The 128,952-nt window shown below is 46.9% G+C and overlaps 1 protein-coding gene across 3 annotated transcripts; it reads right to left on the bottom strand.

The window, feature by feature from the left end:
* Window positions 1–11,173: 11,173 nt before the first annotated feature.
* On the bottom strand, window positions 11,174–111,740 carry LOC115082327 (cell cycle and apoptosis regulator protein 2-like). Of its 3 annotated transcripts, none has more exons than XM_029586564.1 (21): window positions 111,632–111,740; window positions 110,684–110,773; window positions 110,131–110,222; window positions 109,516–109,607; window positions 108,820–108,934; window positions 108,048–108,177; window positions 69,155–69,239; window positions 68,424–68,561; window positions 67,486–67,720; window positions 61,163–61,276; window positions 60,203–60,366; window positions 58,115–58,319; window positions 57,139–57,288; window positions 56,806–56,976; window positions 40,770–40,953; window positions 40,310–40,389; window positions 39,866–40,012; window positions 32,537–32,657; window positions 31,731–31,925; window positions 31,266–31,471; window positions 11,174–11,843 (listed from the first exon to the last, which is right to left on the bottom strand). In XM_029586564.1, the coding sequence occupies exons 2-21, from the start codon at window positions 110,748–110,750 to the stop codon at window positions 11,799–11,801; spliced, it is 2,736 nt and encodes a 911-aa protein (XP_029442424.1). In that variant the 5' UTR covers window positions 110,751–110,773; window positions 111,632–111,740; the 3' UTR covers window positions 11,174–11,798. The 3 variants fall into 3 exon arrangements, with proteins under 3 accessions (XP_029442424.1, XP_029442426.1, XP_029442425.1); XM_029586566.1 differs by lacking the exon at window positions 111,632–111,740 and adding an exon at window positions 111,488–111,606; XM_029586565.1 differs by lacking the exon at window positions 111,632–111,740 and adding an exon at window positions 111,416–111,536.
* Between the last annotated feature and the right edge of the window lie 17,212 nt (window positions 111,741–128,952).

Raw genomic sequence — 128,952 nt, 5'->3', positions numbered from 1 at the left:
GCAGCATTCTCAGTCTATTTTAGGTCATAGGTGAGATGGTTGTAGCTGATCAGTTTCTTCTTGGATAGGTCTTTGATATATCCTAGTAAAGCACAGTAAGGCATTAACTTCAGGAGAATTCAAAGAGATGAGCACTTTGGCCTCCTCCAGCCTCAGTTACAGGTCCCAGAGGACCGTTAATCTCATTCAACTAGGATGCAGAATCATCGTAGGCAGAATCAGAACCTGTCATAGCAGGGAAGCACATTTGTCTCCATTACATCCCTGCTCTAAGCCCCTCGTTGGTGTGCAGGCCAGAAGAGGCTACTCCTTGGTTGCAGAAATCTTGAGAGGTTTTGTGGCTTCCCCCACTCAATCTGGGTGGAGCTTGGGTAAGTTGGGTACATCCCACTTGTCTGGACTGGTCTGGCTTGGACAATAAGGAAGATGAAATTAAAGCCTACTATTAATTTAATTTCCTTTAGTCCTGCTAGACTAGTCCAGAACTGATCCAGGAAAGCTGCAGCAGTCAAGGCTCTCACTCTGACAAGTTGAGAAAACTAACAGCAAGTATGTTGTTGTCTAATCACGACCTTGGTTAGGGATTATTTAATTCCTGGGTTAATACCATGGAGTGATGTTTCTTGGCTACATCAGGTTTTGGTTGTGGTGGTGATTTGGAAACCAACAAACAACTGCCTTTGATTGTCTTAGCTTTGACATACGATACTGAAGAGCTGAAAGCAGCACCATACCCCTATGGGGGGAGAAGTCAGCTTTGAGCTTTTTTTCTGTCTCTCCATCTTCTGGTAGAGGGACATAACCCACTTGTCTGGACTGGTCTGGCAGGACTAAAGGAAAAGAAATTAACAGGTAAATTTAAATTTCACCTTAATTAGGTAGCATTTATTAAATAATTCCTGCTCCTTTCCTCTTGGTTGCTGGTTATAATTTTTGCAGATAGCTGTGTTAGTCTGGCATAGCAAAAATGACAAGAGGCAGGTGGAACCTTATAGACTAACCAATCTATTGAGTCATGAGCTTTCGAGGACAGAGTCCACATCATCAAATGCATAAAGTATAGTTCAGGAGGTAAAAATATATGAAGGTGGGTGAGGGAGAGGAAGGATATCAAACAAACAGAATAAGGCAGGGCAGAGTGTGGAAAGCATGTTAATGGGATTATAGTTCAGCCTACTGACAACTGAGGCAAGTGTGAAAAGACAGGAAGATCTGAGAACAGTTAAATTCATAGATATCTGTAATGTACATGAAGTCATTGTCTCTTTTCAGACCTAGGGTGATGGTGTAAAGTATTTTGATGAGATCCAATTCAGGAGTTTCTTGCTGGAGTGTCTATTTGAAGTTTCGCTGTACGAGTATGACAACCTTAAGGTCTGACAGAGAATGTCCTGGAAGACTGAAATGTTTTCCTACTGGTTTCTGAATGTTGCCATCTTTTTTTTTTTTTTTTTATTATTTATAGGAAAATTGGTACTTCCTGCTAATTTTCATTCCTGAAGTACCACGGATCAGTCCACACAAGTGGGTTTATGCCTCCCTACCAGCAGATGGTGGCAGAGAACAAAACTTTGAGGCACTGCTACATAACTGAGAGTGCCACCTGCAGTCCCTCAGTATTGTCCTGTACCCAAGCCAAGGTGTCTACCTTAACAAACCCCAATAAACCTTGGGTGAACAGAGACTTAAATTTGGAGACCCCTGAAAACTAGGTCCCCTTGAATTAACACAAAGCACATACCAAACTATGTACACTTCTCATTAATCTGAATATATCACATATCAGCTCAGCAACATCCAGAAGTGAGGAAGTCTTTCGAAAGATGGGGACGGTCTCTGGACTGATCCGTGGTACTTCAGGAACGAAAATTAACAGATAAACAATTTTACCTTCCTGTTCGTACACCAGATCAGTCCAGACAAGTGGGATGTACCTAAACCCCTCTATTTTGGGTGGGAACTCGAAAGATCCATGCGCAACACACTTTCCCCAAATGTCGCCTCCTCTGGTGCCTGCACATCCAAGCAGTAATGTCTGGTAAAAGTGAGAAGAGAAGACCATGTCATCACTCGACAAATCTCCTGCAGAGAAAGCAATTGACACTCCACCCATGAGGTTGCTTGTGCCCTAGTGGAATGCGCTCTCAACCCCTCCAGCACTGACCGGCCCTTACAGATGTAAGCCGAAGCTATCGTCTCCTTCAACCATCGCGCAATAGTGCCCTTTGAAGCACTATTTCCCTTCCTTGCACCACTGAACAGAACAAACAAATGATCAGATCTCCGAAAGGCATTCATCACCTTAAGATAGCACAACAGAATTCGAAGCACGTCCAATAAGTGAAGCTCCCTCGCCATAGGAGCATCCGCTAACAAATTTGGAAAGGCCAGAAGCTCAGCTACCTGGTTAAGATGAAAGGAGGACACCACCTTAGGCAAAAAGGAAGGAACTGTATGTAAAGAAACCCCCATCCTCCGAAAAACACAGGAAAGGGTCCAACACAGCACTTGCAGCTCAGATATTCACCTAGTCGAACAGACAGCCACCAGGAAAACAGTCTTCAGGGTTAAATCCTTTAATGACGCCCTCTGCATTGGTTCAAAGGAAGGACCATACAGTCCATGAAGAACCAAATTCAGATTCCATGCTGGACAGATCTTCAGAACTGGAGGATGCAGATGTTTTGCCCCCTTTAGAAAACGAACCACATCAGATGAGACGCTAATGGTCTTCCCTGTATCCTACCTCGAAGGGAACCCAAGGCTGCTATCTGTATCCAAAGGGAATATTAGGCCAACCCCTTAGCCAAACACCTCTGCAAAAAGGCCAAAATCTGTGGAACATCCACCCTGTTCTGCAAACACCAAGATTCGAACATCCTCCACACGTGGACATAAGCCACTGAAGTGGAACACCTTCTTTGCCTGAAACAAAGTTGTAATCACAGGCTCCAAAAACCTTTCAAACAGAGTCTCCGCCTCTCAAAAGCAAAGCCGCTAGACAGAAGCGATCCTCCCAGTCTGAAAATACGGGCCCCTGCCATAGCAATCCTGAGAGATGAGTCAAGCAAACGGGACCGTCCTCCGCCAGAGGCAGAAGGACCGCAAACCATGGTCGACGCAGCCACTTGGGTGCCATCAGAATCACCCTGCTTGGATGAAGCTCAATACGCTGCAGCACCCGACCTATGAGAGGCCACGGTGGAAAGACTTACAGCAACTGATGTGTCAGCCACGTTTGAAATAGGGCATCGATGTGCGATCCAACCTCTCTTCTGCGACTGAAAAACCGATCATCTTTGAATTTGCGGGAATTGCCATGAGGTCCACTGCTGGTCTACCCCACCTTGCCTGCAGCAAGGTGAAGGCTTCCGCCAACAACTCCCGCTTCCCCGGATCCAGACAATGTCTGCTGAGGAAGTTCGCCTGCACACTGTCCACCCCAGCGACATGAGAAGCCGCTATTCACACCAAATGTTTCTACGCCCACACAAACAATTCTTGCGTCTCTACAGCCACTAGACGACTTTGTACCGCCCTGACAATTGATGTATGCTACTGTTGTCGCATTGTTCGAGAACACTCACACTGATTTATCCCGAACGAGTGGAAGAAACACCAGTAAAGCTCTGTACACTGCCTTGTTTCTAGCCGATTAGTAGACCAGGTTGCCTCTTCTGGCGACCACTGACCCTGGGCTGATTTTCCCCCCCAGCCAGAGAGGCTAGAACTCAGTCGGGCACTTCCAGATCCATCCCTTTCTCCAGATTGCGCCAAGACAGCCACCATGAGAGATTGGACCTGGCATAATCTGACAATGGTAAAGGAAGCTGAAATTCTTCAGACAGCGGATTCCAATGGGATAACAGAGCTCCCTGCAGAGGATGCATGTGAGCAAAGGCCCATGGAACTAATTCCAGCGAAGACGCCATGGAACCCAGGACCTGCAAGTAATCCCAGACCCTGGGCAGCGAAAAGTGCAGCAGTCAAAGAACCTGACTCTGCAACTTGATAACTCTCTCGTAATCAGAAACACCTTCCCCGGAGGAGTTTTGAAAGAGGATTTCTTTCTGGCTTAGACTGTTACCTGGGAGAGGTGAGCCCGGCCCCGAAGCAGCTGGAGGTGAGGCTGCTAGCCCCGAGGACGATTCTGACTCTGCCCCCTTTGTGACATCATAGGGGGAAGGCGCTGAGGCTCTAAAAACCTGCCCAGCGTTTGAAATTTCTGATGAGTTTTGAAAGAGGATTTCTTTCTGGCAGAGACTGTTACCTGGGAGAGGTGAGCCCGGCCCCAAAGCAGCTGGAGGTGAGGTTGCTAGCCCTGATGACGATTCTGACTCCACCCCCTTTGTGACATCATAGGGGGAGGCGCTGAGGCTCAAAAAATCGGCCTAATTGCTGCGCAAGGTCACCGCCGGCGCGCTGCCTAAGCCACTCGCTCCGAAGGGGCGCGCGTCTTAGTTCGGTTTTGTTCAGCTTTGGACAGTCTTTGGTTGGACTTTACGCTGTTTTTGTAAGTATAAGGTTTATAGTGTAAGTATAAGTCATAGTGGATAACACATTGAAATCGTCGGTTCAGTGTGCTGCGGCAGTCAAAAAAGCAAACAGAATGTTGGGAATTATTAGAAAGGGAATGGTGAATAAAACGGAAAATGTCATAATGCCTCTGTATCGCTCCATGGTGAGACCGCACCTTGAATACTGTGTACAACTCTGGTCGCCGCATCTCAAAAAAGATATAATTGCGATGGAGAAGGTACAGAGAAGGGCTACCAAAATGATAAGGGGAATGGAACAACTCCCCTATGAGGAAAGACTAAAGAGGTTAGGACTTTTCAGCTTGGAGAAGAGACGACTGAGGGGGGATATGATAGAGGTGTTTAAAATCATGAGAGGTCTAGAACGGGTAGATGTGAATCGGTTATTTACTCTTTCGGATAGTAGAAAGACTAGGGGGCACTCCATGAAGTTAGCATGGGGCACATTTAAAACTAATTGGAGAAAGTTCTTTTTTACTCAACACACAATTAAACTCTGGAATTTGTTGCCAGAGGATGTGGTTAGTGCAGTTAGTATAGCTGTGTTTAAAAAAGGATTGGATAAGTTCTTGGAGGAGAAGTCCATTACCTGCTATTAAGTTCACTTAGAGAATAGCCACTGCCATTAGCAATGGTAACATGGAATAGACTTAGTTTTTGGGTACTTGCCAGGTTCTATGGCCTGTTGGAAACAGGATGCTGGGCTTGATGGACCCTTGGTCTGACCCAGTATGGCATTTTCTTATGTTCTTATTCTTTCACTCCTCCCAAGGATTCAAAACGTTTATCTTTTTTCACAATTTTGAGTGATAAGTGGGGTCTGTTTTAATAAATTTTGATTTCAATGCCTCATTCTGTTCGTAAAAGAAGGGCAAAGGAGAGGGAGGAACCCACTTCTATCCCAGGATCCCTAATAAAAGGTCCCATGGACACTCATGTTCAGCGCACTTTGAGATCTGATGTGGTGTAGGTGGAAGATGCCCTTAGAGATAATATCGTGGGCTCTCCACCAGACCTTTCTCTATCTTTATCCCTGATCTTTAGGGAACCACCAATTAATCTGGCTATATCCAGGATCCAGTGGAAGTGGGGGCCAACCATACTGCGGAAGGCGCAGGGAATGGTTCGACCATAGTGGGACCACTTCCTCCGGAAGGGAATGGGTATATAAACCGGATGAATCCCCTTGAGGGACAAACTGTTTCACTTGAAATGGTGCAAGGAAGGGTTCAACCCAGGTTAGCAAAGGATGAAGATCTTGCCCACCTGTCTAAATTATCTGTACCACTTTTAGTAAAACCTAATGTAGTAACCTTAGACGTGATAATGGATGCAATTGTTAGTTTGCAAAATGCAATGGTTGCTCAAGTAAACCCAATAGTTGAGAAGGTGAATTTTATACAAGATAAAGTGGTTAATCTGGAGAGGAATATTGAAAAAGAACAAAATGAATTTGATAGTATTAAAAAAGATTTAGAAAATTGGAAAACAGTTCAAGATTTAGCAGTAAAAGAAAATCAATAAAAAAAAATCAAGTAAAGATAGAAAATTTAGAAAATGCTAATAGGAAGAGAAATTTGCGATTCATAAATTTTCCAAAGCTACCTCTTGTATCTCCTAAGGAAATGTTTAAAAGATATATGCTGGAAATTTTTAAAATTCCAGAAACATCAATTCCACCTTTGGTTAAGGTTTATTGTATTCCAGCTTTTAAAAAACAGGAAAAGGTAGAAGGACAGGAAGAGGCACAAATAGCTGAGGCAGATGTACTGGTGTCTAATTTAAACATCTCCAAGATATTAGAGACCTCAGACTGAATTAGTTCAGGGGGCCACTTTGTTAACCACATTTGCTTTTGAATCTGACAGAGATTGGGTATTTAGATTATCCTTCAAATATAGCAAGGAAAAATTTCTAACTATGAGTGTAAGAGTATACCCAGATTTTTCTAAATTAACTCAGAAAAGAAGGAAACAGTTTTTACTGCTGAAAGCTAAGGTGCTCCAAATAGGAGCTACCTTCTTTCTAAAACACCCTTGTAAGTGTCTTATCAATTACAAGGGTAATTCTTTTGGGTTTTTTTCCTCTCTTCAATTGACTGAATTCTTAAAGGATAAAATACGAGTAAATTGAATTAAGGAATGAACTATACTGAGACCTTAAAATAGTGAATATCCCAATTAAATTTAATAATAGTGCGTTTGGAATTGTGATAACATTCAGTTATTTTAAGTATATAACTATTATAAGAAATGTTATGAGTATTGGATCCTTTATTGTGGACTATAAATGTAAGAAGAGAATTTAATATTGAATTCCGATTTCTTAATTATTGGATTTTTGTATGTAAACTTCCTGTTGTCAATCAAGATGTAATTCTTGTGAAAATGTTTTTAAAATGGTAAATAAAAAAAAAAAAAGAAACACCTTCACCATCCGGGTATCAAAGCCTGCCCCCAGATACTCCAACTACTGGGCCGGCTTCAAATGACTCTTTTATAGGTTCGTCCCCTAGCCTAATGACTCCAGAAGCTGCAGTACCTGTTGGACTGAGCGACAACACTCCCACCTCCGACTTCGCCTATATCAGCCAATCATCCAGGTATGGGTACACCAGGATACCTTCTTTCCTGCGTGCCTCTGCTACTACTACCATCACCTTTGTGAACGTGTGTGGTGCCGTCGCCAACCTAAAGGGAGGAGCTAAAAACTGGAAATGTTCTCCTAAAACCATGAACCTCAGGAACCTTTGATGTTCAGTCTGAAGGGTGATATGAAGATAGGCCTCTGTCAAGTCCAAAGACGGTAGGAACTCCCCTCTGCGCACCACCACTATTCACAGTGCACAACGTCTCTATCAGAAACTGCGGCACCCAAAGGGCAGCATTGAACTTCAGCAGATCAAGAATAGGTCGAAAAGTCCCTTCCTTTATCGGCACCATGAAGTATACGGAATACTGACCCTGCCCCCTCTCCTGAGAGGATACCAGTACAATGACATGCAGGAGTTGTAACCAATGTAGAGTATCCTGCACTGCCTCTCGCTTGCACTGGGAGACTACAAAAGCGTCCCTTGGGGGTCTGCACTGACTCCAAAAAGGCTGCTGCCTGCCAGAACTCTGCTTCTGTGATGCTGGTGCAGGGTTCCTGCCCGCACAAAATCTCCTCGCTTCTCAAAAATGAGCTCGTGGCAGAAAGACTTCTTAGGGGCTTTCCTGTCCTCAGGCAACTTATTACCCTTCAACTACCAACTGCTTCATGATTTCTCCAAGTCCTCCCCAAAGAGTAGCTTCCCCCTGAAGAGGAGACAGCTGGGCTTTAGACCACACATCTGCTGACCAATTTCGCAGCCACAAGAGCCTCCATGCCGCCACTACAGAAACCATACTCCTGGTGGAAGTCTGGACCACGTCATATAGAGCATCGGCCATGTAGCCCACTCTCGTCTCTAAGCGGGTCACCTGGGCTGTTTCAGTTGCCGTCCCTGACTGCTTGTCATGCGTCTTCTGCACCCAGCACAAACAAGCTCTCTGCATCAGACTACTGCACACCGCTGTACAAAAACTCAAAGCTGAAACCTCAAATAGCTGCTTAAGCAAAATCTCCAGCTTCCCATCCTGGACATCCTTTAGGGCCGCCGCCCCTGCTACTGGAATGGTTGTCTTTTTGGTAACCGCAGACACAGCTGATCAACCTTGGGAATTCTCCACAACTCCAAGGTCTGCTCCAGCAAGGGATATAGCTTTCCCATAGCCCTCGCTACATTCACACCCCCCTCGGGAGATTCCCACTCCCAATCCACCAGCTTCTTTACTTTCTTCGGCAATGGAAACTTTTTAGGGGGTCTCCGCAATCCCTCCATTTCTGGGTTCACCTCTTCATTATCCAAGTCCTCTTGGGAGACTTTAATCCTCCTGCACCTGGGGAATCAACGGACCCAGTGCCTCCCTCTGGAACAGATGGACCACTCACGGGTCATCACCTTCCGCAATCAGAACCGCAGCCAGATCTTGCATTGGATCCCCCAATGCATCCACTGTGTCCTAGTCCGGATCCTGCATTGGATCCCCCAAGGCACCAACAGGGTCCTTGTCTGGCTCCACTGGACCTCCTTGCATCTGATCAGGATCATCCATATCTTTTGACAAATCTTACTCCTCCACGGCCCATCTGAGTTCCAACAAGTGTAGGATCCCTCCTGACTCCACCAGTCATCTAGCCTTTTGGCCATCCTGGACTTCTTAAGTAAGGGTCTCCTAGACTCTAAATCCTTCCTGGCTAAATAAGGCTTATGGAGGAGATGAAAAATCCATAGAAAACGTCCGGATCAGAGGAGGAAGAGTCCTGATCAGCGACCTCCTGAGCCTCTCCCCATCCCCTGCCACTAGCAGGGTCCTTTTCCACGGGAAACAGCATGGGAGGGAGTCCCAAGGCTCTGAAATGGCAGGCTGAACCTCAGCATGTGCTGCCAAAATGGCCACCGGCTCCTCTGTCACCCCTCGGGATTCCCAGAGCCAACCCAGCTGCCTTCATGTTCTTGCTGCCTCTCTCCCCCCCCCCCCCCCCAAGAGGGTCCCGACAAGGTCTCAGCTCCCCTGAGGCACAATCCCGACAAAATGAGGCCAACCATGCTACGCTGCGGGGGAGCCAGCATGCTTGCTTGGTCGGTCCTAAAAACAGTACGCCGCTGGTGTGATCGCTCCCCGACGCTGTCCTGTGCTGACCTACCCAGCACCGATGACAGAAGGCAATTCGGCCTGCTCCCTCCTTCTTGCAGAAAAAGAACTTACCCGCTGCCTCAGCAGCCTCTCCTCCTCTTCCTTCTGTTTTGTTTTGGTTTTTTTTAAAGAGACATGCCTATCTAGAAAGGGAAGAAAGGAAAAGGGAACAGAACTACTTCCCTGCTTCTGGAGGCCACATGCTGAGGAAGCCATGTACACCGATGGAATGAAGGGCCCAGAGGGATGAGGGAACCAGGACCCCTGGCTATCAACCCCCCTGCCTAGAAGGGCTGAGTCAGAACAGGGGTTACCAACCCCCTGCTCGTCCTGTTCCACCCGAGGGATGGCCCTTGAAGGAAGCTAACACCTCTTCCTAATCTATCATCTTTTTTTTTTAAACTCCAGACTGCAGGTTTGCACCTCTACCATCTGCTGGAGACAGAGAAATACTGAGGGACTGCAGGTGGCACTCTCGGTTATGAAGCAGTGCCTCAAAGTTTTGTTCTCTACCTCCATCTGCTGGACTGATCCGGGGTACAAACAGGAAGTCTATTTATTCTTTTCTTTAGAGACTGACCTATTTGTCCTGTGTAGACAGCAGAGGGATATTGCTGGCAGGAGATGGCATATATTACATTGGAAGTCTTTCCACACTCTACCCTGCCTTAGTCAGTGCTTACTTTTTGTTCTGTATCCTTCCCCATCCCCCCCACCCTTGCATCTTCATATATATTTTACCCACCTCCTGTGCTACACTTCATGCATATGACAATGTGGACTCTGTCCTCGAAAGCTCATGCCTTAATAAATTTGTTAGTCTATAGAGTGCCACTCACCTCTTGTCATTTTTACAGTTCATGGTACTTCCTTTTTTTCTAATAACATTTTCAGTTTGATAACTCTGTGTCTGTGACCAATTGGTGATCTCACATTTTTTTTTAATTTGGTGTGTATTTACTTTTCTAGGAGCTTTGTGACTCCTTGAGTTTTGTAAAGTCTCATTCTCCCTAGAAACCACTAGAGGGTACCTTGTGGAACAGGTCTGTCCACAGGCTGGCAAGGGATTGCCACTGTAAGAGCCCTCGTGCAGGTGTAGGCAGAGCCTTTCAAGTGTCCACAGAGTTAACCCTGAGTGGGTATTAGGGGTAACTCCAAGGTATTATGTGACAAGCTCCTACAATACTGGTGTTGGTGGACTGCGCAGGCCAATGGGAGAAATGAGATATCAGCAGAGAAGGAGGTGGGGGTCACAGGTGGTGTCTGTAGGCTGAAGGGAGGAAAGTTGCTGTTTGTGGAAGTGGAGACAGGGTTTGAGAGGGAAGGGTTGAGAGAGACTGGTGGGAAGGTTCAGAGAAGTCACAGATGCTGTTTTGTCTAATCAGATTTCTTACTCCTGATTTAGCGGTTAGCAATTGCGTAGCTGTGCTATGAAAAATGTATTTAAATCTTACTGCTTGGTCTGTTGGATCTATGGTTTTTAATTAGGAAAGTGTTAATCTGGTTTTGCACTATAGCGCAAGTATATTTTTCCTTAGTTGTGTATGCTGGGGGAAAGTTTATAAAGGTTTTGGGAAAAAGACGCAAACATTTGCTTTGATCTGCTGATATATAGCAGTGGTTCTCCACCCTGTCCTGGAGGGCACACCTAACCAGTTTGAGATAATGTGCCCATACATGATCCCCTATAGTAAAAACTTTTCTGTATGTTTTAGATTAATTGTACCCCCCCAGAGCTGCATCTTTCAGGGATTTGGAAAATATTCTAACTGCCCCCAAGTATGTTGAGGTGTTCATTATGGTGATGGCATCCGAGAGTACACCAATGCTTTCAAATATTGTATATGCATCTAATGAGTAACTTCCCTATACGGGCCAAAAGCTCACGAAAAGTTCACAAAACAAAAAAGGCCATAATTATACAACCTAGCACACAGGCTAGGGGCACAGGAATAATTTTTTTTATTTTAAAATCTACAACAATAAAACAAAAATCATTTGATGACAAATAAAATGTAAAAAATAAGTTTTGTGATGATGTAAAATTCACAGGAAGGAAACATACAACTAAGGAACTGCTGCTTTGCTGTATCCTCCTACCTCCTTTAGAGCTGCAGCCCTCTGCTTCACACTTTAATTAGGATTCCCCTCCCCCACAACAGACAAAGCATTAACAAGTGCTGTATCTGAGGGCCCCAGTCCCCTGGGAGAATAATATAAAGAAATCAGGATGAATCTGAAATAAAACAGTGCTGCTATCACACTGCTGAGCACTGCCTAGCTTCCCTTGGGCAGAGAGGACTGAGCAGGCACCAAACCGTGGCAGCCACACCTCCCATGTGGCCACCTGAGTCTTTCTGAAGGGTTAACCTCTAAGTGTGGATCCTAGATAAGTGGACATTAATTTCTTTTTGTGATAGCTCCGACTGTTGCTTCACCCATCCATTGCCCATGAGCCTTGCAGCTGTATCCCACCTGTGGTTTGGCCTCAGTCACATCTAATTCCATGGCTGGTTTTGCTCTGGGAGCTTGTATCAGCAGCTCAGTTACTGGACCCCTGTTCTTTCTGCTCTAAACAACTATTAGTCTGAAAAACATAAGCAGTGCACAAGCAGTTAGAGGGGATAACATCAAAGCCTCGCCATTTATTTATTTATTTATTTAACATTTTTATATGATATCTACTGGTCAAAGACCAATCAAAGCGGTTTATTATCAGTTTAAAAGAAAAATACAATATAATATTAAATCAGCATTACTAGCCAACCATCTACAATTCTTTGTATTCTCCCACCTAACAACTCAGACAGAAGAACCTCCAATTTATTTTCCTTAAACTAAACAGTCATGTCTAGCTTCTTGCAGAGCTTTAACTAATTCTTGTCAAATCTCCAAAAATAACTTGTTCCAAAACGTGGAAGCAACCCTGAAAATGGCCTAGCTCTGATCTGCACCCCACCCCCCCCCCCCCCCCCCTCACCATTTTAAACGATGGAATCTTTAAAGATAAATTCTGGCTGGAACGTAGACTTCTAGTAGGTTGATACCACTCCACCTTATCACGAAGATAGCTTAGGCTCACACCTCTCAGAACTTTAAAACCAACATCAGCAAGTACAAAGAACTCAACATCCCCTTTACAGAAGATCAGTGCCCAACTCTGTTCTTGCAGCCATATTTTGAGTAATTTGTAACCTATGAATCAAGCGTTGTGGCAACCCCACCAATAGAGAAATTACTTACCTGATAATTTCGTTTTCCTTAGTATAAACAGATGGACTCAGGACCAGTAGGTTATGTGCTCTTCTGCTAGCAGATGGGAGACGGAGTCAGATTTCAAAGCTGAAGTCAGTCTAGATATACCCCTGCAGTAACCTCAGCTCTTCTGTATTCTCTTCGAAAAGCCACTGTGGATATATCTTGCTTCAATAACTTAATTAAAACTTATTAAACTTGATTCAACTGATTTAAAAAACTGGAGACTGCCAGTGCACTCAACCAATTAACGCCGACACCGGACAAGCTGAGGGTGTCTTGAACTAGGGGTAGGCAACATCTTACCCGTATTTGCTTAGTCTCGAGGTTCGCTTTCTGAGGTCCTCCTTCTCTGGGGCAGTCATGGGCGGGATGCTGAGTCCATCTGTCTACACTAAGGAAAATGAAATTATCAGATAAGTAATTTCTCCATTTCCTAGCATGTAGCCAGATGGACTCAGGACCAGTGAGATGTACAAAAGCTACTCCTGGACAGGGCGGGAGGCTGCCCATGGCCCACTTAGTACTGCCCTTGCGAAGGCTGCGTCTTCTCGGGCCTGAACATCCAGGTGGTAGAACCTGGAGAAGGTGTGTAGGGAGACCACGTTGCCGCCCGAGAGATCTCGGCAGGCGACAGCAGCTTGGTTTTTCTGCCCAAGAAACTGCTTGGGCCCTAGTAGAATGAGCCTTACTTGCCGTGGTAAGGGCTTTCCTGCCTCTTTTACTGCCTCTATTCCTGCCTTGATTACTTCCTTGATCCAGCAGGCTATGGTCCGCCCCGCTAGGCCGCTTCTCCTTGCTGCTTCTTCCCGCTGTGAAGAATGAACAAGCGATTAGTTTTGCGCACCGGTTCCGATCTTTTCAGGTATTGGCACAAGGAGTCTGCCGACATTTAGATGGCGAGAGTCTTCCAAGTCCTTATGTTCATCCGGAGATGGCTTGGTTCAAATGAAACTCGGAAACCACTTTCAGTAGGAAGGAGGGGACGGTGGCGCAGCTGTATGGTTCCACGAGTGAACATAGGATCAGTTCCCGACAGGATAGTGCCTGTTGCTCGGAGATTGCAACGAGCTGAACATATTGCCACCAGGAATACCATCTTCAATGTTAAGAGGCGTAGTGACAGACCGCGTTGGTCTGAAGGAAGCCCCTGCTAGGAAGTCTAATACCAGATTGAGGTTCCATAGGAACACTGGCCACTTTAGAGGTGGCCGAAGTTGCTTAACCCCTTTTAGGAAACGGGTCAAATCCGGATGAGCTGATAGATGGATACTGTTCACTTCGGCTCTGAAGCAGAAGCAGGTGGCTACTTGGACCTTGAGGGAGTTGAGACACATCCCATTCTTTATGCCGTTCTGTAGGAACTCCAGAATCATGGGGGATCTTGGCCTTCCGTGGGGGTATCCCGCGGTCCTTCCTCGCACCAGACTTCAAATATTCTCCAGATCCGTATGTATGACAGAGATGTTGAGAACATGCACCGCAGAGCAGAGTGTCAATCATGGCCTTCGAGTAACCATGCTTCTTCAGGCGAGTCCTCTCAAGGGCCAGACATAAATAGAGAATCGAGATGGATCTTTGTGAAGAATTGGGCCCTGCTGGAGAAGGTCCCTATGTGGAGGTAGGCATAGAGGGCTCCCTGCAAGGAGTCTTTGGCATGTCTGCGTACCATGGGCGTCTTGGCCAATCTGGGGCCACTAGTAGAACTAGTCTCCTGAGGTGTTCTATCTTGCAGATGACCTTGCCAGTAGTGGCCATGGGGGAAGGCGTACAGTAAAGTCTTCCTCTGGCCAAGTCTGGACGAGAACAACATCCCTTGGGAGTGTGGCTCTTGTCTGCGGCTGAAGAACCTGGGGACTTGGGCACTGAGAGAGGTGGCCAGTAGGTCCATGGCTGGGAGGCCCCAGTGATTTACTATCAGTTGGAAGGCTGTGGTTGACAGCATCCATTTCCCCCCGGGTCCAGGCTCTCTCTGCTGAGGAAGTCTGCTGAGACGTTGTCTTTTCCTGCGATGTGGGAGGCCGAGATCCCTTGTAGGTTTATCTCCGCCCATGCCATGAGAGGGTCTATCTCCAGAGACACCTGTCGGCATCTGGTTCCTCCCTGGCGGTTGATGTAAGCAACCGTTGTAGCGTTGTCTGACATTACTCGAATCACTTTGCCTCAGAGTCTGTGGCTGAATCGCAGGCACGCTAGTCTGACTGCTTGAGCTTCCAGGCGGTTTATGTTCCATCCCGCCTCTTCCTTGCTTCATTGTCCCTGGGCCATCAGTTCCTGACAGTGGGCTCCCCACCCATGCAGGCTCGCATCCGTGGTGAGCACGATTCAGTTCGGTGGGGATAGGCTTACTCCTCTGCTTAGGTGGTCTTCCTGTAGCCACCACTGAAGCTGAGAATTGAGTAGTCCCTGGGACATTGGGTTCCAGCATGACAGTAAGGAGCACTGGAGTGGTCGCATGTGGGCCCTTGCCCACGGAACGACCTCCAGGGTTGATGCCATGAGGCTGAGGACTTGAAGATAGTCCCATACCTTGGGGCGTGCATTGGTCACCAATCGTTGTAAATGTTCCATCAGTTTCCTTCTCCTCGGGGGAGGAAGGAAGACTTTTGTTCTGTTTGGTTTCGAAACGGGCCCCCAGGTACTCTAGAAACTGAGAAGGCTGCAGACTGCTCTTGACCATGTTCACGACCCAACCGAGCTCCTGCAGTATGTTCTTGACTCTGCTGGTCACTTGCCGGCTCTCTTCCGAAGACTTCGCCCTGATCAGACAGTCGTCCAGGGAAGGGTGTACCAAGATCCCTTCCTTCCTCAGTGCTGCCGCCATGACCACCATAATTTTCGAGAATGTTCTAGGGGTAGTTGCTAGGCCGAAGGGTAGCGCTCGGAACTGGTAATGGTGACCCAGTATCGCAAAGCGTAGAAAATGCTGGTGATGTTGATCGACTGGAATGTGAAGGTAGGCTTCGGAGAGGTCCAGGGAGTTTAGGAACACATTACTGCCATTATTACAGAGCAAAGAGTCTCCATGCGGAAGTGTAGTATCCACAGATGACGCTTGACGTTCTTGAGATCCAAGATGGGTCAGAATGATCTCTTTCTTGGGAACGATAAAATAGATGGAATATCGCCCCGTATTTTGTTGGGGCATAGGAACCGGAGTTATTGCCTTCAGACTGAGTAGTCTTGTTAAAGTGGCTTCCACTGCCAGTCTCTTGGTGTGGGAGTGGCAGGTGACATCATAAATTTGTCCCGAGGAATGCTGCAGAACTCCAGAGAGTAACCTTCTCGAATGATGTTTAGTACCCATTTGTCTGACGTGATCTCAACCCATCGTTGATAGAAGAGGGAAAGTCGACCCCCTATCTCCTCTTCCCGTGGATGGATCGTCCCATTCTCATTGGGGAGTACTCTCTTGGTTTGTTGGTTCCGAAAGGGCAGAGACCTTCCTGAGGGACAAGGTGCCTGGAACTGCGAGTTCCTGTATGGGCGAAAGCATTGAGAGCCTCTACCCCTAGTTCTTCTGGGGGAGGGGCGCTGGGATCTTTTACCCTTGTCCTCCGATAGCCGAGGCACTGGAGATTTGCCCCACTTGCTGGCTAACTTCTCCAATTCGCTTCTGAATAAGAGAGATCCTTTAAAGGGCATCCTTGTGAGATTTGCTTTAGAGGTGCGTCCGCAGACCACCATAACCATAACTGTCTTCTGGCCGCCACTACCGAGGCTACTCCTCTGGCTGAGGACTGCACCAGATCTGAGCTTGTGTCCATCAGAAAGGCCGCTGTCAGTTCAATCGTTTCACCGGTATATGTTCCTGAGTTGTTTGCCTCTCTCTCGAGAGGAGCAAACAGGAACGTGCCACCAGTGCGCAGCAGGAAGCAATCTGCAGTGTCATTGCTGTTGCGTCGAAGGCCTGCTTAAGGATGGATTCTAATCGTCTATCCTGAGTATCCTTCAATTCAGCCCCTTCCTCAACGGGAATGGTTGTTCACTTTGAGATGGCACAGACCATGGCGTCCACTTTTGGAAAACGCAGGCGTTCTTTGGTCGCTGGTTCCAGAGGGAATAAGGCTTCCAAGGCCCGACCTCCTTTAAAGTTGGCCTCCGGGGCATCCCACTCCAGGTCAATGAGTTCCTGGATGGCTTCCATCATTGGGAAGTAGCATGAGGCTTTACGCAGGGACAACAATATGGGGTTCTTCTTTGGTTCCGCTATAGGGTCCATGCCTGGAATACCCAGAATCTTCAGAGTTTGGGAAACAAGAGCCGGTAATTCATCCCTGTGGAAGAAGCGAAGCATGGCTCAATATGGTTCCAGGCCTGGAGGAATTTCTCCTTCTTCCAGGGAGCCGCCATCATCATCCGAGGTGTCCGGGTCCCTGTCCGGGAAATTCTTGGTTAGGCGAGGCATGTCTCGAGGCATCCGAGCAAGGCTGGGAGGATCTTGTGCTTCCGGGCAGGGGTTGAACCCGGGTCACAGCCGGGGCTGATTGTCCCTGAACGAAGGCTTGCAGCCCTTGGAAAAATTTTAACCAGGAGAAGGTCCTGGGTCATTGTTAATCCCAGGTGGATTTGGAGTATGGGCCCCTGAGATGCCCTCCTGTGGGGAAGCCATTTCGGAGTTGCTTAGGTCCAGAGTGCTATCGAATTTAGCCGGACCCATCCTCAGACAATGAGGGACCAGGCTTTGGTCCCCCCTGGGCTTCTTTGCAATGATGACACAGGCAGGATTCCAGCATCAGGCTGTGCGGCTCTGATGTGGCAGGCTGTGCAAAGAGTGTGCCTTCTGGGCTTCTTGGACGCCAGTGCCATTGCCTCTATTCAATGTGCACATAGTTATGTGTGAGAGCACAATGTATGCGTGTAGTTGTAAGCGCGGCTGTGCGTGTAGTTATGCGTGCGGTGTGCACTCAGTTGTGCGTGTGGTTATGCGCATAGCTGTGCACACATCTATATTGGATGCGCACAAGTTGGGCGCATCGGCTGTCCAGCCTGCCCCGCGCGTACCGCCGGTCGAGAAGGGAAGATGGTACCAACGCCCCCCACACATAAGATGGCGCCCCCCAAGGGTCTCCACGTGTCTGGACCCCTGCACCGTATCGGGGCCTAGCCCAACTAAGGCTGCTCAACCCGTTGGTGCTCCCTTTTTACCTCGCAGGAAGAAAAGCGGAATTGGTACGACAATCCGAGCCCCGGAGACCTGAAGTTAAGGTTTTCTGCTTACCTGGTCTCGGCGCTTACCGATCGTGTGTCGGGACGGTCTCCAGCTGCGGGGGGAGAGGGTTTTACCTTCACTGCCGCGCTCGATTGTGCACCTGCTGCCTTTCGGTCACTCTGGGGGCTAAGTCCACGCCGGGAACCGGCTACCGGACCAAGGCACACCTCTGAGGGGTACCGAAATCACCTCAGGAACTCTCGACTGGGGGAGGGATCCTTAGGTATCACTGCAGGAGAGCGGGGCTCGATCTTCTGTAAGGTTAAAACCTTTTCTTCTTTGTTGTGATTCTTAATACTATTTTAGTGTGTGGGATAGTATTCGCATCTGCTAGGAGACAGAGAGATACAGAAGAGCTGAGGTCACTGCAGAGGTATATCTAGAGTGAAGTCAGCTTTGAAATCTGACTCCGTCTCCCATCTGCTAGCAGAAGAGCATATAACCCACTAGTCCTGAATCCATCTGGCTACACGCTAGGAAATAACACATTATAACAATTTAAATGTGACACTACTAAAGGAAAATTGGTTCTTACCTGCGAACTTTCGTTCCTGTAGTACCAAGGATCAGTCCAGACTCCTGGGTTTTGCCTCCCCACCAGCAGATGGAGACAGAGAAGTTTTGACTGACTCTGACCTATACTCTGAGGTGCCACTCACAGTCTGTCAGTATTTCATTGTATCAAAGCAGAACACGATAAGTTTATAATAAACCACTAGCCCCCCCAAACCAGGGGAAGAGAACCTCTCAATGAGAACTATCCTGCTCACGAACCTCACACAGGGACAGAACAGGCGCCAACTGTAAAACAAATAAGAAAAACATACTCTGCAGGACCAACTAATAGGAACATGGACGAGCGGTCTCTCAATTACTGTCTTAACAGGGCGGGACTCTGGACTGATCCGTGGTACTACAGGAACGAAAATTAGCAGGTAAGAACCAATTATCCTTTCCCTGAACGTATTCGGATCAGTCCAGACTCCTGGGATGTACCAGAGCTCTCTCAATGGGGGTGGGACCCCGAGAGAGCCGCTTGTATCACACCTGCGCCAAACCCTCCAGACTCTGGGGCCTGGACATCCAAACGATAATGTCTGGCAAAGGTGTGAAAGACTTCCAAGTGGCCACCCTATGAATCTCCTGTGGCGACACCATCTGGAATTCTGCTCATGACGCAGCCTGCGAACGTGTAGAATGAGCTCTTAGACCAACTAGACTCGGATGACCTTGCAACAAGTACGCCGAACCAATAGTCTCCTTCAACCAATGAGCAATCGTCGCCCTAGATGCTTTATGTCTTCTCCTAGGACCACTCCAGAGCATGAACATATGGTCCGACGTACGAAAGGCATTTGTGACCTCCAAAAAGCGTAAGAGCACGCAACACACATCCAGCTTTCGCAAATCTCTGGACTGAGGATCGGAACAATCTAAGCCTGGGAACAAAGGGAGCTCCACCGATTGACTGAGATGAAAGGAGGAGACAACCTTAGGCAGGAAGGAGGGAACCGTCCATAAGGAAACCCCCGACTCAGTAATCCTCAAAAAGGGCTCCCTGCAAGTCAACACCTGAAGTTCCGATACCCAGCGAGCCGAGGAAATAGCCACAAGGAAAACTGTCTTCAAGGAAAGGTCCTTTAACGTCGCAAAAGGCTCTGTACACAGCGTTCTGAGAACGAGATTGAGGCTCCACAAAGGACAAGGACTCCTCACTGGAGGACGCAAATGTTTCACCCCTCGGAGAAAACGCACAGCATCTGGATGCGCAGACAAGGCTACCCTAGCTAGGGCCGACACATGCACCCGTAAAGAGCTGTACGATAAGCCCTTAGTCAAGCCATCTTGTAAAAAAGACAAGATATCCGACACTAAGGCCCGAAAAGGGCTGATGTTGTGGTCTAAACACCAAGCCAGAGAAGTAGAGAGTTTCTCGATCGCAAGAGAGTAGCTACCACCACATCCAAATATCCCTTGTACTTCAGACTTTGCCTCTCAAAAGCCATGCCACGAGACAAAAGTGATCCGCCTCGTCCATACATACAGGTCCCTAGCGTAGAAGATTGGGCAAGTCCAGAAACCTTAGAGGACCGTCTATGACCAGGTTGACCAAGTCCGCGAACCACGGACGCCTCAGCCACTTTGGAGCCACCAGTATTACTTGTGACGGGTGAACCTCTATCCGTCTCAGCACCTTTCCGATGAGGGGCCATGGTGGAAACGCGTACAGCAGTATGTTCTGTGGCCAGGCGAGAACCAGGGCATCCACCCCTTCGACTCCCGGCGTCGGCTGAAGAATCGAGGAGCCTTGGCATTGTGGAAAGTTGCCTTGGAGTGGACCACCTGTCGCATATGCTCCGGAACGCCTCGGGAGCAAGCTCCCATTCCCCAGGGTCGAGCCTGTGGCGGCTGAGAAAATCAGCCTGAACATTGTCGACCCCGGCTATGTGTGAGGCCGCAATTCTGGCCAGGTGCTGCTCCGCCCAGCCTATCAGCTGTTGTGCCTCTATCGCAACCAGTTGGCTCTTGGTTCCTCCCTGGTGATTGATGTAAGCCACCACCGTTGCATTGTCGGACAGAACTTGTACAGACTTTCCTTGCAGCATTGGCAACAGAGCCTGCAACGCTAGTTGTACCGCCCTGGTCTCCAACCGATTGATCGACCACTGCCCCTGCACAGACCTCTCTTGACAAACCGCTCCCCAACCGGATAGACTGGCATCTTTTTAACTACCATCCAGTTGGGAACCCCCAGGGGCACCCCACAGCTCAAGTTGTCCGTGAGAAGCCACCAATCGAGACTGAGACGGGTCGAGTCTGGCAGAGGAAGCTGAAGTTGAAAAAGTTCGGACACCGGATTCCAGAGGGAGAGTAATACCGATTGTAGAGGTCTCATATGAGCAAAGGCCCATGGGACTAACTCCAGCATGGAAGCCATTGACCCCAGAACCCGCAAGTAATCGAAGACTCTGGGAGGACATTTGGATAACAAGTCTCGGACTTGCTCTTGCAGCTTGCTGATTCGGTCCTTCATCAGAAACGCATGTCGAAAAGAGCTCCTAGGAACTCCAATGACTGCGAGGGAACCAGGTGACTCTTGGCTGGATTGATTACCCAGCCGAGAGATTGCAATAGATGAAGAACCCGTTGGACCGCCGCCCGGCAAAGAGACTCTAATTTTGCATGAATCTGCCAATCGTCCAGGTAAGGATGAACATACAGCCCTTCCCTTCGGAGCCTAGCTGCCACCGCGACCATCACCTTGGTAAATGTCCTGGGCATCGTGGCCAGCCCAAAGGGCAGAGCCCGAAAGTGAAAGTGCTTCCCCATGACGGAGAACCTCGGAAACCTTTGGTGGTCGGATCGGATGCCTATGTGCAAGTACGCCTCAATTAGGTCTAGAGATGCCAGGAATTCTCCTCTGTGAACTGACGCAATTACTGATCTGAGGGTCTCCATTCGAAAATGCGGAACCCGAAGACATCGGTTGACTCTCTTGAGATCCAGGATGGGTCGAAAGGAGCCTTCCTTCTTGGGAACCATGAAATAAATGGAGTAGCGTCCCTTGCGGCACTCCGCGGGAGGAACCAGACAAATTGCTCCGAGGTCTAGCAGACACTGTAGGGTGTCTCGCACCACCTGCTGCTTCTCCACGTACAAACACGGAGAAACGAGAAAGCGATCTCGTGGGTACTGTTCAAAATCTAACACATAACCTTGCTTTATTATGCTGAGGACCCAATGGTCGGACGTTAGTTTGACCCATTCCTTGTAAATCAGTCAACCTGCCTCCTACCACCGGAACCAAGAAATGGGTCAGCATGGCATCATTACGAAGACTTAGTTCCTCCTGATGCCAGGGGAGCGCCCACTCTACCGAAGCAGCGCCCCTGAAAGGGCTGGGACCAAGGTGGCTGTCTGCCCTGGTTCTGCCTAAAGGAAGAACCTGACGACCGGAATCTTCTATTCCCCCAAGATCACGACCTAGGAGGAAAGGAACTCCGTACTCTGGGCTTATCTTCTGGGAGGTTGTGGACTTTATTCTCCCCTAAGGACTGAATCATATCATCCAGGTCCTTCCCAAAGTGCAGTTTGCCTTTGAATGGCAAAGAACCCAGCTGAGCTTTAGATGAAACGTCTGCGGCAAGATAGCTGAAACCATAGACCTGGCCGAGGATCTTAACAGATCACAAAGTATGTCTGCACTGTAAGCCACAGACACCTCGAGCCTCCTGGCCTGAACGATCTCCTCCTCGGATAGTGAGGGACAACTCTGCAACTGCTGGACCCAGCGGAGTCCTGCCCTCAAGGAAAAACTACTACACATGGCCGCCCGGTCTCCAAGCTCCGAAACCTCGAAGATCTTCTTCAGCTGAACCTCTAGCGTATGGTTTTGAAGGTCCTTGAGAGCCGTCGCCCCCGTAATGGGAATTGTGGTTTTCTTGGTTACAGTTGACACTGCTGAATCCACCTTGGGAACCCGTAGGAGATCCAAAGTCTCTTCAGGCAAGGGATACAACTTGTCCATCGCCTTACTGACCTTCAGGCCCAAGTCTAGCGTATCCCACTCCCGGAACAACAAGTCCGTAACTGAAAGGTGGAACGGAAATGACTTGGCTGGACCATGGAGATCGACCATTACTGGATCAATGGAGTTCATGCGGAAGTCCTCTGGAGGGGCCTCAATCCTCAATTCCTCCAAAATAGCTGGAATAAGAGGGCCCAGCTCATCTTTTCTAAAGAGATGGACCACCTTCTGATCGTTTTCATCCACCACCTGGGAGCCGGAATCGGGATTAGGCAAAAGAGTCAGGTCCTCGACCACCGTTGCCCCCTGAGGAGGCTGGGCCCCCTGGTGCTCCGTATCAAAGGACTCTTGAGGAAGAAATCAGCCCTTGACGGGAGACGTTGGTTTGGAGGGGGTGCTTAGCCTTGGGAGCTCTAAGGACTTTGTACATTTGACGGTGAGATCTCCCGATTTTCCCAACACCGGGACTGCGCAGGAGCGACCGCCACCCCCCGCTCTTCTTAGCTGATCTCCGGGCCTTAAAAGCCTTATGCAGTAAGAGAAATTCTGATCAAAAGGATGAGGAGGAGTCCGAAGACCCCTCAGAGCTCTGCCTCCTCAACATTATCAGTCTCAGCACCACACCCTGCGGGGGCTGTGGGCTGAGGGGAGAGAGGAGGAGGGGATTCCCCTCCCCCCACCGAGGCACAAGTCACCACGAGAAATGTGGCCAAACTGGCCACTGCTCTCCGCTAAAGCCGAAGTGTCTTCCCCCCCGGGGAGGCAAGCTGAACATACCTCGTCGCGTCCAGCAGGCCGCACCATGCAGCATCTGCGCCGAAAACAGAGGGCGAAAACGGGATTGAAAAGGGAGCCGCGGCAGCAGGGAGACCTGGAGCTAAGAAGGGAAGGACACCGCAAGACCGGCCGGTTTCTCTATTCTTTTTTTTTTTACAACCTGGAAGTAGAATCCTCAGTGCAGATCCTGTCCCTTATGAGGAGAGTGAGCCGGGCTCCCCGGTATCTCCTCAGCAGCGTCGGTGAGCTGCAGCAGGGTCCTCGACCCCTGGTTCCACTAGCCTCGGTAACAAGGGAGTTGGTCCCCTCAGGACCTGCCAGACCCCCTGGGAGGCTTCAGTACAGAGACTGAGCTAACCACTTTTTTTTTTCTTAAAGAGATAGCACCATTAAGTAACTACCTCAACAGATACCTTACTATAGGAAAATTAGTTCTTACCTGTTAATTTTCGTTCCTGTAATACCATAGATCAGTCCGGTCCATGGGTTGAGCCTCCTTTCCAGCAGATGGAGTCAGACCAAAACTGAAAGGTTATCCTATATGAGGACAGAGCCTATCCTGTAGCCCTTCAGAGTAACCATTGTCAAAGCAGAGAAGATAAACACCATGAAACAAACAAGTAACAGAAGAACTCAAGCAAGTAACAGAAGAACTCTGAAAATATTGAACAAGAGAAAAACAGTGAATTAATGAATGAACTCCGTGCATGGACACTCTTGCATGAATGCCCACAATCATCACATGGATGCTTGTGCCTCCAAGAAGGGACATACAGTATACGGATCTTCGAGCGGACAGGAAGATAGAAAGGGAAGGGAGTCTGGACTGATCCGTGGTACTACAGGAACAAAAATTAACAAGTAAGAACTAATTTTCCTTTTTCTGTACATACCTGGATCAGTCCAGACCATGGGATGTACCAAAGCTTCCCTAGACAGGGTGGGACCTTGACAGTCCCGCTCGAAGTACCTGTCGCCCAAAAGAACCAAAAACTGGCACTTGAACATCAAGGCGGTAATGTCGAGCAAACGTATGCAGAGACTTCCAGGTAGCTGCCCTGCATATCTCCTGCGGGGAGACCGACTGACTTTCCGCCCAGGAAGCCACCTATGAACGCAAGGAATGGGCCTTGAGGCCCTCCAAGACCAGGCGTCCCTGACAGATGTAAGCCGATAATATCGCTTCCTTCAGCCAGCGAGATATCGTAGTCTTAGAGGCCTGGTTGCCCCGGTTGGGGCCACTCCATAAGACAAAGACGATCCGACACTCGAAAGTCATTAGTTACCTCCAGATAACGTATGAGAATGCGTTTCACATCCAGACGGCAAGGGTCATCCCCGCCAGGGCTTGCAATGTCCGCAGAAGAGAACGCAGGGAGCTCGACCGACTGATTGACATGAAAAGAAGACACGACCTTCGGTAAGAATGACGGGACCGTCTTGAGAGAGACCCCGGAATCCGAAAAACGTAAGAAAGGCTCGCGGCAAGACAACGCTTGGATCTCAGACACCCATCTGGCGGAGCAAATAGAAACCAGAAATACCATCTTGAGCGTCAAAACCTTGAGAGTGGAACGGCGAAGGGGCTCAAAAGGAGCCTGACAGAGCGCCTGAAGGACCAAGTTCAAACTCTACGAGGGACAAGTAGGACGCAACGGTGGCTTCAAATGTTTGACCCCCTTTGAAGAAACGGACAATATCCGGGTGAGACGCAACCGCGTGGCCGTCGAGGCTTCCCAAAAGAGAACCAAGGGCAGACACCTGAACATGGAGTGAGCCAAAAGAGAGACCTCGCTGGAGGAACGAGAGGACGAGTGAGACTGGGGTCGAACGTGTCGTACACCCGCTTCCACACAGACCAGCTTGAAAACCTTCCAGACCCGGACATAGACAAGGGAAGTAGAAGTTTTGCGGGCCCGCAAAATAGTGGAGATGACGTCCTCAGCGTATCCCCTCTGCCTTAGCCTTCGCCGTCCAAAAACCAAGCTGTAAGACAGAAGTGATCCGGCCTGGTCGAAAAATACAGGACCTTGACTGAGAAGGTGTGATGGCCTAAGCAAAGAGGACTGTCCGACGCCAGGTTGACTAGATCCGTGAACCACGGTCTGTGGGGCCACTCGGGAGCTACGAGAATGACCCGGCCTCTGTGAAGCTCTATCCGTCTGAGCACTTTCCCTATGAGGGGCCATGGAGGGAACACGTACAGCAGAACGTTGCTCGGCCATGGAAGGCCAGAGCATCCACTCCTTCCGAGCAGTGTTCCCGCCAGCGGCTGAAGAGCCGGGGAGCCTTGGCATTGTTCAGAGTTGCCATCAAGTCCAGGTGCGGGGGACCCCACCTGTCGATAATAAGGGAAATGGCATCGTCGGACAGCTCCCACTCGCCTGGGGTCCAGGCACTGACGACTTAAGAAGTCAGCTTGCACGTTCTCGTTGCCCGCTTTGTGGGAGGCTGCGAGGCAGTCCAGGTGCCGCTCCGCCCACGCGAGAAGGCGACTTGCTTCAAGGGCCACCAGTCGACTCCTGGTGCCTCCTTGGCGATTGATGTATGCCACGGTGATAGAATTGTCTGAGAGCACCCGGACCGCCCATCGCCGAAGTAGAGGGAGAAATTCCTTGAGTGCTAGACGAACCGCCCGGGTCTCCGGGCGGTTGATGTGCCAGCGAGACTGGGCTGGGGACCAGTGTGCCTGCATGGTCTGAGACTGGCAAACCGCTCCCCAACCGGATAGGCTAGCATCCGTTGTGACTACCATCCACTGCAGGGTCCGAAGGGACATTCCACGGAGGAGGTGCTTGAGAGAAAGCCACCATTGTAATTCGCTGATGGTAGAGTCTGAAAGCGGGAGCTGCATCTGAAACTGCTCCGATACCAGCTGCCAACGAGCCAGCAAGGCTCTCTGTAACAGTCGCATATGTGCAAATGCCCAGGGGACCAGGTCGATTGTGGAAGCCATGGTCCCCAGGACCTGCAGATAATCCCACGCTGTGGGGAGAGGCATGGAGAGGAAGCCCTGGAGCTGATCCATCAACTTGAAAGCTCTCGAGTCCGGTAGAAAGACCTTGCTGACGCGGGTATCGAAGCGAGCCCCCAGGAACTCCAAGACTTGAGACGGATGGAGATTGCTCTTGGAGAAGTTGACTATCCAGCCTAGGGATGAGAGGAGAGTGAATACGCGGTCCACCGCCTGGCGGTATTGGTTAATCCAGGCCAAGTCGGAGACCCTATCGTCCAAGTACGGGTGGACCAGGACACCGTCCTTCCGGAGGGCTGCCGCCACCACCACCATCACCTTGGTAAACGTGCGTGGTGCCGTGGCAAGACCGAAGGGCAGGGCCCTGAACTGGAAGTGGACCCAAGATGTGGAACTGGAGGAACCTCTGATGTTCGGGACGGATCGGTATATGCAGGTATGCCTCCGTCAGATTGAGTGAGGCCAAGAATTCTCCGGGATGTACTGCCGCTATCACCGCCCGAAGAGTTTCCATCCAGAAATGGGGCACTTTGAGGGTTGACCCTCTTGATATCTAGGATGGGACGAAAGGAGTCGTCCTTTTTCGGGACCACGAAGTAGATTGAGTATTGGCCAGCGCCACGCTCTGCCACCGGAACCGGACAGATGGCCCCCAGCCTCTGATGTCTGAGAAGAGTCTGAGTCACCACGGCCCGCCTCCGGTGGCCGCATGGAGACACCATATACAAGTCCTGGATGTCGCGAGCAAACTCTAAAGAGTAGCCTTTGTCTATTGTTTCGAGGACCCACTGGTCCGACGTGATCTTGGCCCATTCCTCCACGAACAGGGATGTAAGTTGGGAACGGAGGGATGGGCCGGCGGATTCTCATTGGGAGGCGGGCTTGGATGCAGGACGGTGGGTAGCTGCATCTCGAAAGGGCCGACGGCATCGAAAGGACTGGGGCCAAGACTGGGCCCGAGAAGAATTTCCCCTAGGGAAGGCACCCCTTGCTCTAGGGTTATAGCGGCGTTGGCCCCAGAAGCGGGTATTAGTAGGGAAGAAGGATCTAGCCTGTTTCGGGCAGTCCTCGGGCAACTTATGACCTTGTTCTCCCCCAAGGATTTAATAAGCTGGTCCAGACCTTCACCGAAAAGCAACTTACCCTTAAAGGGGAGAGTTCCCAGCTGTGCCTTAGAAGACGAATCAACCGCCCAGTGTCAGAGCCAGAGGAGCCATCTGGACGATACCGCCGAAGCCATCGCCTTCACCCGGAACAAGTCGTATAGGGCATCCGCCCCATACGATATGGCGCCTTCCAACCTGCTCTGCCTCTGCAGACGGGAGGTCTTGTGTGCTGAGTAATTGTTGGACCCACCTAAGGCTTGCCCGCTGCATGAGACTGCTGCAGATGGACGCCCGAACACCCAAGGCCAGGACTTCAAAAATGCGCTTGAGATGGAATTCCAGCTTACGATCTTGGTCATCCCGCAAGGCCGTAGCCCCCACGACCGGTATGGTGGTATGCTTAGTGACCGCCGTCACAGAGGAGTCTACCTTAGGCATTCTCAATAATTCTAAACACTTCTCCGGGAGGGGATAACGTTTTTCCATGGCCCTCCCAACCCGGAGGCCCGCCTCGGGGGCCTGCCATTCCCTGAGAAGCATTAATTTGTGCATGGGATGGAAGGGAAAAGAGCACGGCAGGGCCCTGAACCCCACCAGGACCGGGTCCAAGGAAGCTGGCATCGCTGCCGAGAATTCGTCCACTGAGGGACAGTCAATTCCCAATTCCTGGGAGATGAAAGGGAGAAGAGGCTCCAATTCCTCCCTGCGGAAGAGATGGAGAACTCGAGGGTCATCTCCCTCCGGGGGGGGGGGGGGGGAGCATCAGTCAAATCTGGGTCTTAGTCCAGATCCTGGGCAGGCAGGGGGGCCGCAGGAGCTGGTGGGGGAGACAGGGGGGAGGAGCCCCCTGAACAACCCGGACCCGGGTCGCCCCCTGCCCATCAGGAGCCGCAGGGGAGAGGGACAGATAGACGAGGAACCTTGGCCAGAGGGGGGGGGCGCTTCTTCCAGCAAACTTGCTAAATAGGATTTGCGCAGCAAAAGCACAAAATCAGTGGAAAAACGGGTCCTAACGCCCCCCGGGGGGGTTCGGGGGTGGGGGGCTCAGGGTCTGGGAGAGGAGAGTGTGTGGGGTTCTAATCGGAGGGGGGGGGGTGCACCGAAAAAATTGGGTCAGGGGCTTCAGGGAACTCCGATAAAGAAACCGGAGAAAAATCCAAAATGGCCACCATTCCCGCAGTTTGACGGCCTAGGAATGGCGGGGGGAAACGTTTTGGCGGCTTGGTCCGGGTCCCGGAGGGCATCGGGACCTCGTAGGAACCTTTCCACCCCCCCCCCCCCCCCCGGTAGGCAGGTGAGTAGAGCCCTTCCCGCGAAAGCCTGACCGAGGAATCCCCGCAGGCTAAACACATCTGAGATCGTGGCATGGCTGCTGGGTGGGGGAGGGGCAGCACTAAAATAAGCTGATCTGCCAGTGCTGAAGGAGCGGAGACACAGAATGAACTGTGCACGCTCCCAATTCTTTCTCTCAAGCTGCAAAAGTAAGTAGGGAAGGCAGGAGCCTTCTGTTAATCCTGTCAGGGACTCCTTTTGGGTAAAATCCCCTTTTATTTAGTCTTGGGTTTTCTTTTTACAATGGTCCCTGTCAGCATCTACAAAACCATGGATCCCGATGAAGGGAGAGCAGTACAGAAGAGATGGAGAGAGAGAGAGCTGAACAAGGGACGTGACTGGCACCACCAATTTTCACCCCTGCAGCCGAGGACCACCGGGAAAAAGGGAGCCTAGGCTATATAAAACCAGGGACCAAGCCCCCCTAGGCGCCCGCAAGAGTGAGAAGACAGGGACTGTCTCCTGTGAAGGATCCACAGAGTTCACACTTTTTTTTTTCTTTTTTTTAAACAATAACTCAGAAATACTTGCTTGATCCAAACACGATAGACACAGAAGGGAAAAAAGCCCAGAAGGGACAAGCAGAAGTTAACAGGGAACCACAGGGTGAGCTGTTCCACCTGCTGGAGACAGACAAATATTGAAGGGCTACAGGGTAGGCTCTGTCCTGATATAGGATCCCCTTTCAGTTTTGGTCTGTCTCCACCTGCTGGAAAGGAGGCTCAACCCATGGTCTGGACTGATCCGGGTACGTACAGGGAACCACAGGGTAAGCTGTTCCACCTGCTGGAGACAGACAAATACTGAAGGACTACAGGATAGGCTCTGTCCTGATATAGGATACCCTTTCAGTTTTGGTCTGTCTCCACCTGCTGGAAAGGAGGCTCAACCCATGGTCTGGATTGATCCAAGTACGTACAAGGAACTGTCTTTTTTTTTTTTTTTTTTTTTTAACTAAAGACTAATAACAGACTGCAGGATTTTGCACCTCCACCATCTGCTGGAGACAGAGAAATACTGAAATACTGACAGACTGGGGGTGGCACCTCAGGGTATTGGGCAGAGTCAGTCAAAACATCTCTGTCTCCATCCCCTGGTGGGGAGGCAAAACCCAGGAGTCTGGACTGATCCGGGTACGTATAGGGAATGAAGGAATACATTTAAAATCATTCAAACCTCAAAAAGGCTGCAATTTTTACAACATTCTTAACTTAGTAAATACCAACTGAATTACTTTAGACAGCTGACCTTTTCCTTCTAACTCCTAAATTTCTTACCTTCTGCATTATAGGTCCCTTCACACATTCCAATCTCAACATCCAGGCATAGCCTAAGACAGTAACTTTTAAACAGCCATGCGGGCACACAAGTGCATGTATGTAATATGCCAGCTTGTGCTAATGGACTTGGCCATTTTATAACACACGCATGATTATAAAATAGGCTGTATGCACGTACATGTGCGTGCAAATGCTGCCTCTACTGATTAAGTGGGGGGGGGTTTTGGTACATATGCGCGCCAACACAATTACCAGTTTCCCCAGTTCGCTCAGATAAAGGATAGGACTTCCTAGCCCCCCCTAATTAACTAACCTACCTTTTACCCTGTTAGCCCCAATCCTTAAAACGCCGCTAACCTCTTTTAGTTTTTTTTGTTTCAAGACTTACATGCCCATCCATAGCAGAAGTAAAGTTACAGGGTAGGGGACACTGGCATGCATTTGTGGGTGCAAATACTTAAGTGCAGATTTCATTGAGAAATCTAGGAACACCCATGCCCCACCCAGACCATGCCTATGCCCCACCCCTGTTTTGCAAAACGTTTTGTGTGCATGTGCTGGGTGATATGCGTGAACTCGCACGCTTTTTAAAACCTGCGCAGCGTGCACTGGCTGATTTCTGAGCATATCTGCCAGCTTTGGTGCGTGTTGGGCTTTTAAAATTCCCCTTTAATTATTTTTGGATTTCCTATTCTGAGTATCTTTATTTTAGTAGAGTTCAACACTAACCTTTTCGGTTTCAACCAACACATTAATACCGTTAATTTCTATTAACTTCCAGGGTCAATCTCTGTCTCCTTATTTAGTAGAATTTCCAACTGTATATCATCTGCATACAAATATCGTTCTATACCCAATGACCTAATAATACTCCTCAAGGGTTGCAAAAAAACCACTGAATAGAAGGGGAAAGTGACGACCCCTGTGGAGCCCCCACTCTCAATCTGCTTCACTTGGGCCAAAACACCACCTGATAAGATTTCCCCCTTAAAAATGAGGTAAGCCAATGCAATGCTTTTCCCTGGATACTAATCCCGTATCATCTCTGTATCAAAATAAAATGACTCACTAACTCAAAGGCTGATGTTAAATCTAGCAATGCCAACATTTCACCCCCCCCCCCACCATAACCTACACAACATATCTTCCATACCTTAAACCCTTCCAAAATCTCCCCTGGTATGAATCCAGTAATTCCCCATCCTCCAAATAATACGTTAACTGCCGAGTTACTGTTTTTCCTAAAAGCTTTACCAGGAATTCTTACCATCAAGATTCACTTTCTTCAACAAGGGAGTCAGAATAGTTGGCATAATACCTTCCATTAAGGAAGTATTAATAACCTGTAATATATATTTTAACCCTGAGTCTGGTAGGGTGTTCATCAAGCTTGCTGGGTAAGGATCTAAAATACAATAAGTAGAGCTAACCTGGAAAAGAAAATATTTAAGGTCAAAGAAACAGAGTGGTCCAAAACACTTCAAACATGCTCTGTAAGCAGTCTGCTTCAGGGGAAAACCACCAGCCTGCTCCAGCCCCACTCACCTTCTCAATTATTTTCTGGATCTCTTGCTGCAGAGGGCTCAGCCGCTTGCTGTTCTCCTGCAGCTGCCTCTGGAAGTAGGATTTCTGCTTTTCAGCAGCTTTAACCTGCTGCGCCATCTCAGCTACCTGCTTCTGCATGTCCTGGAAATCAGAGGTCATGGTCTTGTTTGTGGCCTCCACTGTAGACACTCGTAACTGGGCCTCCACTGCCAGTGAGAAACAAAAGAACTCGTGCTAGCAATCAAAGCCCCATGAAAATCCTCACCTTCCCCAAGAAACTGAGCTCCGCATGGACTCTCCCCATCTCCATGAAACCAAGCCCACCCCCCCCCCCCCACCACAACAGACCCTCATAAAAGAATCTAGATGACTCCTCTCCAGTAAAAACCCAAAGGTGAGACAGTTGGAAAGGAGAAGAATTCGTCCACCCTATCTTATTTGCACACGGTGCTTCCCAGCACTTACCTAGTTTGTTTTCCAGAGAATGGATTTTATTCTCTAGCTGTAAACGTCCATTTTCTGTCTGCTCCGTTTTTTCCAGCAGGTTTCTCACATTTATCAGTGTGCCATTATAAGGCAGCAGATCCTGCTGCTCTGCTGGTGCTTGCTGCACTGCTGGGACTGCAGGCCCTGATGTGGGAGGAAGGAGAGAAAGGTTTCCTGCAAGAGAGAAATGAGAGTTAAATGTGTTCCCTTTTGCCATCCAGTTAATGGAACACTATGCAGGAAATCTGTCCATCTGACACCCACATGGAATGCACCTTCCTGCTCTATCCACTTCCCTTCTATAGTAATCTGGGCCAGCTTGGTTTCTATAAAATTTGCAGAATTAAAGATGACTTTCACTGAAGCAAAAGGAAACAATTCCATCTCCATGTTCTCTGATGTCTGAAACACCCTCTTCAGCTCATCCCACGCACCATGTCTGCCGAGGGCATTAAAACTGTACTATCAGCAGCACAGGGATTATGAGATTAGATGAGTGGCTAGATCTGATCACTCAATATGTCTGTTACTTCTGCACTTTGCCTCACACAGTCATTCCACCCCTGTAGGGACCAGCCAACTTGCAGTCTATAGGAGGACATTCACATTCCATGTTCAAATTTTAGGCTTCCCTTTACATACATATTCTTGCATATTTCTTTTTGGGCAGATGTGAAGGCACATGTCAGCATGAACGTGGTGTGAAACGAAAGTGGCTGTGTACTAAGGGGGAAAGTTGAGTAGAGCTCTTAGCATTCCTGGTTATAATCTGAATCTCCACCTACCACAGAGGCCATCCTCGGGGATGTGTTCACTGCTATTAACATCCAAGTTTTCCTGGTTGAACTGGAGAGTCCTGTAATAGCATACATACCGTGGCACCACCTTATTCACCAAAATCTTGACCTGTGACCAAAACATACAGATACCTGAGTGAAGGAATACTTGCAGCACTATTGTGGGTTTAGACATTTTACTAAAGGAAAATTGGTTCTTACCTAATTTTCATTTCTGTAGTACCACAGATCAGTCCAGATTCCTGGGTTTTGCCGCCCTGCCAGCAGATGGAGAAAGTTTTACTGATGCTGCTACTTTACCACATGTTCCACGTGCAGTTCCTCAGAATTAATCTGTACCCAAGCAAAAATTTGAACCACCAAAAATTTAGAAAACTTTAACACACTCTTCAACAATACTGTACTTCATGCTACAAGCAGACAACTCTCCCCTTCAACAGCATGGGCAGGTTCTGGACTGATCCGTGGTACTACAGGAACAAAAATTAGCAGAACCAATTTTCCTTTCCCTATACGAACCCAGATCAGTCCAGACTCCTGGGATGTACCAAAGTTCCTCAGGGTGGGACCTGGAGAGTCCCGCTCACAGAACACTTTCACCAAAAGATGGGGAACCCATATCTCCCACATCTTGGCGATAGTGCCTTGCAAAAGTATGTAGCCTCTTCTCAGTCACAGATCTTAAGAGGAAGCATCTTCCTCCTCTCCTCCCGCCTCCCTCCCTCAGCCCCCCTTTCTTTCCTCCTCCCCTCCGAATAGCTCCCTCTGCCACTTAACCACTGCATATATATTTATATATTCCTTGTATATAATCCTCGACATTTTTAACCTGTTGCATATAACCCTTTTTGTTTTTTGTTTTTTTACAATCACTTATAAATTCCTCTGTATAATGAAACCTTCATACTCTTTCACCCCTACCCCTCTCTGGTACCCCTCTTATCTCTACCTATCTCTGTCTCCTTCCACTTCTTAGCTTTCTTGTAACTTTGCTTTCTGCTTCTGGGTTAAGTAACCCAAGTTCTATGTAAACCGATGTGATATGTTTTATGAATGTCGGTACAGAAAAGCTCTAAATAATTAAAATAAATAAATAAAATGTAGCGACTTCCCAGTCACTGTCCTGAAAATCTCCTGAGGAGAAATAAGCTGAGCTTCCACCCACGAGGCCACCTGAGAACGCGTAGAATGAGCACGCAAACCCTCCGGAACCGGACGACCACTAGTAATGTAAGCGGAACCAAAAGCCTCCTTAAGCCACTGTGCAATAGTAGTCTTTGATGCTTTGAAACTTCTATTCAGACTGCTCCACGGGACAAAAAGGTGATATGACCTCCTGAAGTCATTAGTTACCTTGAGATACCTTAACAAAGCTCTCCTCACATCTAACAACTAGAGCTCCCTCATATGAGGAGCAGAGGCATCCACCTCCGGAAAAGCTGAGAGCTCTACTGTTTGATTCAAGTGAAACGCCAATACTTTAGGTAAAAAGGAAGGTACTGTCCTCAACAACACCCCCGAGTTCAAAATCTGAAAGAATGGATCACAGCAAGACAAAGTTTGCAACTCAGATATTCTCCTAGCCGAACATTCAGCCACCAGAAAGACAACATTAAGAGTCAAATCCTTAAGTGTCGCCCTTTGGAGCAGTTCAAAGGGAATCTCACACAAACCTCTGAGGACAAGATTAAGATTCCAGGATGAATAAATCCTCCGTATCAGCGGACGTAAATTCTTTGTCTCTTTAAGGAACCAAATAACATCTGGATGGGTAGAAATAGTACAGCCTTCTATTTTGCCACAAAGACAACCCAGAGCTGCCACCTGGACTTTAAGAGAGCTGAAAGACAACCTTTTGGCCAGACCTTCTTGAAGAAAAGACAAAATGTTAGTGCTTGGATTGGATGTTTGAGGTAGTTGTGGATGAATCCTTGGGCCGGTGGCAGATGACCACGCCCCTGGGGGAAGATCCCGAGAGGGACCACAGGTCAGGCTCAGAGTATGGAGACAGACACACACTAGTTCTTTTATTAAACAGTATGTTGAACCACCAGAGGTGGCAGTAGTGAGCTGGAAGTGCCCAGCAGGGCTGTAGTCCCTCAGGTACTGGAACAGCGATCCTGGATAACTGAGCTGTAGATAAACTGAATTTAGTGAGTAGGCAGGGTATGCAGAGTTCAGGAACAGAGCCTTGATGGTAACACTCACACAATAGTCTCTAGAAGTAGTCCAGGTGTTGGAATAGGTTAGGTCCTCGAGGAGCGAGTACCTGGTTCCAGAGAAAGCTCTGAGAGAGAGAAGATAACTCACTGATGTAGTAGGCAGCAATGACTTCCAGGCAGAAAGGGTATTCAGCAACCAGTCCGGGAACATGGGCCCTCGAGGAGCGAGTGCCGGTTCCTGACTGTGACCTGAAAAACAAAGAGAAAGCGAAGCCCCCGAGGAGCGGATACCCCTGGTAAATCCAAGGAGGCAGAGTAGCTTAGGTAGAGTAACCCTTGCTAACTCGATTAGTTAGCAATTTCTAAGACCTTATATATCCGGTACTGATTATATCATCTCAGGGGGACGCCCATGAGGCTCCCAAGAGTTTTCTTCGGGGCCAAAACCTTCCCACTTTAGAAGGTATTCAAAAGTATTGCCTCTCTTACAAACATCCAGGACCTCTTCAACTTTGAATTCTAAGTCGTCTTCTGCATTGATGACAGGTGGATCTTGAGGTTTGGAAGAAAATTCGCTGAGTATGAGTGGTTTCAGAAGTGAAACGTGGAAAGCATTATGGATGTTGAGACCAGGTGGTAGTTTCAGACAGTAGGAGACTTTGCCAATACACTGAAGGACTGAGAATGGTCCCACGAGGCGAGGAGAAAACCGAGAGGAGGGTAGCTTAAGTCTGAGGTGCTTGGTTGACAACCAGACCTTTTCTCCTGGTTTGAAGACTGGGGCTTGCAAATGGTGCGCATCGTAGTACTTCTTAGCACAGTCACTCACTTTGATCAGCATGTCCTTTGTCCGAACCCACAGTTTATGGATATCATCAGCAGTGGATTGAGTTGCTGGGAACATCACTGAGCGTTTCAGTGGAGGTGGCAGTGTTGGAGAACGTCCATAAACCACTTCAAAAAGTGATAATCCAGTAGATGTTGCTGGATGAGAGTTGATGGCAAATTCAGCCTATGGAAGAAATTCGGTCCAGTTGTTCTGTCGTGACGTGACATAGGCTCGCATGAACTGCTTCATGGTACGATTCATCCGCTCCGTTTGGCCATTTGACTGCGGATGGTAGGCTGAAGTAGAGTCTAGAATGATGTCGAACAACTTGCACAAGGCCTTCCAGAATCGTGCCGTGAATTGGGACCCACGGTCAGATATGATGTGAGAAGATAGTCTATGGAGGCGGAATATGTGCTTTATGAAGAGCTTTGCAAGCTCCAAGGCTGAGGGTAGGCCAGGGAGCGCCACAAAGTGTGCCATCTTGCTAAATCGATCCACAGTCACCTAGATGGTATTCATTCCTCCGGAAGAAGGTAAATCGACTACAAAGTCAGTAGCGATGTGCGACCAGGGCTGATCCAGAACTGGCAGTGTTGCATCTGACCCCACGGTTGTCCAGAAGCAGGTTTGTTCTTAGCACAATTGGTGCAGGATGCCACGTAGGAATAGGTATCCTTTTTGATAGTAGGCCTAAAAGCCTTCAAGCTGGTGGGTTGGGACCAATTCTTGATACTTTCAAGCTTGTGAGGGTCCATTTGGAAGCCTTCTTTTGACATGATGTAGCCTAGAAAAGGCACTGAGTCTTTGTGGAATTCACACTTAGAGAGTTTGGCGTACAGCCGGTGTTCATGAAGACGGTAGAGTACTTGCTGGACGTCTGTAATGTGGGTGTCCAAATCCTGGGAGAAGATGAGTATATCGTCCAGGTAGACCACAACGTTCTTATACAGCAGATCCCGCAAGATGTCATTCATCATATTTTGGAAAATGGCGGGTGCACTGCACAACCCGAACGGCATTACTAGATACTCGAATTGGCTGTCTCACGTATTGAAAGCTGCTTTCCATTCATCGCCGCTCCGAATGCGAATGAGGTTGTAGGCCCCCTTCAGGTCAAGCTTTGAAAATATCTTGGCCCCTTGCAGCCGGTCAAACAGCTCGATAATCGATACATGGGCCTAGGGTACCGTCCTTCTTCTCCACAAAAAAAAAAAAAGCCTGCGCCGGCTGGCGACTTTGATGGTCAGATAAAGCCCTTCTGGAGATTTTCTTCAATGTATTCCGACATTGCTTTATTCTTAAGAGCTGAAAGAGAGTACACTCTTCCCTTCGGTGGCTCAGTGTTGGGCTTCAGTCTTATGGCACAGTCATAGGGCCTATGTGGAGGAAGAATGTCAGCTGCTTCTTTGGAGAATACATCCCTGAAGGATGCATATTGGGGAGGCAGCCCTGGCATCACTGGAGTCGTAGGCATGCACAAGATAGGTGAAATCTCCTGAAGACACCTCCCATGACATTCTGGGCCCCAGCGGGAGAGCTCCAAGGCTGCCCAGTCAAATTGGGGTTGGTGCATTTGTAACCAGGGTAACCCCAGGACGATAGGGTGCATGGCCTTTTCCAATACAAAGGAGAGAGATTCTGTATGGAGAGCTCCGGTGCGGAGAGTAACTGAAACGGTTTGGCAAGTCACGTCTTCCGGTAAGGGTTCTCCACAAATTTAGGATAACAGTAGTGGATCTTTCAACTTGATGAGGGAGATCTTCAAATATTCCACTAGTCGTCTGAGAATGAAGTTGCCTCCTGCCCCTGAGTCCACCAGGGCAGGGGTCTGAACCGTGATTGGTCCGTAGATCAAAGAGACTGGAAGAGAAAGCGGAGGAGAAGTTGCAGTATGGCCTAAGAACGGTCCTTCTGCAGGACTTAGGCCCTGTCCGATCTCCGGACAAATGGGGCATGCAGAGCCATCATGGCCGGACTTGACCACAGTACATGCAGAGGCCGCGCTTCTTCCGAATTCTTCTCTCTTTGAAAGTAAAATGTCCATGACCAAGTTGCATCGATTCATCTTTATCCACAGCAGGAATTACTGGAACCATCCGAGGTGCAGATATAGAATTAGCCTGTTCCAACCCAGGTAACACCTTAGGCCAGAGTTCCTTCACCTTGGATAGTCGTCTTTTTGGTGACCGCCGAAATTGCAGCATAGACTTTAGTAAGGGCAAAAAGTTCTAACGTCTGTTCCGACAATGGATAAAGCTTCGCCATGGCCATTCCCACCTGTAAGCTGGAATCGGGAGCTCCCCACTCTGCTTCCACCAGCTTCCTTACCGATTTATGATATGGCAAGCCTATCGGGGATCCCGCATCCCATCCAGGACCGGATCCGCACCCTCCAAATCAGAGTCCTCATGGAGAATTTTAACCCAAGCACCTGAATCGCCTGAGGAAGTAAGGCATCTAGCTCTTCCTTCCTAAAAAGACGGACAACCTTTGGGTCATCCCCTTCAGGAACTGGGATTCCCTCTGGTCCACCCCCCTGACCCATACCTCCTGCCACTGGTAAATCCAGGCCAGGAGGCCTCCCTGTCCCAACTGGGTCATCGTCAGAATCATCCAACTCATCTCTACCTGACCCTGATCCCAAAAGAGGACCCAACAATCTGGTCAGAGGAAACATGTTTTCTAATAGAACGATCCTGCCTTGGCTCTACAGCACACCCTTCAGGTGACTGGGACTGAGAATCCACACCAGCACAAGCTGCCTGCTGCTTGGCAAGATAAGCCTCATGTAGCAGCAACACAAAATCCGCTGAAAACCGTGCTGATATCCCAGCCCCCGCCGGATAGGAGCTAGGGACGACAGGTATGAGCCCCTCTACCAAGTCTGAATTCCCTGGTCGCGCTTGGAGACAAAACGGGCCGGAGACAAACTTGGGGGAACATCTCCCTCCCCGATGGTGCAGGAATGGCTGAAAGCAAATCCAAAATAGTCGCCGTTCCTGCGCTGAGCGGGAAGGGTTCGGCACCCCAGCTCAAACCCCAGAGCAACGCAGGAGTGGGAGCAGTGGTCCTCCAACACTTTTTCATGCTTGCTGGGCCCTCAGAGGTACCCTCCCCGCCCTCAGAACATCCAGTGCACAAACCAAGCAGGTTGAGACGCAACCGCACCGAGCTGCATGCACAGCAAGCTGGCCCGCGGCCCATCGCGATCATGGAGAAAGCTGCCTGAGAGCACAAAAGGGGGAAAAAAACCTACCGCAGCACAAGATTAGCCCCAAATATAAAAAATAAACACACCAGCCATCAAAGCAATAAGGAGGAAGCTGCCCGCACAGCAGAGCTGTGTTACTGCCTTAAGCTCTTTTTTTTTAAACTTATTCCTCTCCCCAAAACTGGGAAACAGAGGCTTCAAAGAGGATTAGACTGCCTCAGATTAAAAGAATATCCTGAGCTTGCAGCCGCTTCAGCAGCCTTGTGAAGGGGAGGGATCTGGACAATCAGATTTACACCCCACGGGAGCACGGACCGAGCACTCAAAAGAGTCACCAACCCTCAGTTTGTCCACCTCAACCGGACAGGGAAGAACCCACTAGGATTCAAACACACACACACACCCCCGGAGGAAGGCTAAAAAAGAAAAAATTGTCCAGACTGCAGAACTGCAGGTTTTGCACCATCTACCATCTGCTGGAGACAGAAATACTGAGGAACTGCAGGTGGCACTCATGGTAAAGTAGCAGCGTCAGTAAAATTTTCTCTGTCTCCATCTACTGGCAGGGAGGCAAAACCCAGGAGTCTGGACTGTTCTGGGTACTTACAGGGAATTATGTTTTTTTACTAAAGATGCTGCACCAGTGCAGCATCTTTAGTGAGTTATGAATCCCTCAGCACTCTATAACATCATATATTCTCCCCAAAGAGTTGGAACTCCACCACACAGAGACAAGGCTAGTGACCCCACAGCCAGGTGGATTTTCAGGATGTCTGCAATGAACATACATAAGATACATTTGTATATCCTGGGTCTCCAATGTATGCAAAAGTATTTCACGTGTATTCATTGTGGGGCCACCAGGAGATGTTTGGGAAGCTCTGATCAAACATACACAAATTTACCTGCTGAACCAAAGTTAGAACATACAGCTTTCTGCTTCCAACAAGACAGAATTCAATAGTGGCTTCCTCAGGGCATCAGTGAGAGTCGGGGGGACTTGAAGTGTTAGAAACGGATGAATAAAGGAAGAAATAGCAAGTGGGGCAATAGCTGTGGAGTTTTTGTGCAGCAGATTATCCAGGCAGCAGGATTTATGAGCTATGCAGTACCTGCTCTGTAGAGAGGTGTAGCCCCAACGTAAGGAAGAGTTTTTCCAGATCCCGTCTCTGAATGTAACCACAAAAATTCTGGTCAAAGTAGACAAAGCCTAGAAGAGCTTCCAAGGGGAGGACTGCGGTTGGTGAGGAGTCTTTCTCCTGTAAAATAAAGCCACCCCAAAAACACAAGAACATACATTATCATATATGTTTTTGCAATGGGCAGGATATTCTTCAAGGTTGGGTTCACACATAATACATGAAGATGCTAATCTGATCCAAAGCACCAACTTGACAAGACAGCTTTCAAAACCAGCACCCGTCTCAGTAAACACTCAGCCAGAGCTCTCCATCACCAAGCTGCAGATCAAGCAAGAGGCCACATAACAGACTAACAAGCTACAGAATACATTGTACAGAAGATGCTGTATCAAAAGGATTAAGAAACTCACTGACCATCTCATGATGAGAAGAAATCTCCATTTCTGACTGATTTGAAGCATTCGACTTCAGCTCAGCATCTTCCAGTTTACAGCCTGAAATGAAACAAGGCTATTTTTTAACTGGATGACTTTTGAGAAGAGTTGGTATATCTCTAGCAATATTAAATCTACTTCATTAACCCTTCACACACCAGGAACCGAAAACAATGATAGAAGACTCCAAGTAAGCAGTAAAAATACAAGATGCTCAACAGTCATGAATCGGAGAAAATGATAGAAATTTACAGAATAAAGTTCAGGTTCTATTATTTATTTATTTCATTTATAACATTTTTCTGCCATTTCTGGAGATAGAAAATGGCTCTTTTCAGCTGTCTAATCCTTGAAAGAACACTCCATGGGTAATGCTCTGAAAAACTGAACTGCATTTTAGTAATATTTGCCCTAGCTGTCCTCTGGTAAAATAAGCATACCAAAGCCATCCTGTTCTTCCTCCTCTTCCAAGTGCAAGACATCATCATCGAGGCTCAACATGCAGAGCTCGTCAGCGGAATCTGTGGTGGTGACTCTCTCTCTGGGTGGGGCCTCCTTCTTGGAGGCTACATTGCCATTGTCTGTCTTCAGCACCGACGACTCCATGCTCTCCACCGTCTCCAGCTGAGGGGGTGGGGGAGAGGAAAGAGAACGTGAGATGCCTCCTGGCATGACTGGAACATGAGCCATGGGACACTGCCCAGCATGACTGAAGCAATGGCTAACGGGTGCTGCTGACATTAATCACCTAAGCAAAGCTTACATCAATTTTGGGCACAACCATTATATGGTGCTATCATCTAATGTTTACCCATAATGCCTCTCTCAAGCGATGGCAATTTATGGTATCAAAGTGTCCTTGTTTATTTGGTTGGGGTTTTATTTTAATAATATGCTCCTACTTTGGGGAAGATTATATGTAACAAAACACTGCATAGGTCAGAACAGTCATTCAATTCCTGAAACCCTTATTTTATCTAAAGTACAAAATATAAACTGTGTCAGAATGTCGTATTGTACAGACCTTGCTTTTCTAGAAGAAATAGGCCATGGGAGTCCGCCATCTTTGAGGCAACCTGTTACAAACCTTGTCTGATTGTAGAAACTTACAGGCCGATACAGTACGGTGCGCTCCGGTGGAACGCACTGTTATCCCAGGTTTGGACGCGCAATTTTGACGCGCTAGCTTTACCCCTTATACAGTAAGGGGTAATAGCGCGTCAAAAACGCGTGTCCAAACCTCCCCCCCCCCCCCCGAAACTAATAGCACCCACAACATGCAAATGCATGTTGATGGCCCTATTAGTTATTCCCGCGTGATACAGAAAATAAAATGTGCAGCCAAGCCGCACATTTTACTTTCAGAAATTAGCGCCTATCCAAAGGTAGGCGTTAATTTCTGCCGGCGCCAGGGAAGTGTACAGAAAAGCAGAAAAAACTGCTTTTCTGTACACCCTCCGACTTAATATCATGGCGATATTAAGTCGGAGGCCCCAAAAATTAAAAAAAAGTAAAAAATTAAAAAAAAAAAAAATCGGCCTGCGGCCCGTAAGACGGACACTCAATTATGCCGGCGTCCGTTTTCCGAACCCGTGGCTGTCAGCGGGTTTGAGAACCGATGCCGCTCCTGACAAAAAGGAGGTGCTAGGGACGCGCTAGTGTCCCTAGCGCCTTTTACCGCGGGCCCTAATTTACATAGGCCACTCTCCTGAATTTCACGCCCAGGAGAGTGGCCTGTGCGCGCGCAGGGAGAGCGGGCACTCGCCAGCTCTCCTGCGCATTTTTCTGTATCAGCCTGTCAGTGCTTGAACAAATCAATATTCATGCATACCTTATATTTTCTTAGATAAAACTAGTGTTGTTGCCAAGTTAGTTCACTCGAGCATGTAAATAAAGATTAACAAACAAAAATGATAGAGTGATTGCCTTGTTATTGAACTAACAATATATTTCCTGACTAGCTTTCGGGAGTTAGCACTTCCTTCCTAATGCCCAAACAAGGATTTAGGTTTTTTGTACCTCACGATCAGAAATAGTTGCACTGCTTCTCTGTCACCTTATCACTGTAACACAGAGGTTCCGAAACTATGGCCAGAGGGCTGGATGTGGCCCTTGGCTGAATTCCATCTGGCCCATAGCAGTAAAGACAGAAGAAGCTTGATTTGGCCTGCAGTAATAGTGACAGGATTACAGTCCACTACTTCCACAAACTCAGCTAGATACTTGAAATCAGAAGTACAAGTGACAGCATTTCACAGCAGCATGGGCAGGGCATGACCACCACTGATCGGCTGCATCATATCATACATTGCTGATATTTGTGCTGCTTGGGCCAAAGACAGGGAAGAGAGGCTGCAGCACAGCCATAAGGAGTTTTTAGTCACTGTGGTGGAAGGTGCAGGTTATAGGGAATAAGGCAATGGTGAACCAATCTGTGAATTCTGTGGGGTTGCCAGGGAAAGCCAGACAAGAATGGGGGTTCCCAATCGCACCACCTTCTCTTAGGAGCTGTTGAGGAGGGAGGCATGGACACCACTCCCCTAAGGATGCAAGCTTTGGAGGCACTGAGAGCAGAAATCCTCTTTATTATAAACCAAATATTAAGACAGAGTATCTCTCTGATGGATTAGGGTCTCCAGGGAGTTATTTGTTCATACCACGAACAAGGCACATTGCAAGAGAGGAGGGAATGAGTGCATGGGGGGTGTGAGTGAGAGATTGTGAACTACACACAAACACATCATTCTGCCATCCATCCGCCTGTCTCCCCACCCCCTGGGTGGGTAGATACTGGGGCAGGAGGCAAGGCTGCTGGGGTTGCTAAATTTGGAGAAATCTATAATTATTATTACGGACGCTATCTGCCAAACCCGTACATCCCTGAGAATCTTGATGCCTGCCTTCCCTTTTCCCCAGCATTTCAAATCACTGAAAGGGTCAGCTATGGGCCCCTGCCCCCCCCCCCAAAAAAAAAAAAACCCCTTCTAAGCAAATTCCATAGGATGTCCCTCCCTACCTCCCTACTGGCTCAGCAAACTCTAAGGAGGCCCTCCTGGCCCTCTCAGTGATTTGAAATATCCTATGTGGCCCTTCTCTTGAAACGTTTGACCCCTACTCTAACACATCAAACCCCCCCTCTTCTCCTTCACATTACCCTTATCTTTTATAATTCACTTACATTTTTTGGCAATGCCTTTTGTTCATTCTGCTCAGACCTGTGCAAGTGCATGCAAACTTCTAAAAACTACTCAAGAATGTTTTTAAGTTAGTTCAATACAAAGATAATTGCCATGTTTTGGTTTTTTTTGTTTGTTTGTTAAGCTTTAATTCCAGGAACTGGCAAGACATCTTTCTTTCCCAAACTTTCTTGCCAATAAGGCCTCATGAACTGGAGCAAATCCCTACTTCTCAATAGTATTGCTCTAGGTCTTGAGGTTATGGGTAAAAATACAGAAGAACATAAGAAAATGCCACACTGGGTCAGACCAAGGGTCCATCAAGCCCAGCATCCTGTTTCCAACAGTGGCCAATCCAGACCATAAGAACCTGGCAAGTACCCAAAAAAAGTCTATTCCATGTTACCATTGCTAATGGCAGTGGCTATTCTCTAAGTGAACTTAATAGCAGGTAATGGACTTCTCCTCCAAGAACTTATCCAATCCTTTTTTTAAACACAGCTACACTAACTGCACTAACCACATCCTCTGGCAACAAATTCCAGAGTTTAATTGTGCGTTGAGTAAAAAAGAACTTTCTCCGATTAGTTTTAAATGTGCCCCATGCTAACTTCATGGAGTGCCCCCTAGTCTTTCTACTATCCGAAAGAGTAAATAACCGATTCACATCTACCCGTTCTAGACCTCTAGACCTACTGGGATAGTCATCTTCTTAATGACTGATGAGACTATCGCATCCACCTTTGGCAGCCTCAAGGTCTCTTTCGTCAACAGGTACAACGTCGCTATTCCCTACTGACCTTCAAGCCGGCCTCTGGAGAATCCCACTCCCAGTTCACCAGTTTTTTTCACCTTCTTGGACAATGGAAAAGCCTTCGGCGGACCCCGCAGTCCAACCAGAACCAGGTCCATGCCCTCTTTATCAGAATCCTCCTGGATAACCTTGATCTCAACTCTTCCTTCCAGAACAACTGGACAACCCTTGGGTCATCTCCTTCCATAACCGGTATCTCATCCAGATCACCCACATCCTTACTTGTCCACGGGTCACCAATTGAATCACCCTCAGCAAGGTCCTCTCTTGGATCACCTCCCATCACTTGCGGATCATCTGAATCCTGTAAAACCTCAGTATCATTATTCCTCCCACAAGGGATGCACCAGCCCCAGGTGACAAAGCAAGGCTCCTGATCCCCCAGCCGTGGTCAACTTGGGCTTCTTTGAGGAACTTAGTGGCTTTAAGGGACACTGCAGCTTCCCCCCTGCTTCCAGCCTGGCTAAATAGGCTTTGTGTAGAAGCAGAACAAAGTCTGCTGAAAATTCCTTTGGATCCACACCTGGTTCTTCATCCAGATCCCCCCCCCCCCCCCCACCTTCAAAATAGTCCCCCGATGACTGCAACATCGGGGAAAGTGGAGGAGGGGAATCCCCGGACCCTGCAGGTGCTGCTGCTTGTATGCGTCTCAGCAAAAACTGCTGCAATCTCAGTCCCACCAGGAGCATCTGTCAAGGGCCCTGCCGATCAAGTGACCCTCCGTCTCTCTGCAACCTCCAAGAAGGTTCCCTCACTTCCAGAGGAACAGACACTACAAAGCATGGTCACATTAAGCTGACTGCGTCGTGAGCTACAAACCCGACAAGCTCTGCCACAATTAGAAGGCAGTATGGCGCCATCGAGCCTACTACGTGGGCACACGCACACAAGCCGAGTGCTGGAGAAAATCCTGCAACGATCTTGGTCTCCACTTCTGATGAGCCCCGGATTCCCCAGCTTCGTTGGGAATGCAAACACAAACTTCTCACCCCACAGCAATCATTGCCCAGCAGCAGTTCGGCCACTTCCTTTTTATTTGTATTTATTTGATTTTAAAGAAGCCACATCATTCGAAGAAAAAACCTACCCCAGAGGAAAAAAGGGTATACTTTCCTGCTGTTAGCCTTCAGCATGGAGTAGAAGTCCTTCGAGGGAAAGAGGGAGCCAGGACCCCTGGCTATCATGTCCCCAGGATGTTGCAGTCAGAAACAGTCCAAGGATTACCAACCCCCCACTTGCCCAGCTCCACCTGAGGGATGGTCCTTGAAGGCACCTAACACCTCAGGGAGCACTCCAAGCTGATTTCTGGCTCTAGAAAATACTCTCTTTCCTATTCTACATTTTTTTTAAACTACTCTTTCAGACTGCAGGTTTGCACCTCTACCATCTGCTGGAGACAGAGAAATACTGAGGAACTACAGGTGGCACTCTCAGTTATGTAGCAGTGCATCAAAGTTTATGTTCTCTGTCTCTATCCGCTGCTAGGGACCCACTTATCTGGACTGATCTGGGGTACAAACAGGAACCTGGTCATCAATGCATTCACATCCCACTACTGCCTTGACACAGCAGCATCGGGGGACAGTGCAATTGGAACTACAATCCTAAAACTTGTCACATCATAATCCTAGCTGCTTGTCCACGGAGGAGCTCGGACTGCAAAACATAAAAAAAAAAAAAAAAAGCAACAAGAATTGATACAAAAAGAAAATTGGTTCTTACCTGCTAATGTTTGCTCCTGTAGTATGACAGATCGGTCCAGACTCTTGGGTTTTGCATCCCTGTCAGCAGATGGAGACAGAGTTTCACTGACACTGTACTTAACCTAGTGTACCATCTGCGGTCCCTCAGTACTGACCTTTACCAAAGCCAAGATGAGATTACACAGCCAAACTTTAACCTCCAACCCCACTCCCAACGAACAGGAGGCTGGTGACATAAAAACTGAAAACTCTATTGCACAATCTGTTCCTAAAAAGGATATAGAAAAAACCAGCATGACAACCAACAACTGTGCAATCATACAAACAACAGAACGAGCAGAAGACTCTCCTCATCATACACTGGCTAGGTCTCTGGACTGATCTGTGGTACTACAGGAACAAAAATTAGCAGGTAAGAACCAATTTTCCTTTCCCCGTACATATCCAGATCAGTCCAAACTTCTGGGATGCACCTAAGCACCACTAAACTGGGTGGGACCCCGCAAGTCCTGCTCGCAGGACACTCGCAAAAACCCCTGGGTGTCAAAGCCCTGACAACCAAGCGATAGTGTCTGGAAAACGTGTGCTGCGACTTCCAAATAGCTGCCGTGCAAATCTCCGGAGGAGACACCTGCTGCACCTCGGCCCAAGAGGTCGCCTGAGTGAGTGTCGAGTGTCCCCTCAACCCTTCAGGCACCAAATGACCCGTAGATATATATGTCGAAGCAATTGCTTCCTTAAGCCAGGATGCAATCGTAGCTTTAGTCACTTGCCACCCCTTCTTTGGCCCACTCTAGAGAACGAAAAGGTGGTCTGATCTATGAAAATCATTTGTAACTTTTAGATATCGCAACAATGCCCTCTTCACATCCAACAGCATAAGTTTCCTTACATGAGGCCCAGAGGAATCCAAATCCGGAAACGCTGGAAGCTCCAGCAATTAACATGAAAAGATGAGACCACTTTGGGCAGGTAGCAAGGCACCGTATGCAACAAAAGCCCAGACTCTAAGATCTGCAGAAAGGGATCCTGACACGACAGAGCCTGGATCTCCGAAATCCTTCTGGCTGAACATATAACTACCAGGAAGACCACCTTCAGAGTCAAGTCCTTCAAAGTTGCCCTTCTGAGTGGCTTGAATGGAGCCTCACACAAACCTTTAAGTACCAGATTAAGATTCCAGGACGGACATGCCTTCCTCACCAGAAGCTGAAAATTCTTTGCTCCTCATAGGAAACGTATGACATCCAGAAGCGCCAACAGAGCATGGCCCTGCAAACTACCTTGTAGACAGCTCAAAGCTGCTACTTGCACCCTAAAAGAGTTATAAGCCAGCCCCTTGATCAATCCCTCTTGAAGAAAAGAAAAAACATGTGGTACTGAAGCCTGCAGAAATTGCATTCCATTGGCCATACACCGGGATTCAAAGACTTTCCAAATGTCCACATATGCTGCATATGTGGAAGAATGCCTGGCCTGCAACAATGTGGTAATGACTGGGTCAGAATATCCCCTCTTTCGCAGCCTTGGCCCTGTTTATGAGATCTGTGAACTATGGTCGACGTGGCCACTCTGGAGCCACCAGAATCATGTCACCTGGATATTTCTCTATCCGCCATATCACCTTGCCCACCAGTGGCCATGGAAGAAACATATAAATCAGAACTCCTTTGGGCCAAGGTAAGACCAGAGCATCGACACCCTCTGCCCCATACTCTCTTCACCTGCTGAAAAAACGTGAGGCCTTGGCGTTCACCCTGGTGGTCATTAAGTCCAGATGAGGAAACCTCCATCTGTCGTGAATTAGATCCATAGCACTCACGGACAACTCCCACTCTCCGGGGTCCAATGTCCTCCAACTTAAAAAGTCCACCTGAACATTGTCTACTCCGGCAATGTGAGAGGCCGCTATCCACTCCAAATGCTGTTCTGCCCAAAGAATAAACTCCTGAACTTCCTGTGCCACTCCCCATCTCTTAGTACCCCCTTGTTGGATGATGTAAGCCACAGTCATCGCGTTGTCTGACAAGACTCTGATCAGACACCCGCTCAATAATGGCAGAATGGCAAGTAAAGCGCATTTGACTGTTCTCATCTCTAATCGACTGATAGACGAAACAGCCTCTTTCTTCAACCACGAGCCCTGTGCAATCCTGGCATACCGCTCCCCAGCTCGAAAGGCTGGGATTGGTGATAACCAACACCCAATCTGAAACCTTCAGCTCCACACCACGTTCCAGATTGGCACGCAGAAGCCACCAAAAGAGGCTCTCCTGCCTTCCCCTTCGAGCCTGAGAGGAAGGTGAAACTCCTCCAATAACGGATTCCAATTGAATAGGAGAGCCCTCTGAAGAGGCTGCATGTGAGCTAAAGCTCAAGGGACCAAAGCCAACATAGAAGCCATAGAGACCAGGACTTACAAATAGTCCCACGCCCTGAGAGTACCTCCAAATTCAGAAGATGACGAACTTGTCCTCTGCAACTTCGAGAGTTTCTCATCCATCAGGAATTCCTTTTCGTCCTGCGTGTTGAACCGAATCCCTAGTTAGTCCAGGGTCTGGGAGGGGGTGAGATGACTCTTTGCAAAGTTCAATACCTAGCCTAGCGATTGCAATCGTTGCAGCACCTTCTGCACCGACTTCCAACAGAGCTCCTCCGACCTTGCTCGGATTAGCCAGTTGTCCTGCTGCGGATGCACCAGCACATCTTCCTTCCATAAGGCCGCCACCACCACTACTACCATCACCTTGGTAAATGTCCACGGCGCCATTGCCAAACTGAATGGAAGAGCCCGAAACTGGAAATATTCTCCTAGAATCATAAAGCGGAGAAACATCTGGTGCTACTGTCTGATGGCTATATGTAGATAAGCCTCTATCAAATCTGGAGATGCCAGGAACTCCCCTTTTCGCACCGCATGATAACCAACATGCTGAGTCTCCATATGGAAACGTGGCACTTTGCGGGCCACATTCACCCTCTTGAGGGCCAGAACTGGGCGAAAGGACCCCTCTTTCTTTGGCAACACAAAGTAAATGGAGTACCTCACCGCTCATTGCTCTGCTTGCGGAACCAGCACTATTGCCCCCAGTTGCCGCAGGCAGTCCACTATACCTTGGACAGCTACGCACTTGGCAAGAGGAGTGCAAGGGACACCATGAAGGCATTTCAAATGGGATGAGCAAATTCTAATGCGTAGCCATCTTTTATTATACTTAAGACCCACTGGTCCATGGTAATTTTGTCCCACTCCTCAAAAAAGAGCATTAGCCACCCTCTAACAGCTAGAATCGAAGAGTGGACCAGACTTGCTTCATTGTGAGGCCTTTGCTGCCCCTGCACTCGCATTGTCCTTGGTCAGTCTCCTGCCACCACGAAAGGACTGAACCCAAGACTGAGATGTTCCAGCGGGCTGCCTTCGAGGCCCACTGGACCCCTTAGCTTGGCAAAATCATCACCTGTCTCTAAACCTAGGACTAGAGGGAAATCCTTCCCATCCTCTAGGTTTATCCTCTAGCAGCTTATGCACCTTCGACTCTCCCAGATGCTTCATAATCTGTTCCAGGTCCTCTCAATAAGAGCTTGCCCTTGAAAGGCAAAGCCTCTAACTGAGCTTTGGACCACACATCTGCTGACCAATTTCTCAACCACAGCAACCTTCTAGCTGATATCTCCAACATCATGATCCTGGAGATGGTTCTTATAAGATCATAAAAGGCATCTGCTCCATAAGCCACAGCAGCCTCCATGCGCTCCACCCACAGACTGTGTCTCCTGTAACTGCTGAACCCAGTGCAAACAGGCCCTCTGCATAAGGATGCTACAACGTCATTGCTCTAAAGTCTTCTTGGTGACTGCTGAAACTGAGGCATCAACCTTGGCAAGAGCTAGGAGCTCCAAGGTCTCCTCTAGCAAAGGGTAAAGCTTGGACATAGCTCTACTGAACCTCAAGCCAGATTCTGGGGTTTTCCACTCCCAATCCACTAGTTTCTTCACAGATCTGTGGAAAGGAAAAGCCTTCGCTGGGCCACGCAACCCATCCAGGACGGGGTCCACACCCTCCAAGTCGGATTTCTTCCCGCAACACCTTGATTCCCAGTTCTTGGACCACCATCGGAATCAAAGGCCAACGTTCATCCCTGCAGAAAAGTCTCATGACCTTGGGCTACAGGCACCTCTGCAGGATCTCCATCCATGGCACCCATATCTGTCAAACCATTTGGCAAAGGCCCTATTCCAGGAGGCTCACCTAGTGCTGCATAAGGGTCATCAGATTCATTTGTGTCCTCCTGCGTATTCCAGGGTGCTGCAAACCGGCCCACAGTCCTGCAAGCGCCCTTCTGTATGCTGCTTTTCGGAACTGCCCCTTCCCCCGCAGACTGGGACCCAGAGTTTCTGCCCGATCTGCTCCTGCGCTCTACAGCCACCGTTTTTGCCAAATAAGCTTTGTGCATCAAGAGGACAAAATTAGTAGAACAAATCTGGGACTCATCCTCATTCCCCCCAGGGGAAAATCCCCAGGAACTACACTGGCTGAATCCAGAGGGAAATCTTCTTCCTCGGAACTGCTCCTGCCATCAGCAACTTCAGGTACTATAGGAGACAGCACTGGAGGGGATCTCCTTGCTCCACATGCTGCTGCCGAAGGTCTTGCTGCCTTAGACAAAATGGCTGCCACCCCCACGTTGAAAATCCCCTCACTCGCTGAAGGCATGGAGACCTGAGACACCACGCAGATTGGGACCCAGGAGGAGAGACCCTCAAAGAGCCTTCGTCCCCCTTAACACATATGGAGCATAAACCCTGCCTGTTTAGTTTACCGCTCGATCCCCTCAGGCGCGACAAGAAGTGCTGCACACCATGCCAGTGGCCTCGAGAAGCATGCACCAGTGAGTTGGGCCACACAGTGGGAAAACGCTTACTTCCACCGGGGAACTCACTGGACAGCCGCCACAAGCTTCTGCCTCTGGCCCTCAATTACTTGTCAAGCCGCAGCCACAGGATGAAAGGGTAGACTCTGCTACTGGCTTTCTTTTTTTTTTTTTTTTATTTAAACTTTAAGCACTAGCACTTGCAAACAAGAAAAAGGAATACTTCCCTGCCGCTCCAGTTTGCAGATGCAGAGCCGTCAGCCGGGCCACCGCTACCTCATGGGGGGATGAAGGTCATGGATCACCAGATTTCCACCAGATGTCCACCCCACGGCGGATGAGCCCTGGTTTTGAGGCTCATCCGCCTCAAAACCAGGGGGGATGGCCCCACCAGGACCTCACAAACCCCTGGGAGGATAAAGAAATTCTCTCTATTTCTCTTTTTTTTTTTTTTTTCAGATATCTCCAGACTGCAGGTTTTGCACCATCAACCATCCACTGGAGACAGAAAAATACTGAGAGACTGCAAGTGGAACACTAGGTTAAGTACAGTGTCAGTGAAACTTTGTTTGTCTCCATCTGCTGGTAGGGATGCAAACCAGGAGTCTGGACTGATCTGGGTACATACAGGGAATATAACAGTCTACAGCAGCCTCAGCTTGGGACTCCACAGCCTACTTATCGACAGAAAACTGTGTTTTCTGTAGATAGCAGGATGAATAAGCCATGCGACACCCGCCCTCCTCCCTGCACAGCAACTTATACCAAGAATTCAACTAGTTTTGTTATAGAATAAAGAGAGTTCTGGAACGGGTGTTTGCGTGGGAAGTCCTGTACATGCTCAGTACATCAAAAACTTAATTTTGTTTACCCCAACCCCCCCAAACACACACAACCAGCACATATTCCATCAATAACATAAAGGACAATAATAATCCATACAGCATCACCCACATTGAACACACTCTGGTTGGCTCCTGCTATAAAAGAATACTAAATAGCAAAACATTTTTTTTTATTAAGCTTTTTCATTACAACCACAAAGTAAAAATACTTTGTAACAGAAATTTTTGGAGTATATTACAAGGAAACAATTATTTTCAAAGTTATCATTTCAAAAACAACATTTTCAAACTCTCCATCATCAGAGGAAATTGGGGAGGGGAGAATGGGGAAAAAAGGAGAACAATAATACCCCTATATAAAGAAAAAGAAAAAATAGCAACCTGTAACTTAATTATGCATTTGCATGGGTATCGCAAAAGAAAACTTGCACCAAGAGAAATAATTGCAGATCTCATATTCAGAAATGCCTTTCGGCGTATCTGGGTGGTCTTAGCTAAGTCTGGATAGACTCGGACTAAGCCCCCCCCCCCCCCCCCAGATATGGAATATTTATAACACTTGAAATAAGAACACATAACAAGGTTTAAATCTTGCTCCAAATAAAAGTAAACTAACAGAGTTAATCTGCCAGTATCTTCCACTGAGGAATTCTCTAAATATTCAGTTAAGTTGGAGAGATTTCCTTCTATATTAGGCTGTGGTGAATTTTGCTTCTGAGAGAGGAAAACAATCTTCTTAGTAGCAGGAACCAAATCCGGGGAAATTTTTAATATCTCACCCAGATATTTTTTAAAGGCAATCAAAGTGCACCTTTGGGAAATTTAGCAGCCGCAGATTTAAATGTCGAAGGGAATTTTCCAAAAATTCCAACCTCCTAACAGAGGATAAACGGTCCCGAATAATAGCTGCATTAGTGTCTTTTAGATTTTTAACATCTTCCTCCAACTTCTGAATAGAGTTAAAGTGATCTAAAAGGATTCGCTGGTGGTCTCGGGCAACCATATCCAATTTTGAAGAAACAGTTTCTAAGCATTGGGTCTGCTCCTTGAAAGTAGTAGACAAACCTGCTATTAAATCCCACAGGGATTCTAGCGTGATAACAGCCGGTCTCAAAATCTCCTGGGGAACCTGACCCACTGTCCCAGCTCCAGCAGCAAACACATTCCCAATAGCTGTAAACGGGAGAGTAGCACCAACACTCACCCTGGGGATCTCCAGCCGCTGGGCAGGGGAAGAGGTCAGCACCCGATCAGGCATAACGCCAACAGCTCTGTCCGACAGAGGCAATCCGATGCGGCTTCCTCTTGGTGCCTCAGTGCAGGCAGCGTCCCCTGAGGAAGAAGCCAACAGCTGCTGTCGTGGGTCAGGAGGGCTCAGCGATATTTCCCCAGGTGAAAACAGGGCTCCTCTCTGTTTCACCAGCGGGGTTAACAGCCCTCGGTTCTGTAGTGGGGATCGCAAACTCACAAATCAATCGCTGGTCAGTGGGGAGGTTAGGTTCAGACAGAAAAACTCTAATCATCCCCTTCCTTTTATGCGGGCATGACGATAAAGAAATCCAAAAAAACGATAAATCCAAAGATTCTCGAGGAGATTGCTGAGCAGCGAGGAGTAGCGTTCTCTCAGGCGGCCATCTTGGTTCCGCCCCCCCCCCCCCCCTCCTTTTTGTTTTATTAATACTTTATAGCGCTCAATTTACCCTCCACATACGCTGCAGAAAAAGAGTCCATGGAGAGCAAAAAAGGTTTCTTCCACTAGAAAGCAATGTCACAGCACGCTGCAAGAAAACACCGAAGGAGCAAAGCCATCACTATAGAAGGGTCATCCGGATGCGGCATTCCCAGCAAGCAAGCACATTTGTGGTTCCCACTTCATATTTCCAGTAGTTATAGCATTAATAAACTCTCCCACATTATCCCAGTACTGATTATAAAAGGTGCCTTCCTGAGGGCACCTGCGCCAACATAGACTGCTCACAAAGGGATACATTTTATGTAGCTTAGAAGTAAGATACCATTTAAAAAGTACTTTATACCATTTTCTACTAATTAGCTGAGATAGACTTTACAATTTTAAGAAAGCAAAATTCCCATTCTTTCACATCTAATTCAAACCTCAAATCTCATTCCTAAGCCAACATATGTTTAGGTTTTTGAGATAGCTGAAGGCTTAATAAAGAATACAACTTGGAGATAAGGCCTCTATTTCTAGGAGGCTTGATACCCAGAGTTTCAAATACGGTAGAATTTTTAGGTAGATCTTTTTTAATTCCCCCTCCTTCAAAAAAAAATGCTTCAGTTGCAAAAAGGAAAATCTCTCTCTTATAAATGAAATGTCTTCTTAAGAGTTTCAAAAGGAGGGCATGCCTTGAAACCCCCCCTCCCCCCTCCAAGCCTTCCCCATAAAACAAAGCCCCACGGATTCCCAATTTTTATCCCCCCTCTCTGCACCTGGCAAAAATTCACCATTAAATCGAACTAGTGAGAAATAAACATATTCATGGTCTCCTATTGGCCATTTCTTTCATAAATCCCATATTCTGCTAGTCAATGTAGTAAAAGAATTTGTTGGTGTCCCTGGGCATTGGAGTCTCTTATGTAAGCCGAAATAATATTCGAAAGGGAGCACTCCTAAAAAGTACTCACTGCTTAGTCCTCCTAAAGAACCAATCAAATAGAAGCCTCAATTGGGCTGCCATATAATAGCACCAAAGTTTAGGAACTGCCAGATGAATATAGCTGGCTAACTTTAGACCAGCCCAACGGCGCAGCCAGAGTTAACGGGACAGGTTAACTGGCTAACTTCGAATATCAAAGTTAGCCGATTAACTTATCCAGCTAACTTCATTCCTCCTTGGAGCGCCTCTTACCTGTCCCAAAACGCCCCCAATTTATCCGGCTAGAATATAGCTGCATAACACTTTTAATATCACGATTTACAGGGAACACGATTTAGACATTTAGACAGATAACGTTTCACTTATCCCTCTAAAAGGCTTTTGGATACCAGTCCCTTAATGACTAAATTCAGCAGAGAGATTGGTCGATAGGAACCACACAATACGTCTCTTTCCTCTTTCGGAATAACAGTGGAGGGAGGCCAAAAAACCCTCATTTAACAAGGAATTAAATAGTTACACCAGCATCCACACAACCTTGTTCCCAAATCTTTTGTAAAATTTGGTCAAAACTCCATGTAAATCCAGAGATTAAGTTGTCCCCCGGGGGATAATTCTGGAAGAATTACAGTACTTAGATACTCATCAGCAGAGTATCATTAACAGAGACATCTTTCTTAATTATGATAAAACTGGGCAAAATGTTTCCTAATCTTAGTAGTCAAATAAAAAAGAGCCAGTCATATCTTTAATATATAAAAATAGAATTCCAAAAGAACAAAAAGGACTCAGAACTAGAAAATGATTCGATCAAAGGCTATCGCCGTGTGTTGAAGGAAAGTTATTATTTATAGAAAATTATTTATAGAAACTTTCAAAGTTAACAGCCTTCTTGCTTTATTACCATATTCAAAATAAGATATTAATCAGAGTCAATTTCTGGGAGTCTTTTCTACATAAAGTGATTTTAACTTTCTTTGTTCCACTTCTAATTTCCTCAGGATAGAGGGATCATTACCCTTCTTATGGAGACCTCCTAGGGAATGAATATATTCCTGTATTTTAATACAACTTTCCTCCTTTTCCTTGTTACCATCCAAGCTATCAGTTTACCTTGCATGACAGTTCTGAGGGCTAATATCATCTTTAATATTAAACTGAAAATATTCTTGCATATCAGTCTCCAGGCAATGACAAATTTCTTCACCATCTAATAAACTATCATTCACCCTCCAAATCTCCCGGAATCGAGGTCTATAAGAGCAACTGATGCAACTGGGGCCATGCTCAGACCAGGTTATATTCCCAATTTTGGCCTTTTGAATTCAACCCCCCCCCCCCCCCTCAAAAACAAAGATATTTATCCACCAAAAAAAATCAATTCTAGAATTTATCTTATGGGGCTTAGAAATAAAAAGCAATCTCAGATAGACATATGTAAAATTCTCCACATATCAATTAAACCCAAAACTGAAATCAGATGTCCCAATTTTTCTCAGACTTGGAGGACATAATTGTCCCCATAGAACTGTCCAAAGAAAGTGCCCCCTTAAAATCACCTGTCCCTCTAAACAGTTCCCAAAATATTTAATAACTTGTACAAAGCACCCTGATCACAACCAGTGGTATAAATGTTAACTTTTGTGTAAATCACTGAATGAAGTTTCATCTTAATTAAAAAAATATCTACCTAGCATATCTCTTCACACCTCAAAAATATCAGCCATCAAATCCTTCAAAATTAAAATCCCCACCCCACTGTATTTATTTCCCTTTTAAAAACAGAAAGCATAAAACAATGTGATCTGTTCCTCGACAAATGTTCATCTTTTCTCCTCAAGTGAGCTTCTTGAATTAAAATCACAGAAGCTTTCAGGCCTTTAGCTTCCTGAAATAACATTTGCCTTTTCATCGGGGTATTCAAACCCTTGACGTCCAATTATCATCCAAAAAGCAGCCATATGAAATCCCAAAACAAAATGAGATAGCTATGCAAAAAAAAAAATTAATATAGGGTCAACATACACACTCACTAAAAAATGTGGGCCTCCTTTTCTTCTAAGTCTGATGCCTTCTGCCTTTCACTTTCTTTCTGTATCCCCCTCCTCCTCCTCCTCTCCACCTCCAAGACCATCATCCCAGTAGTAGTGGAATCCTCCCTCCATTGCCAGTGGCTGTAGGTCCTCACGTTCGCCCCCCTGCAGCCCACTCTTCCTGCTGGCCCTCCATTAAAGTGCTGGCTTTGAATTTCTGCCACTGGTATAGTGATCATACTCACTGCAGAAGCAGGGAGTGGGTCACAGAACCATGTGTCACTATAGCCATGACGGTGCCGGACACAGTGATTGGTATATGTGATATGCTGAGCACTAAATAGTCAGTAAAGAGAAAAGAATAAGGGTTGATAGGGGTGTACAGGACTTGCCCACACCATGGCTGGCACACTGACCTCTTCCTCAGACTTCACATGCTCCTGTAATTCTTCCTCCTTTTCCACCTCTGGTTTCTTGCCCTCTGCTGTTGCCTCCTGCACCTCTGGCAGACTCAGCAAACCCTTGTAAATCTTATAACCAAAATCTCGTTGCAACATCTCCTGAAAGAATTCCACTAGAACAGAAACCTAAGGACAACAAGAGGAGCAGTCAGCAACAGACAAAGGGAGCCAAAGGGAAACTAGATCGGAGGCATAGGGGATTTGGGGGTGCTTTAGCACAGCTCAGCTGATCCTCAGGAGACCCCCAGAATCCAAGCTCAGCTAGTCCTGTCGCAGAATGATCCCTACCTCGAAGGAGAGCCTCTCCTTCTGTTTCCTGTACTCCAACATGGCCCAGAGGGACATGAGAGTGCAGCTGAAGCCTTGCCGTGGGCGGGCAAAAATCGAGGGATAGCCAATGGCAGTCACATTCTCCTCCTCCGGGTTCTCAACTTCATGCTGAAAATTAGTAAAAAAAAAAATCAAGGCTCATTTCCTGTTTGCGACTTTGTAATTGTAAAGCGCATTGGCCAAGCATACAAAATGCAACAAAACCCAGCTAAATTATCAGAACAAAGACCTGTCTAAATGCAGGCATATGCATGACACGGAGAAACCTGGAAATGAAGAGAGAATAATACTATATAAAACATATGGCTTCCATTTTTGGGCTTCCTTGAAAAGAAAAAAAACCAAAGGACAAAAGCCCCGCCCTCAAACTTCTCCCCACCCCCACCCCCACCCCCACTCCACTCTCCGCCCGAATACTAGCACCCAGTGGAGCTGCTGACACGCTCTTTATGCTTTTCTTCCCCTTTCTCTCAGTATCCTGCACCTTTATCCCTTTTTCTAGTATTAGGCTGCTTCTTATAGCAGTGAAAGGTTAAGTCTACACTTCGGTTACTGTTAGACAATTCTTCATTACTAGTCTGCCGCAGTGGCTGCATACGCATTCATGCAGAAATGGGCGGGGCCGGCTTATGTAGCCCCCAGGCTATTATTCCGGCTGCTCTTATTTATCATTTTCTATATCAATTGCAACTCCTCACTGAAAAGTATTAAAATGTATGTGGCAACACCCCCTCCTCCCCCCCCCCCCCCCCCGCCAAAAACAAATTCCAGCAGCACAATGAAAAGGAGACTGGACACATTCCAGCACCCCCCCAGGATCTTATCTACAGATCAACCCCACCTGCTCTGGAGCTATTTTCTAATGAGTGGGGCAACTTGCTGGAAGTCTCCCGATACCCCCCCCCCCCCCCCCCCCGCGTGAGTGTCTGCTTGCCTTTTCTGCTTCCTCCTCCTTCAGCGACGGCGATGAGGCGGAGGGCGGCGATTCTGCCTCTTTGCTGCCCGCTTTCTGCTGACACAGGGCTTCCCATTCCACGAGGGAGGGCATACAAGACCACAGGTCCGGGAGGAACACCGCCGCCTTCGTTACACGCTGCGATGTCCCAGGGCACACGTACCGGAAGTCAGCAAAACGGTACCTGGTGGAGCAGTGCAAAGGTAAACGTAGGGTAACGACGACTCTGGGGCTGCAGCCCTGTAAAAGATATCACTGCCCTATCCCGCTAGGCGCACAGAATGCTATTTCCATGGTACAGCCTACAGCCCCAGGGCTCAGTACTGGCTCAGGTATTATCCATGATTCTGGCTCCACACCCTTTGGTCCGTCAGTACTCTTTCTTTTACCCTTTTGTAAAATCCCATCTTCACATATATATATATATATATATGCCACCACCCCTCTTGTTTTGTTCTCCCCCTGTAAATTAATTATCAGGATTTGGCTATGTTTAAGCAAAGTTCAGTTACCATGGTGACGGCAAAGGCAATCCAAAAATAGAGACTGGAATCAACGGAAATAAAATGGAAAATAAATCAGCTAATATGTATCTTCAACAGAACATTAAGTGTTCTCCATCCAAGTGGCTGCACCCATTCTCTATCCCAAAAGCTGATGGCTTGGTGCAATGCACAGACCCGCCGGGACAGTACTCCTAGGGCAAAAGTGACCTATGCAAGAACAGGGGCTGCTGAGGGAGAGGCTGGGCAAGCAGCGGCCACTGAGCAAGGGGGTGGGATGCAAAGGTTGGAGACAGAAAGAGAGAGAGGGGGAGGGAGGGAGCAAGGGCAGAAGGAGGAAGGAAAGCAATAGGGGTAGGAGTGGGAAAGCAGCAGTCACTGAGCGAAGGGTGGAAGGAAATAAAATAGCAGATGCCGGCAAAGACCATTTAACCCATCTAATCTGCATTGCTCTAACTTTGATCTTCACCCATCATCCTCTTCCTTAAGATCCCCCAGCTGTCAGTTGTAAAAAAGGTGTCTGCCTGCAGGGGGTTGCTTTCCAGGCTTTTTGATACAAGCTGAGCATTATAACCAAACTGTCCTAGAGTCCAGGCTAGGCAATGCCCCACTACTCCATATCAGACCAGTGAGGCAGCTTGTGCTGCTCTAACTGGCCACCTTTTGCTGGGAAGTTAATAGCCCACTGCCTCTCCCACGTTGGATCCTGTATCGTTTTGGGTAGATGTGCTCCCCTACCTAATCCAAGATCTAGACCCCTTCCTTCCCCCAAATAAATATTTTTTAACCCACGTCCCTTCTCTTGCCATCCTCTGAGTCTGGCGCACATTCACTTTGAATTCTGTCACAGTGCTGCTTTCTACCACCTCTCTCTCGGGAGACTATTCCAGGCATCTGGAACCCTCTCAGTAATCTTTAAGATTTTATGCACCAACTTACCGGAAAAAAAGGGTGTACAACCTAACCAGTAAAGGTACAATCAGCAAAGAAGTATTTGCTCAGAGCCTTCCTCCTTCATATCAAATATTTCTTTTTCTATGGAAACTGCCACCTTCTAGCGTGCTGATGAAGCTTTCTATATATAACCTACCCCACCCTTTCATTCACTAGCTTCCACTGTGTCCCCAGTGTATTGGGTCCTACTCCTCCCCTTTTTTCTCTATTCTACTCTGAAGAGATCACATCTTGCACTGGTCACTACCACAATCTATTTCCCACTACATCAAGACTCAGTGATTGCAGTGTCTCCCAGATCCACCCTCTGCCACAGTTCCTCTAGGTCTGTAATTCTGTTGACAAAACTTCAAGCATTTGCCCTGAAGACTCTCCAAGATACTCAATGCCTTCTCTCTTCTTCTGCTGCTGCTCTTCTTCTTTCTTGTTGCTGTCTTATTGGCTCTCTCTTCTCCATCCTTCCCTGCTGCCTCCCTTATACTGCTATTACATGGCATTTTCATCCCTCCCCACAGCTAATCCTCTCTACCTTATATGTTTATATAGATAAAGTTTCTGCCTTCCCCAAGTCTAGTTTAAATTTAAGATGATGGCCGAGGATTGCACTCACCAGTTAGTGCAGCGACTCAAATCTATTCCGGTCAGGGCCTTAGTGCAACGTATGGCTGTTCGGATCAACACCAGGGGATCCCGCTCAGGGTCTGCTCCATCCAGGGAAGAGGACCATTCCCCCCCAATGGCTACAGCTTCTTCCCCTTTCCTTCCTAGCAAGAACTAAATAAGGAAAATCAACATACAGGCATAAAACATCTCAAACAGCTAAGAGACAAATGAAACACGGGCCAGGAGACAGTGCAACATCCAATTCACAAATGCTCACAAGGTGCACAGAAAGAGCCTCCAAGATTCCAGCAACACTATGAGTCAGGGAGCCAAGATACATACACACATGGAAACATTACTGGCTACAGTACATGGGGCACGGTGTTGAGTAAAGGTTTAGCATGTTCACATATCCATGACATCCCTAGCTTTCCTATATCTCCAACATACCTACCTTTCCTCATGGAAGCTCCATCTCCCAAAAATCACAGATAACCAGAGCACTCTCGCTGCAGAGCTCCCTCCTCCCTAACAGTATCTCTAGACACTGGCCCTGAAGGGCCTCCCCTAATCCAATAAGATACTCTGCTGAGTCCTGATAAGCCCCACCTCTACCCAAGTGCCATCAAGACACTGGCTCTGCAAAATCCCCCTCCATAGTATCTACATGATATGGCCCTAAAATGCCCACTCCATCTCCCACAGGATCCTCTGGGACTGGCTCTGTCTAATCCTTATGCCCCCTCACAGTCCAGTGTCCCTACACAAAGGATCCTGAAACATGCGCATTGGCATTCCCCATAAACAGCTCTTACCCAATGCCCGCAAACACTAGCATCGCAGAATCTCTGCCTTCACAATTGCCTCAGAGTTCCTCCCACTTGTCCTTCCCCTAACCCCCACAGAATTCTGAAACACTGAATCCAGCCCCCTCTCCCCCCACCCCAGGGAACATGCAGGGTCACACCTTGATCTGCTTGCTTGGATGCTCCAAGTTCTCATTCCAACCATCAGGATCCTCAATGTACAACAAACAATTTCGATAAAATTCTTCCAAACCTGGAGCGGAGACTAACAAGACCTAAAAAGAGAGCCAGAGAGAAGCCATATACATGGTAATTCACACATGTACATACATGCAGTGAGATACTGACTCATACAAACATACATACATGGCAATGCATGCATTTAAGGGGCAATATATGTGCATAAACAAACATGGCAATACATGTGTAATCTCATATACATGCATACAGAAAGAAAAATTGGTTCTTACCTGCTAATTTTTGTTCCTGGAATATCACAGAACAGTCCAGACTCTTGGGTTTTGCCTCTCTGCCAGCAGATGAAGACAGAGAAGAAAAGCTTTACTGTCACTGCCGCTTAACCCAGTGTGTCACCTGCAGTTCCTCAGCTTGGCCTGTACATAAGCAATGATAAGAATATTTGTAACAATAACCGAGACTCTTAACTGCACTCAACAAGCAACAGGAAGGTAGAGCCTCTATCGAAAATTCGTCCAAACAACTAAGCAGAACATCATATAACATCACAAACTATACTGCCATTTCGAGCAGGCTTTATTGAATGAGTGAGGTTCTGGACTGATCTGATATTCTAGGAACAAAAATTAGCAGCTAAGAACCAATTTTCCTTTCCTGTTTATATCCCAGATCAGTCCAGACTCCTGGAATGTACCCAAGCTACCCTATGTTGTGTGGGAATGTGATAGCCCCGCTCGCATTCACTCTCTCCAAGACTGGTGGAGTCCAGATGTCGAATATCCAATCTCTAATGTCTGGCAAAAGTCTGTAAGGCTTCCAAGTAGCCGCCCAATAGATTTCCTGTGGTGAAAACACCAGCTAACACTCGGCCCATGGAGGTCGTCTGCGCCCAAGTCAAGTGAGCCCTTAGACCCTCCGGTACCGGACGACCTCAGCAAATGTACACCAAGTCAATCACATTCTACAGCCAGCAAGCAATAGTAGCCTTGGATGCTTTGCACCCATTCCTTAGTCCATTCTAAAGCACAAAGAGATAAACAGATCTCTGGACACCTCAACAATGCCCACCTCACATCCAAATTAGGAAAAGGCTGGAAGTTCCACTGTTTGACTAAGAAGAAAAGCAGAAACCACGTTCGACAGAAACGAGGGTACTGTTCACAAGGACATCCCATTCTCCGTAAACTGAAGAAAAAGGATCTGTACAAGACAACGCCTGAAGCAACTAAAAAAAAACCCCAAAAAAACATATCTAGGTTTAAATCTTTAGTCATCCTCCACAATGGCTTGAACGGAGCCTCACACAACACCCTCAGAACCAAATTAAGATTCCACACCTTCTGCACCGGCGGCCACAAGTGTTTCGTCCTTTCAAAGAAATTGAATCATATCTGGATGGGAGGCCAGGGACACTACCTGAATCTTACCCTGAAGACAGCTTAAAGCAGCCACCTGTACCCAAAGGGAATTATAGGCTAGACCCTTCACTAGACCTATTTGCAGAAAGGTCAAGCAATGGTAAATTGAAACCCAAGTAAGCTGAACGTCTTGCTCGATACACGAAGCCTCAAAAATCTTCCACACCCTAATGTAGGTCAAAGATGTGGATGGCAGCCTGGCTTGCAGCAAGGTGGCGATGATGTCTCCATAATAATCCTTTCATCTCAAGTGTCTCCTCTCAAAAGTCAAGCCGTGAGACAGAAGCGATCCGCCTGATCTGAAAATATTGAACCCTGACGTAACAGACTTGGAAGGTGATCTAGCAGTCCAACCACCGCTAAATTTACTAGGTCCACAAACCCTGGCTGACATGACCCCTTCGGAGCCACTAGGATCACTTCACCCTGGATGTTTCTCTATGCGTCGTAGCAATTTTTACCACCACTGGCCATAGGGGAAAGTCATAAAGAAGAATCCCCATGTCACAGAAGTACCAGAGCATCGATTCATTCTGCTCCATAGTCACGCTTGCGAATATAAAACCGCGGTACCTTGGCATTTTGTTTAGATGTCATCAAATCCATGCAGCCAATCCCCACCTGGCCCAAATGAGAAGCGTTCCTTCCTCCAACGGCTCCCAACTTTTGCCTGCTGAGAAAATCCACCTGCATGTTGTCCACCCCAGCTATATGAGACACTGCTAGAACTGCCAGGTGCTGCTCCGCCCAGTGAACCAACTGCCGAGCCTCCTGAGAAACCATCCAACTTTTAGTGCCTCCTTGCCGGATGATATACGCCATTGAATTATTCGCTAGAAGTCACACCGCCCAAACTTGTAACCATAGCAGAAAGGAAAACAAGACTACGCGCACCACCCTCATCTTTTACTAACTGATAAACCATGAGGCCTCCTCCATCAACCATCGGCCTTACGCTGTCTATGCCTGACATACCACACCCCAATCAAACAGGCTGGTGTCGGAATCTGGGATTTCCAATTCTGTCCCCCGTTCCATAGTGACCCAACCAAGCCACTACCTGGACTCCCCCGAGTGGAAAAGGAAATTGAAACTCCTCCTCTAATGAGTTCCAGCAGGAGAGGAGCGTTCTCTGAAAGGGCCTCATATGTGCGAACACCCAGGAAACCAGTTCTAGTGTCGATGCCTTAGAACCCAGGACCTGTAAATACTTCCAAACTCTGGGCACCTTGAGTCGCAACAGGTGGCAAACCTGACTCTGTAGCTTCACCATCCTCTCCTTCGTGAGGAACACCTTACCAATCCTGGTATCAAATTGAGTCCCCCCAGAAATTGCATGGTATGGGATGACATTAGATGGCTCTTCTCTAGGCTCCCTCCCTACCCAGCCCAGAGCCCTCAACCTCTCTAGGACCCATTGTACTACCGGCTGACAGAAGTCCGCCATCTTCACCCAAATGAACCAGTTGTCCAGATATGGGTATACCAGCAGTCCACCCTTCTGAAGGGTTGCAGCCACTAAGATCTTTGTAAATGTACGCAGTGCTGTCACCAACCCACAAGGAAGGTCACACGACTGAAAATGGGATATGTAGATAGGCCTCTGTGAGATCTAGTGATGCCAGGAACTCACCCCCTTGCTAAATGCCACAAAGACTGAACGCCACATTTCCATACAAAACCATGGCCCCCTGAGGGCCGCAGTCACCTTTTTAAATCCAAAATTGGACAGAACATTCCCAACTTTTTCGGGGCCATGAAATAAATGGAACACCATTTTCCTTGTACTTCAAGGGAAATCAGTACTATCGTCCTTAGCTGCTGCAAATGGTTCACTGTACTGCGAAATACCACCTGTTTGCCATGGGGAGCACAAGAGGAGACAATGTAGGCTTCCGGCACCCAGTGAGCAAATTCTAATAGTAGCCATTGGTCTACTACACATAAAAGTGGACTAATTGCCCCCGGATAGCCGGAAGAGAAGACTGGACCAGCCTCGCTTCCTTGCAAAGGCTTAGCTCCCTGGTTCCCCGACCAGGAGTATCTTGGGTCAAATTCTGACCACCTCGAAAGGACTAGGTCCTGTCCGAGCTTTGCCTTTGTACTGCCAAAGGTCATCTGCTCTGTTGATATCTCCAATAGTCTGTAAAACGTGAACAGACCTCAGCTTGTCCTCCTGCTGGACTCTCCCAGATGCTTCACCAGCTGCTCTCAGTCCTCCCTGAACAATAGCTTGTCCTTGAACGGAGAGCTCCTAACTGAGACTTTGACCAAAAATCCAGAGACCAGTTTCTTAGCTATAGCAGCTGCCTGGTCAAAACCACTGACATCATAATTCAGGTTGATGTCCTAATCAAGTCATACAATGTATACGCCACATAGGCTACCGCTGCCTCCAAGCATTTCGCCTTCTTCATGGAGGATGAAGGAGGGATCTCTTTCACTTGTAACTGCTGAACCCAGAGCAAACAAGCTCTCTGCATCAAACTGCTGCATAGCGTTGCCCGGATACCCAAAACAGAAACCTCAAAAAAAAAAAAAAACTCTTGAGGTGAACTTCCAGCATTTGGTCCCTTGTGGTGAAACCACCAGCCCCATCTTTCAGTGCGGCAGCCCCTGCCACTGGAATGATGGTTTTTTGGGGGTTTTTTGGTCATTGTTGAGACTGAGGCATCTACCTTCAGAAGCATCAAACATTTTGAGTGTCTCCTCCAGTAATGGGTACCACTTTGCCATTGCCCTTCCAACTTTCAGACTGGTCTCCAGAGTGTCCCACACCCTGAAGACCATCTTCTTTATCGACTTGTGGAAGGAAAAGGCTCTTACCGGGATCCACTCCTTCCTGGTCTGGCTCCTCCTGAGGAAGCCTGATGTGAAACAGTTGAAACACTTAAGGACATCTCCTTCGGCCACCGGCACCTACTCCAGATTTGAAATGTCCTGAGTGGACTCTGCCCCCAGCAATTAATCCGTTGATCCAACATTTTCAGAGTCCTCAGACTCCTCTATGTGGCCTCCCTCCTGCCCAGCCACACCGAGCACCCTCCAGGTGTTAGCCATTGCCTTCTGGCTGGTCATCTTGGGCCATTTTGCAGGTCATGCGCCACCTTGCTGCTGACCCTGGATACAAGGCCACTGCTCCCCCGCTGCCTATTCTAGCCAGGTAGGCTCTGTAAAGAAGTACCACAAAATCTGAGTCAAAAGGCCTGAGAATCCCCAGAATCCTCATGCATCCAAGCCTCCTCATCTTCAGAGGTTTCCTGCCTCACTGCAGGACTCTGCATGGCCAGCGATGAGAGGAGAGGGAATCCCTTGTCTGCCCAGGAGCCTCTTGTACTGCTGCAAATGCACTCAAGATGGACACCATTCTTGAGCTCATAGGAAAAGAATCTGCGGTAGCTCCTGACAACCATGATGGTTTTTAATGCACAAAATCGGAGTCAGCACTATTAGGCGCCGAAAATGGAGCATATACTGTGCAAGCTGCACTCTCCCCAAAATGCAGCGAGCACACAAACCCACACGGATGATGAACGTGTACATTCCCACATGAACAGCAGTCCTTGCCACAATCCTAGGCCAGCACCATATACGACACACCCGCGCTCCCTCTTAGTTGCTTGCCATGGCAGTCTTGTCAATGCCAAGACTCCCAGCTACTATTACTCTCACCTGCGTCTGGCATGATCGCTGATCACTCACAGGGCCCGCCAAGGATGAGAATCCCTTTCCAAGCCGCCTGTTAGGATTTCTCTCTCTTTTTTTTTTTAAATTTTACAGATAAATCCAAAACAGAGTACTTTGCTGAATGCTGCAGAGCAGCTGCTAGTTCCTGAGGGTTCTCCGGGAGATCGAGGGAACTGGACCACCAGTTAATCAAAACCCCCTCAGTGTCCCGGGACGAGCCACATCAAGGGTCACTAACCTCCTGCTCGTCCACCTCAATCAGGGCGGATGGCCCCCACCAGGGACTCAACAATCTCCTAGGAGGAAACTCCTATTTAGATCTTCATTCCTTTTTTTATTTTAAACTCCAGACTGCAGGTTTTACACCTCTACCATCTTCTGGAGACAGAGAAATACTGAGGGACTGCAGGTGGCACAGTAGGTTAAGTAGCAGTGTCAGTAAAGCTTTTCATCTCTGTCTCTATCTGCTAGCAGGGAGACAAAACACAGGAGTCTGGACTGATCTGGGGTATGAACAGGAAACACAATAATACATACACAGATTGCAGATGCACACAGCAAAGAGAGACAGTGCTATATTCATAGCACAGATACACCCAGAAGAGAGAGCACAAGCACAGAAAGTAAGAGTGCATTAGGGTGAGCAGAAAAAGCACAAGCACAACAAAAAGTGAGCATGCAGACACCCAGATGAATGCATAAGAGCAGATACACCCAATGGAGAGAGAACACAGATGTGTACACATCCAACAGAGAGCAACACAGGTGCAGGCACAGCCCGCAGAGAAGCGTGAGTGCAGAAAAGAATCAGAACACAGACACACAACAGAAAGCACGAGAGCATGCCTGCAGAAATTTCCAGCAAAGCATGTAAATGCAGAAAGAGTATAGACACATCCTGCAAACAGACTGCAATAAAGAGTGAGCACACACACAGAGCAGATGAAGTGCGAATGGAGCAAAGAGCAAGCATGCAGATACACCTAACAAGAGACCATTCTGCAGACATATCTAACAGAAAGAAAGTCAGTGCATCAAAGGGCAAGCATGAAGGTACACAGAGCAGAGAAAATGAAGTGCACCATGAGCATTCCTAAAGATGCATCCAACAGAAAAAGAGACCATGCAAGCAGATCTATCCTACAGACAGTAAGCAAGCACGCAGTTATGAATTTTCTCACCTTTGCACTAAAGGCAGGGTCAGCATCTTGGGGACTCAGTTCTGCTACTCCTGCATCCCCAGCCTCAGGCCCTGCCTCTTCAGCCTCACTTATCTGGATGCGGCAGGGATACTTGAGGGTCAACGGCTGGGATAGTGGGAACGTATCCAAATAACAGAGTCGCACATCAAAGAAATCTTTCGGAATCTGGATGTTGCGATAACGTCTCAGAATTTCAATGGGGTCACAGTATGAGCTGGAACCAGCAAGAGAGAAAGTGTGACTGTAAGAAATGGGCAGGAATCATTGTAAACGCATCCCCTCTCCCCCCCCAGATTTGTTATTCCTTACTCTGGGGTCATCATTCATGAATTATGGAGAAGGTCATACTTTATAGGTGCCCCCTGCGCACTCATTCACACCTGTTAGCCCTTTTCTATCTTGGCTCGAGGATATTAAGTTACTCTCATATCTGTCACTCACATTCTGGAAGTGCCTGTTACTGGGCTGTCTGCTTCCCTCTCCAAGTCTATCATGATTTCTAGACCCCCTCCAGGTAGCCAAAAATGAGATCACACGTAAATTGAACTGACATCTACATAATTTTGGTGGCTTACACTGCGTGTACGGTTAACCTCATTTAAAAATTGCAACTTAAAAGAAATAAGCTTTAAGTGTGCAGAAATGGAATATCAGGACAGGACAATGGGGGAGCCACTGGAGGAGGAGAGACCGTGACCCCAGGACAGTGGAGTCGCTGGAGGACAGGGAACAGAGTAATGGCTCAGAAATGAGGAACAGGACAGGGTCGTCGCTTGGAGAGGGGCAGAGTAATGATATGGGGCATGTGGAGGGGGCTGTGCTGTTGGAGAGCAAGGGATAAATAAGCAAAGACCAGTTTTCCCTTTTCAGAGCCTTGTCCTTCATCTCCCTTCCCAAGATTCAAGCGGCGCTCACACCTGGTCAGGGCATGACGTGCGATGGACACTTTGTAGAGCGGGCGTTCATGGCGAGGTTTCTTCACAGCCCCCTGCTGTCCCACTACCTTCTGCTTCCGCTTTTTGGAGTCATAGTCCGTTCCCCTTTGAGAGTCATCACTGCAACCAGAACAGCCTTAGTGACACAAACCCCATTCACTCATACCTCTTTAATCCCCGACAACTTTGCTTAACCTTCAAATCCTTAAATTCTTCCACTCTGTTCATCTCATAAGCCCTGATCAACCCTTCACTCAGCCCCTAACACTGAGCATCCTAATCGTTGCTCACCACATAAATCCTGAACTTCCCCATCACTCAGCCCCAGACTGCCTTCTCTTTCTATGTTAACCATCAAGCAATGAACTGTGCTCCAAAAGTCCTGCCCACCACTCTCACACCCTTAAATCCAGACTCCCATGCCCATCCCCATTCGCACCTAATCTGGGACCACTTCCCCCCAACTCGCTACAAATATAACCCCCATTTAATCTCAAACCCTCTCCCCAAACCCCTCTTAAACACTGACTGTCCCTCAGCAGACTGCCCCCCTAACATTACAATGTCCACACTCGCACCTAGGCACATCCCCTTATTACACTGTCCCTTCATATGCAAAGATGTGCACGTGCACACAGAGGCACACGCACACATTCACACACAGCTCATGGCTGTAACCCGCAAAAGACATTAGTGAAGAATAGGGTTCTCACCGTCTGCCGGAGCCCCTCTGGTTAGAGAACCTCCCGTGGTGGCCGAGCAAACTAGTATGCGAGATTGTCGGGAAGAGGCTGACTGCTACAGAACGAAAAAACAAAAAAACACATTCAATAACTGCTTATACACCATCTGGAAAGCAGAATCTTTTCTGTCCCATGTTGGCGGGGGGGATGCTATCTCAGGAATCCTCTCCGTTCCATGCTGGGATGCAAGAGTGCTATTCCTGAATTCCTCCCCTCCCTAAGCTCAGTAGCATGCTATCCCCGAGTCCTCTCCGTTCCATGCTGGGATGCAAGAGTGCTAGTCCTGAATTCCTCCCCTCCCTATGCTCAGTAGCATGCTATCCCTGAGTCCTCTCTGTTCCTTGCTGGGGAAGGTGCTATCTAAGTCCCTTCTGCCCCATGCTGGCATGATGTTGTGTAGAAGAGGTGCTATCCCAGGCCCCTCTATTCCAGGCTGCGGGTGAGAGGGAATTATCCCAGAGTTTTCTCTCCCAGGGCAGGTACTATCCACATTCACCTCGAGTGATCATCAGTTCCACAGAGTCAGACTAGGCATTAGTGCCTCCTGCTATGGTTAAGCTGTGCGAGACCAATCTTCTGATCACAAATGATGTACATTTATTGGATGTTTGAGTAAACTGCTACTTAAAGCTGGAATTACATTTCCTCTGTTGTTCAAGGCTGTTATTTTGCTTTCCATCAGATTAGACACATTTACAATTTTCTCTCTGTCAACGACCTACAAATGGTTAAGAACATAAGAACATGCCATACTGGGTCAGACCAAGAGTCCATCAAGCCCAGCATCCTGTTTACAACAGTGGCCAATCCAGACCATAAGAACCAGGCAAGTACCCAAAAACTAAGTCTATTCCATGTTACTGTTGCTAGTAATAGCAGTGGCTATTTTCTAAGTCAACTTAATTAATAGCAGGTAATGGACTTCTCCTCCAAGAACTTATCCAATGCTTTTTTAAACACAGCTACACTAACTGCACTAACCACATCCTCTGGCAATAAATTCCAGAGTGTAATTGTGTGTTGGGTGAAAAAGAACTTTCTCCGATTAGTTTTAAATGTGCCCCATGCTAACTTCATGGAGTGCCCCCTAGTCTTTCTATTATCCGAAAGAGTAAATAACCGATTCACATCCACCCGTTCTAGACCTCTCATGATTTTAAACACCTCTATCATATCCCCCCTCAGTCGTCTCTTCTCCAAGCTGAAAAGTCCTAACCTCTTTCGTCTTTCCTCATAGGGGAGCTGTTCCATTCCCTTTATCAGTTTGGTCGCCCTTCTCTGTACCTAATCTCTTGTTATTTCAAAAATAGATTGTATATGGGGGTTACCCTAAAAGAAAGGAAAATTGGTCCTTACCTGTTAATTTTTGCTCCCAGAATACCACAGATCAGTCCATACGAGTGGGTTTTGCATCCCAACCAGCAGATGGAGGCAGAGAAAAGCTTTTCGGACACTGCTATATAACCAAGAGTGCCACCTGCAGTCCTTCAATATTGACCAGTATCCAAGCCAAGATGAACCCCCGCCAACGTTAACCTAACTCCCCTTCCAAGGCAAGCAGGGAAACAAAAGGTTGGAACTCCCAAGTTTGAGCCCTCATCCCTGACAAAGGAACTTGAAAACCTTAAACTAGAACTCTGTTGCACTACGCAGGTCTTTCGAAATTAAAGGAGATGGGCCTCTGGACTGATCTGTGGTATTCCAGAACAAAAATTAGCAGGTAAGAACCAATTTTCCATTCCTGTACATACCCCAGATTGGTCCAGATAAGTAGGATGTACCCAAGCCCCCCTACACTGAGCAGGATTCCGAAAGACCAGTCCACAACACACCTTCACCAAATGTAGCCTATTCAGGTGCCCGAACATCCAATTGGTAATGCTTGGTAAAAGTATGAAGTGAAGACCATGTCGCTGCATGACAAATTCCTGCAGAGATATTACCTAAGAAATTGCCATACTGGGTCAGACCAAGGGTCAATCAAGCCTAGCATCCTGTTTCCAATAGTGGCCAATCCAGGCCATAAGCATTTGGCAAGTACCCAAAAACTAAGTCTATCCCATGTTACTGATGCTAGTAATAGTAGTGGCTATTATCTAGGTCAACAATTAGCTGACATTCTGCCCAGGAAGCCGCTTGCACCTAGTAGAATGTGCATGCAGTCCTCCCAGAATAGTCCAACTTTTGCAGATATACGCCAACAGATATTCTCCTTTAGCCAATGCACCACTGAGAGGCGCTTGCATCCTTCTTTGCTCCACTAAACAAGACAAAGAGATGATCTGATCGCTAAAACCTGTGAGTGATCTTAAGATCACTCACAGGTTTTAGCGATCAGATCATCCAATAAATGAAGTTCTTTCGCATTTGGTATCTCCGCTGTCAAATGTCAAAAAGTGGGAAGCTCCACAGTTTGATTAAGATGAAAGGAGGAAATGACTTTCAGCAAAAAGGAAGGGACTGTATGCAATAAGAACCCTTTGTCTGTAATCCGCAGAAAAGGATCCTACATGACAAAGCCTACAGCTCCAAAATCCATCTAGTCGAACAAATCGCAACCAAGAAGACTGTCTTTAATGTAAGATCCTTCAAAGAAGCTTGACGCAAAGGCTCAAAGGGAGAACCACACAGCACCTGCAGAACTAAATTAAGGTTCCAATCTGGACACATCCTATGGACCAGATGATACAAATGCTTTGCCCCCTTCAAAAAACAATTGACATCCAGATGTGAAGCCAGGAGCCTTCCCTGAATCTAACCCCAAAGACTGGTATCTGACTCGAAGCAAATTGTAAGCCAGTTCCTTGGCCAAATCCTTCTGCAAAAATGCCAAAATATGAGGAACCTCCCTCCATAAAGGGTCAACACCTTCTTTCTAATACTGTGCACAAAGGGGGCAGGAGAGTGAAAACAGGTTTTCATACAGGTTAGGGAATGCGCACTGTCCCTGGCAGGTCCCATATTATGGAACACAATGCCCCTTGATCTAAGACTTCAGAGAAATCATAAACTTTTCAAAGCACACCTCAAAACCTGGCTTTTCACACAAGCCTTCAAGAAAGAGAACGACGCAAGCAAATAAATAAGGATAAGCGGACTTAGAGCACCCAGCTCACAACTTCCAGATTCTGCCTGGAAATTATTTTTTTCCCTCGTATAAATGTAGTCAAACCGATAGGTTGAATAACAAAATAACTTACAAGCGCACATGGGAATTTCATCAATGAAAATTCCACGTCATAAATCATACTTTACTTAATGTTGTATTGTTACCGAAGAATAATGGCACCCGATATTTAAAGTATGATCTATATTTTCCTTGATATATGTGCCCTATTGTAAACCGTTATGATGGTAAATAACTTAATGACGGTATAGAAAAACTTTTAAATAAATAAATAAATAAATAAATACTTCTATGATCATAACATAGTTGGGAAAGAGAGTAAACTGTGAATAATTGTACCGGAGGGATTAAAGGTGACAGAAAGCAGATGGGGGAGGGGGCAAATACCAGAACGGAAAAGGAGGCATGTCACTGCGTGTCACAACCAATAAGAGGGGAAGACCAGGGCCAGGGGCGCGAAGAACTCTAATGCAAGAAGGGCAGACTGCTAGGACCAGAGTGACACATCCAGCCTGTATAAAGGTTGGAGACAAACAACAGGGAATTAAGTGGGAATATAACAGGCAGGAAACTGGGGGAGGACAGATGAATGCCTGATCAGTTCTCATAAGCTGGTCATTAGGGGTTTCAAGGGCTAATATAGGAACCCCCAGCATAGGTATACAGGATTGGGCAAAACCTGAACCTACGTCCAAAACACAAGGGACCACAAAATACTCAGAACCCACTGAATCGAGTGACAACACTCCAATTCTGACTTCACCCAGATGAGCCTGTCCATCCAAATAAGGGTGAACCAGAATCCCTTCCCTTCTTAGCACTGCTGCTACCACCACCATCACCTTTGTGAAAGTCCTCGGCGCAGTCGCTAAGCTGAAAGGGAGAGTTCGGAACTGAAAATGCTCGCCTAGCACCACAAAACACAGAAACTTCTGATGGTCTAGACAAATGGGAACACATATGCCTCTGTCAAATACAAAGATGCAAGATACTCCCCTTTGCAAACAGCTGCTATCACTATTCACAATGTTTCCATGTGAAAACGTAGCACTTATGGCGCAGCATTGACCTTCTGAAGATCCAGAATAGGCCAAAAGGTTCCCTCCCTCTTCAGAGCCATAAAGTAAACAGAATACCTTCCTTGGCCCTATTCCCACAGTGGAACTGGCACTATTGCTCCTCGGGATTACAGACGCTGCAACGCATCCCTCGCCACTTCCCTTCTGACACAGGAGGCCTCGCTGTCTGGGCATGAAAGTTCTAATGCAGAGCCATCTCTCATCACCTCTAGAACCCATTGATCTATCGAGATCTTGGTTCACTCCTAGTAAAAGAGGGTTAATCTTGCACATGAAGACTAGAAGGTGGCCAAATTAACCCCAATATTTAAAAAGGTTCCGGGGTGATCTGAGAAACTGTAGACTGGTGAGCCTGACTTCAGTGCTGGAAAAAATACTGGAAACTACTATAAAGAACAAAATCACAGAACATATAGATAGACATGGTTTAACAGGACACAGCCAGCATATATTTACCCAAGAGAAATCTTACCTCATAAATCTGCTACATTTTTTGAAGGGGTTAAACATGGTAAAGGTGAACCAGTGGATGTAGTGTATTTGGATTTTCAGAAGGCATTTGACCAAATCCCCCATGAGAGGTTTCTAAGAAAATTAAAAAGTCAAGGAATAAGAGGCAATGTACTTCTTTGGATTGCAAACTGGTTAAAAGACAGAATCTCAAAAAAGATATAGTTGCACTGGAGAAAGTGCAGAGAAGGGCGACCAAAATGTTAAGTGACATGGAATGGCTGCCCTATGAGGAAAGGGTAAGGAAGTTAGGACTGTTCAGCTTGGAGAAGAGATGGCTGAGGGGGAATATGACAGATGTCTACAAAATCATGAAAGGACTTGAACAATTAATATAAATCAGTTATTTACTCTCTCAGATAATAGAAGGACTAGAGGGCACTCCATGAAGTTAGCAAGTAGTTCCTTTAAAACAAATTGAAGAAAATTATTTTTCACTTAGCAAATAGTTAAGCTCTGGAATTCATTGCCAGAGGATGTGGTTACGGCAGTTAGTGTAACTGGGTTTAAAAAAGGTTTGGATAAGTTCCTGGAGGAAAAATCCATAAACTGCTATTAATTAATAAGTAATAGCAGCTGGGGATTTATTTAATATTTGGGTTCTTGCCAGGTACTTGTGACTTGGATTGGCCACTGTTGGAGACAGGATACTGGGCTTAATGGACCCTTGGTCTGACCCAGTAAGGCATATCTTATGTTCTAACAGAAAGTAGGATTAAATGGTCAGTTTTCTCAGTGGAGAAAGGTAAACAATGGAGTGCCTCAGGGATCTGTACTTGGACTGATGCTTTTTAATATATTTATAAATGATCTGGAAAGGGAATGATGAGTAAGGTGATCAAATTTACAGATGACATAATTATTCAGAGTAGTTAAATCACAAATGTATAGTGATAAATTGCAGGAACACCTTGTGAAACCGGAAGATTGGGCATTCAAATGGCAGGAGAAATTTAATGTGGACAAGTGCAAAGTGATGCATACAGAGAAAAATAACCCTTGCTGTATTTACACGATGTTAAGTTTCATGTTAGTTACCACCCAAAAAAACATCTAAGCATCATAGTGGATAGTACATTGAAATCGTTGGCTCAGTGTGATGGAAGGAAATGGTGAATAAAACTGAGAATGTCATAATGCCTTTGTATCGCTCCTTGGCGAGACGCACCTTGAGTACTGTGTTCAGTTCTGGTCACCGCATCTCAGAAAAGATATAGAAGCACTGGAGAAGGTTCAGAGTAGGGTGACAAGAATGATAAAGGGGATGTAATGACTCCTCTATGAGGAAGAGCTAAAGAGAGTAGGGCTGTTCAGCTTGGAGAAGAGAAGGCTGAAGGGGAATATGAGGGAGGTCTGCAAAATCAAGAGAGGATTAGAACAGATAAATATGAATTGGTTATTTACTTTTTCAGATAATACAAGGAATAGGGGGCATTCCATGAAGTTAGCAAATAGCACTTTTACAACAAATTGGTGTTAATTCTTTTTCACTCAAGGTACATTTAAGCTCTGGAATTTGTTGCCAGAGAATGTGGTTAAGGCAATTAGCTTAGCTAAGCATAAAAAAAGTTTGGAAAAACTCCTGGAGAAGTCCATAAACTATTAATCAAGTTAACTTGGGGAATAGCCACTGCTTAGTACCGACATTAGTAACATGGGATCTATTTAATGTTTGGGTACTTGCCAGGTACTTGTATCCTGGATTGGCTACTGTTGGAAGCAGGATGCTGGGCTTGACGGATCCTTGGTCTGACCCAGTATGGCATTTTCTTATGTTATCTTTCCCAACGACCTCCACTGAGGAATGGACCCACCTGGCCTCATTGTGAGGCCTTATTTCCTCTGGTCCCTGGACCGGAATTATCACAGGCAGGTCTATGTGCCCCTCAAAAGGACTGCAGCCGTCTCCAATCTCCTTGCATCTCTAAAAAGAGAACGGGGCAGAAAATTCTTCTTGCCGACCTTTTTATCCTCCAGTAATTTGTTTCCCTTTGACTCCCACAAATGCTTCATCAATTGCTCTAGGTCTTTCCCGAACAGCAGCTTCCCTTTGAAAGGGAGGTTACACAGTTGAGACTTGAACCACACATCTGCTGACCAATTATACAACCACAGGAGCCTTCGAGCTGCCACCGCTGAAACTATATATCTGGTAGAAGTCTTGACCAAATCATACAACACATCTGCCACATAGGCCACCCCTGCATCCAAAAGGGCTGCCGGCTTGGAATCGGGTGAAGAACCAGCCGCCTTCTCCTGCACCCAGCACAAGCAGCTCACTGCATAAGGCTGCTACAAATAGCCGTTCGAAGACTCAAGGCCAAAACCTCGAACATCCTCTTCAACTGAATCTCCAACTTCCAATCCTGAGCAGCCTTCAATGCAACCAACCCTGCAACAGGAATGGTTGTCTTCTTGGTCACCGTTGAGACGGAAGTATCCACCTTTGGGAGCATCAGAAAATCTGAGATCTCCTCAGGCAAGGGATATAAATTTGCCCCATTGCCCTGCTTAACTTAAGACCGGCCTCCAGAATATTCCACTCACAGATTACTTAGGTAAAGGAAAGGGCTTCGAGGGACCACACAATCCATCCACCCCCTCACTGTCGTATTCCTCCTATGTGACCTTGATCCCTAGTTCATCCAGAACCTGAGGGATGAGAGGACATAGCTCCTCCTTCGGAAAAAGGCAGATCACTCTAGGGTCATCTCCTTTTGTTACCGGGGCCTCCTCCGGGACCAACAGAGCCTTGTCCACATCTGGGACATCATCCCCCGGGTGGTCCCCAGAACCCTCCCCAGGAAGCCCCTGAGGAACCTCCGAAGTGTCAAAATCAGAGAAGGTCCCCTCATCATCACCCGAAGGACTTCTGAGGCCTAGACAGTGAAGAAGCCTGCCAGACTTCCCTGAGGGATCCACCCTGCGCACCTTAGACGGATGTATAGACCTTTGTATGTGTGGACGTTTTCCTCCTGTCCCCCGCCTGGCTAAATATGCCTTATGAAGGAGCAAAACAAAATCTGCAAAGAAGGTTTCAGAATCACTGGTATTATCAGTGACCATCTCCTCATCATCTCCCGTTCGTCAGAAACTCTCTGAAGTGACAGTGGGAGTGAGAAATCCCTGGTCTCTGCTGAACTATTCTGCCTTCTGCCGTGTAGAGGCAAGATGGTCACCGCTGGCTCTGCATCCCTCAAGGCCTCTTTACCAGCACCTGAAGATCTGGTACCTTGCCTGTCTGTAGCCCCCAAAGAACTGCCTTCTTCCCCGGAGTTGCAATCGGGGCATTAAGAAGCAAACATCTCTCCCTGCAGATCCAACAGAATCTGCCATGCTCTATGGTTGGTGCCATACTGTCGTGCGCTCCACATGCTCAAGCCGCGTCGAAAAGCATACTGCCTCGCTGAGCCGTCCTGGACCGCAGGTGTGCAATCGTTGTTTCCCCAACTCACCCCTGTTCCTGTCGAGCTACCCGGACACAAGCATTACAGCGCTGACAACTCCCTTCAGTTCTGACTACACTTTTTTTTTTTTTTTTTTTTTTTTAAAGAGGCAGTACTTCTAAAGTTAAAAAACCACAAAAGGGGGTATACTTCCCTGTATCCTGCAGCCAGGAAGTGATGAGGGGGCCTGAGAGAGACCAAGGGAACTAGAACCCCTGGTTTTCCATTCCTCTGGGAGCTTCAAGCTGCTTACCCTGCTCTACCTAAGGGATGGCCTACAAAGGAACCTAGCACCTTAGGGAATCAAATGTCTTCTTTCTTTTTCCTTCTTTTTCTTTTTTCAAACTCCAGACTGCAGGCTTGCACCTCTACCATCTGCTGGAGACAGAGGAATATTGAAGGATTGCAGGTGGCACTCTCAGTTATGTAGCAGTGTCCGAAACGTTTTTCTCTGCCTCCATTTGCTAGTAGGGATGCAAAACCCATTTGTCTGGATTGATCTGGGGTATGTACAGGAACACCTCATAGATTACAGATCACCCAGAATAGTGCTGCCCGACTTATTGTAGATCAAAGTTGTGGTAGCATATTACCCCAATACTGAAAGCTTTACATTGGATCTTGATCTCATTTTGTGCATGTTTTAAGACCATGAGATTGTTTTTTAAGCCCCTTTCTGACCTAGCTCCGGTACACTAGAGGGATAAATTCTCTCTCTATGCGCCAACTAGGGACATGCATTCATCTCAAACTACCCAATCAGAACTTCTGTTAGCAGCGATGTGGGATGCCGAGATCCCTTGTAGATTTAACTCCACCCATTCCATAAGGGGGTCTATTTCCAGAGTCACATAAGAACATAAGAAAATGCCATACTGGGTCAGACCAAGGGTCCATCAAGCCCAGCATCCTGTTTCCAACAGTGGCCAATCCAGGCCATAAGAACCTGGCAAGTACCCAAAAACCACCAGCAAGGTGATCTTCTCCTCTCAGTGTTCCCACTGCTACACCTGGTTGATGCTCTCCCATCATGAGACCTTCTTCCTCCAAGGCAGCACCAGGGCTGCCAGTCTGAAGTTGGGACTTGACTACTATGTCCCTGAAGGTCTCATCTTTCGGTTCTTCCCTGGCGGTTGATGTAGGCTACTGTTGTTGTGTTGTCCTGCATCACGCGGACTACTGGCCCTGGAGTCTGTGGCTGAATTGTAGGCTAATCTGACAGATTGGGCTTCCAGGCGGTTTATGAACTAACGTGCTTCTTCCTTAGTCCGTCGCCACTGGGTTGTCAGTTCTTGACAGTGAGCTCCCTACCCTCGGAGGCTTGCGTCTGTCGTGAGGAATAGCCAGTTTGGTGGGGACAAGCTTACACCCTTGCTTAGGTGAACTTCCTGTAGCCACCACTGGAGCTGAGAACATACTTCTATCGGAAGGTGGAGGCGAATCGAGTAGTCTTGAGACAGTGGGTTCCAACGTGACAGCAGGGAGCATTGGTGGAGTGGTCTCATGGGAGCCCTTGCCCACAGTACTACCTCTAGGACTGACATCATCAGGTTGAGGACCTGAAGACAGCTCACACCTGGGGCACATTCTGTTCGTCAACCGACGCACTTGGTCCATCAGCTTCCTAATCCTCGAAGGAGGGAGGAGGACTTTGTCCTGCTTGGTGTCAAACCAGACTCCCAGGTACTCTAAGGACTGGGAGGGCTTGAGGCAGCTCGTTCATGACCTAACCAAGTTTCTGAAGCAGGGACATGACCCTGCTGGTTCTGTAGACTTTGCCGGATCAGCCAGTCATTTAAGTAAGGGTGCACCAGGATCCCTTCTTTCCTCAATGCCGCCATCATGACCACAATAACTTTGGAGAATGTTCTGGGGGCAGTTGCCAGTAATATGAAGGTAGGCCTCTGAGAGGTCCAGGGAGGTTAAGAATTCTCCCGGTCATATGGTCATTAAGACGGAGCAGAGAGTTTCCATGTGAAGGTGGAATATCCGCAGATAACGACTGACACTCTTGAGGTCTAGGATGAGGCAAAACAAACCCTCCCTTCTTGGGTATGATGAAATAGATGAAATAACGCCCCTATTTTCCTGGAGATGTAGGTACCGGAGTTATAGCCTTCAAACTGAGGAGCTTTATCAACGTAGATTCCACTGCACGTTTCTTGTGCTGGGAGTGTAAGGGCGACACCATGAACACGTCCTGAGGGATGCTGCAAAATTGCAGGGTGTATCCTTCTCATATTATGTCCAGTACCCATTTGTCCGATGTGATCTCGACCCACTGCTGCTAGAAGAGGGATAGTCGGCTCCAGTACTGGAAAGTAGCAAGAGGCTTTCCGTAGAGAGATCAGACTGGACCAAGGAATCTGGCACCTCCTGTGTCATCCGGGTCCCTGCCAGGGATACCCTTGGTGAGGCGAGGCATGCTATCTGTGGATAGCGAGGCATGCTATCTGTGGATAGCAGTGGGAAAGGGATTTTTTTTCTTTTCTTTTTTTTTTTTAAACTGACTGAGGTTCCATCTGAGCAGGAGCCAGTGAGGTAGCAGGTTGTGGCTGTACGATGGTTTTCATGGCCCTGGAAAAAAAATTCCATCCTAGAGAAGATGACAGGGTCCATGCCTAGACCAGGAGTACTGGGGTAGGTGCCGCTGAAGTTCCCTCTCCCACAGATGACCCAGTCGTGGGTGCTTCAAGCTAAAGCTATGGCTAAATCATCATCTGAATGGGAGGAGCTGGCTTATTCAAGTCCGGGGAAGCCAACTCTCCTTGGACTTCCTCATAGTGTCGACACAGGTTGAAATTTAGATCAGGTTGAGAAGCCTTAATACGACAAGCAGCACCAAGCGCAAGGCGCTTAGGATTCGTGGTTGCCGGCGCCATTGGAATGCACAGCTACTACTGCCAATCAGTTCATGCTTAAAAAGTTATCTACACACAAATTTAGAGCGACTAGATGGGGCGCAGCAAGAAGTGCGCTCGGGTCATGCGCTCAGCTTTTCCTGTATGCATTTATGACATTGTGCACTTAAGTACACGCTGACCATAAGGCACTTAGTGCCTTTGGAGTTGTGAGCGTAAGTATGAGTTGATGTAACACGCACAGCAATTTTCAGAGTTGTGCATGCAGGTAAGTGCTGACAAAATACGCACTGCGCAAGTTGTATGCGTAAGAATGTGCAGACACCATGCACACAATGAAAGATCTGTCAGAGTTGTGCACGCAAGGATGCGCTGACGTCACGCACTCAGCATAAGTGCTTTCAGAGTTGTGCGCATAAGGTCGTGCTGACGTCAGGCGCTCAGCATAAGCGCTATCATAGTTGTGAGTGGAAGTATGCGCCAACATCGCACACAGCGCTTTCAGAGTTGTGCATGTAAGTACACGTGCTCAGCACAAGTGCTCTCAGAACTGTGAGCGTTAAGTACGTGCTGACGTTATGTACATAGCCGATATACTGCATGTACCAGTGTTCTACATAGGGCCATACGACACTCACAGAAATGTGCGCAAAATGGCGACAATGAGGATGACCACACGGCGTGCCTAATGCGGGGCCTAGCCCATCGAGGGCTGCTCAACCTGCTGGGAGGCCCAATTCCCTTTACCCTCCGCAGGAGTGGTAACGACGCCGGTGCAGATAAGGTCATGCTGACCCGACCTTCAACTGGGAGGGGCCGGGCCTGGAGAAGTTCTGAGGGTCAGACTGTGCAGCCCTAATATGGCAGGCAGCCCAAAGAGTGTATATCTTTGCTGCCAGAGCCATAGTTATCTTGTGCGTTCAGCCAACTAGCGCTTGGATTCGAGCGCACTCAGATCCACCCCGATGCGCGTACGCATAAGCACCCTAGAATGTAAGCGCCCGGTTGTGCGTGAGCGTATGCATGCACTTATGGGCGCAGTTATGCACTCAGGCATGCGCACTGGTATGCACACAGGTATGTGCGCACATATGCACATGTTAGGTGCATAAAGGGCTAGCCCATACCGCGCGTACTGTCGGTCAAAGGGGGGAAATGGCGCCACACCAAACCGCGCACAAGATAGTGCCGCCCCGGCCTGCCATGTGGAGTACCCACTGAGCCTGAAGCGGGGCCTAGCCCATCAGAGGTGCTGCTCAACCCACTCGGAAACCCCCTTCCCTTGCCCTAACAGGATCAGGAACGTCGTCGGTATCGCGCGCCGAGCAAGAAGACCAGAGGAAAGACTTACCAAAGCCCTTCCACATCTCTGAATCGGAGGCGTTCTTCTCTACTCACCTAAGTACAGAGATGGTCTCTGGCTGCCGGGGGTGGGGAGGGCGGGCTTAGGCCGTCACCACCATTCTCGGCTTCCTGCACCCGCTGCCTTTCAGCTGCTTCAGCAGCAAAGTCCACGCTGGAAAATTGGCTACCGGACCAAGGCGCACCTCTGAGGGATCTCAGAAATCGCCTCAGGAATTCTCAACTGGAGGCGGGACCTTTAGGTTTTACCACAGGAGAGCGAGGCTTGATTTTTCTCCAATTTAAAGGTAAAATTTCCTCTTCTAAAAAGTAGTGTTCCTGATAGGGAAGGCACAATCCACATCTGCTAGGAGACGGAGAGATGCTGAATGGCTGAGGTCGCTGCAGGGGTATATCTTAAGGTGACGTCAGCTTTGAAACCTGACTCCGTCTCCCCATCTGCTAGCAGGGAAGCACATAACCCACTGGTCCTGAGTCCATCTGGCAACACGCTAGGAAATAGTTCCTTACTTACTTTTTCATCCGGATGCTTTACAACTAATTAAAGGAATGCGTCTCCTCCCTAAACAGCTGTCAATGTAAATGGGTACTTGAGGAAGAGCAGCTAAAGTGCTTAAAATTACTTGTGGTGTTAGAGGTAGGATCTTTCCCCATGCACAAGCATACAAAGCAGCCACTCGTGTGAGCAACATCATCCGATGGCACGGACGAATGCTATGCCCTCTTCAGCTCCAATTTTTCTAGAAGACCTATCAGAGCACGTGCACGAGTTCCTGCGTAGCTGCTGAGCTAGAGTTTCCTTCAGAACTTTTCTTCCACTCCGCCAACAGAACGCAAGGAGCACCTCTCTAAGCTGCCATGCGGTTTCATTTTCTCTTTCAAATTTTCATTTTTGTTTCGTGTACGTTTGTTCGCTTGTTTTCTTGTTTTAATTTTACTTCTCTGGGTTTCTCAGATAAAAAAAAAAAAAGGAGAAAGAAATAAAAGCAATTATGCCTGAACTATCAAACAAAAAAGGCAAAATACCCACAAACAATGTCTATTGCCTGGGATTACAGCATAACACTTCCGACTGTAAACCATACTCAGAAATGTTCCTGAGGCAAAAAAAGATGCAGAAGATTGAAGCTTAAATATTATATAGCTTCAGTATTGAATGCAGAAAATACAGATGATTCATCCTTAAGTGATTCTGAATCAAATGCTGACATGGAATGATGCCAAACAAATAATAAAACAGCTTCACTCCCTGCAGGCAGAATATGTTTCCACTGAAAAAGGTTTTCAAGGGAAACAATTGACAGCATAATTACGTTACCTGCTACTATAAGCTCCCCTCAGACTACTGGTTTTGAGAAGTTTATTAAGTATTTGCCGCACACTAGTTCACAATTAGAGGTGGCTCCAATGATGAAATCCTTGGCCCTGAAAATAAAAAAGATGGCCTCAACACCGGAGAAAAAGCTCCTCGCAGCACCGAAGAATCACTTTCAATCAGCGCCGGCAGTCATAAGATCCTCAGAGCTGTCCTAAGCATGTTCGTCGGCGCCAATGGAAACAAATTATGGTGCCGAAGGCTGAACAAATACCGGCACAGAAGATCATGTCGGCACCAAAAGTGAGCCTCTTGGCGATGCCAAACAAATTACCACCGAAACGTATACATACACCGAAAACAAAAAGCCATGCACTGGCAAACATAATTTCTACTGCAGCTAAAAAACATGCTTTTTTTTTTTTAATAGCAGAGCAATACATCAGGGCAAAAACACCAAAGGTCTCCAAATAGTAGAACAGAAATAGGTTCCACTTCTTCTCCTGTTTTAAGTTCCTGAAGAAGTTTCAGTAAGAAAAGCTTTTCCAGCAAGACTCCCTTTGCCCGAGTCTTTTATACAGCGCTTGTGGGAGGATTTTCTTTAAAAATATATGACTGATTCAGAAATTACAGTCCCACATCTTCATCCTTGTCTTTCCACAACAGGCTTACAATGTATCGCAATTCACCGATTGTGATTTCAGACCGTGAGGATCCAACAGGCTCAGAAAGGGAACGTTTATGGGAATCACTCATAGGTGGTAGTGAGGAACCAGAAGAACCTGATCATCATATCACACCTTCTCCACCAGAAGATCTTTCCTACCCAGCTTTTGTGCAGAAAATGTCTCTGAAAGTTCCATTCGGTCTAGAGGATCAAGAATTTGTTCCTGAAGACTTATCAGGTGTGTTAACATACATCCAGCCTCAAAAACATATAAAAGCAGTACCAGTTCATAAAACTCTCCATGACTTACAAATGAAAATTTGGGGCACACCATATTCTGGATCTCCAACATCAGAGTCCACTGAATTTAAATACAGAGTACAAAAATATCTAGATCACCAAAAGACCCAGTTACCCCATGACTCTATGGTGGTAGAATTTGCTCTAAGAAAAGCAAAAAAATCTAGAAATGATGCCACATAGCCACCTTCAAAAGACCCTAGGTTTATTGACATCATGGCAACACAACAATTTCAAGCAACCATGCTTCAATCACACTTTATAGCCCACCAGTTACAAATGTTTCAATATTCATATAATGCTAGCCAAAAAGCAAGAGAGCTTATTGAAACCTTCAATGTCCCAGAGAAGGAAGAAATTCTATTGCACATTTCAGAGGAAGTAGAACGCATGAAACATCCCATGAGATCAGTTTATGATGGATATGAAACATCCTCAAGAGCAGCTGCTACCTCAATAGCCACAAAAAGATTAATTAGCATGGCTCAAAGTGTCAGCAAGAAGGGAGAATCTCTTAAAAAAAAAAAAAAAGTAGATGCACCATGTATGGGAGATAATCTTTTTGGACAAAAGGTTACAGAAATAGTGGACGTAATAAAAAAAAAAAAAAAAAGAGCCACATAGATCCCGCAAAAAAATATAACAATAGCTACAAAAGGAATCAGCCAATTATCTTCAAAAGATCAACATTGGTGGTAGGATGCCCACCACCATCAAGATAAGTAAAATGTTTTATTTGTTTGAAAAATTGTTTGACAATATATTGGTTTGATTTACCCAGCAGAAATGGTTAATATACATTGTTGTAACACTGTTTGGGCACAATGTTTCCTCTTCTTATATTGACTCCTGATGAAGCAACTTAGTTGCGAAACACTGGCGCTGTTGAGCCATTAATGGGATAAGACAGACATTTATATTTAAAAACATTAATCTTGAAAAGACACTTGAAAACAGATGTTTCATTAACAAAACCACAGATGATCGAATAGTCCGGACGGCCTTGGTTGTGATAAGGCATGTTTGTCAGGCTTGCTGATGCAGTTATTAACATAAATAGAAAAAGAATTATATAAAAAAAAGAATAAGGAATATAAGAAAATAAAAAAAGAAGTGAGTGTTGATTTTTTGAAGATAATTGGCTGATTCCTTTTGTATCTATGGACGTAATAAAAAAGCCATTGTTCTACTATGCAGTCCCTACAAATTGCAACAACAGTGCAGTCTATGCAAAGGAGATATCAGAACTATTTCAGAAGACCATACAATTCTATCAGTGACACGAGTATAATGCCTACCAGTATTATAAACCAAGGACTTATTACCAGCCCCCAAATACAATCTCAACAGCAGCCTCAGCAAATGAGAATGAGAGGCAGAGAGATAAGGGGCAGGATTCGCTATTTCTTCAAAAACTGGGAAGCGATTAGCACTGTCAAATGGATACTGGATATAGAAAAGATAAAAAAAAAAAAGAGGATACTGTTTAAATTTCCAGTCCTTTCCTTCCCATCATATATGTACAAATCCTTCAATCTTCCACTCTATTTCAAGAAATCCAGACCCTTCAAAAATTAAGGGCAATAGGACAAGGGGCCAAATATTTGAGAAGCACAGGTTTTTACTCCCGGTATTTTCTTGTGCCAAAAGTCAGAGAGGCAATGTCCCATATTGGATCTACGCAATCTCAGCAAAACCCTCAAGAGAGAAAAATTCAAGATGCATTCCCGAGAAACAATTCTTCTGCTGCAGGAAAACGAATAGCTAACAACCCTCCATTTAAGAGACGCATTATCTACACATTCCTATATACTATACCCACAAATGTTAGCTCTGCTTCACATTCCTCAAGGAACACTCCCAAGACAAGGTGTCCCCTTCAGGCTCTCAGTACTACAAGTTTTCACCAAATGTCTAGCAGAGGTTGCAGCCCATCTAAGACAGAAAAACATCACATTGTTCCCATATTGAGACGACTGACTAATAGAAACCCATCCTACAACAAAGCAATTATCAATACACAAGCCTATTCCAAATGCCTACAATTAAGAGGATTCCTAATCAACCATATACAGCCTTCACAGACAATTAATTTCAAAGGAGTCAAACTGAATATATGAATGAAAAAAAGCCTTTCTACCAGACTACAGACTGCAGAAACTAATCATGTCAGTCAGCGCAGTATCTTCAAGCACCAAATCTTAGCAAGACTATTTATGCAAATATTGGGGCATAGGACAGCATCCACTTTTGTGGTTCCCTTCACATGACTTCAAATGTGAGAAGCTCAATGTCATCTCAAGCTCAGATGGAGCCAATTAACACAGGCTCTATCGTTCAGGATAGCAGAAACATCCTCACTGTTAAGACTGATAACATGGTGGAAAAAATAATCTCTTCTGAGCACAGGATACCCATTTATTCCACCAGATACCTATTGCAAGATGACACTACAGATGGTCTCTACAGGGCAGGAATCACACAAGACCAGCGGACAACACTAGAGTCTACACTACATATCAACTTTCTAGAGATGCAGGTGATTTACGAAGCCATGTTTTACATCAACAAGTAAAGAGGACTGAGATCTCTTTCCCTATGCAAAGAGGCCATGAATATTTGGCATTAGTTGCTACTCCGAGGTATTATACTAAAAGTAGTACAAGCCCCTGGCAAGGACAATCAATTAGCAGACCAGCTAAGCAGAAAACTGCAGTTGTACAAATGCTCACTGAACAATCAGAGAGAGAGAAGACAGACAGCCTGTAAGTGAATGTATTTGTGATTGAGAGCATGTGTGTAATTGAGAGCATGTGTGTAAATGTGTGTTATTGAGAGCATGTATTTGATTGAGAGCATGTGTGTAATTGAGAGCATGTGTGTAAATGTGTGAGAGAGAGCATGTGTGTGATTGAGAGAAACTTGATTAATAGCCGTTAATGGACTTCTCCTCCAAGAACTTATCCAAACCCTTTTTGAACCCAGCTACACTAACTGCACTAACCACATCCTCTGGCAACATTAAACCATACTGGTTTATCTGGGGATCCGTTGGTGTCTTTCTGATTGCTGGTACAGATTTAATCTGAGTCCTAATATTGGAATGCCTTTTATGAATCTCTTATATTTCCTGGTAACATCATCTTTTACTCATTCTTTTATACCTTGAGGAAGGTGTATAGCTTCCAAAAACTAGTAAAGAAATGCATTACACTAGTCCAATAAAAAGATATCACCTTATTTTTTTTGTTTTATTTATTAACTTTTATATCCTAATATGATGTTATTAACCAGATCCAATGGTGTCTGCAAGCATTTACCATCCTGGCTGCATTAAACTGGTTTCTTCATTTTTGGTACTTCCCTTTTATAAAGTGAAATATTTTTGTGGTGGACTTTTTCAGCTTATTTTCTCATGCAAGCATGTTCAATTTTAACTCCATTAGTCACTGTACAGGAGCAGCTCATTTCTAGTTGCCTCCTGAATGAGGCCTTAGGCACTACACCAGACTAAATCAAGAATTGTTTTACTTCTCGTGGGCTCCAGGACTAGTTTCTCTGAAAAGAAATCACTGATAATGCCCAGAGATGTTACTTCTATGACATGTCACAAAGCAAAAGAGGCTAAACCCCATTAATAAGACAGGGGAGTGGTGTTCGCATGCAGAGGAAAGACACACCAATGATGGTAAAGAACAATAAAACATAATTAATTAAGTAATGCTAATTATTACATAAAGGTAATAATAAAAGATAAATAAAGGTAGCCGATCAGGTACATATATTTATATGAATGCAAAAAGACCACCACTAAAATTTCCCCAATTTTATAAACAAGTCTTTTTCATGCTTCTTAGATTGCCACATTTATCCTTTACAGTTTGCTTTAAAAATCCTCAAACAAAACAGGGCTGCTTGTGATACCTCCAGTCTACTTCTCAGTTATGATATTCAATATCCAAATCCCGTATCTAAATATCTCAAAAGGCAATAACAACGTGGAAAGGGAAAAACCTCAAACAGCAATCACAAAAATTAAACTTCTGAAGTGCTAAACTTCAAGAAAGTCTCTCAAGGCTGCATTCACGGGGAAAACAACCTTTTCACAAATCTCACATTGCATAATTTCAGTGCCTATTTAAAAAATCCATGAGTCCTCTAAGTGACCACTTTATAGTCTTTGAAAGGAATTCAGTCTACACAGCGACTTCAGTACTTATCTTTAAAGTGAGGCTGTCATGGCCATGTTTTGCTGGTATAAATGCTGCTTCAGGGCCAACTTCCATATGTACTCTCAGCGACTCATCTGCCAAGCCTCCGCAGCCATCTTGATTTTCTACAAATTGAGCACAATATTTAAAGACCTCTTTGGTCTTCACAATAGCCAATCAGAAGAAAACAGATGACACTGAACACCAATCAGACTGAAGGACTGTTCCACCTGCAACATCTCATTGAGAAAGAAATCCATTCACAAAAAATAATTCTATTCATTGGCTAAATGTAAACTCTGTGGCTGTAGGGATCCCAAACGGAAGATCCACTGTTGTTCACTCCCTGATTTCCTCCTTGGGAGTGTAAAGAAGCCACATCCAATACACAACACTTCAAATCTGAAAAAGCATGCTGCTTGGTAAGGCAATGCTGCCCTACAGATGCTTGAAGGCGTTGATTTACAATAAAGCTCTTATGTTCTGCAAGACGAATCTTCAACTTGCGTGAAGTTTTGCCCACATATAAAAAATTGCAAGAGAAAATCAATACATACATCACAAAGGAGGTGTCACATTCTGAAGAATGTTTCAAATAATAAACATCTGTCACCTGGATTAGTGAAAACTGATGTTTGTAACATATCAGGGCAATAAATACAGAGACCATAAATTCTGACTCACTGGTACAGCCATAGTCTGCATTGTATTGTCCAGAAACATGGAAGAAACCAGAAGATCCCAGAGATTACGACCCCATGTATAGGCCAAATGAAGTGGAGTTGTAAAACAGTGATGTAAGCAGAGTATCTCCCAATGCTTACAAATAATAGGCACTGTTTTTTATTTATTTATTTTTAGAGAGCATAGAAAAACATGAAATGCAAATAATCCGCAAGAAACTGGAACTATCCTTAGTGGACTGCAATAACAAGTCTCGATCCAAATATAATGCACATTTATATTTGCTTCTAACCACCTTCACTGGATATCCACATTTGATAAACCAATCTGCCAAAATCTGGGCTTGACTTTTGCATTTGTCCACGCGTAAACACAGATGACGGCATCTCAAGAATTGTGACGGCATCTCAAGAATTGTGACTAGGAGAGATTATTTTGCAAATGCTGCGGGTGAAAACTTGAAAAAATACAAACCCGCATTTCTATCTGTAAACTTTCTGTACAAGGTGGTAGAAAACCCATATGTAGCCTTCATAAATCCAAATACCCAAAAATGAAAGAGCTGTCTAAGCTGGGCTAGATTTTAAAAGCCCTGCATGCGTAAATCCTCCTGGATTTACGCGTGCCTGCGCGCCTATTTTGCATAGGCCGGCGGCGCGCACAAAGCCCCGGGACGCACGTAAGTCCCAGGGCTTCGTAAAAGGGATGGGAGGGGGCGTAAAAGGGGTGGGAGGGGACGGTTCGGGGGCGGGCCGGGAGGGCGGTCCCGAGTCCCCCGGCACTGCGGCCTGTGCCAAGAGATGCGAGGCGGCATGCGCAAGTTACGCCTGCTTCAAGCAGGCGTAACTTGCCCAACAAAGGTAGGGGGGGGATTTAGGTAGGGCCGGGGGGTGGGTTAGGTAGGGGAAGGGAGGGGAAGGTGGGGGGACGCGGAGGGAACAGAGGCAGGTTGCGCGGCTCGGCACACGCAGCCCCCAATTTTGTGCAGCCTTGCGCACGCTGACCCCGGATTTTATAAGCTACGCGCGTATCTTATAAAATCCGGCGTACCTTTGTTCGTGCCGGTTGCGCGTAATTTTTAAAGATCTACCTCAGCAAATTCATGTAATCTCGCTATTGAATCTCGCCACAGAAGGACTACAACATCAATAAAATGTTTCCACACCACTACAGAAGAAAAAATGGAAACATATACCCACAGCGATTCAAACTCAGACATAAATAAATTTACCATTGACGAGGCAAAAGTTGCCTCCATCACTCTTCCCAAATTTTGTTCATATATTTGGCCATCAAACAGAAAAAAATGTTTTGTCAAGGCTAGCCTTGCCAACGATGAATTACACAGGGTGGTCCTCAAATGCTTGCCAAATAACATTTAATTCCTCTTCTTGTGGAATGAACATGTACAAGAAAGTAACATCTAATGTCACCATCACCCAATCAGATACCTCTTCATCAATTAAAGACATTTGTAGAAAATACGAGGAATCTCTCATACAAGACGGACGAGTTGGAACAACTGGATTTAAAAAGGAGTCTACGTATTGTGACAGTTGCTCCAGCAAGCATTCGTTCGAGGAAATAATCGGACATCCCGGAGGATGTGTTGGATATTTATGAAGATCAGAGAGCAGACAGAACACCAGTATAAGTAGAAATTATTTGAGAAAACTGAATTTTTTTGTTATAAATCAGACCTCTAAAGGCCCTCTGTGAGAATCTCTAAAAAAAAAAAAAAAAAAAAAGTAGTGCCCATTATTCGTAAGCATTGGGAGATACTCTGCTTTCATCACTGTTTTACAACTCCACTTCATTTGGCCTATACGTGGGGTCATAATCTCTGGGATCTTCTGGTTTCTTCCATGTTTCTGGACAATACAATGCAGACTATGGCTGTACCAATGAGACGGAATTTATGGTCTCTGTATTTATTGTCCTGATATGTTACAAACATCAGTTTTCACTAATCCAGGAGACAGATGTTTATTATTTGAAACATTCTTCAGAATGTGACACCTCCTTTGTGATGTATGTATTGATTTTCTCTTGCAATTTTTTATATGTGGGCAAAACTTCACGCAAGTTGAAGATTCGTCTTGCAGAACATAAGAGCTGTATTGTAAATCAACGCCTTCAAGCATCTGTAGGGCAGCATTGCCTTACCAAGCAGCATGCTTTTTCAGATTTGAAGTGTTGGGTATTGGATGCGGCTTCTTTACACTCCGAAGGAGGAAATCAGGGAGTGAACAGTGGATCTTCCGTTTGGGATCCCTACAGCCACAGGGTTTAAATCTAACCATCGAATAGAATTATTTTTTGTGAATGGATTTCTTTCTCAATGAGATGCTGAAGGTGGAACAGTCCTCCAATCTGACTGGTTTTTGGTGTTGCCTGTTCTCTTCTGATTGGCTGGTGTGAAGACCTTAGAGGTCTTTAAATATTGTGCTCATTTTGCAGAAAATCAAGATGGCTGCGGAGGCTTGGCAGATGAGTCGCTGAGATTACATATGGAAGTTGGCCCTGAAGTAGTGTTTATACCAGCAAAACATGGCCATGACAGCCTCACTTTAAAGATAAGTACTGAAGTCGCTGTGTAGATTGAATTTAATCCTTTCAAAGACTATAAAGTGGTCACTTAGAGGATTCATGGATTATTGAAATAGGCACTGAAATTATGCAATGTGAGATTTGTAAAAAGGTTGTTTTTCTCATGATGGCAGCCGTGAGAAACTTTCTTGAAGCTGAGCACTACAAAAGTTTAACTTTTGTGGTTGCTGTTTGAGGATTTCCTATTTGCCTTCTGAGCAATTTAGATACGGGATTTGGATATTGAATATGATAAGTGAGAAACAGACTGAAGGTATCACAAGCAGGACTTTATTGTTGAGGGTTTTTCAAGCAAACCATAAAGCAGCATGAAAAAAACATAAGAAGTTTATAAAACTGCAGTTTTTACTGGTGCTCTTTTTCAATTTGTTTGAAGTAAGGCACACTAGATGAGCTGATTAGGTGATGATTTAACATATATTTTTAAATGTTCATAAAAATTAATATACATAAAAAAAGTGGGCACATAATTCTTTTATATATAATATAAATCATATAAAAAGGACAAAGAAAGCAATTTAAGAATACATATATGGACATCCACGTAGCCATGCTTTGGCTCATCGCCTGCCTCAGGGGTACAGAAATCTTGTAGTATATAAACAAGAGTCCTTTCAGAGTGCCTATAATAAAAACCCAGTAACCACTGTAACTAAGTGATTAACGTAAAAATATAAACAGAAAACCATTATAACATATGAACAAAAAATAAAAAAAGTAAAAGTGTATATCTTAATAATGGGAAAATAAAAATAATAGAAAAACAAAAAACTACTTTGAAAGTACAGAACAGAGGGAGCATATATGAAGAGTCAGTCCCACTGATAGAGTGTTTTATGTCCCTATAAGAAACATACATTACAAAAATATATTCTTGAAAAGAATATGTAAAAAGATAATAAAAGAAAACCTCTACCCAATGAAAAAAAGGAACCATATCCAGTTATATGTGTTTATTCATCCAAAAGCTATTTCTGTTGCAGAGGGGGCAAAGCCCCCATGAGGACAATGTTTATTGGATGTAAAAACCCATATGGCAGAGAGAATAAAAACACATGTAAAAAATGATAAATCACAGAAGCCATAAATAAAAATAATAGTAATAATAATTACATTAAAAATGAGCTATAAATAAAAGTATGTACATAACAGTGGGAGTAGGGGGAAAAAAGAAGAAGAGGGAGATGAAGGGGAGGGAGGAGGAGAGAGGAAGATAGAAGGGGAAAGAGAGGAAGGAGGAAAGAGTTAAGATAAAGGGAAGGGGAGAGGAAAGGGGATAGGGAAAGGAGGAAGAAGGAAGAAGGAAGAAGGAAAAATGGAAGGAAAAAAGGGGAGAGGAGTGGAAGAGGAAAGAAGGGAGGGAAGAGGAAAGAAGGGAGGGAGAGAAGTGTGGATCAATTAACCCATCTTTACTTTTTATTATCTCAGGACCCAGTGAAAGGGGTCTCAGTAATAGGAAGAGAGGTTTGAAAGTGCAACACTCACATCTAAAATTCACCTCCAACTCTTTTCTATTCCTCTTTCAGGTTTACTTCCAAGGCTGCAGAAAGCAAAAACACATCTCTATTGATTTACAATGAACTGTTGTCACATGCCCACACTATTAGGTAGCTCAGTAAACAAACAAAAAAAATGGAACTATGTAAAAGGAATGGAAATCCTCCAACTTTTCTTTTCCTTAATCATCCATACTGTGCACATATACCATCTCATGTCAACTCTACCATGTATTTAAAGGGAAAATGACCCTTTCCTTATCCACCAATTTACTATGCTTCAATGTTCCCAAATTCTAACAGAGGGCTAAAAAAAAAAAAAAGGGAAAGGAAAATTGGTTCTTACCTGCTAATTTTCCTTCCTGTAGTACCCGGATCATTCCAGATTCCTGGGTTTATGCATCCGTGCCGGCAGAAGGAGACAGAGAAAGTTTAACTAACACTGCTTGATAAGCACTGGTGCAACCTGCAGTTCCTCAGTATTGATATGTACCCAAGGACAAAAACTCACGTGCAAAAACTTGAAAACACTTGTTAAAGCTCTGAAGAAAAATCTGCATAGCAAAAAGAGCACAGCTGAGCAGAAGACTCTCCACCTCCATCAAGCAGGCGGGCTCTGGAATGATCTGTGGTACTACAGGAATGAAAATTAGCAAGTAAAAACCAATTTTCCTTTCCCTGTACGTACCCAGAACAGTCCAGACTACTAGGATGTACCAAAGCCCCCTAGCCGGGATGGGACCTGGAGAGTCCCACTCGTAAAACACTCTCGTCGAAAGAACGAGTTTCCGGATCCCAGACGTCTAGGCAATAATGTCTCGAAAAAGTATGCAGCAACTTCAATGCAGCCACCCAACAAATCTCTTGTGGCGACACCAACTGAGCCTCCACTCAGGAGGCTGCATGCGATCGAGTAGAATGAGCCCGTAAACTGTCCGGCAGCTGGCGACCCTTAAGAATATAGGCTGACCCAATAGCCTCCTTGAGCCACCTTGCAGTGGTAGCTTTGGAAGCCTGGAGCCCTTTCTTCACACCGCTCCACAAAACAAATAGGTGATCAGATCTCCGAAAGGCATTGGTCACCTCCAGATATCGCAGTAAGGCCCTCCGAACGTCCAAACTCCTGAGTTCCCTCGCATGAGGAGAAGCTGGACCGTCTGATTAACATGAAAAGCTGAGACCACCTTGGGAAGAAAAGATGGAACTATCCGTAAGGACACCCCCGACTCCAAAATCTGTAGGAACGGGTCTCTACAAGATAAAGCCTGCAACTTGGATATGCTCCTCACCGAACAAATGGCTACCAGGAAAACAACCTTCAAGGTCAAATCCTTAAGAGTCACCCTACGAAGAAGCTCAAAAGGTGGTTCACACAAAGCTCACAGGACCAGATTAAGATTCCAAGATGGACAGACCTTCTGTACCGGAGGACGTAAATTCTTGACCCCTCGAAGAAACCATACAACATCAGGATGAGAGGACAAAGATCTTCCGTCAATTGCCCCTCGCAAAGAGGTCAGAGCCAATACCTGAACTCGGAGAGAGTTAAATGCCAAGCCTTTGCCCAAGACATCTTGCAGGAAGGATAATATCTGGGACACCAAAGCCCACAAAGCAGCAACACCTTTGGCCACACACCAAACCTCAAAAAACTTTCCAGACTTGAACGTAAGACAACGAAGTAGACGTGCGCTTCGCACGCAGAAGGGTAGTAATAACCGGCTCTGGGTACCCCCTGCGCCTTAAACGTCACCTCTCAAAAGTCAAGCCGCTAGACAGAAGCGATCTGCCTGATCAAAAAATATGGGACTTTGATGGAGCAGATGAAAGAGGTGACTGAACGGTATCGGACCGTCCACAGCCAAGTTGACGAGATCCGCAAACCACGGGCGACGTGGCCACTCCAGAGCCACCAATATGACATCCCCCGGGTGTCTCTCTATTCTGCACAAAACCTTGCCCACCAGAGGTCAGGGAGGAAACACGTAAAGTAGAACTCCCTGAGGCCAAGGAATCACTAGAGCGTCGACTCCTTCAGCTCTGTAGTCTCATCTGCGGCTGGAAAATCGTGGGGCTTTTGCACTGTGGAGAGACGCCATCAGATCTACATGTGGACAACCCCACTTCTTGCAAATGAGCTGCATTGCAGACTTTGACAGTTCTCATTCGCCTGAATCTAAAAGACTGCAATTTAGAAAATCCGCCTGGACATTCTCGTTACCCGCAATATGAGAGGCCGTTATCTGGGTCAAGTGTGCCTTGACCCAGATATCCGGATCTTGGTACCACCTTGTCGATTGATATAAGCCACAGTTGTCACATTGTCCAACAGAAATCTGACTGAACGACCTTGGACCATCGGTAGAAAGGCCAGCAACGCTAATCTCACTGCCTTGGTCTCCAAGCGGTTGATAGACCAGGAGCGCTCCTCCGGCGACCATACACCTTGAGCCGATTGAAGCTGGCAAACTGCCCTCCAACCAGACAGCTTGGCATCAGTAGTAACAACGATCTAATCCTGTACTTCTAGAGTGACCCCCCCGAAGAAGGTGAGACGTTTGGAGCCACCAAAAGAGGCTCTACCTCGAAGGAACAACCAGCGATACTGGCTGCTGAAAAAGCTCCGACAGTGGATTCCATTGTGCCAACAGAGCTTTCTGTAATGGTCTCATATGCGCAAAAGCCCAGGGAACCAACTCGAGGGTAGAAGTCATGGATCCCAGAAAGTGTAAAAAATCCCAAGCTCTGGGCACCGAGACAGTGGATCTCTGACTGTAATTTGTTCGCTCTCTCGTCTGTCAAGAACACTTTGCCCACGCTCATGTCGAACTGGGCTCCCTGATACTCGAGACACTGGGTCGGATTGAGATGGCTCTTGACAAAATTCACCACCCAGCTCAGCGACTGAAGGAGTTGAATGACCTTCCTGACCGCTGAGTAACAACTGGCCTCCGACTTTGCCCTGATGAGCCAATCGTCGAGATAAGGATGTACCAGAACTCCCTCCACCTCAAGGCCGCCGCCACTACTACCATGATGTTGGTAAAGGTCCGCAGCACTGTGACTAGGCCAAAAGGAAGGGCCTGAAACTGGAAACGCTGACCGAGAACCATGAACCTCAGATAACGCTGGTGAACCCGACGAATGGGGATATGAAGATACGCCTCCGTTAGATCCAAGGAAGCTAGGAATTCCCTACTGCAAACTGCCACAATCACCGACCTTAGAGTTTCCATGTGAAATCTCAGGACTTTCAGCACTGCATTTACACTTTTTAGGTCCAGAATAGGCCGAAAAATGCCCTCCTTTTTGGGAACCATGAAATAAACGGAGTACCGCCCGGTGCCACGTTCTTCCGGGAGAACCTGCACCACAGCTCCTAAAACCCGCAACCTGTCCCAGGTCTCCCAAACTGCACATCGCTTTGTCAACAAACCGCAAGGGGAGACCAAAAAGAGATCGCAGACGGGATGAGCAAATTCTAAAGCATAATCATCTCTTATAATCAAGAGGACCAACTGATTCTGAGTGAGACTGGCCCACTCCTCGTAGAAAAGCGCTAGATACCCCCATAAGAAGGGAACGAAGGAGTGGGCTGGCCTTGCCTCATTGGGATGATTTTGCCCCCGGAGCCCCAACTCTGGAGGGGGCTCTAAAGGACCTCCGAGCTCCCCCGAAAATTCTGCGCCCAGGACTGACCACGGCCCACAAACTGCCTCTGCAGGGCTGTTACCCCCCTCGCATATCGAGGCCTTCTGCCTTCACGGAAACGGGCCCAAGACCGAAAGGACTGTCTGAACTTAGGCCTAACCTCTGGCAACTTGTGGACCTTGTTGTCCCCTAACTGTTTTACCAAGTGCTCGAGGTCCTCTCCAAACAAAAGACGGCCCTTAAAGGCAGGGAACTCAATTGAGATTTAGACGAAACATCCGCCAACCAGTGCCGCAACCACAATAATCTCCTGGCTGACACCGCAGAAGCCATGAGCCGTGAAGAGGCCCGCACTAAGTCATACAATGCGTCAGCTACGTACGCCACTGAAGCCTCCAAGCGCTCCGCAACACCAGCTTGGTCCCCTTGCAGCTGTTGCACCCAAAGCAACCATGCCCACTGCATGAAGCTGGAGCAAATAGCCGCCTGAAGGCTCAAAGCAGAAACCTCAAAGATTCGCTTGAAGTGAATCTCCAGCTTACGGTCTTGGACATCCTTAAAAAGCCACGCCCCCGCCACTGGAATAGTCGTTTTCTTGGTGACAGCCGATACCGCAGTGTCCACCTTCAGCATAGCGAAGAGCTCTAACGTCTGCTCGGGTAAGGGATAGAGCTTTGACATAGCTTGGCCCACCCGTAATCCCATGTCCGGAGAACTCCACTCCTGGTCCACCATCCTCTGCACGGACCTATGGTAAGGAAAGGCCAAGGGAGGACCATGAGTCCCATCCAGAACCGGGTCCGCCCCATCCAGGTCCGAATCCGATTGAGGGAGCTTCAAACTGAGCTCCTCAAGGACCAGCGGAATTAAGGGGGCCAATTCTACCCGACGAAACAAACGAAGAAACTTGGGATTGTCCCCGGACACTGGCATATCAGCCACATCATTCCCCAGATCTGTATCGCAGCATCCAGGTCTGCAACATATGGGTCATCCGCCCCACGATTAGGGGCCGGAACCCCCTACAAGGGGAGTCTCTGAGGACACCCCCCCCCCCCCCCCCCCCGTCTTCCTGTCCGACCGCGGTGGCCCCAGTAAACGCTGCGCCCCAGGGACCAAAGTACCTCGCGATCAAATAGAGCCAGACCCAGCCGCCTGAATGGCTGGGGAGGGAGGAGGAGGGGCCATTCCCCCAGCGGAAGGTCTGACCCTTCCTGCTGTGCCAAAAAAGTGCGGTAGAGCAGTAAAATAAATTCTGGGGAGAAACTGCGGGGAGCAGACCCCTTAGGCCCAGCACCGCCCAACTGAGCAAAATCTACTGGCAGCGCATCATCCAGGCTCCCCTGCCTCCCTATAGGGCCCGGGTGCACTGGAGAAAGCTGGGGGGGGGGGGGGAAGTCCTCCAGCCCCCCCTCCCCGAAAGCGCTGCCAAGTCTGCTGTTCCTGCGCTGGCCGAGGCCGAAGGCCTGACACAGGAAACCCTGTCCCCGACAGCAACCATAGGGGCGGCGGAAGAAGGCCTGACGCGCCGGCATTACTCGGGGGAAGGGGAAAGAGAAGGCCCCTCACCACCCGCCGAGCAGAGAGTGAGACGGCTGAGGCGGGCAGGAACCGCACCACACACTCAGCAGGCCCGACCACATACCATAGCACACGGTTACCCACGGAGCCCAGCAAGACCGATCCCCCAAAAAACACCGCCCCAATAGCAAAAACACCGCCCGAGAGCCTGGGAGAGACTTACCGCATCGCTGCTGCTGCTTCCTGCTAAAACTGTTTGTTTTTTTTTTGGTTTTTTTTTTAAACTTTACAAATATAACAGGGCCTCTGCTCTCCTAAGGCCTAGGGGAGCTGTCCAGCTTCAGCTCAGCCTGAAAGTTAGGAAAGAGAGCCCTAAAAACAAAAAGCAGCTGCCCCAAGCTGAAAAGCCACCTAGGCAGCCTCGTGAAAGGAGGGATCTGGACCACCAGATTTGCACCTCACGGATGGGAGCCAGAGCGAGCGTTCAAAAAGGTCACCAACCTCCAGCTCATCCACCTCAACCAAACAGGGAAGGGTTCCCCCAGGGATCCCGACCCCTGGGAGAAATGCTCCTGAGAAAAAGAAACAGAAAAAGAAAAAAGACCGAAAAATCATCAGAAACCTACAGGTGAAGGCACCAGCCACCATCTGTTGGAGACAGAGAAATACTGAGGAACTGCAGGTGGCACCAGTGCTTATCAAGCAGTGTCAGTTAAACTTTCACTGTCTCCATCTGCTGGCACTGATACATAAACCCAGGAGTCTGGAATGATCCGGGTTCTTACAGGGAATGTCAGTATCAACTTGCTTTGCAGGAACCTTGCAAAAACTCTGCCTGTCCATTTGCATAGTATGGATGATTAAGGAAAAGAAAACTTGCAGGTTTTCCATTCCCCTTACATAGTTCCATTTTTGTCTTGTTTTCTTTTTGTTCACTGAGCTACTTTTTAGTGTAAATCAATAGAGATGTGTTTTTGCTTTCTGCAGCCTTGGAAATAAACCTGAAAGAGGAACAGAAAGGAACATTAGAGGAGCTGGAGGTGAATTTTAGATGTGAGTGTTGCACTTTCAATCCTCTCTTCCTATTACTGAGACCCCTTTCACTGGGTCCTGAGATAATACAAAGTAAAGATGGGTTAGTTGTTCCACGGGGCAAAACCCAGGAGTCTGGACTGATCCAAGTACGTATAGGGAAAGATGGGTTAGTTGTTCCACACTTCTCTCTCTTCCTATTTCCTCCTCCCTCTCTCCTTTCCTCCCCCATCTCCTTCCCTTTCATCACCCCTTCCTCCTTTTTTCCCCCTACTGCGGAAAAGCCGGACCAGCTTGGGATCGTCTCCCTCCGCTGCCTGTGATGCTTTTCCTGCTCCGGATGGAGCGGATCCGTCCCCTGCCATCTCATCGGCCCCTTTTTAGGGGCTCTTCAGGGGAATCAGTGTCCGCCCCCGTGGAGGAATCCGGGTCCGCCTCCTGTGGGACGCCACGCGGAGGCCGTTACCCCCTGGAAGCCCTCTGGGGCACATCCGTAATCCCCGAGGGCCTGTTGGACTTCTTCGGCGGTGGAACCCTGCGGGGCTCCCTCCGGCCGCACTTGCTCTTACTTTTCTTACATTTCAGGACTTTGCGCAGCAAAGGCGCAAAGTCCTCAGAAAACGCCTTGTCAAACAGCAACTAGCTGGAATCAGAGGCAGCCTCAGCTGGGCTGCCCGGGGATTCCGGGTTCCCCGAGGGACTCCCCCCCCGCCGGGCCCCGCTGAGGAGACAGCTCGGGAGGCAAGGCCGCAGGCCCTGCCGCTTCCCGCGCCATTTCGCGGCCCGTGGCTAAAATGGCCGCCACTCCCGCGCCGAGCGGGAAACAATCCTGGGGCCTCCATCGCGCCCCCCCCCCCCCCGCTCGGCGGCGGTCGCACAGGCCGCACTCGAGCCCCCCGAGACGCCCCGGACGACCCTTCAGCGACCGGGATGCAGGAAGCGCATAGGCCGTCGCGCGAGAGACGCGCGCGCGCCGAGCCGCAGGACCGGCAAGCAGAGCCGCGAGGCATGCCGGCGAAACGGCGCGAAGACGGCAGCAAAGGAAATCAAAAATAATTAAAAAATCGCGCGAACGGCCTCCCTCCTGTCAGCGGCGCCCCCCCCCCCGAGAGCGGCGACGCAAGAAAACAGAGAGCCGGCACAAAACAAAAGACAAACTTTCTTTTTTTTTTTTTTACAAACAAACGCCTGTCGCTGTCCGCGGTCCTGGAGCCCTAGTCCAGCAGGGGTGAGTGAACCGGGCTCCCCGGTGTCACCCCTGACGCTGCTACTTAGAAAAGCCGGGTCCTCGACCCTAGCAGCGGCCTCAACCGGGGGGGGGGGGTAGTCCCCTCAGGACCTCTCAACCCCCCTGGGAGGTAGGGCAGACGGACGTCAGAGACAATTTGGCAAAAATTCCAATTAAAAGACACTAAAGCCTAAACTGGCCTAAACCAAAAGGAAAACCAACCCTGACGGAGTACCAGAATCAGGGCAGGGAGGAGCTGTGACCGGACCTGCACCATCTACTGGAGACAGAGTAAGACTGAGGGGCTGTGACTGGCACAGGGGCATATATGGCTCCGCCCACAAGTTTTAGTCTGTCTCCATCTACTGGTGCGGAGTCACAACCCAGGTGTCCTGGACTGATCCTGGTACGTACAGGGAAATCATTTTTTACATGTGTTTTTATTCTCTCACTGCCATATGGGTTTTTACATCCAATAAACATTGTCCTCATGGGGGCTTTGCCCCCTCTACAGCAGAAACAGCTTTTGGATGAGTAAACACGTATAACTGAATATGGTTTCTTTTTCTTAGTGGACAGAGGTTTTCTTTTATTTTTTTTTTACATATTCTTTTCAAGAATATATTTTTGTAATGTATGTTCCTTATAGGGACTTAAAGACACTCCATCAGTGGGACTGACTCTTCATAAACGCTCCCTCTCTTGTGTACTTCATTATAGGCACTACTGAAAGAACTACAAGATTTCTGTACCCCGAAGCAGGCGATGAGCCGAAACATGGCCATGTTGGGTCCATTAACATATTCCTGAGTTGCTTTATTTGTCCTTTTTATATGTTTGTTAATATATATGATATTAAAATTTTTAAATATTTGTGTAACCATTTAAGTTTTTAATGTATATTAATATATTTAAATGTACATAAAAATTAATCTGATTGACTACCTTTATTATTTATCTTTTATTATCTTTATGAATTAATTCATATTTAATTTATTTCTTATGCTTTATTGTCCTTTACCATTATTGGTGCATCTTTCCTCTGTCCATGTGTACACCACTCCCCTTTCTGTTGACCTCTGTGACATGCCCTGACATCTACTTAGTCTACAGTAGGGGTTTTCAAACTCATGATTGTGACCCACTACTGGGCTGTGGCACATGTTCCCTCATGATGAATACTAAGAAGTGCAGGAGTATATATACAGCACATCTCAAAGTAACTGGCAGCCACATGTAGCCAGCCAGGCATCGACAGGTGTATCTGAGATGGAGAGATAGTAAGCAGTGGGCACTGGGAAGGGGAAACGAGGAACTGCTGAGGGGGGGTGACAGAAATTACAGCTGGAAAGACTGGGTGAGAGTGAACAATGGGGTTGAAGAGAGAGACGATAGTGAACTGCAGGGACTCAGGGGGAGGGTTAAGAGTGAACATTGGGGGCTGGGGAGGGACTGGAGACAAGTGAGGCTGGAGGGTCAGGGACTGAGAAAAGAAAATTGGTTCTTACCTGCTAATTTTCATTCTTGTAGTACCACGGATCAGTCCAGATTGTGGGCTATGCCTCCCTTCAAGCAGATGGAGACAGAGAAAAACTTGAAGGGCACCCTCTCTTAACCTGGTGTGCCGCCTGCATCCCCTCAGTATAAAGATTATCCAAGCAGTAATAACAATGAATCAAGCAAAAAGTGAACATTTAAGAATAATAGAACAACAGAACTTTGAACATGAAAGCAACCCGTAGTTTTCTTCCTTAGCTTTCTGCAATGAAAAACGTTATATGAGCGCGGACTATCGGAGCCTCTTTGGGCGGGCGTCTGGACTGATCCATGGTACTAGAGGAACGAAAATTAGCAGGTAAGAACCAATTTTCTTTTTCTTGTACATACTCTGATCAGTCCAGACTGTGGGATGTACCAAAGCTTCCTTATGTAGGGCGGGACGACGAGAGTCCCGCGCGAAGAACTCCACTGCCAAAATTACTGACATCTGGAGCTTGAACATCCAAGCAGTAGTGACGCGTAAAAGTATGAAGTGTTTTCTATGTAGCTGCCCAACAAATTTCCTGTGGCGAAACTAGCTGACATTTAGCCCAAGAAGCAGCGGACAAAATAGCCTCTTTCAACCATCTCACAATTGTTGGTTTAGAAGCTTTTTGACCCTTCTTGGGACTGCTCCACAAGACAAACAAATGATTGGAAAGTCGGAAAGGATTTGTAACCTCCAAGTAACGTTAACAGAGATCGTCTGACATCTAACTGACGGAGCTCTTTAGAGTGCGGGGCATTGGCCGATAAAGAAGGAAAAGCCGGGAGCTCTACTGACTGACTTAAATGAAAAGTGGAGACGACCTTTGGTAAAAAGGAAGGCATAGTGCGAAGAGTGACTTCCGAATCAGAGATCCTACGTGCTGTACAGATAGCTACCAAAAATACTGTTTTCAATGTGAGGTCCTTCAACGTGGCATGTTTAAGGGGCTCAAAAGGTGGATCACACAAAACTCGAAGCACCAAATTAAGGCTCCAGGACGGACATATCAAATGGATGGGCAGATTCAAATGCCTTACTCCTTTGAGGAAATGCACTACATCAGGATGGGAACGCTACCGAACTGCCGACAAGAGAACCCAACGCCGCCACTTGCACACGGAGGGAATTAAAGGACAAGCCTTTGGATAAGCTGCTTTGCAAGAATGCCAAAATATGAGCCACGGAAGCCTGTCTGGGAAGGATACCGCGACCTCGACACCAAGTTTCGAAGATATTCCAGACCCTCACACATATGACAGAGAGGTAGAGGTTTTCCTGGCTTGGAGAAGTGTAGTAATGACTTCCTCCGAGTAACCTTTCTTCCTTAACCTTCTCCTTTCAAAAGCCAAGCAGCTAGACAAAAGCAATCTGCCTGGTCGAAAAATACAGGACCTTGACAAAGCAGATTTGGAAGATGGCCGAGCCTCAGGGGCCCATCTAGCGCCAGATTGATGAGGTCCACAAACCACGGCCATCGGGGCCATTTCGGCGCGACTAGGATCATGGATCCTGGATGAACCTCTATTCTGCGGAGAACTTTTCCCACCAGAGGCCATGGAGGGAACACATATAGAAGTATTGTGGTTGGCCAAGGAAGTACCAACGCATCGACTTCCTCTGCTCCGTGATCCTTTCTGAGACTGAAGAAACGAGGAGCTTTGGCATTGTCCCGCGTCGCCATCAAGTTCATGTGGGGTGTCCCTCACCTGCGTCAGATGAGATCCATCGCTCTGTTGGACAGTTCCCACTCTCCGACTCAGGAAATCTGCCTGTATGTTTTCTTTGCCGGCGATGTGAGATGCCACCAGAAAAGCAAGATGCTTTTCCGCCCAAACCATGATCTGTTCTGCTTCTTCGGCTACAGCTTGGCTCTTGGTGCCACCTTGACGGTTGATGTAAGCTACCGTCGTCGTGTTGTCGGACAGAACGCGGACCACTTGATCGCGGATCAAAGGGAGGACGTGCTGGAGAGCTAATCGGACTGCCTTGGTCTCCAGGCGGTTGATCGACCAGTTAGACTCCTCCTCCGACCAGCAGCCTTGGACCGAGTGAAACTGGCAGACCGCCCCCCAGCCGGAGAGACTGGCATCCATGGTTACCACTATCCAAGACTGGATTTCGAGTTCTATGCCGCTCGACAGATTTTGCGGGCAAAGCCACCATCCAAGACTGGACCTTGCGTGATCAGTGAACCGTAGAGGGAACTGAAATCTTCCGACTTGGGATTCCAACGGGAAAGCAATGCTCGTTGTAATGGTCTCATATGAACAAAGCCCAGGAGACCAACTCCAAGGTGGATGCCATGGATCTGAGGACCTGAAGATAGTCCCAGTCTTTGGGGAGTGGGAGCGACAACAAGCGACGAACCTGTTCCATCAATTTGGTTATGCGGTCCGGTGGAAGAAATACCTTTCCTAATGTGGTATTGAACCGGGCTCCCAAGAAATCCATCAACTGAGATGGCACAAGGTTGCTTTTGGGTTGGTTGACTACCCACCCACCACCACCATAACGTTGGTGAACGTGCGGGGAGCCGAGGCCAGACCGAACAGCAGAGCGCAAAACTGAAAATGCTTGCCCAGGATCATGAAGCGAAGAAATTTCTGATGGTCTTCGCAGATGGGTATGTCTAAGTATGCTTCCATCAAATCCAGGGATGCCAAGAACTCGCCTTTGCGTACTGCCACGATAACTGAGCGAAGAGTTTCCAAACAGAAGTGCGGTATCTTGAGAGCCTTGTTTACTTTTTTCAGGTCTAGAATAGAGCGGAAGGAACCCTCCTTTATTGGGACCACAAAATAGATGGAGTATTGTCCCTTCTTCCATTCATCCTGGGGGACAGGAGTTATCGCCCCTAGGGACAGAAGGCGCTGGAGAGTCTGCTGGACGATTTGAACTTTGGCAAGGGATCCGCAAATCTCGGAGCAGCTGAGCAAATTCCAAAGCGTAGCCATGTTCTATGATGCTTAGAACCCACTGGTCAAAGGTTATTTTGGCCCATTCCTCGTGGAACTGGGATAAACGCCCACCCCACGGGAGGAATCGAGGGATGGGCCAGCCGTATCTCATTGAGAAGTCTTGGAGGCAACAGCCGGAGCAGCACTACCATCACAAGAGAATCTTCTCCCTCGAAAGGAAGAAGACCAGGACTGCGGCCTAGTTGACAGCTGTCTTTGTCCAAGAGGCTGTGGTCTGCTGAGACAAAATCTTCATTGGCCACGGAAATGTGAGCGGGTGGATGGAAAACCTCTGGAAGGTCTTGGCCTGTCCTCTGGCAGCTTATGGACTTTGTTCTCTCCCAATGATTTAATCAATTGCTCTAAGTCGTCACCAAATAGAAATTTTCCTTTGAAAGACAACGCACCCAGCTGAGCTTTGGATGATACATCCGCTGACGAGTTACACAGGCAAAGGAGCCGCCTAGCCGAAACAGTGGAAGACATTGTGCGAGATGAGGTACGGAGAATGTAATATAGAGCATCAGCCCCATATGCTACCACCGCTTCCAATCGTTCTGCCTGCTCAGATTCAGCTGGAGAGAGATCTCTGGACGTTAACAATTGTTGAACCCAGCGTAGACTCGCCTGAAGCATGTAGCTACTACACACCGCCACTCGTATGCCCAGAGCGGACACATTGAAGATACGCTTGAAGAGAACTTCCAGTTTCCTGTCTTGAAGATCCTTGAGTGCCGCTGCTCCTGCGACTGTAGTCCTTTTGGTGACAGCCGAAACCGAAGCATCCACCTTAGGAGCTCCAGAGACTCTTCAGTCCAGGGATATAACTTATTCATAGCCCAACTACTCTCAAGTCGGCATTTGGAACATCCCACTCCCGTGTCATCAACTGCTGGAGCACGGGATGAAGAGGAAAAGCCTTGGTGGGAGCCCTGAGTCCCGCCAGAACCAGGTCCATGGAATACTGCGGGAGAGGATGCTGAGGAAGGTCCACTCCAAGCTCTGACAAAACTGAGGGAATCAGAGGGTCCAATTCTTCCCTATGAAAAAGACGGACCACCTTCGGATCGTAACCGTCTAGGGGAGCCTGTTTTCCCAGATCCTCCTCTGTCCCTGCTCCGCCTGTGCCAGGCGAGGGGAAGTTGACAGTAGCTCCCGTGTCCGCAGCCTGTGGAATAGCGGATCCATATGCAGGAGAAGGACCCCGCAACTTAGCGATCTGCAGAGAAGCTGGTGCATCCAGACGCTTGGCCACCTTGTGGGGTGGTCCAGGAGGAGGATCAAAAGGACAGCTCAAAAAAGCAGCCAAACCCTGAGAAGATTGGGACGGCAAAAAGGCTTTGTGCATGAGGAGCACAAAGTCCAAAGAAAAATTATTAGAGCCAGCCTCATCCCCATCCCCCCCCCGCCCCGGGGGGATCTGGCAAAGACAGGAGATAGATTGGGTGGGAGCTCTCCTGGATTCCATTGCTCTGGCTTGGGCTTCCTGAAAAGTGCTCAAAATGGCTACCGTTCCTGCACTGAGGGGAAACGGATCGGCCCGAGGCTCCTGAGGTGCTGATCTTTTAACTGCACCTCAGGGCCTGAAAGTGCTTCCCACAGGCAAGAGAGAACTGCCTTCCCCTCCTGACAGACACCATGAGCAGAGCCCTGCCCGGGAGAGCATGGTCGAAGACTCTCCACAGGTAGTGCACGAAGATTGCCATGGCATCATGAAAAAACGGCGCACCAGCGAGGGAAGAAGCAGGGAGTCAGAACTCAGTAAAATGCGCCTGAACTGTGCCTGAAACTGGACGGAAAGCAGCCGCTAAAAAAGGGAAACAACCAGGCTGCTTTCAAAATCGGTTAGTTTGAATTTTGAAAACTTTTTTTTCGTCGCACTAAACAGCGTAGTGAGAGGAGGGACCGGACCACCGGCGTCTTACTCCAGCGCCTTAACTACCTGGAGCCCCGCAGGGTAACCAACCCCAGCTCCCACTCCTACAACCAGGGGGGACGGACTCGCAAGACCTACCTACCCCCTGGGAGGAATTGATGTCTCAGTTCACTTTTTTTTTTTTTTTTGCTTTGCTTGATTCCTTCAACAGTAATTCTAACCTGCTTTTTTTTTTTTAAAGGGAAAGTGTCTTAAACCCAGGAACAGGTCAAGACTGCAGGGATTGCACCACCTCCATCTGCTGGAGACAGAGAAATACTGAAGGGATGCAGGTGGCACACCAGGTTAAGAGAGGGTGCCCTTCAAGTTTTTCTCTGTCTCCATCTGCTCGAAGGGAGGCATAACCCACAGTCTGGAATGATCCGGGTACGTACAGGGAATGGTGCTTTTCCACTGATTCCTGAGAAAAACAATTTGAAAACCACTGTCTATAGACTAGATATACCTTTTCCCATAGACATAAAATAGGAAAAACCCTTTGGTAAACTGGTTCTATAAGAGTGAATTTGTTTTTATCACCCCCTGTTTATGGAAAAGAAATCGAGTGGCTAAATGATATAATACACCTATACACCCCACAACGCAATACAAGATCAACCAACAAAGCACTACTATCAATACCCACAATCACCTCCACCAAACTCACATCAGTTTGGGAAAGAGCATTTTCACTAGCAGGACCCCGCCTGTGGAACACCATGCCCGAAAACTTACGAAAACAAAACAATATAAAACTCTTCAGAAAACAACTAAAGACCTGGCTCTTTGAACAAACATATAGAGAAGGTATAGATTAATATACACTCCCCCTACGAAATATAAAGTCCACCGCACTCCCCAATTTTCTTGATACTATGTACACAGTTATTCCCTGCCCGACACAAACAGTATTAATCCCATGACCAGTTGTTTTCCCCCCATCTCCCCACCTTAATTTATTACCATAATGCTATCACTTAATATGCTCTGTTTAATACTCTGTTTATTGCTCTGTTTATTTCCTTGTTATTACCCATTATAATGTAATCAGTTAATTTGATTTGTTATTCTCGTTATAATGTAATCAGTTAATTTGATCAGTTCAATGTATCCTGTTGTTTTAACTGTAAACTGTGGTGAAGGCTTGCTCCAAACTACGGTGTATAAAAACCGTCAAATAAATAAATAAATAAATATCTGTCAAAAGAGGGAGTAGACTGAAGACCGAGAAGAAAGGCAGTGTCACAGTAAGCAGGAGCAACTGGGTGGACCAAAAGATCTTTAATGGTCACCAGCAATAATAGCACTTTGAACTTGATGACTGCTGGTCTCTATTTCTATAATTCTGCTTCTCAGTACTTACGTTTCTGAGGGAACAAAGGAGGGATTCGATGAGGCTGGAAAAGTAGCTGGGGTTTGGCTCCCAGAATTCCTTGTTTCTGCCCTAAAGGCGCCATATGTAGGAGGGACGGGGTTGGAGACTTCAGAAGTGGCTGCAAAATAGAACCCAGAGATTACGAAAGTACCAAAGCTAACAATCAGAAGAACATAAGAGATGACAGGCTGAGCCAGTAGTCCATTGAACATGGCATCCTGTCTCTAACAGTAGCCTGATTGGATCACCTAGAAGAATCCAGCAGAACCTAATAGGAAAGGCCACACAAATACCCTTAGAGCAGATGATCACAAGCTTACTGCTGGGTAAGGCTATGCAGCTGGGATCCAACTTGTGAGAGGCTGAGCCCTGATACACTGTACCCACAGAGGTACGGTCATTCTTTGCTGCCAACATAGCAGCCTCTGCAAACCCCAGAAGTACAATTCAGTATGTCCTTCTACAACCCCCTCCCTTAACAATAAAAACTCTCTCATGTTCCCTAGTATTGTATTCCCATTAACCACCCCCCTCAATCCCATAGTCTTATATCCTCCAGATACCCCCCTCAGTGCCCTCCTTAGTATCATACCACAATACCCCTATTAACATACTTAACATCCATTTCAGTATCCCTTCCAGTATTGCACCCAGATACTCTCCTCAGTACACCCTCTAGCTTCACACTCAGATGCTTCTTGTGGTTTCTCCCCAGTAACAAAACCCAGTACTCCCTTTAGAATTACCGCTAGTACTATACCTGGCTGGCAAGTGCCTGGACCTTCACAGCATTCCATGGCACTGACTGATTGGGGTTATAGACGGCCTTAACCAACACCTTCTCTCCAACTTGTGGGACGCGACCCTTCACAACACTAGAGAGGGAGAACGAGACAGACAGAAAGAAATACAAGCAACGAAATAGAGGGAGAGCGAGCAACAGACAAGCAAGGCAAGAGAACAGAAAATGAACACAAGAAAGGGTAGAGAAAGACAAGGTAGGGAGAGAAAGAGGAGGAAAGGAAAGACAAAATGACAGACAGGGGAGACAGAGAGGAGATATTGGGTATAAGAGTTGAAAGCAATACATACACAATCACTTGCAACCAATGTGCATGGCAGAACTCAAAGGGCTCACAGACAATTTTGCAAATTCTACAGGGGACTTTTCCAGTATCTGCAGATATTTAAATGAAGCCGCATGGAAAGAGTTTTGGATGCTGGAGTACAGTTTCTCCATATCTCAACCATTCTTAGACCATTGCCACTGATCAGAATGCTGTGAGCATGATCAAATCCTCACTCCCTGCCAAGCAACTTCCATGCTGACTGAAACTTATTACCTTTTCCAAACTCCAGGAAGATCAAAAATTTACATCACATACTCTGGTCCCCCAATTGTTACCATTCTAGTGTTGGGAACCAAAATACAAGCGGTATTCTTTTCCAGCCTTACCTAAGTTGGAAGAAGACTTCTTCATCCACCACTCCAAAGTAGTCCTGAAGCTTAGTGACAATCCCAGTAAAGACTCTGTGCTTCTCTTCCATCTGCAGGGAAAATCACTCAATATAGTACAGTCACAGCATAAACATACCCCTCACAGTGACACAAGAGTCACCAACCTGAGGATAGTTACCCCCAATTATTAGAAATATTAACAGAGAAATGATCATAAATATGACATAACATCTTGATGCCCTGTAGCCCTGGACTCTAATAATGTACCATCTCTGCTTCTTGTGCCCAATTCTTCAGGAGGCTTCTCATCTGATAGTGACCTGACTGCACAAGCATGTCTAATACCACAAAATTTTACTTGCGTACAACTGAGTAAGAAAGCAGTCAGAAGCCTCTTCTGCCATTCAGAAACAGATACTCAACTACTAAAGAAAAAGAATATGGGTGTCACCCCAACACTTATGTCCTTTCCCCCTGACCTGAATCTCTCTCCCATTGCCTGTGTACATCTTCACCCCATCTTCCCTCCTCTAATGTCTGTGCCCCCCTCCCTCAGTCATCCAAGAGCCAGAGACAGCATGCTAGCCAGCAAAAACTGAGAGCTGGACATACCTGCAAATGCAGCATGCTCTGAGGAAGCTCAGATGGAAGTGTTGGGCTGATGTAGGCTGGAGGAGGTCCAAGCAAGGAGGCCGTAGGGTTCCCTGAAACAGAAGCAGAACTGGCTGTCACTCCACGAAAAGGAAAAACAATAAAGACACCACATTAACTAACTGGTGCACATCATACATGCACAGTCCACAGACCCATTCCAGCACAGCATCAAACAATATACACAAGCACTACAGATTTACCTTAGTATAGCATCACATCTTTACATAACCCCACTTACCTATCCAAGCAGAGTATCTCATACAGCACCAAAGACTCATCCAGGCAAAGCATCAGACATATACACATCACTCACCCATCCCAGCAAACCATCTCACACATCATCACTTTCTCACCCCATGTTATCACAAACAGTACCAAACACTCACTCCAACAATCCATCATACACAGCATCATACATTCACCCCAGTAAAATATTATATAGCATCTTATATGGCATATGAGAGAAGCACAGACCCATTAGAGACTGTACATGTGTGATGGGAGCACAGACCTATCAGGGTCCTCATGACTTGTCCTTGGCTGGATCGCCGACGATTATGACGCTTGAACTGAGACATCTGGGAATGGTGATGTCTGGGGACTGAAGAGGCAGACAAAGCACAGGAGTCAGGGAAGGTCAGCATGCATAAGGCAGAAGACAGCAGCTAAGAAGGAAAATGCATCATAGGGCACATGTAAGAGCACATCCAAGCTGTTCCATCTCTGTTTCAGATCTAGAGATGTCACTCCCCTCTTCTCCTGGGGTGTTACTTTCCTCTGTCTCAGGATCTGGGGTAGCACAGCCTCCCTCATCTCAGGGTCTGGAGTGGCACTCCCCTACCCATCACACTGTATTTAAGATTTTGGAGGTATCACTATCCCCCTTATATCTAAGTCTGGAAGCATCACTCCCCTCTCAATCAGGGTTTGAAATGTCTAGCCTCTCCTCTTCCCATATTTCAATGAGTGGTGATGTCAATTCCTTCTATCATCCAACATGTCTTGAGATCGAGAGATATCACCCCTCTTCCCCAAAACCCCCTCTCTCAGGGTTAAAGGGTTGCAATTCCCTCCTCTGCCATGTTTCAAGATCTGGGGGTGTCAGTTCCTTCCTCCCATCTCAGGGTCTGGGGATAGTACTCCCTCCACCCCCGCAGTACAGGTTTTGGGGGGGATCTATTCCCCCCGCCCCCGTATCTCATGGTCTCCCCTCTTCCCTTCGTGGTTTGGTGGCAGCACTCACTTCCTCCACCTACATCTCAGGGTCTGGGACTGGCACTCCACCCCTTGTGTTTCAAGGTTTGGGTGTCATTACCCCTTTCCCTCCTCGTATCTCAGAATCTGAAGGTGGTATTCCCCGTCCCCGTGCCTCAGGGTCTAGGGATGGCACTCCCCTCCATCCGTATCTCAGAGTTTAGCGGGGGAAGGGATCACCCTTTCGCTCCCCTTCTGCACCCACCAAATGAAGTATCAGCCCCGGTATAGGCGGAACCGGAGACCGCGCTCCCTGACACAAAGACAAACGGAAGTTGCGGCACTTGCTCCGGAACTACACAGGAACCGGAAGTATGGCGACACACTTTTAGAAACCGGAAGTTCCCACTGTCAACTTAACATGTGGTCCGGAAATACCATAGAGTCCCAGGTGGCGGGTAGAATTAGAGTCTGTGGTACCTTCCACGTGGGAGACTGGATGTAGGAGGTTTCTTCAGCCGTACGGACGCAGCTTTCTTATCACGCGAGTGATGCAACTACAGTATTTAATAACGCGATATAATACGATCCTAAAATGCTCTGCTTCCGGTGTAATGAAGTAGCTGGGCAGGCTTCAGCACCGAGGCACCAATCCCGTCGTCCTTTTCTTGTCTACACTTTTTCTCCCTCTGGTACCCGCCCAAGTTTCAATTTTCTGAAGCTCAAGGAGAATGGGAAACAGAAAAGAAACAGGCTTGTGGAAAATATGCCTAAACTAATAAGCTGTAAACAAACAGTTCTAGTCGTCCCTTCTTAAATATATAATGAAAACAAGTGAAACATTTTTATGCAATACATAATTCTGCTGACTTCTCTTTCCTGCCGGCTCGTTCTACATACTACTTTTCTCACTTTTTCCCTTTTCCATCTTTCTTGTTTTATCACCCTTCCAGCCTATCTCATCTTATCTTTGCCTTTGTTTTTTACCCTTCCATGTCCCCATCTCCCAGTCCTTCATGTTCCCCTATCAGTTTCCCACTAGGCTAGCTGTCCTAAAACAGAAAATGAAAGACTTCACAGTAAAGAATGAGCAGAAAAAGCTCCGTATAATCAAGACTGGTGCGAGGATATCAGTGCCCTAGGCAAACTTTACAGCTTTGGGCATACACACAACCCCCACACCTCCCACACACAATTAAAAATTATGCCCTTATAATAGATTTTACATGAAAAAGGACAATGCAGAAAAATATCACTTAAAACATTACAACATGTATATTATATTTAATGCATTACTGTAGCACCAGCTAGAAAGCCTGCAAAAGAGACACTTGGAACTCATATGGTATTAGGTCTATTGTAACACCTATTGGGTGTGGGTTTGACCCTTAAAAAAAACAGTTAAACTGAATTATCACATAATAAACCTCCCATAACAAAACAGTACTAACTGCCAGCACTCAAATGCTACACTGCAGATATTACATTGGGCCCTAAAACACCAATACATCTCCTGTTAGGAAAACAAAACAAGCCAGGCTGCTATGAATCCATATATAGAAACTACACTCTAGCAGAATATCTCACCTCATTCATACATGCAGAACACAGACAGACCCTCACCAAATACTGAACATAAAGTATAAATAGAAACATGCAGACAAAAACTGAACTGGAAACCACAACAAACCAGACTATGCAGTGCAACAATGGAAAAACAGGATCACCACCATTCCTCAAAATATCAAACAAAATTAAGAAATATAAAGCATCAATCATATTATTAAAACCACACTAATAAATATTTCAAATCAGCTAACAAACAGAATATCATCCAATAATTAAAAGCTCATATACAAATTATTAACATTTTTCCAAACACCAATAACATATTTTAAAACAAACACAGCAAATAGCATTTATGCTTTCTATCCCTTCCCCTTCTCTAACACGCAGGTAGTAGCCTCGTGCTAGGGTCGGGCCTCCTGCGGCCCATGTAACAACGATTCCTGCATCCAAGAGGAGGGAAGAAGGAGGCCCAGTCGCCATAGTACTGCCACAAGAAAGAGTTAGGGAGCGTTTTTTGGGGGTTTTTTTATATTCCACTTTTCGCACTTTTTTCAGTGCTTCAAAGTGGATTACATTCAGGTACTGTAGGTATTTCCCTATACCCCAGAGGGCTTACAATATAAGGCCTGGATTCACTAACACCGCCGGGTTCTTTGAATCCTGTGGTAACAGGGGGGGGGGCGGTCCCGTGATAGCCGGCAGCGCGCCATAAAAGGTGTAGTTATTCAGTGCGAAAATAACAGCAAAAAGGATGCATACCTTTTGTTGTCTGAGAAATCTTTGCAGAGTCAGCCCCGGTGCCTCCCCAACTCCTCCTCTTCTGGGGCTGACTCCACCCCAAGCTATCGCACAAGTGCAATAGCTTTAGAAAATAACCCCCTAAGTTTGTACCTGATACGATGGGAGTTAAAGTGACATGCCCAAGGTCACAAGGAGTGACAGTAGGACTCAAACCCTGGTCTTTTGGTTTGTAGCCCACTGCTCTAACCACTAGGCTACTCCTCCACTACTCTGCTGCTTAAAGGTCATATTTGAGAAGGACCAGTGAAAACAGTAGGTGGCCACCCCCTAAACCTGTGGCACTCTAGGCAGCTGCCTAGTCCTGCTTAATGATTACACTGACTCTGCATATAATCCCAGGGAAAACAGGAGAGACAGCAGCTATGGCAGTTTAAATATGTGGTATCCTGCCACCAGGCGAGAAATCAGACCAGAGCCAATATGGACCAGCACCAGAATCTGGAAATTATCCTTGTTATATTTTCTCTACCCTGTAATTTTATTTTATTGTTATCACTATTATGTTATTTTTTTCTTTCTTTTTCCTTTTATTTTAACCATGAGGAGAGTTTGTTAGTTTACTTTATTTGATAAAACCGTACATGGGAATGGGGTAGACACAACTTTTACAGAAGAAAATATATGGGAATAGCTAGGAAACCTGACATGGACAAGGCCATAGGGCTGCATGAGGTACATCCCAGGATACTGTGAGAGCTCAGAGATGTCCTGGCGGGTCCGCTGCGTGATCTGTTCAATAGATCCCTGGAAATGAGAATGGTGCTGTGAAATTGGAGAAGAGCAGTTGTGGTCCCGCTTCACAAAAGTGGTAGCAGAGAGGAGGCTGGAAACATGCCAGTTATCCTCATCTCGGTGGTGGGAAAATTGGAGACTCTGCTGAAAGAAAGAATATTGAACTATCTACTATCCAGTAAGTTGCTGGATCCAAGGCAGTATGGATTCACCAGGGAAAAGTCCTGTCAGACAAATCTGATTGATTTTTTTGATTGGGTGACTAGATAAGAGCGCTTGATGTGATTTACTTGGATTTCAGCAAAACTTTGATAAAGTCCCATATAGGAGCTTGGGAGTCAACCCCAAGGTGGTGGAGTAGATTACAAACCGGTTGATTGACAGGAGACAGTGGGTAATGGTAAATGGAACTTACTCTGAAGAGAAAATGGTGTTAAGTGGTGTGCCACAAAGATCGGTATTGGGACCAGCTCTGTTCAATACCTTGAGAGTGACATTGCTGAAGGGATAGAAGGCAAGTTTGTCTATTTGTGGATGATACTAAGATCTTCAACAGAGTGGACACGCCTGAAGGAATAGAGAGAATGAAAAGAGATTTAAGAAAGCTTGAAGAATGGTCGAAGATTTGGCAGCTGGGATTCAATGACAAGAAATGTAGAGTCATGCATCTGGGATGTAGTATTCCAAAAGAGCTGTATATGATGGGGGGTGATATGCATGGACCAAGAGAGGAATCTTGGGATGATAATGTCTGGCGATCTGAAGGTGGCAAGGCAATGTGACAAGGCGAAAAACTAAAGCCAGAAGAATGCTGGGCTGTATTTAGAGAGGAATAACCAATAAGAAAAAGTAATCCCCTTATACAGGTCCTTAATGAAGCCTCATCTGGAGTACTGTGTTCAGTTCTGGAGCCCATATCTCAAGATGGTCCAGAGAAGGGCGACCAAAATGGTGTGGGGGTCAGTATCAGAAAACTTATGAGGAGAGGCTGAAGGATCTAAATATGTATACCCTGAAAGAGAGGAGGTACAGGGGAGATATGAATCAGACCTTCAGATACCTGAAAAGATTTAATGATGTAGGAACTTCAAACCTTTTCTGTTTGAAATAATCAATTGAACCAGGGGTCATTAAATGAAACTCCAGGGGGGACAACTCAGAACAAACACCAGAAAAATATTTCTTCACGGAGAGGAATGGTGGATGCCTGCTATGCCCTTCTGGAGGACGTGGTGAAGACAAAACAGTGAAGGCATTCAAAGTGACATGGGATAAACACTGTGGATCCCTAAAGGCTAGAGGATGGAAATGAAGAAAACTTGTGCATGTGGGTAACTTGCTGGTGTGGCAGTTGCTACCCTTAACCAATAAGCCTTGATGCTTTTGATAATGCTTTTGATACAACTGCAACATTGCTCTCCGCTTCAACAGCAAGGAAAAAGGGGAATTTGATTCAGATAACAAACAATGAGGGCCCTAACTTTTATGATCTGGGGAACTGATAAGCATAGGGGTAGCCTGAATGGAGCAGCAATTACTACCCTTAACAGAAGGCAAGAGATTACTACCCTTAACCAATAAGCTGTGATACTTTTGACACAACTAGAACATTACTCTCCGCTTTAATTGGGGGGGGGGGGGACGGAAAGAGGAATTGGATTAGATGACCACCAACACAGGTCCTGACTTTTCCGGTCTGCGGTACTCATACACAGACATAAATGTAAAGTTTACAGGACTACTTCTAAGGCCAAGTACATAAGCAAAACATATCAGCACTGACTGAATTTTCAAAAAGACTCATTGAATAACTGCACAGAGCAACAGTTGCTATCTTTAAGAGAAAAATGGGGTAACCTGCATGGTGCAGCAGATATTGCCATGGGAAGCTTGCTGGGCAGACTGGATAAGAACATAAGAAAATCCCATACTGGGTCCATCAAGCCCAGCATCCTGTTTCCAATAGTGGCCAATCCAGGCCATAAGAACCTGGCAAGTACCCAAAAACTAAGTCTATTCCATGTTTACCATTGCTAATGGCAGTGGCTATTCTCTAAGTGAACTTAATAGCAGGTAATGGACTTCACTTCCAAGAACTTATCCAATCCTTTTTAAACACCGCTATACTAACTGCACTAACCACAATCCTCTGGCAACAAATTCCAGAGTTTAATTGTGCCTTGAGTAAAAAAGAACTTTCTCCGATTAGTTTTAATGTGCCCCATGCTAACTTCATGGAGTGCCCCCTAGTCTTTCTACTATCCGATTCACATCTACCTGTTCTAGACCTCTCATAATTTTAAACATCTCTATCATATCCCCCTCAGCCGTCTCTTCTCCAAGCTGAAAAGTCCTAACCCTCTTTAGTCTTTCCTCATAGGGGAGCTGTTCCATTCCCCTTATCATTTTTGGTAGCCCTTCTCTGTACCTTCTTCCATCGCAAATTATATCTTTTTTGAGATGCGAACGAACCAGAATTGTACAACAGTATTCAAGGTGCGGTCCTCACCCATGGAGCGATACAGAGGCATTATGACATTTTCCGTTTTATTCACCATTCCCTTTCTAATAATTCCCAACATTCTGTTTGCTTTTTGACTGCCGCAGCACACTGTGTACGGACCAGTAGTAGGACTTTGGTGTAATAGTGTCAGGTGATCTGAAGGCAGCAAAGTAATGTGACAAGGTAATAACTAAAAGCCAGAAGGCTGCTGGACCATATAGAAAGAGGGATAACTAGTAAGAAAAAGACGGTGCTAACCTTCACAGGTTTTTGGGTGAGGCTTCACCTAGGGTTTTGTGCTTAGTTCTGGAGACTATCTCAAAGAAGGATGGAAGCATTCCAGAGAGAGGCAACCAGAATTGTTTGGGGTCTGTCCTGGAAGACTTATGAGCAAGAGCTGAAGAATCTAAATATGTATATCCTGGAGGAGAGGAGGGTGCAGGGGAGATAAGTTTCAGACTTTCAGATATCTGAATGTAATAAAGATGCTTGAACTCAAATGTTTCTGTTGGAAAGCAAACAATAGAACTACAGTTTATGAAATGAAAGCCAGGGGAGACAACTCAGACCCAACATCAGGAAATATTTCTTCACTCAGATGGTAGTAGAATGCCGGGAATGCCCTCCCAGAAGAGGTGATGAGAATGAAAACAGTAAATCAGTTCAACTGGGCTTGAGAGAAACACTAGGGAACCCTAGAGGCTAGAAGTGGGAAATAAAGTAAGTGCATGAGCGTAACCTGCACAGAGTAGCAGTTACTACTATGATCAGCTTGCTGGGGCAGACTGGATAGACCATTTGGTCTTTATCTGCTGTCATTGCTATGTTGCTATGCTTAATATCCCCTTCCCTCCCTTTTCAGCTGGGTCTAGTAGACTATTTTGCATTTCCTGTTCATACCCCACATCAGTCCAGATAAGGGGTTTGCATCCCTACCAGCAGATGGAGGCAGAGATCAAAAACTTTTCAGGCGCTGCTACTTAACCGAGACTGGCACCTGCAGTCCTTCGGTATTTCTGTCTCCAGCAGATGGCGGGGGCGCAAACCTGCAGTCTGGAGGTTATTAAAAATAAAAAAACCAAGTAAAGAAGATAAAGAAATTTAAGAAGTTGATGAAGACTGGTGCTCCCTGAGGTGTTAGGTTCCTTTGTGGGCAATCCCTTGTGTTGAACAGGGTGAGCGAGGGGGTGGTAATCCCTGTTCTGGCTTGGCCCTCAATTTCCAGAGGGAGGGAAAGCCAGGAGTTCCGGTTCCCTCGCTCCCTCTGAGGCCTCTTCACCCTCCTCTGACAACCAGAAGCAGGAGATTATATCTTTCTTTTTCTTGGGGCTGCTAGATTGCTGTTTCTTAAAAATAAATAAATAAATAAATAAAAGCTTGGATGAGCAGGGCTGATTGATCGGCTGTCTTTTTGCATTGAGGCCATTGCCAAGAGTGAGAGGGGATGCACGTGACTTGCCTCTAGTACCGAGGTCCAGGACAGCGTCAACAGAAGCATTGTGGCGATCGCAGCACTTGAGAGTTTATTTTTGCCATGGACTGCGGCAGAAGAATGGTGCCTCCCGCAGAGCACGGAAAAGTATGTCTGGCCTATGGAGTAAGGAAATCGCGCCCCAATGGCGTCTCTTTGTGTGCCGGCTGTGCCTCCAAAAGGTCAGGGACCGCTGTGGAGGTCTCAAGAAGCGAACGCTGCATATGGTTTTCAGGCCCCATTCTGGAGACCCTGCGGGGAGAGGTGGGAGGAGATGGAGGCCATCTTATCTCCACATGGCAGGAAGCATGCTGTTGCTAGAGAGTTTAGGGACCCCCCTCCCCAGCTCTCTCCAGTGGAATCAGGTACTGTTGAAGATACAGAAGGGGTTGGGGGAGACAGAGGAAGATGCAGCGGAGAAGGGAGCCAGTGGGTCTGAGGAATTTTCCATGGATTTTGTATCACTGCTTCATAGGCCTATCTGATGAAAAGAGAAGCAGCGAGTAAGCATTCAACCATGTAAAAGTCCCAGTGCTTGACTAAGAAGCCTAGAGCAGGCACCAGCCCAGGTCTGGGAGGATTCTTCAGCTCCTGGGTCTAGGATGCCTGTCATGGGAAGATGGAGAGACCTCTAAGGACTCAGAGGGTGAAGATCTCCAAGACGGCCCGCGAGATTATCCAGGTGTTGAACCTGTGAGTGCTCTGGCAGGTAGTGGGCCTGATGTGGTGGAGGTTCCTGTGGCAGAAGGAGGTGACCCAAGGGTCATTAGATTATTCCGTAAGGAGGAGCTGCATCCCCTCATTCCCCACGTGTCAGAGGAACTGGGAATAAGGTCACACAGGAGGATTCGGACAATGAAGGGGTGTACCCAGTATTGGGTGGCCTGCATGGACCAGCCAAGACTTTTCCTTTGCTGAAGAAGGTGAAGAAGATAGTTGACTGGAAGTGGGAGTCTCCTGAAGAAGGGTTAAAGGTGGCCAGGGCTTTGGCTAAATTGTATCCCCTGCCAGAAGAGACCCTGGAGCTTTGGAAATTTCCAAAGGTGGATGCAGCAAGTGTCTGCAGTAACCAAGAAGATAACCATTCCCGTGGCAGGGGTGGCTGCACTGAAGGATGTCCAGGATTGGAAGTTGGAAATCCTTTTGAAGAGATTGTTTTGAGGTCTCGGCGTACAGCCTTCGGGTTGCAATCTGTGCTAGTCTGATGCAGAGAGCTTGTTTGTGCTGGGTCCAGAAGGCATAGGAGTAAACATCAGGGGTTCCCATTGATGCCAGCCATGCAGCTCAGTTGGAGGTGGGGATAGCCTATGTGGCGGATGCCCTGTACGACATGGTCTAGTCATCGGTCAGGATTATGGTGTCCACAGTAGTGGCCCCGAGACACCTGTGGTTTGTGCAGTTGGGCAGCGGATGTGTTGTCTAAAGCACAGCTGTATAATTTCCCCTTTAAAGGGAAGTTGTTGTTCGGAGAAGATCTGGAGGCAGCTGATGAAGCATTTGGGGATGTCAAAAGGGAACAAGTTACCTGAGAATAAGAGGGCCATCAAGAAGAGTATTCTGCCACATTCTCGGTTTCGAGAGGTGATGAAATTTCGCTCCCATCTCAATGCAGAAACAAGGTTCTGGAAGGCAGCAGTCCTTTTGGGGGGCCACATAGGCCTTCTAGAGATACCAGCCAGGGGGCCAGACTAAGTAAAAACCTCCCAATGAAGGAGGGCTGGTCCACTCTTCTCTGGAAACCGGAGGGAGACTAACCCCTTTTTTATAAGGAGTGTACCAAAATCACTTCTGATCAGTGGGTTCTGGAAGTGATAAGAGATGGCTATGCCTTAGAATTTTTTTCACACAATCAGAGAGGCCTATGCAGGCAGCAGTACAGGACACGTTGCTGAGGCTGCAAAACTGGAGGCCCTGTTCCCCCCAGGGGGAGCAAGGCTAGGAAGATATTCAGTTTAATTTGTAGCTCCCAAGAAGGAGGACATCTTTTGACCCATTCTCAAATCTGCAGAAGGTCACTGCAGCACTGCGGGTGCTGCGCTTCCATATGGAGATGCTGCGGACGGTGAAGCATCTTTGCACAAGGGGGAGTTTCTCGCATCGGATCTAATGGAGGCATACAGTCAGACCATCAGAACTTTCTGTGATTCATGGTGCTTGGAGAGCATTTTCAGTTTCGAGCACTGCCATTCTGGTTGACAACAGCACCAAGAACTTTTATGAAGGTGATGGTGGCAGTGGCAGTGGCAGCAGCCCTCAGAAAGTAAGGAATTCTGGTACCTCCATACCTGGACGATTGGCTCATTCAGGTGAAGTTGGAGATGGATGCCGCTGTTCAATTCAATGCATCATAAAGCCTGAGATCCCTGGGTTGGGTAATAAACCTAGTAAAAAGCCATCTAGAGCTGGCCTAGTCATTAGAATATATGGGGGCGCGATTTGATACCAGCTTAGGCAAGGTCTTCCTTACCTTAGAGAGGGTTGTCAAGTTTCAGGCTCAAGTGCTTCGTCTACTGCAACATTCGGTCCCTAGAGTCTGGGATTATTTATAGGTTCAGGGATCTATGGCATCTACGCTGGAGTTGGCCCCATGGGCGTTTCTCACATGCTGCCTCTCCAGTGGGCTCTTTTGTCTTGTTGGAATCCGTTGTCAGAGGAGTTTCAACTACTTTTACCACTTCTAAGGGAATCCAGATCCAGTCTCTTGTGGTAGCTGTCATGTCCCAATTTGGAGAAAGGAGTGGACCTGGAGGTCCCAGACTGGATGGTATTGACCACAAATGCCAGCTTGAGTGGTTGGGGGAACAGTGTGTCAAGGGCACATGGTGATGGCTCGAGGTCAGTGGTTGCCAGTGGAAGCGTCCTGTTAGAAACAAGGGCAGTTCACAGGGCATTAATGGCCTTTCTCCTGCAGATTCAGGGGCATGCGGTGCGAGTGTTCTCAGACAATTTGACAACAGTGGCATACATCAATCGTCAGGGCTAGACAAAGAGTTGGCTAGTGGCTCAGGAGTCTTTGGGCGGAGAAACATCTGGCAGTGATAGCAGCTTCTCATGTAGCCGAGTGGACAACGTGAAAGCGGACTAATCTCAGCAGGCAGCAGCTGGATCCCGGGGAATGAGAGTTGTCAGTGGAGGCCTTTGAACTCATTCAGAGCAAGTGGGGCAAGCCCCAGTTCGATCTCATGGTGCCTCGAGGAAATGCCAAGGTGGACAGATTCTTCAGCTGCAGGAGAGAGGTTGGCTACAAAGGAATCGATGCTCTGGTTTAGCCTTGGCTGACAAGGTTTCTGCTATGTGTGTTTTCCCTGTGGCCTCTCATAGGCCGAGTGCTACTTCGCATCGAGCAGCATCCAGGAAGGGCAATTCTCGTGGCACCGGAGTGGCCATGTCATCCGTGGTTTGCGGATCTGGTCCAGCTAGGACATCTGCAGGGATTGCTATGTCAAGGACCCATCTTTTTGGAACAGGCGGATCCCTTTTGTCTAGTGGCCTGGCATTTTGAGAGGCAACATTTTCACTTTAAAGGGTATTCAGAGTCAGTAACTGCTACATTGCTTCAGGCTAGGAAATCTTCCACTTCACTGGTGTATATGCAGGTGTGGAGAGTGTTTGAGTCATGGTGTGGGGAACATGACCTGAATCCTTTGAGATCAACATTTCCCCAGATTTTGGCGTTCTTGCAAAATGGCTTTAGCGAAGGGACTGGCCTATAATTGCACATCAGAGTTCAAGTAGCAGCTTTAGGCTGTTTTCAAGGTAAGCTTCGGGGGAGACCATTGGCATCTCGTCTGGATATCATGTGTTTTCTTAAAAGAGCAAGTACTTACGCCCTCTAGTTCCTGAGATGTGTCCCTCGTGGGTCCTTAATCTGGTTCTTCGGGTGCTTTGTGAACCTCCTTTTTGAACCATTGAGAAGTGCAACTATGAAGGCTCACAACCTTGAAAGCCATTTCTTAGTGGCGATTTGTTCGGCTAGACAGAATTTGGAGCTTCAAGCCTTGTCGTACAGAGGTCCTTTTCTTTGGATTTCGACGGGGTGTCACTGCCTATGGTTCCTTACTTTTGCTGAAGGTTGTGTCCTTGTTTCATCTCAACCAGATGGTGGAAGTACCGGCTTTTCCTTACCTGATGGCAGATATGCCACATGCAAAGGAACTTTATCTATTGGATGTTCGTCTAACTCTGCTGCAATATCGTAAGGTCATTAATGAATTTTGGAGGTTGGATCATCTCTTTGTTTTATTCAGTGGAGCAAAAGAAGGGATGTAAGGCAGCTAAGAGCATGATTGCATGATGGTTGGAGGCAATTTTTCAGCCTACCTCTGTAAGGGTCAATCAGTTCCTAAGGGGCTACAGGCACATGCTACTAGGGTGCAGACAGCCACCTGGGTGGAGCCTATTTTAAGGCTAGTATCTCCACAGGAGATTTGTTGGGCAGCAACGTGGCCTTTCCCTACACACTTTTACCAAACATTACCACCAGGATGTTCGAGCACCAGATAAAGCGATGTTTGGAGAAAATGTGTTACATACAGATCTTTTGGGTTCCCACCCAGTGTAGAAGGGGCTTGGTTATATCCCATTTGTCTGGTCTGATCTGGAGTATGAACAGGAAAAGAAAATTCTTACCTGCTAATTTTCTTTCCTGGAATACCCCAGATCAGTTCAGAATCCTGTCCCCTTAATTTGCAAAGACCTTTCCTGCTTCTGGATGTTAAAAATTACATTTTTTGCAAAGATTATATATAGGTTAAACAGTTAGGTTGGAAGTTTTCATTACCCTGGAGGTTGGGGTCCAAATTTGAAGGGCTACAACTTGATTTCTCTGCTCACCCCAGATGGGAAATCATTTGGGGTTTTGGAGTAGACATCTTGGCTTGGGTACAGGTCAATACTGAGGGTCTGCAGGTGCCTCTCTCAGTTAAGTAGCAGTGCCTGAAAAGTTTTTGTTCTCTGCCTTCATCTGCTGGTAGGGATGCAAAACTCACTTGTCTGGACTGATCTGTGGTATTCCAGGAACAAAAATTAGCAGGCAAGAACCAATTTTCCTTTTTTTCAATCCCAGCTGGCTTCTAAGGCACCGCTCAGCACCTAAGCACTTTATCTAGTATTCTCTTGACTAGTGCTAAATATTCCTCCCTCTGTGGAGCAGAAGAGTCTCTCCATTTGTCCCCTGTCCATCAGGGCCAATTAGCACCTTCTCTTTGTGCAACTTGAATGGTACATTAAAAACCTTTATTAACCCACCAAATTAATACAATCTGGACGTCTTCTCATCCACAGTCCCACTGGACAACGCTGGTCTTCTTTCAACCTGAACAACTATAAGGTTCAAATTCTAATGGGTTTGTCTCACTAAGTTCCAAATGTAACTTAAGAAATCACAGGGTTTAAAAATTCCTCCCATTTCACTGCCCTTGACTTATCTAGCTAAGTAGTAAGCCAGCTATCTACTTACCCAGTTACATCAGGCAGTCTGAGAGCATTCCAGGGCAGAGTAAAGTTAGCTGGCTAAATTAACTGGCTAGCTTTAAGATTGCCTCAGAGTAGAGTCCGAACGTTAGGCAGATAAATGTATCTAGCTACCTTTCAGATAGCCCATATAAGTTTGCCAAATAAGTGTATCTGCTAACTTAGATGCTGTGCAGCTGCGTATTGCTCCCTATTTAACTTCAACTTGTGGTGTGTACATACCTCAATGCCAACACACATGCCTCCATTACCATATACCATCCATTCACTCACACACACCCAATTTACACATCTTATTATCAATTCTGCACATACCCATTGACAGGGGGATGAAAGGAGAAGAATGCCTACAAACCCCAAAAGATGGCAGAAGGGGAGTAATTCCCACAAAACAAGGGGGGGGGGGGGGCCCTTTATTTGTCAATGCACTTTCCCTCTCATTTGTTAACCTCTTCTTCCTGCTCTAAGTCCAGCTTTTTAACATAATAATGACTGCAGAAAAAGATAAAATGATAGTCTTTCTGCACTACTGCGGAATGCAGAATTTGCGCAGGATTGCCCCCCATGCAGAATTGCCAAATTCTACGCAGAAAATGGTAGAGGAGACCCCGGCATGCCGCAAATGGAGTGCTCCATTCGTTGTGAAGATTAAGGCCCTGGCGTGCTACGAATGGCACGTGTGCCGTTTGAGGCAAAGATGAAGGCCCCAGCACGCCATTCGCGGCAAAGATGAAGGCCTCCGCATGCTCTGTTCGTAGCGAAGATGAAGGCTGCGGTGAGAGTGAATGTGTGTAGAGAGAGAATGTGTGTGGGTGTAGTTGAGAGAGCAGGGGGTGAAAGAGAGAGAGCAGGGGGGTGCTTGAGTGTGGGTGCCAGAGGGAGAGTCTATATGAGGAGATTGTGAAGGAGCATGAATGTGTGTGAGAGATTGGGAGCTGGTGTGTATGAAAAAGGAATTGTGTGTATGTGAGAGTGCTAGCCTGTGTGAAGGGATTGTGTAAGTATGAGAGAGAGCCTGTGTGAAGGGGTGCGTGAAAAAGAGACATAGGTAGCCTGTGTGAGGATATATGTGTGAGAGAGAAAGGGAGCTTGTGTGGGTGTGTATGCAAGAGAGAGGGAGCCTGTATGAGGGGATTTGTATGTGCACTAGAGCAGTGATTCTTAACCTTTTTTCTATCAGGACACACCTGAGATATGATGCTCACATGCGTGACACACGGAGCACATGACCATCATGGGACTAAATCTAAGCATATGCTCTGCATCCACAGGTGTCCCCTGCTTCCTAACGGTGCAGAACAGAACTAAGACATTTCCCTGTACATCTCACCATACAAAAATGATATTCTGTTTCTAGTCTCATTTTAACAACAACATCACAAAGTCCTCTACTACCAGGTGCATTGTAAAATAATATAAAACCTGGAAAAAAAAAACCTCCACTCTGTACATGTCTATCAAACCTGCCACACCTCAGCAGCACTAACTCCAAGAAATGAAACAGCAATAGCCCTACCCATGAAAAGGCAGCAGTTCACCACCAGTAAAGTATCATATTGAGAAAATACAACAAATAAGGCTGATACAAATCCCTACATGCTAGTAAATTACCTCATCTCAGTCACACACATACAGAATACAGACAGAACTGCCTTCACTTAATATGGAATAAAATATCACAAATTACAAAGGTGGAAACAAAACCTGGAATTGAAACCCCAAGACCTTCTGCATGCAGTGCAAAACTGGAGAACTAGAAATAGAAATATATTTCTTCCTACACCAAGCAAAGTTCAAAGATAGAACAAATGTATATTCTCAAAACTGACATGTTATGGCTCTTGTATCCAGTCATTCCCCTCCAGGCCCCCATCACCCTTCACTTCTCCCAACTACTCAATCGTCCCTTCACATGATCATATCCCTGTCCAACATTTGCCCCTGCATCCTCTCCTCTGCTCAATTCTCCCTGCCTTTCCCCTTCCCAGCATACCTCTGACCACCTCTTTCCCACCACTTCCTGCTCAGCATCTCCTAACCTCTCTTCTCCCCCACCCCAGCAGGGCCCACACCTCTATCTCTCCCTCCATTTCTATCTCTCCTCCCTGCCCAGCAGATCCCAGCCCCTCTTTCCTCCAACTCTCCCTGCCCAGCAAACCAAACCTCCTTTCCCCCACCGCTTCCTACCCAGCATTCCTGCCCAGCACATTTCCTCCTCCTTCTGGCTCCCAGCCCGCATAAGCTTTCAGTCCAATCCAGTGTTTCTCCCTCCCGTTTTACCAGCAGCAGATGAGAGCAAGAAGCATTGAGAGGAAGATGAAGCAGCGGATCTTTAGAACATGTCCCTCTCTCTCCCCCTCATGCTCCTGATTTCATGTCTTACGGCCAGACCAGGCAGAGGAAGATGTTGGTCTTCTATCAGGCCCATATGAACAGGAGTTGGTGATATCTCACTCTGATCTGGGTGAAAGAGAAGGGCATAACCTCCCACTGGGCAGAAAGAGAAGGAGGAAGCAAGAGCAGCTTCCTGTCATATCCAATAAAGGAGAAATCAGCCATCTCCTGCCCAGACTGATGAGGAAAGAGCAGCCTTCTGCTGGGTCTGCGACACACCTTCTGTGACCTCGCTACACACTACTGTGTCCCAACACACCTGTTGAGAACCACTGCACTAGAGAGAGAGAGAGAGAGAGAGAGAGAGGGAGGGACAGAGGGAGCTTGTGGGAGGGACAGTACTGAGAACGGGGTCAAACTTTAGGACGGGCGATGAGTGGAAGGGGTTGAGACTAGAGGTGGAGGGGAGAGTTGGGGCCTGAGAGGGCAAAGTGGCCAGGGGAGTAGGGAGAGCACGTGGAAGGTACTCTCTTACAGTGAATTTCTAGGGAAATTCTGCATCTTTAAGTAATAACCTTTTTTCTGTATTAACTTAAAATGCAATTACTTAAAGACTGTCATGTAAATTGTGTGATTTTGACCAATATAAAGTTTGCAGAAGTTTAAATTTTTGTGTAGAATTCCCCCAGGAGTAAAATGGCCCATCTAGTCTGCCCAACAAGTTTCTTATGCACGCCATGCCACTCCATGCAGGTTTCGCCCTGAGCCACTGAGGTTGAGGTATACTCTAGAAATAGCTTTTAATATCCAAATCAGTAAAAAAATTAAAAAAGTCTTTCCCTCGCCTATAATTTTGCATATTTAGATGCTGGGATGGAATGGAAATGAAGTCATTCTCCAACTCAGTTTGCAGGCCTATTGTGTCCAGATTTGGGATCAAATGGAGAAATTACGTACCTGAGAATTTTGTTTTCCTTAGTGTAGACAGATGGACTCAGGTTGTGCTCCCCTGCCAGCAGCTGGAGACAGAGTCAAGTTTCAAAGCTGACGTCACCCTAGCTATACCCTGCAGTAGAGATGTGAATCGTGTGATCGATCGTCTTAACGATCGATTTCGGCGGAGGGGGGGGAAGGTAATGGGATAGTCGCAGTTTTGTTTTTTTAAATATCGTGTAAATCATAAATCGGGAGAGGGTGGGAAAACCGGCACACTAAAACAACCCTAAAACCCACCCCGACCCTTTAAAATAAATCCCCCACCCTCCCGAACCCCCTCAAAATGTCTTAAATTACCTAGGGTCCAGTGGGGGGGTCCCGGTGTGATGTTCCACTCTCGGGCCACGGGTGCATTTGATAGAAATGGCGCCGGCGCTACCTTTGCCCTGTCATATGACAGGGCAAAGGTAGCGCCGGCGCCATTTTGGTTCCTGTCCCCGACGTCGCGAGCGTAGGAGATCGCTCCCGGACCCCCGCTGGACCCCCAGGGACTTTTGGCCAGCTTGGGGGGGCCTCCTGACCCCCACAAGACTTGCCAAAAGTCCAGCGGGGGTCCGGGAACGACCTCCTGCACTCGAATCGTGTTGCCGTAATGCAAAATGGCGCCACCCCTATGGCCATATTGCCGTACTGCAAAATGGCAACACGATTCGAGTGCAGGAGGTCGTTCCCGGACCCCCGCTGGACTTTTGGCAAGTCTTGTGGGGGTCAGGAGGCCCCCCCAAGCTGGCCAAAAGTCCCTGGGGGTCCAGCGGGGGTCCGGGAGCGATCTCCTACGCTCGCGACGTCGGGGGACAGGAACCAAAATGGCGCCGGCGCTACCTTTGCCCTGTCATATGACAGGGCAAAGGTAGCGCCGGCGCCATTTCTATCAAATGCACCCGTGGCCCGAGAGTGGAACATCACACCGGGACCCCCCCCACTGGACCCCAGGTAATTTAAGACATTTTGGGGGGGTTCGGGAGGGTTTTAGGGTTGTTTAGTGTGCCGGTTTTCCCGCCCTCCCCCTTCCCCGATTTACGATTTTGACGATAAATCGGGGGAATTCCTATTATATATCGCCTCTAATGATTTTTGACGATTTAAAATATATCGGACGATATTTTAAATCGTCAAAAAACGATTCACATCCCTACCCTGCAGTGACCTCAGCTCTTCCGTATTCTCTTCAAAATCTACTGTGGACATACTATTGAAAGAACTTGATTAAAAATGGATAACTGTACTGTACTCAACCAAAACACTGATCCCCAGTAAGATTACAGATGCCCTGATCTAGGGACTGGATGACAGTTTACCCATAATCTCTTGGAATTGATATCCACTCCATGGGCAAATCCTTGGTACCGTTCTTGGGCAGCCGGGGGGGGGGGGGGGGCAGGATGCAGAGTCCATCTGCCTACTCTAAGATAACAAAATTATCTGGTAAGTAATTTCTCCATTTCCTAGTGTGTAGCCAGATGGACTCAGGACCAATGGGATGTACAAAAGCTACTTCCAATTGGGGTGGGAGGCTGCCCGCAGTCTGGTTAATACCGCCCTTGCAAAGGCTGCGTCTTCTCAGGCCTGTACATCCAGGTGATAGAGCCTGGAGAAGGTGTGCCACTCAGCCGATATCAATGGGAGACAGCAGTCTAGCATCCGCCCATGAGAATGCCTGAGCCCTGGCAGAATGAGCTTTAACCTGAGAAGGTAATGGCTTTCCTGC

This window comes from Rhinatrema bivittatum, unplaced genomic scaffold, assembly GCF_901001135.1.
Source record: "Rhinatrema bivittatum unplaced genomic scaffold, aRhiBiv1.1, whole genome shotgun sequence".
Classification (NCBI taxonomy): Eukaryota; Metazoa; Chordata; class Amphibia; order Gymnophiona; family Rhinatrematidae; genus Rhinatrema; species Rhinatrema bivittatum.
The sequence above is the reverse complement of the archived record's forward strand: the minus strand, read 5'-3'. Positions and strand labels throughout refer to the sequence as shown.

Bases quoted from the DNA above. Each gene is read 5' to 3' on its own strand.
- LOC115082327 (XM_029586564.1), bottom strand. From the start codon at position 110,750: ATGTCTCAGTTCAAGCGTCATAATCGTCGGCGATCCAGCCAAGGACAA. The intron at 69,240-108,047 runs GTAAGTACTGAG...TTCGTTCTGTAG, and splicing joins TCCTTTGTTCCCTCAGAAAC to CAGTCAGCCTCTTCCCGACA. The intron at 40,954-56,805 runs GTCAGTGTGCCA...CCACCCCCTCAG, and splicing joins ATGTGAAGTCTGAGGAAGAG to CTGGAGACGGTGGAGAGCAT.